Source organism: Crinia signifera, chromosome 7 (assembly GCF_055691185.1).
Source record: "Crinia signifera chromosome 7, ASM5569118v1, whole genome shotgun sequence".
NCBI classification, from domain to species: Eukaryota; Metazoa; Chordata; class Amphibia; order Anura; family Myobatrachidae; genus Crinia; species Crinia signifera.
This window is the reverse complement of record NC_139223.1, coordinates 73,256,343-73,400,521: the sequence shown is the minus strand read 5'-3', so window position 1 is coordinate 73,400,521 and position 144,179 is coordinate 73,256,343. Positions and strand designations below refer to the sequence as shown.

Genomic DNA, 144,179 nt, shown 5'->3' with positions numbered 1-144,179 from the left:
CCACAATGTCTGCCCCTGTAGTGCTGCTCTGCTTCCGACATGTGCCAGGTTGGAAGTGTAAGGTCCACATGTATGTGATGCCCACTGCTGTCGCCTAGCTTAGTCATCCAGCTACATCGGGATAACCTTATGGCCCTACTACAGTAAATGAAAACGATTTTGTGAGCTGTGAAGTGATCAAAATTGTCTAGAAATGAGTGGAAACTAATGTTATTGAGCTCAATAACACTTTAGGGGCAAAAACAGGCCTGAAAACTATTATTTTAGCAATTTTTAGCATTTTTCCAAATAAATCCAGATCCAAAACCAAAACCAAAACCCGCATGGGTGGTTTTGCCAAAACCAATCCAGATCCAAAACACGAAGGGAGATCCAGATCCAAAACCAAAACCCGAAAAAGTGGCCACCGCACATCTCTAGTATTAAGCCTACTTCCTAAAGATCTAGAGCCTAATTCTGATTTGTACGCAATACCTCTGCCTATGTTCACGCAGACAAGCATTTATTGGTAGTCTGTGCACAAACCAAGGTATTCTAGTGATGCCACCTTTCAGCAGAAAAAATATAGTGCTATGGATTGTTTGGAGCAAGGAGGGCCCAAAACTGGTCCCTTGCTTAGGTCCCCATGAGATCTTAATCCACCTCTGTGTACAGCCTAAGGCAGGCATGTCCAAAGTCCGTCCCGGGGGCAAATTGCGGCCCGTGATGTCACTTTAAGTGGCCCGCAGCCTCCAGCCGGAAGCAGGCTGAGCATTAGAAGGAGGACGCACAGCGCGGGACTATAGAGGCGGGGCCTACAACGAGCGCGCATTACCCTGTGTCTGTCGGTGAGAGGGTGTCGGCAGCCACTGTTCGGCGTCTTCCTGTGAGTATGTGTCCAACCCCCGTCCCCCTACCGGGCTCCACTCCATCTTCCGTCTGCAATCTATCCACCTGCTCGCGATCACAATATCCCGGGAGGAAGGCGCAGCATGCAGAGCAGACTCAGCAGAGGAGGGCGATGGCGGGAGCGGGGAGCACAGGCACCAGTCTCCTCTCCTTGTGGTGCCTGTTTGGCCTCTCCATCCTGTGGCTTACAGAAGGGGCCATACAGAGAAAGAGGGTCAGGCAGGGGGAATATACTGTGAAGGAGCAGGCTGGGGGAAATACACTGAATGGGGGCAGAGTAAGGGACACACAGAGAAGGGAGGAGCAGGCTGGGGGAAATACACTAAATGGGGGCAGAGTGGGGGATATGCAGAGAAGGTGGGGAGCAGGCTGGGGGGAAATACACTGAATAGGGGCATAGTGGGTTTCATGCAGGGAGCAGACTGGGGGTAATACACTGAATGGGGCAGAGTGAGGGACATGCAGAGAAGGGGGAGCAGGCTGGGGGAAATACACTAAATGGGGGCAGAGTGGGGGACATGCAGGGAGCAGGCTGGGGAAAATACACTTAAAGGGGGCAGATTGGGGGACATGCCGAGAAGGGGGGGAGCAGGCTGGGGAAAATACACTTAAAGGTGGCAGAGTGGGGGACATACAGAGAAGGGGGGAGCAGACCTGCACAATTTACTGCAGTCTTCTGATGTGATTCATGGTTCAGGCTGAAATGTCAGCTCCCACACATTTTCACCTCACCAAATCTGGCCCTCTTTGCAAAAAGTTTTGACACCCCTGGCCTAAGGGAAGTACACTGTGGCCAGTGTTGTACTCCTGGTGCAGGAGGCCCTGCATGATGTCAAGTGTTTGATAGATGTGCAGAGACAGTATCTGGGAGGGGTGCTACTGAGGAGGCGCCACCAATACATAGATAAAATGTAGTTGTTAAGACTCCAGATTTACGTTACAACCATGAAATCAGTTATATAAAATCGGGTACTTGTTTCCTAGCACGGCGCCCGTCGTAGGTGATCGCATACCTTAACTTAAGGTATGGGATGGATGGGACAGATGCGATTTTAGGGCTATTTTTAGCCTTTTCCCCGGCAATGAAAAAATAGCGTCCATCGTATGCCTTAAGTTAAGGCATGTGATGCGACCGATGCGATGGACCCGATTTTACATAGGGAACAATGTTAAATGGGCCAATGGACCCGATTTTTCATTGTCTACCCACCCTTATGGGTATTTTACATGACAAATGCCCCCCCATTGTTAACGCCACCCCACCATGAACGCCAACCCGAAGCGTGGCGAGCGCAGCGAGCCCACGAGGGGCGGCGGTACGCGTCCTCCGACCTTTTCATACCCCCACTATCCACGTCGGCGTGGAGTTGATTCCACTATCCACGTCGGCGTGGAGTTGATTTTATATAGTGTGGCGAGCGCAGCGAGCCACCGAGCCCGAAGCGTGGCAAGCCCCGCAAGGGGACGCGTAATATCTGTGAAGTAATGCACGTTCGCTCGCCACACTATATAAAATCAACTCCACGCTGACGTGGATAGTGGGGGTATGAAATTGTCGGAGGACGCATACCGCCGCCCCTCGCCACGCTTCGGGTTGGCGTTCATCGTGGGGTGGCGTTAACAATGGGGGGGGGGGCATTTGACCCATCAGGGTTGGGAAACAATGAAAATTGGGGTCTGGGGGGCATTTAACATTGGGGCCAATGTAAAATCGGGTCTCAGGGACCATTTTACATTGATTCCAATGTAAAAATTGCGTCGATCGCATCGCTTGCGATTTGGTTGCATGCGATGGACGCGATTTCTTTTGGGGTCCCGATGGATACAATTTTTATCGCTGGTGCAGTGCTAGGAAACAAGTACCTAAAATCGTATAATTACCAATAAAATATGATGGTGTATATTCCAACACGGTATGTGCATGTGGCCATACACAGAACAATGGAAAACAATAATTTCTATCAGCACAGTAGGACATAAAAGACTGGCCTCCCTGATAGGAGATCGGGTGAGTGGACTGACTGGAGGGAGCAGGGATAGGTGGGATTTGAGAACCATACAGCCAAACGTCCATTCAGGAATGTCACTAGATATAGGAACACACAAGCCCTGCTATAAACGCTACTAAAATGAAAGACACTTCTGAAACAAAAGCTGTCTGTCATGACCCTGTACTATATATAGCTTGTGAAGTAAAAGGTTCCAACCGATACTAGCTGCATGTATACAGTATAAGAAAAAAAGAAAAAAAACACCCCAACGGTGGCTGAGGACAAAGCCTTGTGTACAACACATTATCAAACACAAAGAAACAAAGTTTACAGAATTTTCAATTTCCTACTTCACGCTAGAAATAAAATCTATTTAAAAATGCTACATTTGCATGCGTGATAGGGGCATAATGAGTATTTACCTAATAAATAAGAAGTGTAGTAAAGCAAGACATCTTCATCTAAAATGGACTATATGTACATACCTCCCTACTGTCCCAATTTTTTCCTGGAACAGTCCCATTTTTTTGAGAACTGTCCCATGGTCAGCAGTGTCTCACACAGGGTTACCACCTTTGTGTTGAAAGACAGTGGCCTGCCCTGTGACAAACCCACAGACCCACCCCCAGTCCCACCTTTTGACCCGCCTTATCATGGTTACACATTATACCTCACACCGTGATGCCCATTACACATTATGCCTCACACCGTGATGGCCATTACACATTATACCACACATCATAATGGCTATTACGTATTATGCCACATAAGTGCGCTTATATCCATGTTAATTGCTAGGGTTTTTTGATCAATGCCAGGGCCTTCATGATTTTGCCACAGGGGAGCAGGTCCATGCCTATCTCTCCCATCTCACCCTCCATGTGGCAGTGCAGTTCACTGACATTGTATAGTCCAAGAACACCACCCGTTCGTACTCTGGACACCAGGCTTAATTAATGGACTGTCCCTAGTCCCACAGTAGGTGGACACAGTTGGGAGTCCCCCTGCCTGTCGCTGCTCTGCTTAGCAAAGAAATGGTGAATATTGATTATTTATTAACAGTTTCTTATATAGCACAGCAAATTGTGTTGCGCTTTACAATGGGCACAGATAAAAACAAAACTGGGAAATAACAAACAGAAATAGAGGTAGAAAAGCCCTGCTCGCAAGCTTACACTCTATAGGCTGGGTATTCCCCGAGACAGAGGGACAGGTGGTTTGGCCAACAGCTCAAAGAGCAGAGACATGGCCTCCTGATCGCAGACATTCCTGCGAAAACACATCCCCTTTTACTAAGGCCTTGCTCCTTTTTCAGGATTGTTGCTCAGTCCTGAGTCATGCTGCTAAAAAGTTGTGAGGTACAGATGGAGCTGCGCTTAACTATTTGTCTGGCTCACCAAAGCAATATGTCTCGTCCATTGCCTTGAATGGGGCACGCGACCATCACGCAAGCGCGCCCTGGCGAATGGCATGCAGGGAGCAGTATAGTTAAAAGCAGCAGAGCCCAAAATATGAGAATTGTGTCGATGTCCCAATATTTATGGACCTGACTTCATATATCCCATATAAAAAATAAAAATTCCAGCAAAACCAAAAAATGTTTAGCGAAAGTTGTGTGTTTTCACCATCACAAAACCAAAATGCTAGTGCTTATTGGAGATTGGTTTCGCCTGCCTAAGGTAGGTTAAACAAAATCCCGATAATCCCGATAATACTTATCAACGTCTCCAGGAGCAGTATGCATAAGGCGTAATGAGGCAGAAGTGTGCAGTGTGGCGGGGCAAGACTACACAACTGCTCTATAGTGGTCGTGCCCCCAATGTACAATTACCAACACTGTAAAGCCACAATAACATGATACTGCACAAATAGCCTCATGGGCCATCTTGACCATCCACTTCACATAGAAAGTGGGTAGGCTCTGGGGGACTTGTCTACTCTTCTGGGCTTCCGGTAGAGTGAGATTCGGGAGCATTTCAGATTTTCTTGGAGAGTAGTAAAGTATGCCCCTAGGGCGTGTTAAAGTGGATGTACTGTATCATGCAATTGCTAAAACTGGAATATTAAGAGTAGAGCATGAGTAATAATTATTATAAAAGCATCATTTGCAACTTCTACCTTTTACATTTTTGGAACAACATGTGCGCAATACACTGGACCCTAATCAGGACAGATGGGTTACGGATATGTTAAGTTAACTTCCCCTTTAAAGCAGGTTAGGATGAGCCTGATGTTTCTTAATAGTGTTATAGGTTTATAGTTTATAGGTGTTTTTTTGTTTTGTATGGTTTGTTTTTAAATGGCAGATATACATTGCTCATTTACATATATTATTGTACTCTATATAACACATAAAAATAGCTGCATCACTTACTATATGATGGTTACATTGCTTGAATATCAACACTGGAACGTGTAGTTGAACTCTCTCTGCAAATCAGGTAACTGGTTGGATGGAGAGAAACAAGCAAAAGGCGTATGCTTCGCTCTGTCAGATATGTAGTTATAGGAGCCTGCTTCAGAATCCCTGCTGGGAAGTCCTGGGGAGATAAAAATGGAGGCATGGTGATCAGTGATAAATGGTCAAAACTATACATGTTACAAATCTGGTATGAAACATACCCAATTTACATGTCATTAACGCAAGATAACTAGCATCCTCCCCATGTCATCGGACTGTAGCACAGAATAAAATGTGCGCTACAACCAGGACAGTCCTATGTGTAATCTACAACATCCCATTGGCTTCCAGGTATTCAGCACAAACAGCTACACTCAGATATACAAATGGACCGTAGTCTTGGTAAATGATATAGGGCCAGATGCACTAAGCTTCAAAAGTGATAAAATGGAGAGTGATAAACAGCCAGCCAATCAGCTCCTGCAAGATATTTTTCAAACACAGTCTGTGACATGACAGGTAGGAGCTGATTGGCTGGCTGTTTATCACTCTCCATTTTATCACTTTTGAAGCGCATCTGGCCCTTGGTTTTCTTATTACGCATTATGCTAAACATTCAGAAGATTTTTTAAACAAATCATTTACAAATAAAAGGCAGAGACGTGATAACGCAATTGTCTGTGAAATATTCCATCACGGCCTGACGTTGTGCTGGAATTGCTGCGTTTTGCACAGGCCGTGTTTTGAGCATGTGAATAGTGTTGACAAACCCTCGCAACTGAATGTTCCACTAGACTAGAACTAAAAGCAGATGAAAATGTAATTTACTTTTTTAATGCTTTACTTCTATTTACTGAATAGACTTATGGTTTTACCATCCAATGTTTATTTCCCGGCACCTCTCACTTTTCATTGGTATGGGTTGACACATAGAAAGTCGACATGCATTGGGTCTACCACAGAAGGTCAACATGGCTTAGGTCGACATGGTTGGAAGGCCGACAACCATTAGGTCAACAATGACTAGGTCAACAGTAAAAAAAGTTGACATGAGTTTTTCCCGTTTATTGTGTCAAGAATGTTGACATGGTCAACATGGACACCGCCAAAGTGTACCACTGTGTCCATGATGACCATGCTGCGCTTGCCATGGATGGTAGGGCATAAAATACCGCCTGTCAGCTAAAAAGAAAAAGGTGAAAAACTCATGTCGACCTTCCAACTCTGTCAACAGCCATGTCGACCTACAATGGTCAACCCAATGCATGTCAATCTAATATGTGTCAACCTTCATTAGCATTAGCATTTTACATATTATGGAACATTTTTATCTAAGATAAGCTTTGCTCATGATGGGGAACCAATACCAACATTAGCAATTGTGTGAGGAGGCTGATCTCTGCAATCCGTATCTAGTAGCATTGCGTTCCATAGGACAGCGAAAGTCAAGTTGCAGCTACACACAGCTTGTGATAAAATTAGTTGGCTCCTGTCAGATTCCCATTTGTGCCAGTGAACCAAAAATACATTTTCATTGACCTCTTTGATTGCACAAGTCAGACAATCAGTGTGTTTACATTGTAGTAAAATCCATAATAAACCTACATATCTTGGTAGCTGAATTAAGGTGGGAATTTGCTTTTAAGGAATGTTCCAACACTGTAATTTCCTGTAAACAATGTTATAGTTCCCCTCTATAAACAAATGGAAACATTGTATATAAACTTTAATATGCATTAAATAATATAGCTCCTCCGATAACACTTACTTTTGAAAATACTATTCTGTGCAATCTTTAATATTCTTCACAGGTTGTATCACACAAATCACGCTAAACAGTCCCCAATCTGTGATTCACTGCATATTCAGAAGCAGCGCAAATGTAAGCAGAGGTTTCATTTCACACTATGAATTGCAGCTTAATTTCAGGCAGCGAATCCAATAACATCTACTTACTTTATATATTTCCGCAGTAGACCAAAAAACATTAGAATATTGGCAATATACAATATATTGGCTCTCTCTCAAACTACTGTCCCATCTCTCAACTTCCATGCACCTCCAAACTACAGTACTTGAAAGACTTGCCTACACTCGCCTCACACACTTTCTTAACTCACACAACTTACTGGACCCGCTTCAGTCAGGCTTTCATGCCCAACACTACACAGAAACAGCACTGACTAAAGTTATGAATGATCTGGTCACTGTATTCACTACTAATTATTCTAGATTGCTCTGCTGCTTTTGACACTGCTGACCACACACTTCTCATACAAACATTACAATCCCTAGGTCTTAAAGACACAGCTCTCTATTGGTTCACATCCTACCTATCTAACCGCTCCTTTAGTGTTCGTTTCTCTGATTCTACCTCTTCGCTACCTCTTTTAGTTGGAGTACCTCAGGGTTCAGTTATAGGTCCTCTGCTTTTCTCAATCTATATCTCATCTCTTGGCAAACTAATCAGCTCTTTTGGATTTCAGTATCATCTGTATGCGGATGATTCTCAGCTCTACCTATCCTTCCCTGACCTGTCCCCATCTGTATTGAACCGTGTCTCTGAATGCCTTTCTGCTGTTTTATCCTGAATGTCATCTCGCCACCTCAAACTTAATATTTCAAAAACAGAATTAATTATATTTCCGCCATTAAATAGTAGTTACCAACCTGATATCTCTATTGCTGTTAAGAATATGACAATCACTCCTACCTCTAAAGCTCGCTGCCTAGGTGTTATCCTTGACTCTGAACTTTCCTTTGTACCCCACATTCAATTTGTCTCCAAATCGTGCCACATGCACCTAAAAAACATATTCAAAATTCGCACTTACCTTACACAAGACACAGCAAAAACTCTAATCCATGCTCTCATCATCTCACACATTGATTATTGCAATGGTCTCCTTATTGGCCTTCCCCAATACAGACTCTCACCACTACAGTCCATCATAAATGCAGCTGCGAGGCTAATCTTCCTAGCCAGATGTTCATCGTCTGCAAAGCTACTCTGTCAGTCACTTCATTGGTTACCTGTATTCTACCGTACTCAATACAAAATTATTTTACTTACAAACAAAGCCATAAACCAAACTACACCAACATACATATCTTCTCTAATCTCAAAGTATCTTCCAACTCGACCTCTATGCTCCTCCCAAGATCTGCGTCTCTCATCCACACTCAATACTTGCTCCCATTCCCGATTGCCAGACTTTCTTTGGGCTGCACCCACTCTGTGGAATGCCCTCCCAAGCACAATAAGACTCTCCCCTAGTCTCCAAACCTATAAACGTTCCCTGAAAACTCATCTCTTCAGGCAAGCTTATCAAATTCCAGAACCAGTCACGGAACCTTGCATTCTGGTGGAATCGATGCAATAAAGAATACAGTACCTATCCTTATGTAACAATGCCTATTTCCCTATAGATTGTAAGCTTGCGAGCAGGGCCCTCCTACCTTTTGACTGTCTGTAAATAGCCTGTTTGTTGTATCACTGTCTCTTTTTGTAAAGCGCCACGGAATATGCTGCGCTATATAAGAAAATGTTAGTAAATAAATAAATAATAATGGGGTCTAACATTTTTTCATACTTATAAACACTGGTCCCTGATTACAAAAACAGGATATACAGTATTGGCGTTGCCGCTGGTCAAGCGATATTGAGTGCGCATACTGAACGGTATTGTTAAGTGACTTCACCTGGACCCGTGAACATGCATGTTGCTGGCTGTAGCATGTTCGGACGATGGGAGGGGGAGGGGGGGGGGGGTCGGGGGTCAATAACAATATTGAGTGTTCACAATAGGTATGGTTACCACAAATTAGGTTTTTTTTTTTTTAAGTTATTGCTGCCAAATGGCTACAACTACGGCAGGAATTTTTTTATATCACCTTGCTATATAAATCTGTCAAAAAACAGATGTTGTGGCCATTTGGCAACAGCAGACCAACCATTACCATCTGGTGGTGAAACTGGAGTACTGCAGCCACAAGGAAAACATTTTCTTTTAACCAATCACATTAAGTTATTAGACCCAATTCCTTATATAGGGGTTAGCCAGTATAAACCAAAACACAATTTCTGGATGAACAAATTTACATAAATCCATGACTAAGAAGATAATGAGTAAATAATGTGTGAAAGATGTGTTTTGCATTATCCAATCACCTAAAACGGTCTTAAGCACCATGGCCGTAACAAGTACCCCTTTCACACCAAAGCTATAACACTGTATATAGCGGATTTTGAAGCGTGTCCAACCGGTTCTAGGTGCAGTGTGAAAGCTCCATTTTCAAAATACCGGGTCTAAAAACACGGTATTTTGAACCAGTTTAAAAAAGAAGCATCCTATACGTATCAAAAGAGATTCGTTTTGCAGTGTGAAAGCCTCAGACCTGGTAATTTGAACACATGACTGTGCCACTGAAAGTAATAGGCTGTCTCCCTGCCTGATGACACAATCCTGAATCAGGAAACAAGAGACATCACATTGGAAGTAGTGGAGAAGCATTGCTGGCATATTTCTACACTGCAGAGCACACAGTTATGGCAACATGGACTGATGAGGAGGGGATGCAGAAATTGCCAGGCAAATCACTGGCACTGTAAGGGATTTCTAATTATATATATATATATATATATATATATATATACACATATATACATACATACATACACACACATTTGTAATTGGTATAGTACATAAACATCAACAAACAGGTTTATTTTTAGCAATAATACAATGTGAGCCATAAAAGTCCATTACAAATTACATTACACATGCTTTCTATGGGTGAGCAAGGTTCAGTGTGAAAGGCACCAACCCGATAATAACTCAGTAATAAACCAGGTCCACCATGCAATGTGAAAGGGGTTTAGCTTGCTCAGACCCATTTTGGGAATATTTTCAAATACCGGGTCAGAGCAGGGTTTGCGATGTGAAAGCAGTATCAATGTGTGCCAGCCGTGCTTTGCCCATAGCGTATCTGCACTGTGGGTGCATGCGCCGGCACCCATCTAGTATGCAGCAGGGGCGGGCTACTATAGCCAATGACAGCACCGATTTTAGACACAGACTGATGCTGATTGGTGCTCCCCCTCTGTGTCCTAGACTTAAGCAAGCAGCGCTGTGATTAGGACCAATCGGCTATTGAACAAAGCACCAACTTAAAATACAACATCAGCAAGAGGATGCATGGTTGTGCCTCTGTTTGCACATCACCGATGACCAGGGTTCGCAAATACTCGCTATAGCGAGTATTTTACCCACTTTGGAGCACCAGGGACTCACTTTTTATGAATGGCTGGGTCCCCTGTTACCCGCTCTGCCCATTTCGGCGTGCACGCCATGTTAATATGTGTGACAAGGGCAGAGGGATCTGTTTCCCCCTCAGTTGTGATGCGACCGTGGAGAATACACAGTGTGACTTACGGGCACTTCATACATCTGCTGGGTGCGAAAATGAAAGAGTCCCTGTCACCGCAGAGTCTTAGGCAGCAGTGCACAGAAGCCGCATAAGCTGGCTCCTGCACTGTGCCTCAACAACAGATGGCTGGAGCCACCACCAGAAGCAGCTGCTCAGCAGGGGAACAGAGCTGCGGCTGGTGTGAGGACGGAGCACGAGAAACTGAAACCAGCATTGAGGGCAAGAACCAGGGAGGTGTGACAGTGAGCACGGAGCAGGCCCGGGCAGAAAGTAGGAGGTAAGAGGGGTGCATGGTCCATTTAGCAGGCTGCTTGGCTGTGTCATGTAAGGGGATTTATTGCTAGCAGGACTCGGGCTGCAGACTTCCCTCCTCCTCTGCTACCTCGCGGTGCTGCTCTCTTGTGCGTCACTGTCACCTCCACCAGGCTCTGAGTGCTGGCTTTTAATGGCCCACTTGTCCTTCCTCCCTTCACTGCACGGCTGGCAGAGAGGCTGCAGCTCACCAATTAACTCTTAACAGGCAGAGCTGCCCGTAGGAGAGGAGCCTATAGACTCTGCTGGGATTTCTCTAACCCTATCCCTCCTGTTCCTGCTGCCATTACTTTTAATTTTGTTCTAGAAACAATGGACAGAGGCAGAATCCTGATTGGTGCAGCACAGGTGTCCCTATTCCGACAGTATGCCTTTTTCTAGTGTAAGTGTATCTTGCTTTATGTGAGTGGGCAAATTGCCAATTGAAACACCCCCCCCCCCCCCAATAGCCACAGTTTTGTGGTGCCCAAATCTGTTTGCTTACCCCCCGAAAAAAATAGGCTCAGGCTGGCACTTGGCTCAAGGTATATGCCATATGGAAGAGGAGGAGGCTTCTGTATGTGCCATGCTGGGGAAGGGGGGAGGAAGCTTTATTCCGTTGGGACCCAGAAAAGGTCAAGTAGGACCCCAATTTTTTTAAGTGAGGGGTCCCAGGGACCCATTATTTTGGGGGGTTTTCGCGATCACTGGATGACCAGATTTCTGCATCTTTAGACCAGCAGAATAGAAAGGTGGAGTAAAAGGGAAGGAGCACAAAATTACAAGATGGAGGTGACTACAGTATACAGTTATTTAGTTATTTATTACAGTCATCATCTGTGCAGTTATATAATGCTGTATGACATTTATAAAGATGGCACAAATTAGTATCTACAGATATCATACACAGGGCTGTAAAGAGTGGGAACCAGGCCCAAGTACTGTAGGGGGCATGGCTGATATCTGGGAGAAAGGGGGACATGGCTGACACTTGGGGGTGTGGCACTACTCCTGTGGGCATTATGTGTGTGTTGTTACTCCTGTGGGCATTATGTGCCCATGGGAGTACCTGGTGTGATGTATCCAAGAAGCTCTACCTGGCACAGTGAGTCTAAGGGGGTCAACCTGGTGCAGTGTGTACAAGTTGCACTGTGTGGTGCAATCTGAACAACGGACACTACTGTGTAGTGTAATGTAAATTGGTACAATTATAAGACCACGCCCTTTCCCCATGAAGCAACACCCCTAAATTCTGCCTCCGGCACGCACTGTTCCTGTTTTACGTATAGGGGCACCAACTACCTTTCCGGCACAGGGCACCAAAATATCGAGTTACGTCACTGTTAAGCACATATATAGTTTGATAAAAATAAGCAGATTTCATTGATTGTATAAGCATGGTTGGCGACACAGGCAGCAGAATTTAAAAGGGCAAATATATATTGCAAAGCCCTCTGTAAATGCAAAACTTTTAATATTATTGCCCTTTTAAATCTCATCTCTAGAACTACTGATCAGAATAGTAAATATACCCCAATGATCCGATGCAGTACAAATAATAAGGGGCATTATTCATGTATGTAAGTAAAGCAAAAGAAGCAAGCGGCTGGGCAAAACCATGCTGCACCGCAGGTGGGGCAGATGCGCAGAGAGATTAGATGTGGGTGGGGTATGTTCAGACTAGCATTCTGTGTAAAAATAAAGACAAAGTTTGTGGGCTACATGCAAAAGCAGCAAGTATTTAACCTGAAGAGAAAAAAAATATTTGCTCCTCTTGCAGTGGAACCTTGTATGTTCAATACACAAAATTACCTGCTTTATTGCTCTACTTACAAACACTAATCAGGCCCAAAGTCCTAATACAATCTCATACACACAGGAATAAAACATGTTAGCAGATTATGAGGACATATGTACTTAAATAAAGCAATAATCTCATGTAGGAACAAAGGTGTCCTTTAGTTTCAAGATAATATGTTAATCCAACAGTGATGGATTGGGGCAATGTGTCAATTTTGTAATGATTGCCCTAACCCACAGGTTCTCAAACTCAGTCCTCAGGACCCCACACAGTGCATGTTTTGCAGGTCTCCTCACAGAATCACAAGTGAGATAATTAGCTCCACCTGTGGATCTTCTAAAATGTATCAGTCAGTAATGAGTGCACTGTGCACCTGCCAGGTGACCTGGAAAATGTGAGCTGTGTGGGGTCCTGAGGACCGGGTTTGAAAACCCCTGCCCTAACCCATTGCTGATGTATGGGCTTCCCAAACAACGATTGCAATCAAAAAGTGATCAGAATTGCCACCGCATCGACCAACATGTTAAGGCCCCCATACATTAGTCCGACTTGTCCTAAGGACAAGTCGGACCTGATTTCCCCTTGCAGCTCCTTGGGAGGGGACACACGATTTGGCATGTGCCAAGTTTTGCAAATGATACATCGCATGCGATGTATGTATCATATGCAACTCCTGGGGAGCTGCAAGGTGGAGGGAGCCGGGGGGCTTGGGACATCGAGGTGGCGGGACGGGAACGCTGCGAGGCGGCTTGGGGGGGGGGCTGCTAGTAGTGCAGAGGCAGTGGCCACTGCGGGGACGCTGCGGGGGACAGTAACACAGAGGCAGCAGTAACATAGAGCCGGGCAGGGGGGGAGATGTCAGTACTGAAAAAAAAGCCCATCCAATGACTGGGCAACCTGTGATTGGCTGAGCGCTCTCTCTCAGCCAATTGCTGACTGGCTGAGAGAGCGTTCAGCCAATCACAGGCTGCCCATTCATTGTACAGGCTTTTTTTTTTTCAGTATTGACATCTCCCCCCCTGCCCGGCTCTATGTTACTGCTGCCTCTGTGTCACTGTCCCCCGCAGCGTCCCCGCAGTGGCCACTGCCTCTGCACTACTAGCAGCGCTGACAGCTCCCGGCTCCCCCTGCCCGCCTCTACGTTACTGTCCCCACCAGCGTCCGCTGCCTCTGCACTACTAGCAGCGTCCCCCACCCCTTCCTCCCTCCACCTTCCTGTAGCATTGACAGCTCCCTGCTCTGGCTCCCCCTGCCCGACTCCTTTGCCGGCGTCCCCCGCCTCTGTGTCCCCTGCCCGGATGCACATAAGATTTAGCAAATCTTATGTGCAGCCGGTCCGACCTCCCGACTCTGATCGGACCGGGTGTCTAAACCTGCGATTTGGCCCGGTTTCACTGCCCGATCCATCTGAATCGGGTGAAATCGGGACCAAATTGCATAGTGTATGGGGGGCCATTAGACAATCTGCAATGGATTGGATTTGCAATTGCTATTGTATGGTGGCAATCGGTCTTTTTTACGACGGTTTTGCCAATCATCCGATTCTTCCACTGCTGACAAACACTGCTCTAGAGATTACAATTCAGCGGTGTATGGGCAATATAAGATTTAAAGATACAATGGGGGAAATTTACTAAGATGTGATGTTGCTATGGGCAACCAATCAGAATCTACTTCCTATTTATTTAGCACCCTCTAGAAGATAGAAGACAGGATGTGATTGGTTGCCCATAGCATTATCACATGTGAAGGAGAATACACATCTTAGTAAATTTCCCCCAATGTGAGGTTCCCCATAACAATCAGCAACTCACTGGTAAATCTGTGGCATTTGAGCAGAGGATGTAAAATCTGGAAACTGCAAACATGGTGGAAATTGAAAAATTGCTGATGTACAGTATGGTGCCTTACTCCTATACTCCTAGCTTCAATGAGACCCAAATCTGTCACTCCTCTGTAACCTCACCACCAATGTTATGCTTGGCTAAATCAGTTTCTTCAATATTTATCCTAAAGGAAAAAAACAACTGCAGGAAATACTGGTATACTGGTCAGACTTGATCACTGGGCTGCTAATTGCAGAGCCCTGTGATACGGTAATCGCTGCCCAGAGTGAAATCCCACCATGCGCTTGCCTGCGGATTGATGTGCAAGGCTTGCGAAAATTACGCAGATCGGCTATTAGCAGCAAACCAATATGCAAGCCGCTGACCATCGAATGTTTTTCCAGTGTGTGCAGTCTCTGCATAGCCCCGGACTTACTCGGTGGGTGCGATAGAAACAGGCTGAGCGGGGACACCACACGACTTCCTCGGCACGCCTGCATTTTCCATGACACGCCCAGAAAACAGCCGGTTACCACCCACAATCACCAGCTTCATGTTAATCAATGTGCATACGACAAGTGATAAATACGTAGCAGGATTTATTACAGGATGGCCTCACGCACGTGTGCTACAAGCCATAAGCTTGCGCAGTCGTTCAATCCGGTCTGAATTACCCCCAAATATGTAAGTGTTGGATGAATATATTTAATAAAATCCATTTAGATTAGGGGTGAGCAGGTTTGGTTTTACTCGGATTTACTCGGTTCTTTCACCAAAGTATCGCAAGTTCGGATTTTTCTGATTGGCCAATGGCTGCCAAGTGTTTTGGATAGCCAATAAGATCCCGCTTTGAAATCTGAGTAAAACCAAACTCGTTCACCCCTAATTTGATAGATGTGAAACTAGGTGTCACGGACCCACCGGTCGCCTGCTCCGATACGTCAATCTGAGCAGCGCCGGCCGTGACTGGGGTTCACTCAGGACACTCGGGTCCTTTCCTTGAGGTACACTGCCACCAGCCAAAACCTGATTTTAGCGCCTGAAACTGCGCAAGGGGCGGCTTGGCTCGCCCCTGACCACACAATACAAGATAACAATGGTAACGTTTTCCAGCCTTTCTCTCCTGAGGCTAATGAGTCTTAAGAACACAGAACCAGAACTGGGAATATGTATTATTTATTCCTAGGAATACTACAGAGCTTTAGAAAATAGTTACAAGATTTTACAGTGATTTTAAAAGTACACACAAGTTTTAAAAATGCAATTTCAGAAATAAAATAAAAAGGTAAAAAAGACAGAACCGTATCTTACAATCCTGAAGTGGGGGGGTTCTCCACAAGAAATCTCTCGTCGCCTACAGCCTGATTGCTAGACCCCCAGGTAGTGACACTGACTATAGGGAGAAAGGTCTTAGTTATACCTTGCAGACTCCCTCATCCCTCCCACCCTTGGGATTCCACTCTTTCCATGCTGAAGGAGTGTGGAAGGTCCCTGGCAATGTATTTCTACAGTCTGCTGTTTCAAAGTGATTGATCCTCCTTCCTTGCATAGCAGACCCACTGATAAGAGATGTGAAGGAAGGGGACAAACTCTAACCTCTTCTCCTGGACCATGGTTTATGAGGGGCTCAGATCTTATCTTACATCCTAACTCCGGAGGAGTTCACAGATGTCACACTGAGGGAATACAGGCCTCAAACTCAAACCAGGGTCACCTACAGTTTACATACAAGACATGTCCTGATTCCAATACTCACAAGAGACATAACTATTACACCAATATCAGACATACATTGACCGGACAGATAATCATAACAGGAGGCATACGTTAATTTGATCGATCACCTGATCTGATCGTTACACCTCCCCCTTTTAAAATGGCGCACAGAGGCGGTGACCCACGTCACCGTCTCATCAGTGCGCTATTAACTACATCACCTGGACAGGTAGCAGTGGTCTCTGTGCTGAGACAGACTGCCACTGATTCTGCTGAATTTGTACAAACACTTTCTTATACTTGACGTCTGTCATGGGACCACCGGACGCCATAGCCGTGGCTAGGGTGGGCAATGGGCATAGTCCCTGTCCCTCTCGCAGGAGATGGCAAACTAAAAGCACACAGGTGTCCTCGAACCCATAGTCTGTGAGCACACTGATATAGTGGGAGCTGTGTCCATCCCGGCTGGCAATGACACAGCCCACCACAGCTGTGCGTCGGACTCCTGGACACGGATTCTCCCCTGCAGCTGGCAGTTTGGCCTTACTCACTGAGATCAGTACCAGACCATTCCGCCACACCCCAAACGGCCATCCCCCTGGGACTCGTAACTCGGCACGTTTAACTATACCACAGGTGTGGGGCATTCTCCCAGCACTATATACAGACTTAAAAATGTCTTCCCAGCACCTCTCCTGAGCTGACTGACCCCCCCTCCCCTTCACTGGGGGGAAGGTCCACTCACTCAACACCTCACACCTCATCCTTTTGTGAGGAGATTTGCCCTCTGTGTCTGTGTGTGTGAATTGTGAAGGGGGGCACGTTTCTGCAAGGGAGAATACCAGCAGGTCCTTGTCCCCTGTCTTGGGAACATCCCAGCTCAGCCTTTCCGAGGTTAATGGAGCTGAGTTTACCTGTGCTTCGCGGGCCCTCCCACCCTTCTGGTTACACACAGCAGCTTCCCTACTAGCCACTTGCTCTATTCCTGACACAACCCTCTCACTGTACCCAGGGGTATCTTTCCCACTTCCCAGGTATGGGGCAGCCTGTGCAGGGTTGATTCTCAGTTCTGCGTGGAAAGCCGAGCTTTCCATGGCAGTCCAGGACACCTTCCTGAGCCTGACCTTCCCTCCCAGACCCGCAGGTTCTGTGCCTGGGGTGGTGCCACTGAGGTTCTCAGGAGAGGCATCCGTCATCCAGTGATGCTGGAAAAATGCACTCTCTGGAGGGTTCTCAGTGTCTGGAGGTAACCCCTGCTGTGTTCCTGTATCTGTTCTTGTGTGGCTACAGTAAGGAGGGGGGTTTGGGGGGAAAGCTGCAGTAAGGGACACTCTCTCCCTATCTGACAGGTCTACAGTGCACACAGGACCCACCGGGTCACTTATTATACCTGGTACCACATTTCCCACAGTAGCGCAAGACATCACATTATCAACAGTAACATCAATATCATAACCTGGGGAGACATCCTGCAATACCTGCAAATTAGCCTGTGCATCTTCCACAACGCATGGGGCCCATCCTGCTGGCTTACAATTGCACCGTGGCAAACCCGCTATATCTGGATCCCATTGTCTCTGAGCAGGAATGACGTTATCTGAGCATGTTGTCACCAGTAACTTATTGGCAGGTACATGCGCTGCCTGCAACCAACTCAGATCTGTCCCATTTGTGCAGTTAGAGTCCCATGGCCCGATGTCGCAACCAGACATCACTGGAGGAACAGGGTTAACGTCTGGCACAGCAACCTTAATGACATCACCAGCAGCACTCCTACCACTGGTGAGTGAGGGTGTCTCATTCCCAACTAGATTAGGGCATTCATTTAACCCCACAAACTGGCAAGGATTACCCACTATACCTGTCTCTAACTCACCCTCCACCTCTACCGAAGGTACGGCACTATCACCGATCATCCCAGGGGCTTCACACAAAATAACAACATTGCAATGTTCAGCATGGTTACATACTACCTGAGATGCATCATATGGTTCAGAAGGGTTAGCGACAGATATGTGTGGAGTTAATAAAAGTCCCACATCAGTAGTCCCACACATACTTGTGTGCATACAGTCAGAAAGTCCCATTCCTATTTCCGACATAGTCTCCCCCCTGCATACTTTCACTATGCAGCCAGCCTCTTCCGGCAACAAATCTGGAGCAACGGGTGGGAACATGCTGCTCACATCTTCCAGCAGTTTAAACTGGGCCTTGTGATGTGAGGTCTCTGGAACAGGTTCCACACCGATTGTAGCAGGCCCGGGTACCATGTCCATGAGGAAAACCCTGGTAGGCTGTGTCGTTGGTTCCATAGCTGGTGATAGAAGCTGTTCCAGGCGATTCCTTTCAGCATCTGCCCAGCGGCACTGCTCTTTCCACCATGGAGTAGCGAGCTTTTTACAATCATAAGCATATTGCTGCGCTATTTCAAAACAGTCCGTCAGGTCTCTCAGCAGTAACCAAGGAGTCGCATCGGGACCCCAGGTTAGAAACTCACCGCGATACATGCCGAAAACATTGCGCTCATCATTTCGTGCACGGGTGAGCCGCTTGATCATCTCCCAGCGGGAATTGTTGGGGCAGGAGATACCTTGCAGCTGACATTCTGTAGTGAGTTCTTCTGGGCTCATAAGCCTAAACGGATAATCATCACCATATGGGTCAGAATACTCACTGGGCTCTTCTGGTGCTGTAGGGGATTGGTACTCTGCAGTCTCCCTGACTGCCACACATCCTACAGTCTCCCTGGTACTAGCAGAGATGTCACCTCTCTGAGCATCGGTTGTAGTGTCCGGGGCCAGATCATTATTCACAACCAAGCTGACACTCACTTGGCTTCCTCTGTCTGCTTCCAAGACAGGGAACTGTGCATGACGCGGTCCGGTGAAATTCGCGTCAGCGGTCATTTGGGACCTCTGTCCCTTGTTAGGCTCCCCATGATTGATAACAGAGTCCACATCATGATCCAACACATTATTTACTTCTGCAGACAGTAAAAGTTCAGTACGAAGCCCATCTCCTGCTAACTCAGTAGCCACGGCAGATAAAGTCTCACGTAAAGGTTCGCCATCATGATGCCCTGTATCATCCTCCACTGGTTCACCAACAGCGATCAGCCCCCTGAGCCTCACCAGTTCCAACTGGTACTCACGCTGGGCCTGACGCTCTGCAGCCTCTCGTACGGCTTTGCGCTCCTCAGCCTCCCGTACGGCTTTGCGCTTCTCAGCCTCTCGTACGGCTTGGCAGAACTGCACCAGCTGCAAAGCGAATACGGGGTTCACATTCTCCAATTGCCTGCTAGCAGCTAGAAGGTCGCTCTGCAGTGTAGACTTGCTGGGTCCAGCAGAAGTGTTTGACCCTGGCGCGGAATCGTTTGTACTGTCCAGTGCTGACTGAGCCCCTGGGGTAGGATTGTCCATGGACTGGTTTCCTCCAGCAGCTAGAGTCCGATCGGCATCCACTAGTGCCTGAATCCTACGTTTTCTACTCTGGCCAGACCAAGGGATATTCCTCTGCACACACACGACCGCCAGGTCATCTCTCCTCATCTGCTGGTAATCAGCCATCCTGAGTCTCACACTTGTCAAATAAAATGATAGGAAAGAAAAACAAGAGAAGGGAGGGAACAGAAATTGCACTCACTGTGTGACTTTTAAAACTATAGTAAAGCTCTGAGTTCTGATTCTGGTGATGTGGGTATTTCTCACAAAATTCTACCCACACTCACTTAAGTTCTTAAAGAGAAAAATTAATTCTCCACCCCACCGCTTGCCACCAAATGTCACGGACCCACCGGTCGCCTGCTCCGATACGTCAATCTGAGCAGCGCCGGCCGTGACTGGGGTTCACTCAGGACACTCGGGTCCTTTCCTTGAGGTACACTGCCACCAGCCAAAACCTGATTTTAGCGCCTGAAACTGCGCAAGGGGCGGCTTGGCTCGCCCCTGACCACACAATACAAGATAACAATGGTAACGTTTTCCAGCCTTTCTCTCCTGAGGCTAATGAGTCTTAAGAACACAGAACCAGAACTGGGAATATGTATTATTTATTCCTAGGAATACTACAGAGCTTTAGAAAATAGTTACAAGATTTTACAGTGATTTTAAAAGTACACACAAGTTTTAAAAATGCAATTTCAGAAATAAAATAAAAAAGGTAAAAAAGACAGAACCGTATCTTACAATCCTGAAGTGGGGGGGTTCTCCACAAGAAATCTCTCGTCGCCTACAGCCTGATTGCTAGACCCCCAGGTAGTGACACTGACTATAGGGAGAAAGGTCTTAGTTATACCTTGCAGACTCCCTCATCCCTCCCACCCTTGGGATTCCACTCTTTCCATGCTGAAGGAGTGTGGAAGGTCCCTGGCAATGTATTTCTACAGTCTGCTGTTTCAAAGTGATTGATCCTCCTTCCTTGCATAGCAGACCCACTGATAAGAGATGTGAAGGAAGGGGACAAACTCTAACCTCTTCTCCTGGACCATGGTTTATGAGGGGCTCAGATCTTATCTTACATCCTAACTCCGGAGGAGTTCACAGATGTCACACTGAGGGAATACAGGCCTCAAACTCAAACCAGGGTCACCTACAGTTTACATACAAGACATGTCCTGATTCCAATACTCACAAGAGACATAACTATTACACCAATATCAGACATACATTGACCGGACAGATAATCATAACAGGAGGCATACGTTAATTTGATCGATCACCTGATCTGATCGTTACACTAGGGTTTCACTCTTTAAGTACACAGTTCTTGGACGGCTGACTTGCAAATTCTTAAAATAATTGAGAAAGCTGGAAATGATAAGCAGTTGTGCACACAATCAAGCAGATTTATCAATACCGACGGTTATGTAAAGTGTTACTGAAAACACTGAGCAGTGTGTATGTCAATAAAGAAGGAAATTGGCATTAGGAGCTCAGAGTGATTTTCAACAAATAAACTATGATCAAGATGTACTGTACTTGTATACATGGTAAACACGTCCAGATGAGAACACTGCTTTATACATAAGATCTACAACATTGAATTATCTTTTGTTCAATTAATAAACAACTACCATCTGTAGAAGTACATTATATACAGTATATCTGCCGTTCATTGTCCGTTACATAGATTTATGGTATCGGACAGTGGCTAGTACTTACTGTGCAAGCTGAAAGGCATGGGATGGGATTTATCTGACATACATTTCAGTGCATTCATTTGAATAATGACGGTGCTACATTCCATAATTTATTATACCATTCCCATTTAATGGCAATATCAATACTACATTTTAGCTCTGCATTCTAAGGGCTTGATTTGTGACGTACAAAACATGCAGTGCAAAATACATTTTTCATACTTGCTAGACAGTTGCATCCAGCTCGACAAAAGAAGTATGCACGCCATTTGTGCGCCAGGGGTGAAGAGTAGTATACACGCCATTTGTGCGCCAGGGGTGAAAAGTAGCATTAAGACATCCATAGGTCTACTGATTATCAAAATATAACAGCAACAAACCTTTAAATGCTAACCAAGAGCAGTTATATACACACACAAACACACACATACAGGGGAGATTTATTAAGCTCAGTGAAGTGATAAAGTGTCTGTTTTTTATCACCAGCCAAATCAGCTCCTACCTGTCATTTTTCAAACCAAGCCAGTAACTTCACAGGTGCAGCTGATTAGCCGGTGATATAAGCCAGACACTTTTTCACTTCCCCGAGCTTAATAAATCTACCCCACAGTTACTCTTTGGCAGGTAAGTACTACAACAGTAGGTGCACTTTCAGTACAGCAGAACATAGGGGGTTATTCTGGTTCACTCCAAAGGCAAATTCCTTCTCAAATGGACAAAACCATGTGCACTGCAGGGGGGCAGATGTAACACATACAGAGAGTGTTAGATTTGGGAGAGTTGTTTGTTTCTGTGCAAGGTAAATACTGACTGCTTTATTTTTACACTGCAATATACATCTCACTTTGAAGTTAAACCCCACCCAAATCTAATTCTCTCTGCACATGTGACATCTGCCCCACCTGCAGTGCACATGGTTTTGTCCATTTGAGAAGGAATTTGCTTTTGCGAATGAACCAGAATAATGGCCATAGTTTTTAGCATACATAAAAGATGTAAAACTGCCTTAGAGGTATACCTCCGGGATACAGTCATCAGGACTTAGGTCGACATGAAATAGATTGACAGGGTTGGAAGGTCAACACAAGCATTAGGTCGACAATGGGAAATCAACAGTCAAAAGGTCAACATGAGTTTTTCACATTTTTTTATAGCCGACATGCGGTATTTCATGCCCTACCATCCACTACGGAGAGGTGGGAGAATAAAATAGTGTGGCAAGCGCATCGAAGCACCGTGCCAGAAGCCTGGCCAGTGCAGCATGCCATGTGAGGGGACACGGTACACGTTGACGGTGTTCATGTCTCATGCGACCTTCCCATTGTCGACTTTTTCAGGTGTCGCCCTAAGCCCTGTAGATCTTCAGTGGTCAACCCAATGACCCATGCCTCTTTCTTGGTTAATAGAATGGTGGGTTTGCAGGACGGCACTCCAAGAAGAAACGTACTTGCCGGTGCCAGGTCTATATTGAAGAAATGCAGTACACTTACCCCCCCGCAGAAGGATGAAGACCAGCACTCAGGCGAATTTCAGGTGAAGAAAATGAAAAGTTTATTCCATGTGCCAGTAAATAGCAACAGTGACTGTCCCAACAGCCGTTTCAACTGGGCTTTAGCCAGTTATCATCAGGGGAACAGAACATACAGCAGTCCCCGTTTATAAAGACAGAAGTTGCGCCAAAATAGATGTAAATGAGGACCATTTGACCTCATTGTGTCAGGTCTGTTGTCAGGGGAGCCCTGTCAGGTGGAGAGGGCGGGTGGCGCTGGGGTGAGTGACAGCGGGAATCCCCGTGCTGTCAGCCAGTGGTTGGCTCGCTGCGGGGAACCCGTCATCAGCTGTATGTATGCCGGGTGTTGCTAGGAAACAAGCGGATCTGTGGCAAGATCGTGCAATGTGTATAGAGGGGGGGAAAGGAAACTAGAAGGGGCACCCTCGGTCCGTGACAAGTCTGAGCGGGTGTACGATGTAAGGACTGGACCAGCTATGCGGACGTCAGATCTGCTACAAGAGTCAGGTGTATCACTGATACGTCTGATGAGGTGCTAACACACGGCGGTGTCACACTGAGATATCTAAAGACATTTCTCAAAATACATGTACACATGCGGGTCGGTAGGTTGTCATGGTAAAACAAGCTAACATACAGCGTAGTTTAACATACAATGTGGGAGGATCTGTCTTGGGGCATACAGCGGTGTCAAATAATACAAATACTGACACACAGGGGTGTCGATCATAGAGCGGCACAGTGTGTCATAAATGAGTATGACTACGGGCACAAGGCGGTGTCCAACTACATGTACTGATACTTTAAGACAAGAGCAGAAACAGATGGAGGCACACGGCGGCGTCCCATCAGTGGTCAACATGCATAAGAGTTGACACCCAGCGGTGACAGTACATGATAAATACAAAGTACAAGAGAGTGGTCATCACACAGCGTCTGCGTGTAACATACATATTAGGACAAGACCAGAAACACATGGAGACACACAGCGGCGTCCCATCAATGATCAACATGCAAAAAAGTCGACACACAGCGGTGTCAGTCATAGTGAGTCAAAAGTACATGAGAATGATCATCACACAGTGTCTGCATGAAATGAGAATGTACCAAGGGGGCCAGGGGAAGGGTGTCAATAAAGAAGGGATTTAAAGAAAACAACCCATCTTGAAGTCCTCGTTGAGGCCGAACGGGGCCATGCAATTGAGTCTAAAAATCCATTGTAGTTCTCTTTGCAAGAGCAGTTTGTCCCTATCACCACCTCTCCTGGATGGGGGTACATGGTCAATGATGGCACACTTCAGTTGGGTGATGTTGTGGGTTTTAGAGAGGAAATGTCTTGCCACAGGAAGATTCTTTAATTCATTGTAGGCATCCGTTGTTGAGAAGCTCTTTTTAATCGAGGAGCGATAACTTACTTAAATTTAAAAAGAACAAATATAAAATAGTCAAAATCGACTATAAAGAAAACAGGGTCTATCCGTGGTTTTCACGCATTGAGCTTAGACGACCTCGCCCACAACAGAGACGAGGCCAGGTACGCCGACCACCAGCCCAATTTACTGACGTTGAAAGCAGATCTCACACCTCCACCAGCGATTCAGAGGCCACCACTTCGAACACTCAAGAGACAAGGTATCTAGCCAGAGGGGATCGCATCCGTAAACCTCCAAAAAACCTGCTCTACCCACCCGCAGAGGTGGGAGAAAAAGGAAAAAAGAAAGCAACAAAATGAATACTGTCTCAGTTGTGTTCAACCTCTCTGACCACCAACTCAATCCTGCTGAGGTTTCTGTATTAAACAAGGGTCTATCTTTTGTCCCGACCCTGACACAAGACCTCTTCAAATGGTAAGTGGATATGTACCACTTGGGACGACAACTCAGACTCCGTGATCATTTCCTGAAGCAACCTGCCCCTTCACCTATTTCTATTACACAACCTACAAAAACTACTGGACTGAAATGCAAAAGTACATTTGACCCCCCCACTGCCAACCCGTCAATTGCTACATTCACCAGGGTGCTCAAAAGGGACACCAACCCCTTCATCCGTACCCAGAAGATTTCTCATCATAACATCACTAGAGATGAAAGAATGGCAATCAGATCCCTAACCAGTGATGATGAATTGATCATCAGGCCGGCAGACAAGGGCGGAGGCATAGTCCTTCTCAATCGCCAATACTACACTGCGGAAGCCAAATTTCCCCACCTGGAAATATAAAAAAATCATTGATGAGATCATTCAAATAGGAACCACCAATGCCTTCATCAATGAGGAAACAGCCAATTTCTTACACCAGGAACATCCAAAGATCCCCTTCTTGTACACTTTCCCCAAAGTGCACAAGTCACTCACTACTCCACCGGGGAGACCGATCACATCGGCCAGAGGTTCTCTCTGTCAGCCCATTTCACAACTTGTGGACTTCTATTTGCAGCCAGTGGTTAAACAGATTCCCACGTTCATATCTGACACCAGCGACTTCTTGAGGAAGATCGGACAGTTGAAAGCAATTCCGACAGGGACACTGCTAGTTACTCTAGACGTGTCCAGCCTCTATACGAACATACCGCACACCTTGGGACTGGATTCTTGCCGCTCATTTCTCACGGACAACAGCCACTATACTGGGCCCCCGATGGAGTTTTTATTGGTACTTATTGAAACAATACTTACAAAGAATTACTTCCTCTTCGAGAACTGCTTCTATTTACAGAAGCAAGGCACTGCGATGGGGTCCAACATGGCCCCATCGTATGCCAATATCGTTATGTCGGTTTATGAATCCCTTCACATTACGGGCAATAAATCGTTCAACGACCACATTTTGCTTTTTGTTCGATATATCGACGATTTATTTATTCTTTGGACCGGTGGGGAACAGAGACTTCTTGAATTCATCAATTATCTCAATTTGCTTCCAAGCACAATTAAATTTACAATGAATTTCAGTGACAAATTCATTAACTTTCTTGATGTGACAATCACACTGAATGGCTCTCTGATCGAAACATCTATCTATTCCAAGGCATCAGACAAAAATACGTTGTTACATGCTAACAGCTTCCACCCTGCACCACTCAAGAGAGGACTCCGGTACTCTCAACTTCTTCGAGTAAAACGCATTACCTCCGACCCCGAGAAGAACAAGGCAGCCCTCAAAGCTATGGGCGACAGATTTCTTGAAAGAGGGTATAATCAACAAGAGGTTATGGAGGCAACACGTCGGGTGGAAGAACTTGATAGACAAAATCTACTCAGCATCAAATCAACTATTGACACAACCATGCCCAAGACCCTGAACTTTTGTAGTACCTTCACGGTTGCATCTGAACATATCCGCAAAAAGGTCAAAGAACACTGGCACCTTATTTCCAGCGACCCCACATTGAGCAAGGAACTTTCTCAGCCACCTAGGTTTGCGTATAGGAGGGGCACTAACCTCAGGGACCTCCTTGTGAAAACAGCCCCTGAACCTGCACCAGCCAGCAAGGTACACTGGCTCAGCAAGAAGAAGGGGACCTTCAAATGTACTGGTTGTTCAAATTGCCAGTTCCTGATCACGGGCCCTAAATTTGTTAACCCTCAAGACCAGGTTTCTTACTCTATTAAACACCGCCTTGACTGCAATAGCAGGTATGTCATATATGCTCTGAAATGCCCCTGCAATTTGCTATACGTCGGAAAAACGACAAGAATGCTCAAAGAAAGGCTTAGTCAACATCGCTCCTCGATTAAAAAGAGCTTCTCAACAACGGATGCCTACAATGAATTAAAGAATCTTCCTGTGGCAAGACATTTCCTCTCTAAAACCCACAACATCACCCAACTGAAGTGTGCCATCATTGACCATGTACCCCCACCCAGGAGAGGTGGTGATAGGGACAAACTGCTCTTGCAAAGAGAACTACAATGGATTTTTAGACTCAATTGCATGGCCCCGTTCGGCCTCAACGAGGACTTCAAGATGGGTTGTTTTCTTTAAATCCCTTCTTTATTGACACCCTTCCCCTGGCCCCCTTGGTACATTCTCATTTCATGCAGACACTGTGTGATGATCATTCTCATGTACTTTTGACTCACTATGACTGACACCGCTGTGTGTCGACTTTTTTGCATGTTGATCATTGATGGGCCGCCGCCGTGTGTCTCCATCTGTTTCTGGTCTTGTCCTAATATGTATGTTACACGCAGACGCTGTGTGATGACCACTCTCTTGTACTTTGTATTTATCATGTACTGTCACCGCTGGGTGTCAACTCTTATGCATGTTGACCACTGATGGGACGCCGCCGTGTGCCTCCATCTGTTTCTGCTCTTGTCTTAAAGTATCAGTACATGTAGTTGGACACCGCCGTGTGCCCGTAGTCATACTCATTTATGACACACTGTGCCGCTCTATGATCGACACCCCTGTGTGTCAGTATTTGTATTATTTGACACCGCTGTATGCCCCAAGACAGATCCTCCCACATTGTATGTTAAACTACGCTGTATGTTAGCTTGTTTTACCATGACCACCTACCGACCCGCATGTGTACATGTATTTTGAGAAATGTCTTTAGATATCTCAGTGTGACACCGCCGTGTGTTAGCACCTCATCAGACGTATCAGTGATACACCTGACTCTTGTAGCAGATCTGACGTCCGCATAGCTGGTCCGGTCCTTACATCGTACACCCGCTCAGACTTGTCACGGACCGAGGGTGCCCCTTCTAGTTTCCTTTCCCCCCCCCCTCTATACACATTGCACGATCTTGCCACAGATCCGCTTGTTTCCTAGCAACACCCGGCATACATACAGCTGATGACAGGTTCCCCCGCAGCGAGCCAACCACTGGCTGACAGCACGGGGATTCCCGCTGTCACTCACCCCAGCGCCACCCGCCCTCTCCACCTGACAGGGCTCCCCTGACGTCAGACCTGACACAATGAGGTCAAATGGTCCTCATTTACATCTATTTTGGCGCAACTTCTGTCTTTATAAACGGGGACTGCTGTATGTTCTGTTCCCCTGATGATAACTGGCTAAAGCCCAGTTGAAACGGCTGTTGGGACAGTCACTGTTGCTATTTACTGGCGCATGGAATAAACTTTTCATTTTCTTCACCTGAAATTCGCCTGAGTGCTGGTCTTCATCCTTCTTTCTTGGTTAATGTAGGCCATACATGCAACAAACTTTGGGGGCGATTCTCTAAGACAGAAATGCGGTAAAAACCAGGGTTTTTTCCGCATTTCTGTATGATCTAACCCCCCTCCGCAGTGGTAGCGCTGCGGAGGGAATCGCCAGCAAAAGTTGGCGATTCCCTGCAGAAGCCTATGGGCTTCTTACCGCAGCGCTGTGTGAGGGATCCTGAGGCCAGCGCGTCACTCTGCGCATGAGCAGATGGACTCCCGGGTCACAGACCCAGAAGTCCAGCATCGGCGCCTCATCGCAAGGGACAGCTCTTATCGCAACAGCTGTCCCTTGCGTTAATAACAGTATATGTTACAGCATATGCCTTTATTAAAAATGCGGTAGCTGGTGAAGGCGGGGGGCGAAACAGGGCTGCGTATATTACAACATCCCGCCCCTAACTGTGTGTGTGTATTTAACACCGGCACCCAAACTCCCCCAATAATATATATATATATATATATATATATATATATATATATATATATATATATATATATATATATATATATATATATATATATATATATATATATATATATATATATATATATATATATATACAGGTTGAGTATCCCGTATCCAAAATGCTCGGGACCAGGAGAATTTTGGATAACGGATTATTCCGTATTTCGGAATATTTTAATATTTCAATTATGTATTTTGAAGTATCTTGCATGTATGCTGTATAAACACATAAAATACACACAAATATATTTTATTACCACATAAAATACACACAATTATATTTTATTTGTTCAAAAAACAAGGTTTCAAAACATGAAACAAAATTTGTGTACTACCTCAGATATTGAATTTGAATGCAAAGCAATCATTTTCTTGCACATATATAGTGCCAGTTACATATTATGTCACCAGTAGTGCTGTTACAAATGTCCTCAGTGAGTTTTTCTGGAATGTATGGTTTTCGGAATAATTCGGATACGGGATACTATATATATATATATATATATATATATATATATATATATATAATATATATATAATATATATATAATATATATATATAATATATATATAATATATATATAATATAATATATATATAATATATATATATATATATATATAATTGTTTGTAGTGTACTACATTTTTGCATGGTGCTCCACTTTGGATTCTTCTACCAGCAAACATAGGCACATTTCTAGATTGTTTTGCCATTTTTCAAGACCAGGTGCTAGGTACAGACCTTGTAATTCCGTAAGTGCACCAGAGCAATAGTGACTAGGCTGCAGTAAATTGGAACACGCCTCACTAAATCTCTCTGCACGTTACATTTGCACGTTTGAATTAGGCCCTATGTCTCAAGCCCACAGCGCAGCAGTATTCTGCCTTCGCGGGGGTTCTGATTGGACCGTTTCCACTATACCGTATCTGCAATGCCACCTTTGTCTCTTTTCCGATTTCTATCCCTTTATGGTTCCCATCTGTGCAACAATCTGACTTCTCACATGACTTCCTAATATTACCCTCCACAATAGAATATATTCTACTTTTTACCTATTATTTTACTGATATACAGTATATCTGTCTTTAGAATATTTGCCTGTATCCTGAGACACCAATATAGCACCATCCCATGTCTCCCTTATAAAATTCAAAAACTAAACCCGTTTGCTTGACATTCAATAGCCAAATAAAGTAACGGTACTTGTGAGTTATCTGGGCGTCCGATTTGGGTACTTACGATTTGCATGCGATATCGCATGCGATTTACGATTTGCATGCGATTTAGCATGCGATTTGCATAAGATTTGCTATTCATTTCATTACCCCACTATCCCCAAAGTGTGTCTAGCAACGTGAACCCGAAGCGTGGCGAGCGCAGCGAGCCCGCGAGGGGCGGCGGTACGCGTCCTCCGACCTTTTCATGCCCTACTATCCACTAGGGCGTGGAGTGAGAATAGAATAGTGTGGCGAGCGCAGCGAGCCACCGAGCCCGAAGCGTGGCGAGCGCAGCGAGCCCCGCGAGGGGACGCGGACACCTGTGAAGCCCGCAAGGGCACGCGGATACCTGTGAAGGTGTCCGCGTCCCCTCGCGGGGCTCGCTGCGCTCGCCACGCTTCGGGCTCGCCACACTATTCTATTCTCACTCCACGCCCTAGTGGATAGTAGGGCATGAAAAGGTCGGAGGACACGTACCGCTGCGCTCGCCACGCTTCGGGTTCACGTTGATAGACACACTTTGGGGATAGTGGGGTAATGAAATGAATAGCAAATCTTATGCAAATCGCATGCTAAATCGCATGCAAATCGCAAATCGCATGCGATATCGCATGCGATCTAGTACCAAAATCGGACGCCCAGATAACTCACAAGTACCAAAGTAACTTTTCCCACTAAACCAGTGATACGTTTAGCTTTCCATATGCACAGTGGAGGAAGCCATATTGTCAGCTAAATATTTTAATGAAAAAAGCCCAAATGCATAAGTTTTATTTGTTGCAAATTAATAATTTTGTGGGAAACATCTGTACCCAACCACTTGGTATACCTATCCATGTATCAGTGTTGTAGGAGGATTTCCCAGCACAATGTATGCAGCACAAGACTGCTGCTCATATTCAACTGATCTGAAGTACAAACTCTTCATGAACAACTTGAAGCTCTCCAACAGTCCTTCTGTCTTCTCCCAACAATGTAACATTCCCATATCATAGTGTTCATTCTAGCACCCTGCTTCTTTCAAAACCAATGCAGTTCCTCTTCCCTGCCTGGGGTGTCGCTCTCTGCTGTGGTGCTTCTAGCACAGGTTTGCTCTGCATACCAGTGCAGAAATACAAACCAAACTGTGCTAGAAGCCGGTCCTGTAACTTTTTGTTTCTAAAGTCATTAGACCAGATCATACAGTACACAACCAAAACATAAATGCGAAATAGGGGGCGTGGCCTGACTGCTGAACGGAGAGGTCGCAGGTCCGTGGAGCTCCCTGTACACGAAGCTTCCGACAGCCTTTTGGAGCCTCCCTGCCCACCGCTAAACCCCCAGACTGCCTCTCTTACCTCCCGCCACCCCGTGTAGCGTTGCTGCGGAGCCGGGGGGACAATCCGGGAGTCCCCGCGGGTTGCGGCCTACGCACAGGGGTGCAGCCGGGGCCTCAATTTTCAAGCCGTTCGCGGCTCTGGTGCCGCGGCTGAAGTAGCGGCGATCGCCAGACAGAAAAAGCTGGGCATTAGGGGAGGCTCCCCCCGCTGGCGGCGGAGCCCCGTTGGTGCCTGGCAGTGACACCTGGAGAGTCGCAGGGGACTCCTGCATGCCGGGACTCTCTACAGGGGAGACGCAGCGGGAGACGCAGCCATCTTAAGGAGGCGAGATCAGCAGCCTTCCACGATCTGGCTCTATCCCTCACCTGCCTGCCCAGTCAAGACGCCTACATAAGGACACAGTAAGTGGACTGGGGTATTCTACTACAATCCACCTGCCTGTCGAGCCTGCAACACTAGACAGAATTGAAGTTTATTAACTCCTACCTGGGACACTAATATAAATACAGCTTGGAAGGGGCATTTACCTTCAGCACTCCCTGCTCCCCTAGGGGTAGATGTTCTCCTGGCTCCCCCTTTCTGACATGATGACCTAGGGGTTTGCAGACTTTGCAGGACACCTCTGGTGCTAATACTGGTGGGTGCTCTCTTGCAGGAGCCCTGCGGAAACTGGACATCTCTCTCCTTATTGCTTCAACTTTGGTCCTACAGCGCCATCTTGTGGCAAACATTGGCTTAACACCCAATTCTCTTATTTAATTACTATACTCACTGGAGTTTTCCACTTTCCCATCTCCCCTCCCAAGAATGCCATAACGCAAGCTTTCCCACAGCACCTCTCAATAGAGATGCATGATTGACCGCCAACCCATGGGGACCACTGACTAGAGAAAGACCTACGCAGATGACCACTTGACCTATATGTAAAGTCTTCTCAGCGAAACAGCCACTCCAAGCGACCAGGCAGGCCACTATGGGCAAAACTGGCAAATCAGCCCAGAAGAAAGACACCTCCCTACCCAGAACTGACGCTACTCAGACCAACTTGAGACCATTCCTCTTACCCACACCCGCTGAACCAGACCATACGGCAGCTACTATGGAACCCCCGCAATCCTCCACCGCTTCTTCCAGTCCCACGAGGGTTGAGGGCGCGCATCAGGTGGAGCCCGCCAAGCTCGGTAGCGACATAGCGGAAATTCTATCATACATTAAAACGCTCCCCACAAAGCAAGACCTCCATTCTGCAATCAGGGAGGAGATGGCTTCCGTCAAACAAGATCTGTCCGAAGTTGCAAACAAAATGGAATCGTTGGAAGAGAGTCAAGCGTTCACAGACAAGAGGGTGTCATCCTTAATAGAAGTGGTCTCAGCTCAAGCCTCAGAACTCCGATCTCTCCAAACAAGACTGGAGGATTTGGATAACAGAGGAAGAAGGAATAATATACGCATCAAAGGCCTACCAGAAGACGTCACAAATGCCGATCTAATTAATGCCCTAACAAAAATTTTTAACGAGATCCTGGGCAATGATCCCCAAGCAGAGATCTTGTTTGACCGGGCACACAGAGCCTTAAAACCTCGAGGTTCCCCTTCCGATAAACCTAGAGACGTTATATGCAGACTCCATTACTACCATCAAAAAGAGGAAATAATGAAGCAAGCCCGGCAGCTAGATGGAATCGACTTTAACGGAGCCGTGGTTCAGCTATACCAAGACCTATCACTTTCCACTCTACAACAGCGCAGAGCCCTTCGCCCTCTAACGGATGAACTACGCAAGAGGCAGCTGAGATACAGATGGGGCTTCCCATTCCATATCCAAGTACTCCACGCCGGGAAACCACACAATCTCCACTCGCCTGAAAATCTCGCCTCCTTTTGTTCCGCCCTGGGCCTGCCTAGCATTGAATTACCCGACTGGCAGAAGTCAACATTGGCTGCTATCTCATCCATCCCTCAGAAACCTCCTGACTCCTGGCAGAAAGTCCCGAGATCAGGAAGACGTAAGGATCCGGAGTCGGAGGACACTGCTTCCAGGTCCACGTGAGACTCTTTGCCCGTTCAAACTGCTTCTGTTTGTATCCCCAATTCTTCCTTTTCAGTCACCTTTTAAGCATCCTGCAATTGCCCAATCCACACACTGAGTTCCCACTCTGTACAGCTCAAAGACCCCCCCCTCCCCCCACAACCGGCTCCCTTGCAGCCCCTTTGCCCCTCCAGCCTGGGACCAGGCAACTGGTCCCTTCTGTGGGGATGGGAGACTGGCGACAACCTTCTTGGAGACTCCAGGGGAGAGACCCGACTGGAAATGGTCAAAGCCTTAACCGAGGACTAAGCATGGACCAGTGTTGAAGTAGAGTGTCCCTTAGGGACCTCATAATGCTAGCTTCATCCACCCTTCCCCCCTCCTGCCCCTTGTTTCGTATGCCCCTAGCACCTCTATGTGCCAGGCACTCGGTATTACGATACTAGAGATTAACAGGCCTATTGCCAACGATAACTCACTTTACCATTGTCTGTTTCTTATTAAGAAGCACTGCCTACAAGTGCTCAGTTTACTGTTTATGATGTTACTTGATGTTATGTTTTTTCTCGATGTCTTTGGTCCCCAACTACCCCCTCAACCCGCACACTACATTATGTTTTCTGTAGCCTGGGACCCCTTTAAGGGCACCAGGGCTCCAGAAACGGGTAGATTATCTGTATTTCTCTTTGTACCTACACCTACCATTCCTCCCCTCCTCACCTCCCCTCAACCTCTCCCCCCCCCTGCCCCAATCCACATACTCTCACCAAGCCAGACACCCCACCATTTGCTCACACAACCCCCATGACCCATGCAGGAGTCACTTAAATTTCTATCCATAAATGCAAGGGGTCTTAACACCCCCGAGAAGCGGTCTACGCTTCTGAGGACTCTGTGGGCGGAAAGGGCCGACATAGTTCTTGTCCAGGAGACACATTTTAGAGCTGACCCTCGGGCACCTAGGCTAACAAACGCAAGATTCCCACATGCATACTACAATAACAACCCGGATAGTAAAACCAAGGGGGTAGCTATCCTCTTCTCGGCTAGGCTACTTGTAACCGAAGTGGTAACGCATAAAATAGTCCCAGGGAGAATCCTCATAGTGAACTGCACGATATTCAGCCAGCGATACACACTCGGGGTGGTCTATGCTCCCAACCAGGATCAACATATTTTTTTTAAACGTCACCTCACTACACTAGACCATTTACTGAATGGGATTGTTGTTATCGGGGGAGACTTTAACTGGATAATGAACCCGAGTATGGACTCCTCAAACCCCTCCCCCCGATACTCAGAAGTCAAGCACCGCCGGGTCAGAAAGATTTTCTATGACCTGAGGTTGGTTGACTCTTGGAGAACCCTCCACCCAGCAGAGAGGGATTATTCCTTTTATTCCCACCCCCGGCAGACATACACACGACTAGACTACATTTTCGTTAGCCATCACCACCTCCCGTTACTCTCACAGGCATCTGTAGGTCCGATAACGTGGTCTGACCATGCCCCAATCACATCTACCCTTGAAGTCCCTCACAGATCAAAAGGGCAATGGTCCTGGCGACTCAACGAATCTCTACTAGATGACCCTCTCTGCAAAGCGGAAATTGAGAAAACAATCAGGGAATACATAGAAGACAACGATAACGGGTCAACTACTAAACTTACACTTTGGGAAGCACATAAGTGTGTAATTCGGGGGAAGATAATTCAATTAGGCACATACCTTAAGAAACAGCGACTAGCTCAAATAACTTCCCTATTGCAACAAATACACCGCTTAGAAGCCCTACATAAGTCCTCCCCACAGGGCCCCCCCCCAACAGAACTACTGGAGGCCCGTAACCGTCTGAATGCGTTGACCTCTGCCCAAATTAAGTCCTCAGTGCGCAAGTGTAAAAGTAAGTTTTACCAATGGGGAAATAAACCCGGCCGCCTCCTTGCTAACGCCCTGCGGGCCCAGAGGGCAGCCTCATTTATCAGCTGCGTTAAAAATCCCCGGGGAACTAGCTGCCTCCAAACCCCAGAAATAGCCTCGTGCTTCCGTGAATTTTACTCAGCCTTATACAACCTGCGCCAGCCACAATCAGAAAAGGAAGCCCTCCTAAACAAGCAACAGATAAAGTCGTACCTGGCCAAGGCTATGTTCCCCACACTCCCCAGAGAAGACTTAGAACACCTAGACCTACCCTTCTCCCAGCTAGAACTTGACCAGGCTATTGCTTCTAGCCCCGCAGGTAAAAGCCCAGGTCCAGATGGCTTCACCATTACCTATTATAAAACCTTCAAAGATAGCCTTTCCCCCATCCTTCTTGACGCCTTTAACTCTGTCTCAGACACCACCCCATTTAATCCTCAAACCCTAGAGGCCCATATCACAGTCCTACCTAAACCGGGTAAAGACCCATCAGCCTGCCCAAGCTATAGACCTATTTCGTTACTGAACGTTGACCTCAAGCTATTTGCCAAGCTCATGGCCAATAGGATCAACAAGCTGCTCCCCTCCTTGATACACAACGACCAAGTGGGGTTCGTTCCAGGGCGGGAAGCAAAAGACAATACCACCAAAATCCTAAGCCTTCTACACCTAGCGACATCCAAGCAGATCCCCACGATCCTCCTGTCGACGGACGCCGAAAAGGCGTTTGACAGAGTGGACTGGGGATTTATGAAGACAGTACTAGAACATATCGGCTTAGGCCCAACTGCCCTGCAGAGAATTATGGCGCTATACAGCAAGCCCTCAGCTAGAGTTAAAGTAAATGGATCTCTCTCCGAACCTTTTCAGATTAGAAATGGTACAAGGCAGGGGTGCCCACTGTCCCCCCTGCTCTTTGTACTATGTATAGAGGCTCTTGCTAGGGCAATCCGTGCAAATCCCGACATCTTAGGCATTAATGTAGGCGATGAGAATTACAAACTGGCCCTCTTCGCAGACGACCTCCTTGCGGTAGTGACCAGCCCAACTACCTCTCTCCCGCACCTAACTAAAGAACTTGAGACCTTTGGAACCCTTTCCAATTTTAAGATCAACATGTCCAAATCTTGCGCCCTCAATGTCTCGACTCCCCCACACATCATATCTGGCCTTAAGAGCTCCTTCCCCTTTTCATGGAGTGACTCACATATAACATATCTAGGAATTAAGCTGACAAAAACCCCATCCAAACTGTTTGAATTAAACTACCCTCCCCTGCTCAAAGCCATGCACTTAAGTTATAACAGCTGGCAAAATAGACAACTCTCCTGGCTCGGCAGAATGAGCGTGGTTAAAATGAATACACTACCCAAACTGCTATACACACTCCAGGCCCTCCCCATCGCGATTCCGGAATCATGGTTTCGCTCAGTAAAGATGTTGATGCAGCAATTCGTCTGGTCAAGAAAGCCCCCGAGAATTAAATATTCCACTTTAGTGAGACCCCCCATCAGGGAGGCTTCCAATTTCCAGACCTTAAACTATACCACCAGGCGATTATCCTGGGAAGAGTACTGGACTGGACGAGAAACAGGCGCTCCAAGCAATGGGTAGAACTGGAGGGGGTATGTCTCCAGCAATATCCTGAGTTATTCCCATGGCTCCCCAGCCTCCCTAATCCACCACCACAACATCCAACTATCTCCCCTACTCTCAGGGCTTGGAAACGTTTGAGAAGACTCACACATGTAGCCTCCGAAGTAGGTCCCTTGACCCCCTTTCTAACTAACCCAAGTTTCCAACCAGGCCTACAACTACCACACTTTTCTAGGTGGGCTAATGAAGGTCTGTTCAGAATAGGGCAACTGGTTTCACCTCACTCCACAGTAAAACAATTCTCGGAGATTACAGACAAGTGGGGTGTTCCGGCATCGGATTTCTGGAAATACCTGCAGGTACGCCACTTTGTGAGTTCAAAACCTGTCCTGTCCTTAGCTTCTAGAAGCTTAACACAGTTCGAGAACCTTTGTATCTCTGAGAATGATACTTCGCATGTTGTGGCTACTCTGTACAGGTTCCTCCAGTCCGGCACTAAGAATACCCCCACATCGTTTAGACTGGCTTGGGAGAGGGAGCTACAGACGACACTGACAGATAAAGAGTGGGAGAACATTCATTTAAAAGCCAAATGTAGCTCGTCCTGTATCCAAATCCGGGAAACACAACATAAAATCCTGATGCGATGGTATAGAAGCCCACACATCCTACACGCTATGTTCCCTGCTGTATCAGATAGGTGTTGGAGGTGCTCCTCCTCTGTGGGGACTCTAACACACATCTGGTGGGATTGTCCTGTCATTCGCCCTTTCTGGGAGGAAGTGATTTCAATCTCTAAAATAATCCTCTCCTCCGAAATTCCCACTGATCCAGCGTTCTGGTTACTTAACCACTCCGACATCCCATTGTCTAAATACAAGAAGTCCTTGATTAAGCATTTAGGAAACGTGGCACGAGCAACTATCCCCAAACTGTGGAAATCCCCTCTTCCCCCGACGATACAGTCGTGGTTTTCCAGGCTGGATCACTACATGTCTATGGAGGACATACTACTTTCGACCAGGAGCAGAGCCATGGAATTCTCTGAAACTTGGCTCCCCTGGCTTGAATTTAAGGAGTCCACCCACTATAAATACAAGATCTCCAATCTAGCACCATCCACAGCAGAAAATAACGGTTGAAGGCCAAGAGAAGCTCTAAATGAAGTATATGTGGATTTCCCATCCACCCCCCCACCATCCCCAACCCGTCACACCCTCCCCCTTTTTTTTTTTCTTTTCTTTCCCCTTGCCCCCCCCCCCCCTTTTTCCTCCTACCCCCTTCTTCTCCATACCAATGTAAAAAACAAGGACACAAACCAGTTGGTTCGAAGTAAGCAGGGTTTATTCATCTGAATATGCACTTATATAGTATTGCTTATTACTGGAAAGCCACCCCGCTTGCCGAACATTTATTGAACGTTGTATTGTTATTTGAATTGTGTCAATAAAAACAAATTACAAAAAAAAAAAAAAAAAAAAAAAAAACATAAATGCGAAATAGACAATTTACTGGTGACTTAACATTATGATGATAAAAAAAGAAGGCATGGACAAATGACTCATTTTCTAATGTTGTGATTTGCCTTAGAACCTTTTCTTCTAACAAGCCACAGAGATTTGCATCTTAAGGTGCGTACACACTGGTTGATAGATCGATGAACATCGGCCAGTGTGCACAAGTGATATATCGGTAAATGGCGTTGTTTACAGATATATCGTGTGGCTGTGTACCATAGCCGATACCTAATATATCTAAAGATATATCGGCGCATCATGCTGTGTAGGGTGATCCGCCAACTGCCCATACAGCCGTGACAGTAACCGCCGGTGATTGACAGCTCAGTGGGTGGCCCATTTGCAATGTCAGTCCCGACGGATTGGGCAGTGTGTATGGAGTACATCCTGCCCGATCCATCTGTAGATATATCGATTAATCTGCAGATATATCCATTAGTGTGTACCCAGCTTTAGGGACAGATTCAAACAGCCCTGCTAATTATTGCACAAGGGTAAGTAGCCTCAGACTTTTACTGCCGGAGCTATTCAATAACAACCTCCTTTTCACACACACACTGTGTTAACCCAAAGTTTTTGGGCTAAGGGGGGTATTCAATCCAGGCCCGTTTTCTTTTTTTCTCGCCAGCATATCGCCAGGCTGGATTCAATCACCTGCCGATCTTCAAAAAGGGGGCATATCCGCATAAACGCCTGTGGATTGTCGCGTGATCGCGATAATTCATAGCCCTTATCAGCAAAAAAATATATTTCAATGAGGTATCTTGCATTTATGTTGTACAAACACATGAAATGCAAACAAATATATTTTATTTGTGCATAACACAAGGTTTCAAAACATGTAACAAAGTTTGTGTACTATCTCAGGCACTGAATTTAAATGCCAAGCAATAATTTTTTTTCACATATTTTAGTGCCAGTTACATATCATGCCCTCAGTAATGCTGTTACACTTTCTGGAATGTATGGTTTTCGGAATAATTTGGATAACGGATATATGGATAAGGGATACTCAACCTGTACAAATTTGTTTGGAAAATGGGCAAAACCATGTGCACTGCAGGTGGGGCAGATGTAACATGTGCAGAGAGAGTTAGAGTTGTGTGAGTTATTTTGTTTATGGGCAGGGTAAATACTGGCTGCATTATTTTTACACTGCAATTTAGATTTCAGTTTCAACACACCCCACCCAAATCTAACTCTCTCTGCACATGTTACATCTGCCCCACCTGCTGTGCACATGGTTTTGCCCATTTTCCAAACAAATTTGTACTGCAATCAGATCAGAATAAGGGCCATAGGGCCTTATTCTAGTTCACTCTTTCTGACAAAATCCTTCTTAGATGGACAAAACCATGTGCACTGCAGGTGGGGCAGATGTAACTTGTGCAGAGAGAATTAGATTTGGGTGGGGTTTTACTTCAAAGTGAGATCTATATTGCAGTGTAACAATAAAGTAGCCAGTATTTACCCTGCACAGAAACAAAATAACTAACTCACCCAAATCTAATTCTCTCTGCACATTTTACATCGCCCCCTCCCCCCGCTTGCAGTACACATGGTTTTGTCCATCTAAGAATGATTTTGTAAGAAAAAGTGAACTAGAATACGGCCCATAGTGACATGTGGGGTAGGTGCGATATGAGCTGTACAATGTGTGCTATGCAATTTGAACTCTAAATGCATGGGCTGCACAGACTTTATGTTCTGTGTACATCGCACTGCTCTGTCGCACCTGTATTGGCACCTTAAGCTATTTGAACTATATAACTTTTGGACTAGACTTCAAAATGTAATTTAAATATGTAATGTACATCTGATTAAATGTTGTACAAATATAACTGCATGCACATACTATTTTGCCTTGTGATATGGACTAAAAAATTCAAATCGCATGTGAGAATTGCACCGTGTGGGCACCTGTAACCACATCTTTCCATGTGTAACCTACAATTGCGCTCACTATGATTAAACATAATGAAGGAAATGATTAATTTACACTATTTTTTATGAGAAAAGAAGTATATTGCTGTAAATCTAAAATTATAATCTGAGAAACTAAACTTTTTTAAAAAAAATGATATCGCTCAGAAGGGCCCTTCATTTGTCCGGGAGTTCTGAGTGAAACACTGTCGATATTCCAAGTGTTTCAATCTTTATTATTAAAAGTAGTAGAACAAATTCAATTTTGCTGCATAGAAAATGGCTATACCTTTGCAGAGGGGTCAGAACTATCAGAATTTGAAAGGAATTATCTTTCGAGGAGGGCCCACTCTTAATGGGATACGGTCGTATTGTCGACCCGACTTATGTAGACAGTGATTACGTCGACACCGCTGGGTCGACAGGCACCAAGGTCGACAGGGTTGTAGGTCGACATGAATGAAGGTCGACACGGTTTTAGGTCGTCATGGGTTAGGTCGACATGGGTTTTTTACCTTTTTTTTGAGCCGACATGTGCCAACAGGCAGTATTTAATGCCCTACCATCCACTAGGGCATGGCGGGAGAATAAAATAGTGTGCAGAGCATAGCGAGGCACCGTGCCCGAAGTATTGCGAGTGAAGTGAGACATTATGACATTCGGGTCAAAAAACAGTGAAAAAAAACGATGTCGCCCTCGCAACTTGTCAACCTAACCTAAGTCGACCTAAACCCATGTCGACCTAGACACCTGTCAACCTTCACCCATGTCGACCTTCAACCCTGTAAACCCAAGAGTGTCGACCGAATGGCTGTCAACAATACGATCCACACCCCTCTTAATATAATAAATAGTGACCTAGTAGTGCAGTTGTAACTGCGGTCACACACCGACACAGGTTATTTAAATAACATTTTTGATTTAACGTAATAAATGTAAAATGACATAATGAAGGATTATACAATGTCACTATGAAGAGCTCCCCTAGAATACAAAGCTTTGTGACAATGCAAAGCACATACATTACAGAGTACATAGGTACACACGGCTAGATATTCTCACGCACATTTGTTTGTTTAAAGCTGTGCAAACTTGCAGATCGAATTGTGAACTTTGTAGCATTATTGGGCTTTAAACAATGGACCTTAGTGACTAATAATAACGTATTGCACAAACATTAAGTAATTTAATAGGTGGAAAGCACAGTGTTATCTACACATGAGCTTTGCTAAATTTGTCACGCATGTAGTGGGGTCAACAAAAGTTCTGGCCATGCTGCAAGTACAAGGCCCAGTTCACGAAACGCCCAATAACCCGCACACATATATTATTATTATCCCACATTAAAACACTTTTGCAGTAAGATGTTTAAATGTTATGGTAACTGTTCTGCAGGATAGGAAACCCGAACAGCTGGTAAGACCCAGGACAGGGGCATGGAGTCGAATATGCTGGGAGGTTTTCACCAAGGAACCCCAAAAGAAGATTTGGACTTGCCTGCCTGGGCCACCCAGTAACTGGACAGTTCTGTAACTTACTAGGTCATACAGAATAGTTACTTCTGAACACCGTTGCCACACGGACACAGAACAGAATAGGGTGAGGCAAGGCAGGTGTGAAATCTCCCACGGCCGTGAGGGGGATGCAGATGTACTAAGCGACACTGGGGTAGATGTATGAACCGGTCTATAATGTTTATGAAAAGTGCGAATTATAACTCACCGATAATTCCTTTTCTTGTTAGAGATCCCATGGCAGCCATAACACTGGGATATCCTCCCTTCTCCTAGTTCAGACAGAATGTTTTTCAGGGACCGCCCACCTTGGGTATAATAGCCTCCTCATCCCTCTCCTCTGTGTCTTTCGTTTGTCTCCGTTTCCATCGGTTTCTGAAAAACACATATATCTGGGAGGGATCTAGATGGCTGCCATGGGATCTCTAACAAGAAAAGGAATTATCGGTGAGTTATAATTCGCACTTTTCTTTTACGATCCCCATGGCAGCCATAACACTGGGACATACCCAAGCTTATCACAAATGGGAGGGAGACCATGATATATGCACTTAAGATTTATTACTCTCATCAGTTAGCTTTCACTGACAGAGCTTCATTTAACACATGGTTCCCAAAGTGGGCAGTTGTTATATCCAGGGCATAATGCTTCGAGAACGTATGGAGCGACGACCATGTTGCCGCGAGGCAAATGTCCTTCACCGACGCTTTGGCCTTCTTAGCCCATGACGTTGAGATTGCCCTAGTAGAGTGTGCCTTTATGATAGAAGGTACTACTTTATCCTCATGTTGATAGGCGTAGATTATCACTTCTCTGACCCATCTGGAGATGGTCTGTTTGGCTGGACATAAGCCTTTCCTCGGACCCTCTGGGATAATGAATAAATGGTTTGTCTTCCTTATGCTGGCCGTTCTCTCCTTGTATGTGGATATAGCTCGCACCAAGTCTAGCATATGCAAAGTCTCTTGCTCCTCATTCTCTGGTTCTGGGAAGAAACTCGGCAATATTATATCCTGGCTCAGGTGGAAAGAAGATATCACCTTTGGAAGGAAGTTTGGGTTTGTTCTTAAAACTACCCTGTCTGGGAAGATGACCAAGTAGGGTTCTTCAATCCATAAGGCCTGCAGTTCTCCAATCCTCCTTGCCGACGTCACTGCAATGAGAAATACCACCTTCCACACCAGGAATTTCATCGGAATTTCTGCAAGAGGTTCGAACGGTTCTTTAGCCAGAACTTGTAATACTAGGTTCAAATCCCAGGGAGCTACTAGAGATCTTACAGGTGGACGCATCTTTCTCATGGCTCTAGAGAATCTCTTGACCATCTTCTCCTCCGCCAGACTACGGTCCAGAAGGATACTTAGAGCTGAGATTTGTGACTTAATCGTAGCTGTTGCTAAGCCCATCTTGAAGCCGTCCATCAGGAACTGTAGTACTTTTGAAGTTGGTATTTCGTGGAATTCTTCCTTAAAGCTTCCCCAGCTTAGGAATTTAAGCCAAGTTTTATAGTAGACTAACGATGACACTTTCTTCCTGGCCTCCAGAATCATCCCCACTACTTGGTTGGATAGATTGTACCTCTTCAGAACCTTCCGCTCAATTTCCACACCTTTAAGGAAAATATAGCTGGATCTGGATGACAGATTGGTCCTTGCGTCAGCAGGTTGGTCTGTACTGGTATACTCCATGGCTCTTGTATGCTCATGTTGAGTACCTTTGAAAACCACGGTCTTCTGGGCCAGTCCGGTAGGATGATAATCACCTCCACCCTGTCTTCTGCTACTTTCTTCAGAACTTTGCTTATCATTGGGATGGGGGGAAACACGTATCCCAGCCTGAATTTCCATTTTATTGAAAAAGCATCCATAGCTAGGGCTTGTGGGTGATAGAATTTGGAGCAGAAGTTCTTCACCTTTCTGTTGCCAAACGTCGCCATGAGATCTATCTCTGGGAGACCGAATCTTGTCACAATAGAGTTGAATGCTGTCTTGCTTATCTCCCATTCTCCGGGAAGCACTTCCTTGCGACTTAGGAAGTCTGCTAGTACATTTTCCGATCCCGGAATGTTTACCGCCGATATTGACTGAAGATTCGCCTCTGCCCAAGCTAGAATTTTCTCTGAGACCATCATCAGTCTCCTTGCTCTTGTGCCCCCCTGGTGGTTTAAGTATGAGACTACAGTCTTGTTGTCTGACATGACCCTCAGGTGCGAATCTCGAATGACTTGGGACAGCCTCTCTATCGATCTCCAGACCGCCAGTAACTCCCTCACATTGGAGGATCTCTGACTCTCTTCTGTCGACCAGGTTCCTTGAACAGATCTTGATTGCAGGTGAGCACCCCAGCCCAGCATACTTGCGTCTGTTGTCAGAATTAGGTACTCCGGGTTTTCCAGCTTTGTGTACTTCGTTTCCAAACCTCTTGTCCACCACCGCAGTGACCTTTTCGTCTTGTCGTGCAGGGACACCAGTTGCCTTTCGCTGTTCCTGTCTCTCGAATAGTGAAGAAACTGCCACTGGAGAGTTCTCATTCTCCATTGGGCCCATGGTATTATCTGGATGCACGATGCCATCATGCCTAGTAGCTGGAACACCTGACACAAAGGAGATCTCTTCTTTAGAAACAGTGACTTTGCTAAGTGATGGATTCTTACGCATCTCTCCACTGATAAGGCTACTGTGAACTTTCCAGTGTCTATTCTCAAACCCAGAAACTGGATCTTTTGACACGGGACCAGTTGGCTCTTCTCTAGATTGACCACCCATCCGTGTCTCTGAAGGAAATTGATAGTTGTCTCGATGTCTCTTTGCACCCTTTCCTTGGATTCTCCTGTCACCAGAAGGTCGTCCAGGTATGGCCAGATTTGGATCTTCTGTTGCCTCAATTCCGCCATTAGGGTTACCAGCACCTTCGTGAATATTCTGGGTGATGTCTTGAGGCCAAAGGGAATGCATGTAAATTGGAAGTGACTCCCCATTACCGAGAATCGGAGAAATTTCCTGTCTCGATGACACACTGGCACATGGTAGTAGGCATCTCGCAAGTCTATTGACGCTAAGAACTCGCCTTTCTTCAACCCCATCATAATCGATCTCACACATTCCATGCGGAATTTCAGAGTCTTTATCCATGTGTTGAGGTCTCTCAGATCCAAGATGGTCCTGAAGCCACCTGTGCTCTTTTTCACTAAAAACAGGTTCGAGTAGAACCCTTTCTTCCTCTGAGTTTCTGGTACTGTTTCTATAGCTTCTATTTCCAGCAACTGCTGGATCTTCAATAGTAGCTCTTTTCTCTGTCTTATGTCTTTCGGAGTCTTTGAGACCAGGAACCTGTTGCAATAGGGTACTTTCATAAATTCTATCCTGTACCCGTTGTTGACAATGTCCAGGACCCATCTGTCCCTTATGGTCTCTCTCCAGATCTCCGCAAACCTTAATAATCTTGCTCCCACCTTCAGTGGATAGTCATGACCTTCCCCCTCTCCGAAAGGACTGGCGGAAAGTTTGCCTGGATGTACTGGCACTGCCTCTTCTGAAGAACGGCCGCCCCGGCCTGTAGCTCTTCGCATCTCTATAACCCTGTTTGCCGACATTCGGAATAGGGAATTTATTTCTTTTGTCTTGGGGTAACCTAGTTGATTTCCCCCCAGACAGTTTCTGGATCATACTGTCCAGTTTAGACCCAAACAAGTAGGTACCTTCAAATGGGAGCGTAATCAGTCTATTCTTAGACCCTGCGTCCGCACTCCATGGTTTCAGCCATAAGGCTCGCCTTGCCGAAACGCCTGCTGCCATGGTTTTTGCTGCTAGTGAGACTGTATCTAGAGAGGATTCGCATAAATATTCTATGCCCTTTTGCATGATCTCCACACTCTTAATCAAGTATTGTTTTGAAATACGCTCCTCAATGTCCGTATGCAAGTTAGTCGACCACAGCCTAAGCGCTCTCACCACCGATGCTGTAGCCACACTCGCCTTGAGAGATGTAGCAGCTGTAGCATGTACTTTGCGTAAAGCGTTCTCCATTTTTCTGTCCATAGGATCCCTAAACGTTGCGCCATCTTCTACTGGGATTGTGGTTTTGGACACAATCTCGGCTACCGCACCATCCACTTTAGGGACCAGACACCAGTTGAGGAGCTCCTCATCCTTATATGGATACATTCTTTCTAATCTATTATTTGTTCCTGTTCTTTTATCAATGTTAGACCACTCCTTGGTTATCAAGTCTCTAATCATCTTATGTACTGGGAAGCACCTGTTCTTTTTAGGTTTGTCTTGGAACAATGGATTATCTTCCTCCGTGTCCACTGGCTCCTTAAAGTTCATTGCTTTGTAAATCTTTTTTAGCAAATTCTCTACTATCTCTAAATTAAATGACCTGGAATCCTCAATTTCCCCAGGTTCATCCTCGGAATCCTCTTTTTCTACCACCTCAGCTGGATAATCGTCTACTTCTTGTGATAACTCTGCTTGCTCTCTGGATCTTTTAGGATTTTGACTTTGTACAAACTCTTCCTTGGACACAAATGAATTTTTCATCCATTCCATCAAGTTTTTTAATACATCCGTCTGTTCCACTTGCTTAGTGATTTTTGACTGGGTTTGCAAGCATTTTCCACACACTGTGGGTTTGTCCACAGATGAGAATAGCATATCACAGGTCATGCAAGTACATGAAACAACCTTCTTCTTTGCAGTCCTCTTTTTAGGCACAGGTGAAGAAGGCACACTATAATAAAAAGGATAATTACTATCTAACCTTAAAACAAACCATCTAATGCCCATAAAAACCAGGGTTACCTCAATTGGGCATCAGCAGGCTTAGGGGAAGAAGGTAGATCCATCTCTGACCAGCCTAGCAGACTCCTGAAACGAGTGACAGTCTGCTGGCAATACAGGTTTAAATAGCGCGCTTTAACCCTGCGCTCTCCGCTCTGGCCGCTCAAAGCATAGCCATGTGGAACCAACACATCCAGCCCAGTACCCGGGGGATGTTTTAGCCCGTGCACCTGTGAGCACGCTGGGCGGAAGTGCGGCATCAGCGTGCTTCCGCCCCTTCTGCCTGCGGCGTTACTACAAGTCCTACTGCCGCTATGACTGCTGCAAGTCAGCCACCTCCAGACGCTGCTGCGCCTCTGCTACATCCCCACACCAGCGAGGGTCCCCTGCAGTCTTCCTACCCGCGCGCGCGCCGGCGCACTACAGGTACCAAACGGCGCTGTCATGCTGGCAGCTGTTTTTTCTAGGCAGGTATACTTAGCTGTACGGCAGGACCCAGTCCACACTCCTTTCAGCTCCTCCTCTTCCCGGGCAGCTACCCATCAGCTGAGGCTGATTCTGAGGCACCCGCTCAAACAAATAAAATACCCTGTACTGTCTAACTAACGGAGACAGAAAGAAAAGACACAGAGGAGAGGGAGGAGGAGGCTATTATACCCAAGGTGGGCGGTCCCTGAAAAACATTCTGTCTGAACTAGGAGAAGGGAGGATATCCCAGTGTTATGGCTGCCATGGGGATCGTAAAAGAAATATTGACTCCCGCTTCTCCTGCCATAACGTGGAGAAGCGGGCACCTGTATCTTCGAAATGTATTAAGGACCCTCTTAAAAATAAGGAGAGCCATTATGTTCGAGGACCACGAATGCGCCTTGTAAAAAAACATAAAAAAACAGCTGCCCCTCTCCCCCCGGCCGGCTCAGTGGCCATGCGTGAGATCTCGTGCACAGCCTGGAGCCAGCAGCAGGGCTAGCGTTGTCCCTGCAGTGGGCATAGGACAATGCTAGCCCTGGGCTGGCGAAGCGACTAGGGTGGCTTGACGGGCGATGTATGCCTAGGAGGCTGTTCATATATTGCCCACGGCGCTAATTACTGGGGGATTTAAGGGGACAGCTGGTAATACAATTAAAAAAACATTACCCCCCCCCCCCCAGTTAACTAACGTTAAGTGCAGCATATGCACTTACCGCTACTCTAGTTCATATATCGGCCCCACTGTTCGGACACAAGGCAGCGGCACTAGAGGCAAACAGGGATACGGGCTCAGTATGCTGGACTGAGGACCAGGCAACTAGGATATAACTCAGACCGGAGGGCCTAATAAAGTAGCCGGTTAGAAGAACCAGTAATCGGAACACTGGGTGAAAGCGCCCCCTGATCGCCAGGGAGATGCCGAGCTGTGGGGAGAGGGAGGCAGAAGGGACGTCCCGTCCACCTACCAAGGGCTAGGAGTCAGGGGAGATGAGATGCGGCTTGTGACCATATTAATTCATAGTTCTCCAAGGGGAGCAGTTATCTGGGGCGCAACCTGTAGCAGCACAAGACAAATTACAGATTCCGTAACCAGTGAGTGTCAACAATTACTCATTATACCATATACCCACTGAGGTTAATTATGGCCATATTATTATACTGATTACATGCATAAGTCATTAGGTTAACCCCTAAAGGTCGACATGCATTATGCCAACATTAGGTCAAGACATGCATTTGGTCGACATGTAAAAAAGGGTCAACATGAGGTTTTCATGTTTTTTTTTTTGGTCACCATGGACACCGTATAAGTGTACCGCTTCACTGCCCATTCTTCGGGCAAGGTACCTCGCTATGCTCGGCATACTATTATATACCCACTATATGCCCACTTGGATAGTAAAACATGTCAGCATTTTCCAATAAGACTTAACGGTTATGTCGACCTATACTGGTCCACATCCCTTGCAAAGCATGTAATGGGGAGTAATGCTGCAATGGCCACTTTTTACTAGTGTTAATGATCTGCTTGCTTAGTAGACAAGTTCAAAACACAGCACAAGGGGAGGAGCCAGTGCACCCACACTGAAAGTTCTTTTATGTGCCTGTCTCTCCTGCGGAGGTCTCAATCCCCATAGTAGTGAAGCCCAGTATCCCATTGGACGGTAGAGAAATATGTAACACACTTTTTCATTCAAACGTTTTACTGCAAAAAAAAGAATGTGAACCCAATGCCAGGTAGTGTTGGGTGGTCTAAAAGCTTCATGTGAGCAAGCAATAGGGAATCACTGGGTCCAGATCATAGATCCACATCATGTGGCTAATCAAGCACTATTGTGAGACAAGCTAACAAAATAACTGTTCAATAAATAGGGAGATAATTAACCTCATAACCCAGTATTTCCCAACCCCTTTCTTCATGGCACCAAACCAGAACATGATGTCCAGAAACTCAAGTAAAATGCTGTAATTAGTACTACCATGGCTTGTTAAACAAAATGTGTACAAGTAATTCATACTTGCCTACCTGACCCTCTCCATGCGGGAGAAAATGCTCTGCTCCTGGACTTCCCTGGTAATGTATGATTGTCATCACCTGTGGTGGAACACCTTTACCTAGCTCCTCACAGGTGATGGCAATCATACATTACCAGGGAAGTCCAGGAACAGGGCATTTTCTCCCGCATGGAGAGGGTCAGGTAGGCTAGTATGCAGTAATTCAGGCATTCCCAACCATGGTCCTCAAGGCACATCAACAGTGCAGGTTGTAGTGATATCCAGGCTTGAGCACAGGTGACTTAATTAGTACCCGAGTGATTCTGATTAAACCATCTGTGCTGAAGCCTGGATATCACTAAAACCTGCACTGTTGGTGTGCCTTGAGGACCGTGGTTGGGAATGCCTGCAGTAATTCATTACAGGTTGAACACCGATTATCCGGCATCGTCGGTTCCAGCACTGTGCCGGATTACCGAATTTGCCGGATTATCAGTGATACTATTTTAAAGCACCATAACCCCGCAGCGCGATCCCCGCAGCCCGGCTCTCACCTCCGCCACACCACCCGCAGCTTCTCTCCGGCTCCCATGGCATTCCACCTCCCGCAGCAATTATTGGATCCCGCAGCATGACCCCCCCCTGCATCCCAATACCCTCCCACTATCTCTCTAAACCTTCCCACTGCCCTTGCAACTACTTCTAAGCCCTCCCACAGTACCCACTATGTCTAAAAAGCAAACAAAACTTACTTCCGGCATCAGAGATGGTCGCTGATGAAAAAGAAACTGCCGGGGGGAGCCCGGCAGTGGTAATCAGCTGGTCGCAGGAGCATGTTCCTGCGACCAGCGATCACCACAGGGGCAAAAACGGGAGCGCGCACCCGGCGATATATCGCCGGTGCACACTCCCATTGCGGGCAATATGGCACAAAATTAACCATTAATTCTCTTTGTACTCTGGTGTCAAAGTATTTGTTTTAAGTAACATGTACATCTAGTAATAGAATATAAATGTCTAAAGCAGGCATTCCCAACCTCGGTCCTCAAGGCACACCAACAGTGCAGGTTTAAAGGTGCGCCGGGTGCAATGAGATGTGCGCTCCAGTCACACATCTCATAGCTCAAAAAGTATGTGCTGTACATACTTTTTGCACTAGATCTCATCTCATTGCAATGCAAAACCTATGCGATCCGATCTAGTCAAAATTGTATACAATAACTGTACCGTGTATGTGCACATTTCGTGATATCCAGGCTTCAACACAGATGGTTAAATCAAAATAACTCCGGTACTAATTAAGTCACCTGTGCTCAAGCCTGGACATCACTAAAGGGGTGTACACGCGGAGCGGTCCTTCTAAGCGATTTTGATTACATAGTCAAAATTGCTTAGTAGGTTAGTAAAGATTGCTTTCAAGGTTACACAAATCCCCCGATATTATTGCTCTTAGTAAAAAAGGAGTTGCCAGGCAAGAATATTTTGACTAGATCGGTAGCTGTCTAGTCAAAATCGATGGTTTTCAATAGGCGATCTGCAATTAAACACCAATCAAGTATGTTAATTCTAGTATAGTCAAAATCGCCCATAGACAAAATCATTAGTCATTTAGTCAAAATCACTGTTGTATCTAGCCAAAATCGCTTAGTCAAAGTTGCTCACTAGCAAAAATCACTCCATGTGTACACCCCTTAAAACCTGCACTGTTGGTGTGCCTTGATGGCAAGGTTGGGAATGCCTGGGCTAAAGAAAACCATAGCTTACAAATAAACCATACCCCTAGAATTTGCGCTTGCAGATCATTTAACAGCATTTGCTTTGTTTTAGGTGATGAATGCTCCATTTGTTTACATTCATTTCAAGTGTAAAGGGCCTACACACGGTGAGATGTTGCTGAGCCATCTGAGCAATGTAGACAGCTCAGCACACAGCACTGCACAGCGATGTGTCAGCACTGTGTGCTGAGCGATCTGTCAGGGCCAGTGTGGAGAACACTGGCACTGAACGGCGATCTCACTAGATCTACCCAGCATGCTGGATTTTAAATGCCGTGCATCACTATCGTTATGGCTCCTACACACGGAGCGATGTAGGGGCATTTTCTAAGCGATCCCGTCCAATCGCTTAGAAAACATCCTAAAATCACCCGTAGGCCCCATAAAATCTTGGGAGTCACATGAATGTCTACCCATTGACACGTCACCTCAATATCCACAAGTGCCACTGCATTGCCTTGCGCTCACATTTGGCATGTGGTGTCACTGATGCTTAACACAGCATCAGGTGCTAACAGCCTAATAATAACTCACACATACTTTGTCTGCAAATAAAATGATTAGCAAAGTAACACACATATCACACCAGAATATTAACCTTTATTTCTACTGTGCTATAGAGACTGATCATTCCCAGCAGCCATTGCTCAAGCGGGACTAACAAAGAGCCTTACAGTATAAACAAATGTTAAAGAGGGGTCAGAGTTATTTATGCAGAGAGAAGAAATACATTTATTTTATTGCAGGATAGTAGTTACTGGTTGTCAAACATGGAATATGCACAGATTCCCTGTAACCTCTGAGTTTGATCCTCATTAATGTATGATGACGACAACAAGTGCTCCCATGTAGACATAAAAAGAGTATATACTGTAAACAGCCGGCGCAGCAGTATGCTTGCAAGGATGAGAATATATAGGGACCATATCTCTCATACTGTCCCAAGACACCATCTTATGGGGCCTACACAGGGGGGCGATTTCGGGGGGCATTTTCTAAGTGATCTTACTAGAAGGCTTAGAAAATGCCCCTACATCGCTCCGTGTGTAGGGGCAAAGCAATAGTGATGCGCGGCCCAGAACGTCACTATCGCCCGTTGATCAATATCCAGAATGCTGGATGAATCTAGTTAATTGCCGGTCAGTGCCAGTGTTCTCACCGGAGAACACTGGCCCCCGACAGATTGCTCAGCACACGGCGCTGATACATTGCTCAGCTTACAGTGCTGACACATCGATGTGTGCTGAGCGATCTAAATTGCTGAGATCGCTCAGCAGTGTCATCCCGTGTATAGGCCAAATTAGCCTGATCTCTCCCCCATCACTACCCCTAACTCAATCTTGCTGCTTGTACTGTACACCCCAATTGTACCCTCTACCCCTTCACCCTGCCTTTGGCGGTCATGTTGTGTTTATAGTAGATCTGGGATGTGTGTGTGTCCAAACCTAAACTGCAATGTAAAAGTAAAGGTGAGCATATACTAGGGCGAATTGAGACGCCCAGGACCTTCTCGGGCAGCAGGATCGCATGCGGTATACAGTATAGTATAAGATACGATATATCGCACGTGATCCCAGCCAAGCCTGCCCGGCTTGGATGTGAACCAACAGATCGCTACAGCAACCGGGGTGACTTGCGGGGTCCACAGTCACAGGACCGCACATCGCATCAGAGCTGCCATCAATCAAACGCAATTTGGACACTTTTCATGCGAATGATTACAGCAATCGCATTAAAAGAGCCCAAATCACATGCAAATCGCCTAGTGTATGGGCACCTTAAAAGCCGTTCTGCGTACAGGAACAGCAAGTAATTACCCTGCATGCAAAACAAATGTATATGTGCCCCTTGCTTGCAACAGTTTGTTCATTCCTCTGAGTGCCAACGTTGCTGTGAGTGATCCTCAAAATATCCTCTAAAAATTCCAGCGTCGCTCACAGCGACTGTTCTTTTAGTATCAATAAATAAACTACAGCCAAGTCAATTCATTAAAGTTTAGTTGCATATAGCGCCCCCAAAAAAAGAACAGTTGCTGTGAGCGACGCCTGCATTTTTACTGGATATTTTAAGGATATTTCACATCAACGTTGGCACTCAAAGGGTTAATGATGTAAAGCTACTTGCATTATTATAATGACAACATCCTTTCCCCAAATAAGTGCTGTTATTGGGGATTATGCTTGGTGTGCCTGAGGACCACTAATTGGATACCACATGCCTTCAGAAGTGAAGAAACATCACTACATTTCTTACTGTTTCTCCTATAGTACTTTTTCAGGCTGTCCAATTTGGTAGCATCTCCAAAATAGACATTTTTGCAGGAAAACACAGGTTCAGTGAGACCTGTGTGTTATTACTGCCTCAGTCCCATTTTCACACAAATGCAGCCTACTTGCTGTACTTCACTATATATAATGATTAATGCTGCATGATGCAGGCCCATACCAGAATTATATTTGTATTTCTATCCATAATGTCAACACAGATAAAGAGCTATACCACTACCCTGAAAGCAGAAAGCAACAGTCATGTACACACACAGCATCAGCCAAAAAACCACAAATAGAATAAAGGGTATAACTGAGGTCAGGGATTCAGGAGCCTCCAATGAGTTATAACTGGAACAGATGATGTGTATTTCTGCACTCTAGGGCTGGCTGCAATGCTACATTTGTTACAGGGATTCTGTCCTCATACTACTGTAATAATGTATACAGCAGGCTAGTAGTGGTGGCTGCTATAGCAATGTCTGGTGTTACAGTTCATGGGAAGAGGGCATATATCTCTCACTACAACCCGGGAAGCAGTGCTCAGGACATGAGCTTCACTGCTGCTTGTTAGTGATTACCTTAGTGTCAGGGTTCTGGCTCTCTTCCTCTATTCTCCCCCAGCAGCAGCCTGGTGACCACAGCCTGCCATGCGCAGTAACAGCAGCACCGCCTCCTCTCCCTTCCCTCTACACACACACATAAGGAGGGGGAAGCCGGAGCTGAGCAAACACAACTAACCCTGAGTTACACGCACTGATACTGTACAGTCAGTGACAGCAATGTATGTACAAAGTATCACACAGCCGGCTGCAGTGTGCAGAGTCAGACACAGAGCATGCTGTAACGGGTATGGATCATTAGGTCACTAGCAAGTAGGTCGACACCACTAGGTCCATATGGAGGAAGGTCGATAGGGTCATTAGGTCGACATGGGTAAGGTCGACATTGAAAAAGTCAACATTTAAAAAAAACTTTTTTACCCGAATGACGACAAATGTTGTATAGTAAAATGCAAATTGAGATATTTCTTTAATTTGTTGCACATCATCACAGCTTACCACACTTCAAAATACATTATATTGAAATAACATATTTTTAAAATAAAAATAATGCATTCTATTATTATTATTGTTATTATTGTGGCACAGTGGTTAGTATTGCAGCATCACAGCACTAATCTTCCCACTGTCAACCTAATGCTTGTGTCACCCTTCCAACCCTGTCGACCTTGTCAACCTATTTCAGGGTTGCCGACTTTCAGATTCTCCTCTCCGGGAGGAGACTTTCCGCAGCCGTTCGGGGGGTGGGGCTTAAGCGTGACATCATTAAGCCCCCCCCATGATGTAAAATAGCCTAATTCAGGGATCTCCGTGGAGGAGGCGGGGCTAAAATGATGCGATTGTGCCATTTTAGCTCCGCCCCCCTCCTCTGAGATCCACGGGCTGCGGCATTTAAATGCCATGATCGGGGGTGCAGTGAGGGTTGCCCACCTTTCCGGGGGGCCGGTAGGGGAACGCGATTTTCGGGAGACTCCCGGCCATTCCAGGAGGATAGGCAACCCTGACCTATTTCAGGTGTCAACCCAATGTATGAACCCGATCTTCATTGAATGGACCCTATGACCCATACCGCTAACATCAATGGTAGATTTTAACTAGGGGGCCTGAACAGTGTGCAGTTTACAAAGTGCCATGCAATGGTTCCAATTCATGGTTTTACATCAGTGGAGGGAAACCACTTTTAGTTAGCATAATTATTGGGGAACGCAAAATGTGAAAGGCCAATTAGGGAAATATGGTGGGATTAACCAGCACATGTCAAGGGCCGAGGTAATAATGGACCTCCTGTATCAATTGCAAAACCATGTGTGGCAAAACATCGAGGACTGTGAACAAACCATGATCAATATTTTACACCTAACATCTAGAAGCAAACTCGGGATTATTTAACAATTGCCAATTTTGCTGTGGCAATTTTACATAGAAACAGAATTTTACAGCAGATAAGAACCACTAGGTCAAGCATGTCCAAACTACGACCCTCCATCTGTTGTGAAACTTCAAGTCCCATCATGCCTTGCCAGTTTTGTAATTAGGGAAAGCTAAAACTGTGGCAATGCATGATGGGATTTGTAGTTTTACAAGAATGAAGAGCCATAGTTTGGACATGCCTGCACTAGGCCGATCGAGTTTTCTCCATTTACATGCATACACAGCACTTTATAGCTTACAGTCAACGGATGATGTATACTTGGCAGGAACCCCATACTTAAGCTGGGTACACACGACACTATGTGTTTTCCCTTGAACTCCTAGGCAAACAATACATTGTGCATACACATTGAACAATATGGGTAATGATATCATTCATTGACGTCATTCTGTTAAAGCTCCGGACGTGCAGTCATTGACGATATACAGATGGTGCCCCTCTCAGCCATCCTGCCAGGTTGCCATGGTGATGTTTCTGGCAGAGCTGGCGGATGGCGGGGATGCGCAAGGGTCCCACTCAGCTGGGCGTCAGGGAACGCTTCTGATTCAGGGAAACGGGCAGGGAGCAGGCAGAGCGGGGAGACAGTTAGGGAGTGGGGAACAGGGCTGCAGGGAGAGTGGTGCGCACGCACCCCCTTCCTGGCGCACAGCGGTGGACGGCGATGGCATTGTCAGGAGCCGCTCTAATGGGAGCGGCTCCATCTGTAGTCAAAATTGAGCTACATGTAAAGACAGCAGAAACATTGTTAAGGACCCATGGGAGCATGCATTGTTAACGATATTGAGCATACGGACATTACAAACAATATCGCCCAGAAGGGCTGAAATATCACTGCGTGTGTACCCAGCTTTACATTTAGAATACTTTTTTATTTTTAATTTTACACACACACAATTTTGAATAAATATCTGCATTTCTGTGCAGATGCAGAGTGCGCGCGGCCACGGGTGCACACACCCAAGATTGCGGGCGGGGGAGTGGAACAGCAGGCCAGGGGATTCGCCCATGGGAACACTCAGTGACGCAGGGGTCTGGCAGCTGACATCACCGGATGTCAGCTGCCCGCCCATTTCCTGTCAAGTGAAGCAGCCTTGCGAGTCAACCAGAATAAGGGCCAAGGAGTATGTCAGGAGAAGTATCTTTGTCGTACACATGCCCTCACGTCCCTACCATCAATCTCCATCTAACTACCCCTCACCATTTCTGCCTTCTTCCTCCCCCCTCAGTGCACACCTCCCAACTGTCCCAATTTTTGTTGATTGTCCCGCAGGGTCGGCACTGTCACCCAGTGTGTGTGGGTGTGTAAGGGGGGGGGGGGGGATGATCAGGGAAGCTCCGGGTGACAGATCAGGTCAAGGCAGGTAAGTGAAGCAGGAACTGTAGGTGAGGAGAGCGTTTGGTGGACAGCTAGCCTATACAGCATAAGCCACATCCACTCCACACCAAGACTGCCTATGATGCGCTACTATGACGGGACTCAGGCACAAACCCTGAGCACCGCCGCAACAGCGGGCAGGTCCAGACTCGTTTGATCTGTATCCACATCTTCCTATCTGTATTGACCCAACACAATCTATCAGGAGCCATTACCACACTTCTATTGGAAGCTCAATTACAACTACAGACTTAGGGGGAGATTCTCTAAGCTAAAAATGCGGTAAAAACCCTGTTATCAGGGTTTTTACCGCATTTTAAGATGCTGTAAGCAGGGTTACTGGCGGGGGGTACACAGCACCGGGTGTGTGAGTGAGGGGGGAGCCGCCGGGACCTGCTGGGACCCGGCGACTCTCACCGCAAAGGACAGCTCAGCGCAAGAGCTGTCCTTTGCTATAATTATTGCATATGTTAGAACATATGCGATAATTATAAATGCGAAGAGAGGCGAAGGGGGGCGGAGATTCTTAGAGAATCTCCCCCTGAAGCCCTGTACACATGGGGCGATATATCGCTCGGTGTCCCATTTGCATCAGCAACCAGAGATGGTCGCTGATGAAAAAGAAACTGCCAGGGGAGCCCGGCAGTGGAAATCAGCTGGTGATCACTACGGGCAGAAAACAGGAGCGCGCACCCGGCGATTTATCGCCGGTGCACACTCCCATCAATGGGAATATGGTCGCTCAGCGACCTTATTCCCAGCGATATTTGCTATAATCGCCCCGTGTGCACGCACCATTACAGATGTGCAAGACACCTCAGTCAGCATTTTTCCACCCAGCCTCACTAATTTGTGAAGCACGAATTTCTTTGCTGGATAAACTGAGACATTTATCAGTTATGGACTACTGAGGAATACCCTTACTCCAGCAACCCCATATAAATATATGTGTTTTTTTTTATACTACATGTTTTTATTTTTTGCTTTATACTATATTTTATGATTATACCCATTCATGTTTGTAGCAGCGTAGTTGAGTACACCTGTGCAAATCAAGTAAAGAACTATTTGATTAACATAAATTTCCTTCTTACATTTATTAAGGTGACACACACCAAGAGTGATTAACATTACACACTCTACTACTAGGACAGAGCGCAGTACCTATACCCAATATTACGATGAACGATGTGGCCATGTCCAGGCACCGACATCTCCCCCACGCTGCATTGCACAAACTTTTGCAAGCTGCCGCCCCTCCACAGTCACACCCCCCTGCTCCGCAGTCATACACAGAGAGGGGCCAGTGTGGCGAGCAAGGGATTTCAAATAAATAGGTAGCCGCAGAGCTCTCTCAACTAAACAGCGTCCGACCTATTCATTTGAAATCCGCTGCTTGCCACCGCCCTCTCTCCATGTTTGCAAAAGGAGGGGGTTACTGCGATGTGGTGGCGGGGTGCAGGGGTGTGGGAGTGTGGCAACGCACTGAGGGACAGACCCCGAACACCCGTGGTCATGGAACGATCGAGTAAACCCTCTGATCATTTACTTAATCGTTCTGTGTGTGGCCATGATCATGGGTCTTCCGGATTTCAAAGGAAATGGATCAGTCAGATGCGTGCAGGCTTCAAGGTGTAAAAAAAAATAGAAAAATAAATAAAAAACCAGCACCAGGCTGAAAGAGCCGGGGCCGGTAATAAAAAAATCAGGAAACCCGACAAATAGGGGTTCCCCGATTTTTTATAACCAGCCCCAGGCTCCAGGTCCGGGGCTGGTTCCCAAAATACGGGGGACAAAATGACTAGGGGTCCCCCGTATTTTAAGAACCAGCCCCAGGCCAAACCAGCCAGCATGGTAAAGTCACAGCCGGGGGACACTTATTAGATAAGGTCCCGCGGCCAAAACATTAACCCTACCGACCAGTCAGCCTGGACAGGGGCCCTAGGGGAGTGGGGACCCCCCCTCCAAGACTTACCTGACCAGGCTGAAGCCGGGTGCTGTCCCCGGTGACCCTGGGCGGTGGTCATCGGGCTGATTTCAGTGTAAAAAAATAGAATAATCTATTGTCTTTTACTGTGGAACTATGAGTCCCAGCAAGCCAGGACTTGGAGAACCACAAGTCCCAGCCTGTGGGGCATTAAAGGGCCCGCTGGCACTTGTAGTTCTACAGTAAAAGAAATAGTTAAATAAACACACACTGACAACACAGAAAAATTAAAGTTTAATAGATACATTATACACACATACTGATAACTACCTATCTTGAGCCCGTAGGTAGGTCCCGGGGCTCCAGGGCTTCAGAGTCTGGGGCTCCAGGGCTTCAGGATCCGATGAAATCCATAGGGGGAACCTGTGTAAGGAAATCCTACTTACCAGGTCCTGTGGCGAAGATCCTGCCGTCTCCGCCATAGTCCACCACATCAGCCGCCGCTACCCCACTCACAGACTGAGAGGCGCAGAGATCTTTCACCTTCCGCGCCTCTCCACTGAATGATTCTATTGGCCGCCTTGCGGCCAATCAGGAGGCGACTTTCTCGGCTCCTGATTGGCCGCTAGGCGGCCAATAGAATCATTCAGAGGAGAGGCGCGGAAGATGAAAGATCTCTGCGCCTCTCAGTCCATGAGCAGGGTACCGGCGGCTGATGCGGTGGACTACGGTGGAGACAGAGAAAATGACAGGATCTTCGCCACAGGACCTGGTGAGTAGGATTTCCTTCCACAGGTTCCCTCTATGGATTTCATCGGATCCTGAAGCCCTGGAGCCCCGGACCCCCGACTCAGCAGCCCTGAAGCCCCGGACCTACCTACGGGCTCAAGACAGGTAAGTATCAGTATGTGTGAGTATAAGGATGTATTAAAGTTTTTTTTTCTGTGTGTGTTTATTTAACAATTTTTTTTTACTGTGGAACTACAAGTGCCAGCGGGACCTATAATGCCCCGCAGGCTGGGACTTGCGGTTCTCCAAGTCCTAGCTTGCGGGGGAGGCTTGCTGGGTCTCATAGTTCCACAGTTAAAAACAATAGTTTTTTATTCTATTTTTTTACACTGAAATTAGCCCGGTGGCCACCTCTCCAGGGCAACCGGGGACAGCACCAGGCTTCAGCCTGGTCAGGTAAGTCCTGGAGGGGGGGGGACCCCTTTATTGGGGGGGGGGGGTCCCCACTCCCCCAGGGCCCCTGGCCAGACTGACTGGTCGGTAGGGTGAATGTTTTGGCCGCGGGACCTTATCTAATAATTGTCCCCCGGCTGTGACATTACCCTGCTGGCTGGTTTGGCCTGGGGCTGGTTCTTAAAATACGGGGGACCCCTAGTCATTTTATCCCCTGTATTTTGGGAACCAGCCCCGGACCTGGAGCTGGTTTTAAAAAAATAGGGGAACCCCTATTTGTCGGGTTTCCTGATTTTTTTATTACCAGCCCCGGATCTTTCAGCTGGTTACGGCTGTGGGGGGGAACCCAAGCTGTTTTTTTAATTAAATTATTTCTCTATTTTTTACACTGAAGCCTGCACGGATCTGACTGATCTGTGCCGGCTTCTGCCAAATACGACAGGAAAATAAAGTGTATTTTCCTGCCATATATTCGTGGCAGTTTTACACTAATTACCAGCCATATTATCAATACGGCCGCTTAGTAAATCAGGAACCACCATTCTTTTGAATGGTGATTCCTGGCGTATTCTATCGATGGTGTATTCATTCGTATTTATAAATACAAATACGAATATCCCATCAATATGAATACGAAAAATTCGTATTTTTGGCATAGTAAATGCCAAAAATACATATATGCCAAAAAAAAAAAAATCTTATTTTCGTATGAAAATACAATTTTTTTTCATGAATTTTTTAAAGTAAATTTCCCCCTCTATGTCAAAACTGAATTTAGCAAGGATGAGAGGATTAAGTCTGCACTCTGCTGTATTTGACCTGTCAACTTAGGTCTTTCCACCTACAGATGGCGCCGGCCTTATTATTGCTGGCGGAGCGCCAGGACCGTGTCCCTGGCGATCCGCCAGCAATCTGGCGCTCTGGCTGAATGAGACGCTCGTGCGTTTCCCACGCACGAGCGTCTCAATAGCCGGGCGGCGAGGCGGCGCGGCGGGTGCAGTCCTGCCCGTCCCCAGCTACAGTGAGACCGACAGGGCTGCGGGGGGCTGCGGGGGGGCGGTGTGGACCGGCGGGGACCCGGGGAAGCCGGCGGGGACCCGGGGAAAAGCACCGTCGGAACGGGACGCGCGTGCACCTCGTGCACGCGCGTCCCCTTCCGACATACAGATGGCGCGGGGCGGGGGATGGCGGGTGGGATGGCGGGTGGCGAGTCCTCCGCCATCCCCAGCAAAGACAAGCCCGGCGCCATCTGTATATCTTATTTTATGGTGGGGGTGCTATCCTGACAACCAATAGTAAGCATATGTAAGTGGAGGAGAGAATGGAGTTGTAGAGCTGGATGCACAGTTGCACACCTTCGGTTAAACCGACAAAAAACAATATTTACATTTTCTGTGTTTTTCATAAAAATGTCCTTTTAGTTTTTCTGTTATTTACAGAAACTAAGGGACATAAAGGTTTTAAATATGGTTAAAATAAGAGGTTAAAATCACATACAGTTACAACACGAATGAGACATAATGGCCCTTATTCAGATCTGATTGCAGTACAAATTTGTTCTCAAAATGGGCAAAACCATGTGCACTGCAGGTGGGGCAGATGTAACATGTGCAGAGAGAGTTAGATGTGGATGTTATATTGTTTCTGTGCAGGGTGAATACTGGCTGCTTTAATTTTACACTGCAATTTAGATTTCAGTTTCAACACACCCCACCCAAATGTAACTCTCTGTGCACATGTTACATCTGCCCAGGGCCGGTGCTAGGGTGCTGAGCGCCCACCTGCAAACTATAAATTTGTGCCCTCCCATACTCTACATGTATGACAGTGCGTGCTGAATGCGTGTGCTAAAAAAAGGGTGTATAGTGCCCCTAGTAGTGGTGCTACTTATACACATATGTGCCCAGCAGCAGCAGTTACGTAACTAAATATTTTGGTACCATGTGCCAGAGAAGGCATTAATGCACACACCCCCCCCCCCCCCCACACACACACACACACATACAAGAACAACAGAGATAGTGCGCGCCATAGGCACACGGCAAAAATTAAGGGTGTGAGTGAGGGTCGGAGTCGTCACCACATATTAGTACCAATTCACATTACTCCACGCACTGCGCCAAGTAGAGCCCCATAGACACAGTACACCAGGATTACTCACACGGCAATGTCCATTACATATTATTCCACAGATGGTAATGCCCATTACATATTATCACACACTACAATTTCCATTACATATTATGCAACACCATAATGCCCATTACATACAGTATTATACAGCACACCGTAATGCCTATTACATATTATACAGCACACCGTGATGCCTATTACATATTATACAGCACACCGTAATGCCCATTACATAGTATGACACACACACCATAATGTCCATTACATATTATGCCGAATCTTTGCCAGGGGTTTCATGCTCATTGCCAGTGATTTCATGCTCATTGCCACAGGGGGATTTAATGCTTGTTACCAGGGGGAGTTACATGCTCCTTGCCATGGGGGAAGGGGGACTTGCATGCTCGTAGCCCATGGAGCGTTTCGTGCTTGTTGCCCAGGGGGAGTTACCTGCTTGTTGCCATGGGGGAATACCTTGCTGATTTCCCAGGGGTGCCCATAGCAGTGTTACATGCTCATTGCTGGGGGTGCACACTGAGGCTGCACATTTGCATAAATGCTTATGTGCATGGGTAGTCTTTAAAAAATGGCACAGAGGAGTGAATCAATTAGAATCATGGCCAGTATGTATTAAATCACAGGGTTGTCAATATTATGGTGCACAAAGGTCAGTCATACTGCAGAAAATTAGTTAGCTAGGCTGCTGGGGGACATGGGGACCCCAGTACTGGCTTTTGATTAGGAAAATGTGGGCCTGCCCTGTGCTGGATGCACCTGCAGGTGGGAATTGTGGCAGAGAAACCTCAGAGTCAGGTCCAGCTCTGCCTCATGGCAGCTCCAATCCCCACCACTGAATCTTCCCACTCCTCCAATTTACCTAGGCTCTGCCTGAGCTCTGCAAAGGGGACCCTGTGTCGGGATTTTCCTCCTCCACTTACTGCCAGTGTAGCTCAGCTGCCAACCATTGTGCAGGGAGACTTGGAGAGGCAGGCAGATGTGTGACAGGCTGCAGGCAGCGGAAGCGCTGCGTGTTACTTCTGGCCCGGCGACCGGCGTCCTCCTGTCATTCAAGAAGGGTGATTCACTAGTAAGGGCAGGCGGCCTGCATAAGAACCCACTTTACCGGCGGCCTCCTGGGGGCATTTATGCCCAATCTGTGCGGTACCTATTGTCCGCTTCCGGCGCCACTGCCTGTCATTATTGTGACATACGCAGGCTGCCACAGCTGGCAGCGATAGTGGCAGAGGGAAGGGGGGGACTCAGGAGCGCCTATCAGGGCCGGCGCCTACCTGCTTTGCAGGCTGTGCTGAGCGGGTAGCGCCGGCCCTGCATCTGCCCCACCTGCAGTGCACATGGTTTTGCCCATTTTGAGAACAAATTTGTACTGCGCTCAGATCTGAATAAGTCTAGAATAAATTGTAAGTAAAATAAATAGTGTTAGAGATGTGCAGGCTCTGATTTACTCTGATTTCAAAGCAGGATCTTATTGGCTATCAACTGTCAAAAACGGTCATGTGATTTGGGATAGCCAATAAGATCCTGCTTTGAAATCAGAGCCTGCACATCTCTATTAAAAATATACTGAAAAAACTGAATTTAGCCCTGAGGTTAAAATAACCTGCAACTTGCAGAAGTCATGCCTGCCAGTTTTATATACCTGTCATGATACAGCTCTACTTCACTAATGAGATACACCTGCTGTTCCTAATTGCTACAAGAATAGACAAGGACATTTTTAGCACTTCAGTAAAACGAGCTAAAGCTTTTGACTCTACTAGGGCACACAGAAATGAATGAGGGGTGTGCAATAAGTTTTCAGATGCACAAAAGTATTATACAGTATTTAAAAACAAAGTAAACATTACATTTCTTCAAAGTATTTGACAAAGGAGTCTATTATAAACGTGCATGCTAACAAACCACTTGAAACAGCTGGACCAGTATGAACCAGGTATGACTTCTACATACTGGATGAAATTCTCCACTTCAGCTTCTGGAGACTCAGGGCCAGATGCAATAAGCTTCAAAAGTGATAATATGGAGAGTGATAAACAGCCAGCCAATCAGCTCCTACCTGCCATGTCACAGGCTGGGTTTGAAAAATGTCAGGTAGGAGCTGATTGGCTGGTTGTTTATCACTCTCCATTTTAACTTAGTGCATCTGACCCTCAAAACCATACCCACGCATCTTGCACTTGATTTGTGGGAAAAAGTTATTGCAAATTTCAGCTCGCCACCTTAGAAAGCTGTAAGCTGAAATATGCACCCTCCATAGCGATTTGCAATTGAATGGAGGAACAATTGAATTGCTCTGTTGGACGCAATATAGTGGTAGCTGCAGGGAAAAACAACAAATTTGCCCCTTAGGGTTTCAAATTGTCCCATAGTATTGCGGTTGATAGCCCTTGTGTGTTTATATCCATTGTTAACGCACTACAGGGATAATACAGAGATGGACAGAGTTCATCTTTGGAAATGGTGAGGCGAAAAAATTGCTCCAGCCAGCATCACAGATTGCAGTGTTGTGTCCGCAGATAACCCTCGTGACCATGTCCATCCTCTAACTCTTTCTTAAGAGAACATTTATAAAAGAATATTTGCATGATATCCCACAAAAACATGTCTTAAGGTAGTACCGGCAAATATTAAGCAGCCTCATTCATGACTTTATCACAGAGGATAACAAGAGCAGATATCTCAGACATGCTGGTGCACATGTGCATTATCTCAGATATCTGCAATGGCCCCTAATTTGTGATGCAAAATTGGCCAAAATCTGCTTCTTTGGGGGTTGCCAAGTATGCACACATGTTCGGTAACTGCTCAGTTTGAAAATTCTCAAATTAGTGAACCATGTTAAATTAGGCCCTAAGGTCCTTATTCAGTCTTTATCACATAAACGATCAGTACCGCAGTTTTACGAATATCGGGAAACTGCAAATGCGCAGCACAGGTCCTCCAAATGCCTCTGCCAGGAAACATACGCAGATCCATTCTAAAAAATAAATAAATAACAGAACAGAGACAGAAATTTCCATCTGCACCAGTCCAAGGCTTCCACATTCCTGCTATAGCAACAGGCTGGTAGTGTTGATTGCTGACATCAGAGATCCCCCTAAAAAACACCTTGGAACGCCTGCGTTTTGACTAACACACTCACAAAACTCTATGGTTACTTACCTTAAATACTTGCTTCCTGTCAATCAAAATGCAATTACATTGCACAGGCAGAACTTTTTGCAAATTGCTGGTGCACGTGTGCAATGTGAACATACAATCATTCCATGATCAACCAGATTGCGTTTTCTAAATTTAGCAATCCACACTGCATTAACATGGTCATACCGAACTGTGATTAAATCATAGTCTTAGCAATCACAAATCCAGGAGGGAAGTGTATGCATCCATAATGAATGAGGGACGAAGTACATAAATCGTTTTTATCCAGATATTGCACGGTGTATGTCCGAAATACCCAAAAGTGTCTCTACCAAGTTCAGTTGCAAACCTCATTTAAGTACATCAATTGTATGAACTGCATCTATAGGCGGGATGTAGTGTTGTCAGACGTTGCCAGACATGCGGGATGCAGGCTGATATATGATGTTGTTTGAAATAGGGCTATCATTTACAAGGCATGCTTTCGTTGTGTAAATCATTGCTGCTTTAAAAAAAAAAGTCAAGATCATCCAACATCCTGCAAGTCTGGCAATCTCAGACTGCATTACATCCCACCTAAACAGTTATAACCTTAGACATTACCAATGTTATTACAGGTTGAGTAGCCCTTATCCAAAATGCTCGGGACCAGAAGAATGTTGGATAACAGATTATTCCGTATTTCAGGATATTTTTATATTTCAATTATGTATTTTGAGGTATCTTGCATTTCTGTTGTATAAGCACATCAAACACATGAAATACACACAAATATATTTTATTTGTGCATAAAACAAGGTTTCAAAACATGAAAGTTTGTGTACTATCTCAGGCACTGAATGTGATGCCAAGCAATCATTGTCTTGCACATATATAGTGCCAGTTACATATCTGTCCTCAGTAGTGCTGGTACAGATGTCCCCAGTAGTGCTTTTAGTAAGACTTTTTTTTTACTTTCTGGAATGTATGGTTTTCTGAATAATTTGGATAAGGGATACTCAACCTGTATTAATTGCTACTTGTATGAAAATGCAAATAAGTTTAAATCAAATACAATCAGATTGTCCTATTGTGTTAAATTGAATTCTGTGCAATGTTTGCCCTTTGCTTTCAAGAAATGCTTTCATCCAATGTGTCAGAGTTTTACAGTCCATGCTTTGATAGTGCACGAACACTATAACACCCTAAGATTCCACTTGAGCAGGGCTGGGTAACACCGGCCCTCCAGATGTTGATGAACTACACATCCCAGCATGCCTTGCATCAGTTTCAGCATGGCCACATAGCAAAACTAATGCAAAGCATCCTGGGATGTGTAGTTCATCAACATCTGGAGGGCCGGTGTTACCCAGCCCTGCACTTGAGGGTCATATTATAAAAGTTTTCATTCTGTGCGGTTACTGCCCCTCCAAATATCATGACATTCTTATTATCAGTGGTCATTCCCATTGTTTTACCATATTTTCCCTGCTGTAGACAATGTAACTGGAGTTCTAAGTAATTCCCATTTTAACTGTACGATCTAATCAATTTTATGGTCTATTATTTCCTTATGTATTATTTGAGGTAGATACAACATTTAATTCAATACTGGCTTGCTAATGTCACACAATATCCTCATGTGACTGCAAAAAGGTAATTTAACACAATTCTATGTTGAACTTTTTTTTTTTTTTTTTTTTTTTTATTACAAGCTTGCAACTCACCAGTGTACCTAAATGTGTAATCATACATCTCAGTGATATTATCAAGCAGTTTTGCCAAATCTTGCATAGAATTTTAATTTAGGCATCCCTGAGCGGTCATCAAACCTTCTGGAGCGAGTTATTGTCTGATTGTTCTGTTCAGCTTCCCAATACCTTTAGGTGTCAGAAATTTAGGCATAGTAATGATTTATCTATGGAGTATTGGCAAAGTTTTAAGACCTAGTTTGGTTTTACTTTACTTCTATTGTACTCCCTTCTCTGTCATTTGAGAACCTCAGGAGATGTTTAATGGGAATGGTACTAGGCAAACATTATTTTTCCCATGAGGCACATGGGAACAAATCCAGAATCCTGTCTAGTTGAAGACCTTACTCACCAATGAATAATAATCATCTAAAAGATGTCCGCCAATGTTCAAACTATCGAAAGCCTGACACCACTGTATGCATTTTTCCTTAACTATGGGGTCGCAGTATGTACAGATGCAATGTTCCTCAGACACAGAGTCTCCAAACTCCAAAGCTAGCTGAACATTTTCTTAAGCTAGCATTGAACATGTTAGGTTGGACTGAAAATTCCACTACCAGAACCATTCCTCGTCACCTGGTTCAGAAAAAGTGTAATTACTGTATGGCATCATACATGTTTTTTTTTTTTTTAAATCAGCCTGACCATGGTCTCAAATGAAATTTAAGAATGCCTGTGCTCCGAGTCGCAATATTGATTATCCTTCTTAACTAATGTATTGAACACTACTGCGTCTTATGGGGGGTGTGGCTGAAAATGGTTGTGTACAATAAATTACTCACATAGAATGCCACACTCAAATGGGGAATCTGCCCCTAGTAATCAGAAGTGTCCTTATACCTCCTAGCTGCTGGAGGCTGCGTATCATGGTGTAACCACAATGTGTAGACATTGTGGTATAGCGCAGCCCTCCCATATCAGTTTTAACATTGTTTGCTATTAATCATGCAAGTGTGTCTCCTCACTTTCCCGCTACACTTAGGGGTATAATTACTTAAGGTCCATTTTTATTAAACTTTAGATTTGTTTTTGTTTTAATTGATTTTGGATAATTTGATATAATTTTTTTGTCAATGTTGGGCTTCCAGGGCTAAAACACGCAGTAACTAACCTTTAGTAAATACATCTCCTAAAGTGTGTGTCTCAGTCCTGTATTGGATGCACAGCTGTACACCAGGGAATGGGGCTTTATAGTGATATTAGCATCAAGTCACAGATGTGGCTGTGGCAAAAGACACAGACGCAGCTATAGCAGACAGAGAATCAAGATGCAAGATGGACGTTGGAAGCCATGACACCTTGTTCTTAAAATATTAACAAATGTACCTGAAAATATATGGAAAATTTGACATTTACTGTGAAAAAAAATATTTTGTGCAACTCCATGCTTTAGTCAGAAACCTAAATTAATTGTTGCATACATTATAATTAAAGGATCAACCATGTGGGTATACTGTATAAATACTCCTGTCACTTCAAAGATAATTCTAATCTAAGAGCATAAAAACAAACTTTTTTTTTTTACTTGTTCATTACATACAAATAAGATAAACATTTTCAGCACCTTTCAACTTTACCACTATGCTTTATTTCAATTTTGCTATGAGGTCACCGAACATGTCACATGACGAGATCTACTTAAGGACCTGGTCTTCTAGCAAGTGGTCGGGTCTAATGTAATTTTGGCGTAACTGGTCATCAAGAACTGGAAAGTGCCAGGGGAAGGGGGCACACAGAGATAGGAGATAGACCAAATTCCTTCAGTGTGCTTCGTGATATGTAAAACGAAAACCAAGCAAGGTCTAGTACTGGGGTAGCCAACCCTAGTCCTCGAGAGCTACCAACAGTGCATGTTTTGCAGGTCTCCTCACAGAATCACAAGTGAGCTAATTAGCTCCATCTGTGGATCTTTTAAAATGAGTCAGTGATTAATGAGTGCAGCTGTGCAGCAGCTAGGTTGTCTGGAAAATGTGAACTGTTGGTAGCTCTCGAGGGCTGGCTACCACTGGTCTAGTACAATGCATGTATTCCCTAAGCAAGGCACAATTCAGCACGGAAAATTTGGTGTTAAGTGCACTCATTAATTTCACAAACCTACTGTTCCTTCTTACCATTCATGTTGGCAACTGGGCTTTATTTTGGGGATTTTTTCCCAATGATATAAAAAAAATGCTGTGCACAAGGGGAAGTACACATTTAAATTATTCTTTTATTTCACTTAATCATTTTTATTTATTAGGCAACTGATGTTCTGTTGCCTCCTTATGAAGGCATGTCACCAATCCTACTGAATTATTTATAAAAGAACATCCCAATAACTATTTCATTCTGCAATAGGTGAGTTATAAACACATGACGTAAGCCGTCATTCTCGGTAAAACAGAAATTTCATAGTAGCTTGCGGATCTTAAAAATAAAACCCCATTGAAATTTCATCATACAAAACAATTATTTTGTTTAATAAATAAAATGTCACACATCAACGTTTTGCTTTCCCCTGCGAGATTGCCTCGGTGTAAGAGGTGTGAATGAAATCGTAAAGTTGTTTTGCAGTATTGGAGTTTCCGAGAATCTCAGACAGTTTCTCTAGAGATAACATTGTCAGCTCCGCAATGTTCTTTACATGGCTCATTATGGCTCGACAATTTTTTGCATTGACCCCTGGCATTTTCAGGAGGAAGTCCTGAGGTCCTGGATTATATTTCTCAGATTCTGGAACAGTCTCCGAGTCGACAGTAATAGCCATGGCGGTTGCAGCATCAGGCTGGGGCCTGTTCTGCTTCAGTTCCTCAAACAGCTCTGCAGTGGCATAAGGGGATGGGCACCAGAGAATGCGCAGTCTTGGGAAGTGGAGAGTAAGGAGGGTGATTTTCGAAGTGATGTCATTCACAGAAATCTCCTGGTGGATTAAACTTCGTGCCGTGAGAGAAAATGGCTTATTGGGGTCAAACTCAATTAAAAGAATAGGACGCTTGTAGTAGCGACACATAGATACACACTGGGTGTAGAGACGTCCATTGTTGAGTGACCCAATCAAGTCACTCACGCTTTTCCTTTCCACGCATATATCTGGGGTCAGGATATAATCTCCCACCTCTAGGGTAACGGGTTCAATGTCAATGCCTCGTCTGTGGATCAGAGATGGCAGCTCACTCCGAAATTCACGCATGTCGACGATGATGTTGTGCTGCACGTTTTTCTGCTGTTGGCCTCCTAGAATTAAGAAGGAAAGTGTGCTGAGTACAAAGCTAACAGGCATGTGGATGAGGCAATTTCATTTCTTTTAAATTGAACAACAAATCTGAGGTTTTACAAAGAACCAAAGGACAACAGATTGTCCACTGTAAAGGTGGTGCCGGAACAAAGTTCTTGTTAAGCCAGACAAGTTGCTGCTCTGAGATTTGACATTATTTCACGGTCAATTGATCAGCTGCATATCTGGGGTTAGACAGCCATAAACTACAGTATTCTTTCAATTAACTGGCTCAATTATCCTTAACAAGATCCAGGACAAAGTGTCTAGCCAACCTTAGTTGCTCACTAGGGGCAGTTATATCAATGAAGAAAACGAGCCACAAAGTCAAGGGTAAAACTACATTTCAAGAAGAAAATCTTCATTCAGGGAAGAATGCTCTTTCGATGGACCATAATGAGCTGACACAGAGTTGGGAGGAAAGCCAAATAGAGCAAGAATCCGAGCACCTTGGTAAAACCATTATGAACTGCAGTTGGGGCAGATTTATAATAAAATGATAAATTTAGCCATTAGAGAAAGCCCACCATATACTAGTCCGACTTGTTCCAAGGACAAGTCGGACCAAATTCTCCTTGAGCTCCCTCGGGAGGGCTCAATTATGATTTGGCACCTGATGTGCCATTTTTGTATGCGATAAATCGCATGCAATTTATCACATGTAAAGACGCTGGGGAACTGATGAAGTGGCGGGGGGCACCAATTATTATTGTTTTTAAATGGTCACTGGCCAGCAGTAATTGGCCGACCAGTCATTTGAAAGTGTACTTTTTATAATTCTATCGCCACTCACTGCTGACCACCCCACCGCTCACGCCACTCACCTGTCTGCCCCACCACTTTACTTTAAAAAACGGTTGAACTACATGAAAAAGCAGCCAGTATTTACCCTGCATGCCTAAATAAGAAATGTATTTGCACCCAAAGGAGCAACTACCATTGGTGCAGATAGTGCAGCTGCAATGGGGCTCAGAGTGGAGAGGGGACCACACATGTGTTATATACATTTTACCACTGAGTGGTACATAGGAGCCCTTACAAAATTTTGCCTTGTATAAATCTGTGCATATCTAGTTATTGATGTGCTCATTGTAATTTGCTTTTCACTGCTTTATGAATAGACACCACAATATGAACTGGGTACTACTATGGTTCAGAAAATGAATGAGGGCACTATTATGGAACATAAAATGAAGAAGTGCCGCGGAGAGGAGTTTATCTACGTCTTGGGACCGGGTTCTCTTCAATATGTTTCTATGGGGCCCAGAAAGTTGCTGCTATGCTAATGTTTGCACCCCTCGCACTTCAGTATGGTTTGTTCCCACCTCAGAATCAGCCCCTGTGTTGCCTCCTATAGTTGTGGGAGTCAAATGTCCATTCAGAATCAATTACTTAATGGTGGTATACACACTAAAATGTAGTGCATTGGCTAGTAATAATAAACATGACAAACATAGTCCACAATGAAAAAATATATATTTTACACTTGTGAGAACACTGTGACACTAATGGAAACTTACCGGCTTTCCGCGTATCTTCAGAGGCAGATGAAGGAGTTACATCTCTTTGAAGATCCAGATTTGTGTCATCCCTCCCTTCCCTTTCCTCAGGGATAACCATACTGGCCTTCTCTCTACACCAAATTATAATAATATACTTTAATTAGGGAAGTACTGTATTTAACAACATAAATACTGTATTTGTTAATATGCATTTCACATTGAAAACCTATACAGTTGTGGCTCCGCTGCTCCCCTTGAAGAAGTCCACAACTGGACAAAACGCGTTGGAACCCTCTCCAGTTCCCAACCAAGACTTTGAGATAAAAACTCTCTTAGCGAGCCAAGTACACCAAGGGCCAAATGTAATAGGGTGAGTTTCAGAAAGTGAGAGATTTTGGGAGAGTTTTCCCATGTTTTTTAAAGCAGCAGTCAATTACACTGCAAAACCAGGTTGATGTTGCCATGTAATTGGTTGCTGCTTTAAAAAACAGGGGAAAACTCTCCTAAAATCTCTCACTTTCTGAAAATCTCACCCTATTAAATTTGGCCCCAAATGTTTTTAACATTGTGAAACTTTTTAAACTAAATTGTATATCAACTGACCCCACTTTCAGCCTCTGTTCCCCCATCCCACTCCCCTTTCCATTTTTGTGTCCCTACCTGATATACCTATGTATATTTTATAATTTATACGTTTTTTTGTAAAAAAAAAAAAAGTTTTTTATATATCAAACTTACTAAATTGCTGTAGTCATATTGTAAATAAGTAAAGTTTGGCGCCTGTTTTCTCTTTTCACCCCCCACAAAAATCTACCCGATTAACCAAGTCGGCATATAGGGAATTGGGCAGCCACCCCTTAGACTGTATATTTTATAAAAATAAGTCATAAGGGTTTTTTATTAAGTCTTCTGAGGAAATAAAACTTCCCCAACACTAATCACTTAATATACGTTTGGGTAGTCATATGCGCCGGTGTCTTAGAGCTATGTTCTAAGATATTAAGGGGGTGTGTTAAATCTATTTTTGGGACATACAATCATATTATTGTATACCTAATGTCATGGCATCGCACATCCTATGAAATCGCATGCGATTTTGCGGTACATGCGATGCAATATAATGGTGTAAAATGAGAGAAAAAATACATGAAAAAAATCGCATCGCATGCCGCTATAATGGCCCATGCGATGCAATTTCCCTACGGTGCCGTACGCCGTGCTAGGAAACAAGTACCAATTGTTTCCCATCTTTTATGAAATAAATGACAATATCAACAGACAATGTAACTTTCTAATTACAATGTAAGTATATTGGATGCGATTAATTGGTTTGTTATAGTGTCGTTTCCTATTTATCATGCAGTTGCCAGGAGAGAGCTTTTTGCCAGTCACAGGCAAAGCTAGATCATGGAGATCACTAGGAACAGTGACACCCACTGGCTGTGCTCATTTAGAAGCCCAAAAATTGTTATCTTGTTTTATATATGCTTGCACAAAGTGGTAAACAAAACATAAGCTACTATGGAGACACATACTGTATGCTAAACCAAGCTTCAATGCACATGTAAATCTTTTTTGACACATTGCAGAATTAGACGGTGGGACGTGATACGGCTGTCTCCTAACAAGATTAGTTTCCTTTCCTCAGCTTATTTTGGCTTTCAGCTGGTTTTCACTTGGTTAAATGGAAGTTATTAGTCAGGTCTATGTACATAAATATCAATGACATACTGCACAGCCTAGTGGTCTTGTACCACACAGATACATAGCGCTCTTACCTAATCAGCTGCTCAAATGCTTCTTTTTCCTTCCTGAGAGAAGTGAGATATCTCTGTTCTTCTGTGGAGCCCCCGTATATGAGGAAATATACCCTAAAATTGTGGAAATTCAATTACAATTACACAAGAGATATAGGCCATTGTTTCATGATCACATTAACCCTTTGAGTGCCAAGTGAATTGATCAAAATGGGTATATATATATATATATATATATATATATATATATATATATATATATAGATAGAAAACAGCCTTTTTTGACTCAACATTTTTTATTTGAATTTATATAACAAATGTGAGCGACGGTTGGATTTTTAGCATATATTTTGAACATCTCTCACAGAGATGTTGGAAATCAAAGGGTTAAAGTGCTGTATGTATGAAGCCACGAATAATACATTATACATAAATATATGGAAACAGCATTCTTATTTATTTAAATACCTTAAAGTTTTCTGCTTGCTGGCCCTGTATACTTCAAGCTGACGAACAAAGCTAAGCTCTGCATCATATAAGACTACATATCTTGGATCGACTTCATGCAGTACCCTGGTTAGACCGTAGGGGTCACTGCAGCCTTGCAATGGGTGGATGACAGTCAGTGGCTCTTTCATGATCCCATAATAAGAGTCTGAAGGCAAATTGAGTTGGAGGTCTTCGTATTTTGGCTCCTCTATGCTGCTTTCAATGCTAATGTTTTCATCTCTGTACTTGTTCTCTTCCTGATCTTTCACAACATCGTCGTCTTCTGCTTTTCCCATCATTTGTGTTAAAGTCAGTTCTGTTTTCTTGACGTTCTTCTTCTGTTTGCTTGAGCCTTCTTTAACCTTTTTCACCCAAGAGCTTTTTCCGCTCTTAGCGGATTCCTTATTTTTGGCGTCTTTTCTGGTCTTTAGCCACGCTTCAGCTGCTTTTTCATCCTTCCCGAAGGTTTTGTTGTACAGCCTCATTAGCAGCGCTTCAGACCCCACCGCAATATACTCTCTCAGCTGCGCGCAGGTCCGATCATCACTGGCACAAATCAACATACGGCCTGAGAAGAAAGGCGCACACAGACTGTTTTACGGAAAACCTCGACTTCTGCTAAGATTGAAAACTAACCTGTCGCAGAGGAATAGGAGAAACTTTCCACAAGTTTATTTTTTTAATAAAGCAGTTCAATAAAGTTAATTGCATATTATTGTGTAACTGTGCAAAGGGAATGATCCGACAGCTGCCTTAAGGGGTGTACACACGCTTCGATTTTGACAGGTTTTCATTCGATTTTGCTTTAGAAGCAAAATCGAATGGAAACGGTTTTTAAGACTCTTTCGATCTGCATTCGATTCGATGCGCGCTCCCGTTTTCTCTATATGGAAAAGAAAAATAGACTGTGCGGGCAAGGAAATATCAATTCATTAAATTGAATGTGTACACTGTGCCCTGAATGCAAATCGATATCAAATGCAACAGTGCAGATCAAATGTGAAATCGAATGGAAAGCAAAAGGTCAAATCGAAAGGGTGTTTAATCGTGTAAAATCGATGCGTGTGTACACACCTTCATGTATGTGCATGATTTAGACTAAAAACCACAACAGAAACCAAAAATAAACACTCTAAACACTGAATGTATGATCTTATTAACATGTAAGATGTACTTTTGTATAAACACCAAATCAAATAAAGAAACCTCTCTTCTCATCCCCCCATTAAATGATGATACAGACATCCATGTAACATGCAACACTACCCTTTCTAACAATCAAGTGCAGTCAGCTCACTGCCTCCATTTGATAGCAATGCTCATTTTAGGGAAAACATAATGGTGATGATAAAAATGGTTATATCTAAGCTGTGTACACCTACAGATATCTTTCATTTGAAGTTGTTATTCATTGTCAGGAATTATGGGGGAAATTTATTAGGATGAGAGATTCACAAAGTGAGAGATTTGGTAAGAAATCTCCTTTTTTTTAAAGCGGCAATCATTTACACTGCAAAATCAAACTTGTTTTGCAGTGTAAATGATTACCGCTTTAAAAAAACAAATCTCTCACCCTATTAAAATCCCCCTATGTTTTCTAAGGTGACAAGAGGCAGTCAGATACAGAGCGGACTATAAATCTTGAGATGTCTTAAACAAGTCAACATAAATCTGCCATGCATTGCTCGAGGGTCTAGAATAAAGAAGTAAATGGTTGTTTCAACTTAAATTACATAAACCTGTTTCCATCTCAATTCTGTCTAATGAGATTAAGCCTTATTATGGACATTTAAATAAACAATGCAATTCTACTTATGAAAACATGCCAGATGAAGCCGGATAAGTGATCCTGCACTTCATAACACACTGTCAGGTTAATGCTAAAAATACATCTTCTCATTTAGCAATCTTAGAGCCAGATGTTGGAATACAGAACGTTTATTTAAACAGAGAACTTTTTTTTTTCTTTCAACACGACACTGCCAATAGGAAATATAGCTACATTTTAGATGTGTTGCTTGAAGTTTTCGATTTTGTTGACAGTTTATTATCTATGGATTGAAGTTAGGAGCAGACAAAGCCCAGCATATAGTGTTTTGATACTGGGGCTTACATTCTCTTTTAGTGACCAGGGGTTCGCTATTTATCATACGGACCAGAATGATGGGAGGCTATCTATCCGAGTGCTTCCAGTGTGATATGTCTGAGGAGCTTCTAGAAGCTCAAAGGATTTGACTCTAACAAGCCAGGCGTTTTGGGGGATAAATATGGACAACCTCACTTTTAAGCATGCAAAATGGGACAGGCCCGTCTTATTCTTGTGGAGACACAGGGAGGAGTCGGCGGAAGTAGGGTTATAGGGGAGTTGGGAGCGGAGGCTATGGAGACACAGGGAAGATGGGGAAAGACACAGGAAGGGAACAGAGGCAGCCATTACGATGGTTAATTGGAGAGATTAGATTAGGAAAGAAAAATATTTGGGGGATATGCAAATTAATGTCTAATAGTGGTCTCTAATGAGACTACTAAATCTGTATCTATGATAAAGTGTTAACTGCCATATTCTAAAGAAAGAATATCCCAAAAGGTGGGCACACATGTGTCCGATCCCCGGCTGATCGGGCAAACACTTCTGATCAGCTGAGCAGTGTGTGTATCCAGCTGTGACGTCCTGTGAGGGAGGGTCCGCAGTGGTGAGGTAATGGCTGCTCTGTGAGGATCGGGAGGGTCAGCTCTGCCGCCACATAAGATGCAACCTCCTGATCTTGGCCATAGCAGAAGTGCTACAAGACATTTATCAGCTAATGCTCCTGCATTGGCATAATACACCTATACCTGCTTCTCCTGATAATGTTAGAATGGGCCAACTATCGTGTGTGTGGTATAGCTCACAGACACTCTGGGTCAAATGGGAAAAAAAAAAATCAACCTGCACAAGGTCAACACAAGCAAAAGGTGAATAGGAATTTTCCACTTATTTTGGTGTCAATGTGGATACCTGAGCAGGTGGACCCCAATTCGTGCATCGCTTTGCTCGCCAGGCTTTGTGCAAGGAGCCTCAATGCGCTCACCACACATCACTGGTACCAATGGGCGTACTAGTGATGATGGGATGTCACCCATAGCAACATATCAGATTGTACTTTTTATTTACTTAACACCTTCTGGAAGATGATAGAATCTGATATGTTGCCCATAGCAACCACCCATCTTCGTATATTTCCCCCTACAAGCGGTCATATACTGTAATGAAGGATATGGCTATAAATGCAGAGACCCAGTTTATTTATTTTCATATATTATTAGGCTTTGTGTTCATTCTGGGCACAGTTAGGTCACTGCATATGCACAGCAAATATAAAGAAAGTAGCATTAATGCCCTGTACTTGTTTTCTATCAAACCATTTTTTTCTTTAACAACCTGATTGCATTTCAAATTCATACTTGGTTAATCAGTCGCTAAGCAACAGCAGAAAGTGAAAGATACATTCTGATACAATTCCAGGACTAACAGCATAACTGTGCATCTATTCCAATGCTGTAAATACCACTTTATTTACCAAAGCTAATCAAATGATGGAATTTGGAGGATTAAGTGTTACTTAAAATTCTAAAGATTTTAGTGGTTGTCCAGTATTATGATTATATACTTATCAGATTATGTTCAGCTTATCAATGAATTCACACAACATTGGTAAAAACAACCTGACCTGGTCCTTCCAATGCCTCACTGTCCTTGTTCTCAGTTTCTATCTCTTTCAGGACAACACTTAACGCTTCCCATTTTGGGTTGCTCTCTAGAATCAGCTCTTTCTTTCCATCTGTTGATACAAAGATGAATTGTAAAATATGATATACATTATGGAGTGTTTTGTTATATGTATTCATATTTGTGGGGTATTAAATTGCATAATTGCATTATACCCTGTGGAGGCTCCAGAGGGGTTGCTGCAGCGCAGTTCAAAGTTCAAATAGTGAGGCCCAGCAGCTGCCATTCCAAACTGACTCACTGGCAGTTGTTGTTGCTCCCCTATTTTGGACTGTGCTGCAGCCTTTCCTCTGGAGCTGCCAATGCATACCTTATCATTACTGTTTTGTAGCATACTAGATCATGTCATGTTTCAATCACAAGGAGCCAATTACAAAATAGAATACAATTCAATTAGTACACAAACACCCCACATCCAAGACCAGGTAACTATTTAGGCCATGTAAAGACAGATAATTAGCTATTTGTAAGCTGATGCTTACTCATGCTTGCTCTAGTTATAGGGCAGTATTCAATGAGAAAAATTCTCCGTGCATGGCGAGAGATTTTTTCTCTCGCCATGCACTCGCCCTGTTCCGGAGGGCTCGCTGCCACTCCTGCTCCCACTATTCAATGTGGTTAAGACTCGGCACCACTCGCGGCGAGTCTTAACCCCTGCAGCGGACGAGCGTCCACGGCAGGGAGCTGGCAGACGGTGGCAGCCACGGAGATTAAAGTCTCCCTGGCTGCCCCCGAACATATGTGGAGGGGAGGAGGGCTCCCCGGGACCCAGGCAGCACAAGCTGCCCCCCCTATAGCCAGCGGGGGACCCAGTATTCACTGCACCTGATCGTGCATATGTAATGATCGGGTGCAGTGAATATATGAATATCTAATGAGCGGCTCGAGAGCTCCGGCCCCCTGCTGGCTGCTCTGTGTAAAAATAAAATAAATAAAAAAATATATATATTTTTTAAATTAAATATATATTCATGTGCTATAAGCACATGAATAAAAATAACATGCCCCTTCACAGAAAAAAAATCCTGTTTTTTTTACACCAAAAAAACAAAACCTTTTAGTTTAAAAGTTCACATTCCAGTTCTCCATGAAAAGATGGGAGAATTGCTACACGGAGAGACACGGCGAAAATCACTTAAAAAGACGGCGAAAATATCACATTGAATAGGGTGGTTCACTTTTGGAGAGCAAAATGCTCTTTCCAACGCGATAATAGGCAACTTTTTCTCATTGAATACTGCCCATAGTCTATGCCATTAATATTAAAAATGTGATCAGGGTTTGCAAATGCTCGCTATAGTGAGTATTTTACCTTCTTTTGAGAACCAGGGACTCCTTTTTTACATATGCCTGTGTCTCCTGGGATGCGCTCCGCCCAGATTGGCATGGGTCTCCCTACTTCCTCCCCCTTTCTTGTCAGTGCTCAATGTGGCATGTTGTGAAATGGGCATAACTTGTGCAAAGTGTCCAAGCGGCAGTAGCTGGCGCAGTTTATATAGGTGGCACTGTTGTGTTGTGTAATGTGGATTGGTACTATTATTTGGCCACACCCCTTCACCACAAAGCCATGCCCTAAATTTTTTGTACACACTTTCCCTTTTGTAAGGTTGTGGCTTCTCAATTATATGTGTATCTTGCTTTATGTAATTGGGTCAATTGATACTTACTCCCCCCCCCCCCCCCCCCAACCCACAATAGCCACAGGGAGGAGCGCCCAAATCTATGTTTGCTTACCAAAAGAAAAATAGGCTTGGGCCGGCCTTTAGGGTTTATGCCATATGGGGGAGAGGCGCGCGCTTCTGTATGTGCCATGCTGAGGGAAAAGGGGAAAGTTGACATTATTCCGTTCCCAATTTTTATAAGTGAGGGGTCCCAGGGACCCACTTTTTGGGGAAGTTTTTGCAATCACTGTTGATATCTAGCTGCTGTGGAACTACACATTTCAACATTTCCAGACAGTTCTATGCCTTAACAAAATGGCGTCAGCGCATGCTGCCATAGGAGAAGGGCTGCCAGTTGACTACCTCTAGTGTAGGTACTTGTTATTGCTAAAGGCAGAATATATTATTTTTCCCATGCAGAGAAAGGAGAGGTTACCTAGCTAAAACTTTAAACTTTATAGACAGAATTTGCTATTGCCTTGTGCCGGTTACTTCCTAAAGAGGATGATAAAGGTCTAGTGATTGGTGAACACTAAAGGTGCCCACAGACGCTACAATTGTACTGTGCTATGCGTTTTTGACTGTACAATGGTTCTATACAATTTTTCTTCCAGCTTGCTATGAGATGTGCACTTGGATGCATGTGATGAACCCATGTTTGTAATGTTAAATTTCAGATGTAGTCTAAAAAGTACGTGCAGCACGTATTTTTTAGACATACAATATCGGACTCCCAGTAACATAAACACCATCCAATAATTGTACATAAGATGCAATTTGTGCTTAAAAAGTACAAAACGCATTCGATAATTGATGCGTCTGTGGGCACCTTTAGACACTGAATAAAAAAAGATGTTTTTGTTTTTCCTTTTCTAAAGTGGTATCATCGTGTAACAACATTTTTTCATAAACTCTTGAAACTGTAAAAATATCACAAACAATGTTTATTGTGCGTCAAGCATTAATGTCAACACACATTTCATTTACGCACTTATCTCTACTTTCAGGGCAGCCCATTCCAGTTCCATTTGATGTGATTTATTTATCCATACCGCATAAAACAACCAAACACAGCATACACATAAAGAGTCCTTTGAGATGGTTTATTTTACACTTTGAATTTCAATTCTCGCAGTCTCTCCCTTACCTTGCTTATCTTTGGATTCTGTAGTCTTAGATTTTTTGATTGCTTTTGAGTCGGGAATGTTATAGACCCTAGCTCGAGCATGAACAAACATGGATGTGCTCGAGTCAAGAAACAGCCAACCTTCAACAGAAAAAATAACAAACATTACAAACGCTGTTTATGGTAGTAGTAAATATTTATGGATAAAATGCTAAATGATAGGACTGTGGAGAAAATATGTATCTAGTCCACAAACAAAACACAAAAAAAAAAAAATACCTGTAGGACTTCTTCTTAACCACTGAACTGGCTAATATTTTTTCAATAAAAAAAACTTTAAGAATTATGTTGAGGAAATATATTTTAAAACTGATTTAATGCAATTTAAAAAAATAATAAAAAATTTACACTTTTTTTCAACATCCGTGACTGATATAGTAGGCCACTGATCATTGGAACATTGTGGCCTAGTGTTTTCCCAGTGGTTGCTTCTCTCAGCAGCCGCCGGGTGCGTAAAGAGAAGGTGAGAGCTGTTACGTTTATACTTCGTCCGAGGCTTCAAATCTCTATAGCTAAAAAGTGTTAGGTGCGGACAGCCTGCCTGATCAGCAGTGATTGGCTGCATGGTATGCACTGGGGGAGGGAAAAAGGAAGCAGAAGGGCTAGGATATTCCTCCGAGAGCTGCCACTACTGGAAGTGTATCTTCCAGCAGATGGCCAGTGGGTGTTTTCATGCGACCATGTCAGGAAAAGCCCTGCCTGGCTTGGCCACTTCTGATGTGACCACACCAAGCAAGTGGTTAAGTTGTATCCATTTAAGGGGTGTGGTATGACTCACCGACAGTCGAGATCCCGACAGTCATTATCCAATCAAAGCGAATGTAATCCCAATATCAACAGCCAAACAACGTGTCCCTACTTGGCGACCTGACCACCATAGTCGTAGCTAGAAATTAAATGCTTGTAATGTCTTTATGTAATATATGTAATGTCTCCCTCCCCCCCTTTCTCATCCCTGCTTGATGCTGCACTGTAATCCACAAAAAATTCCTAGTGTGCGCAAGCACACATGGCCAATAAAGTTGATTCTATTCTATTATCCCGACGTCGGGATCCCGACTGCCTGGCCTCAGACAGCGTGGCCAGCGCAACAAAGCCCCTTGCGGGCTCGCTGCGCTCGCCACGCTGCGGGCACGGTGGCGAGCTACGCTCGCCACCTATTCTATTCTCCCTCTATGGGGGTCGTGGACCCCCACGAGGGAAAATAGCCGCCGGCCGTCGGGAACCCGGCCGTCGGTGTTTTAACAGTCGGGATCCCGACGTCGGGTTAATGACTGTCGGGATCCCGACTGTCGGGACCCCGTCCGGCACCCCATTTAAGTGTGGGATGTATTACGGGCAAAATGTATTCAAAATTCCGAAAAACTGTTATATAATATAAAACGTATTATTTGTTTTACCAAATTCCTTGTATGCAACAAGCTCAAGAAAGCAAAACTTTATGGATCTTTTACCTTTAACTTTAGTTGGCGTTGCCTAAATGAAGCCTATTGGCTTCTTTCTTCATATATCCCTGAGAGCGATCTGATAACATCGCTCCCAGTGTGCCCCTTCAGCTCAACGGTCGTGCTTGTGCAGTAGGACATGTGGGTCATAAACCTGGAAGTCCTCTTATTGCAAAGGGTCTTATATCGAGAGCTGTCCTTTGTGCAAATATAGATGCATCCAGGGTTAATAAACTCAGCTGGGCATGGGGTAAGCGACAGGATGTACTGCATTTAAATTGCAATGCTTGATTTCCTGCGCAAAATATGAAATGAGTTCCAGCATAAAATATTGTGTTTTCCTGCATCTTTGAACATCACCATTAAATTATTTCATTTCATGAATGTGGGCTGCAGATGAAGTTCTTAAACTGAGCTATAAAAAGGTACTTGAATTATATACATTTTGCAAAATAATGATTATGTGGAAACTTTAGAAGACCAAAAGAAGCTTAAAATTAGATTTTTTTACTGTTAAATATTGAAATTAACAACACGCAATCAAAGATGTACTTACCAGACTGCCATATAAAGCACTACGGAAACTGCAGCACATTGTTTTTAAAGATAGAAATGTACCTGAGTTTTGTCCAAATGCCTTTTCACTTGCTCTCATTGACTCCAGTAAGTTCAGGAAAGTCACACAGTCATATTGGGACAGGTACTGTAGAAGAGTGCGGAGGATTTTTAAATCTTGAACCAGTGATTTGGTCTTTGCTCCAAGCTGGTGCCAGAGTGGATCCAAGTAATGGCGAATGGTCTAGAAAAAAGAACTTACATTAAAGCTTTGCATAGTTACCGGTGTCACATCTTGGACTTAAAAGGCTTACAGACCTAAACTAAATAAATTGAAATGAAACATGACCGTAGGGCCGAAGTCAGTTAGAAGCAACCTGCAATTTTCCAACAAGCCAAAAGTACATTAAATGAAGAGAGCACAATATGAATTCTATTAATTTCAAGAAGTGCAATCATGGAGACTACTCACTGTTACAAGAACATAAATGGGTACTGAAGAAATTGACATATCATACAGTATGCAGAAAAAGGGCATTACTGGTGTGATTTTGGTTCTGTGTCACATGACACCATCCATCCAGTCAACTATTTGAAAAAAGGAAAATGACTTATCCATTTTCTTTATTGGTAATTCATCCCATCCTATTGTGCGTGCATGGGGAGGAGGGGAAGGGGCACGGTTATGCCACCATGGTACTCTTTTGACCCCACAGCCTACACATGGCCATCAGCAGACTCCATTTTGATAATTGTTTGCTATTGTCAACACTTACAATGGAATGCAAACATTGTTTGTCCACCAGTCGATGGCTAACCATTAATTGCTTCATTATGTACCTGTGCAATGAACAGGAGTATGGGAGTATGAGTTCTGCAACATAACTTGTGACACTTCAGTCCCACCATTGGAAAAAAACTGCTGATAACTGCCCACACAGAATTTGAAAACCACTAGAATCAGCCCGGAAACATCAATCTGCTGAAGCACTAAGCAATTGGTTTGCTTTGGTCAACCACAACCCATTATAATAGTGAAAGATACATAAATAGAAGACATGCCAGATATACCCCAGAAAACAGGATGGTGGTGTTTGAATGGTACAATATTTATTCTTTAAACTTGCATAGTCCTTTTGAGCATGCAAATAATGCATTTGACTTGTTTAGCTGAATAGACCCATAAAAACGTGGTTTTGGTACATTGGTCTGAAAGTGTCTAGATCGACCCCAAAAGGTCAATATGCACAAGGATAACCTGGAAAAGGCAGACACAAGGAAAAGTTTGACAATGAAAATGGTCGGTACGTGAACAAGCCAACATGTTCTTTTTTAAAGGTTTTTACAGTGTCTATTTCTATCGTGTAGCATATGAACCCCCATTTTCACTTGCCATGCACTTTACTGTTCCAATCGTTGACCATTCTGATGGTAAAGTATGAAAAAAAAAAAAAAAAATTTAAATGGCAAAAAACTCATGTTGGGCATTATATTGACTTCCTGACCATGTCGACCAATAGTGGTCAACCTATTGAGCTAAAGTCCGGATCCCACCAAAAAAATATAACAGTAATAATCAGATGTTCACTTATTAGTACCTTATCAAAAGCTCTGCCAATGGCATTCTCTAAGGATAGATCTTCAACTTCTAGGGCAGGATTGTAGCGTTTGAGCTCTCTCAAGCAAGCATTCATTATATCCAATATCGATGCTTGAATGGCAAGCATGGCAGGCGTCATAGTGAGGTGCAGCTCCACCACTTCAGGCTTGTGCTTCTCCAAGAAGGAATTCACAGACACATGAAACCTAAGAGATAAAAGTGCATTACTCCCATATGTATGCTGCCTCCCCATACAAGGCTAAATTGTGCAGCACAATACTGAACAAATAATATACACATTAAACGTTATCCAAGTAATTCACCATAGTATAAAATCTTTATTTTAAATTGCAAAATAGCATTTGAGATGCAGGATGTAATAGCGTTTGAGTTCGCTGGACATGAGGAATGCCAGCTAAGTCTGAGTTCAGCCGGCATCCCACACCGCTGAAAAGCCTGGACTGTATTACATCCCACTGGCTGGGTCTAAAAAATCTGATTCCTCAGGGTGAACACCCTACATGAGTTCAAACCATGGGGCAGATGTATTAAGCCTGGTGAAGCACCTCATGATGGGATGCGGTCATTTGGTCGAATGCATTATGGTCGAATGTCATTACATCGAATCCATTAGGTCGAATTGCTAAAAGGTCGACATGATTCTAGGTCGACATGGGAAAAAGTCGAAATGATTCTAGGTCAAAAGGTCATTAGTTCGACAGGTCATTAGGTCGACAAGGTCATTAGTTCGACATTGTCTAGGTCGACATTCACAAAGTCGACATGGGGTTTTTCACTGTTTTTTGAGCCGACATGTGCTGACAGGCGGTATTTCATGCCCTACCATCCACTAGGGCGTGGTGGGAGAATAAAATAGTGTGCCGAGCGTAGCGAGGCACCGTGCCCGACGCATAGCGAGCGCAGCGAGCGTTGCGAGGGGATGCAGTGCACTTTAAACTGTGTCCGTGTCGACTGTGTTGACATTCAGGTAAAAAAACAGTGAAAAAACCCATGTCGACTTTGTGAATGTCGACCTAGACAATGTCGAACTAATGACCTTGTCGACCTAATGACCTGTCGATCTAATGACCTTTCGACCTAGAATCATTTCGACCTTTTCCCATGTCGACCTAGAATCATGTCGACCTTTTAGCAATTCGACCTAATGGATTCGATGTAATGACATTCGACCATAATGCATTCGACCAAACGATCCCAACCCCTCATGATACATGTATAGATTATTGTATGCATTTCAAGACCCCCCCATATACTCAAATATTGTGTTCTTATGGGTTGGGACTCCCTCACCCCGCCCACCTGATCCACATGGTTCAACCAGTCTGGTCTCTGGTATCCACAGACTGCACATTGGAACCAAAGGCACAATATTAAGGTAGGTCCTGAAAATCTGTACATTGTGCTAGTTTTAGGGATGGATTTGGGGCACGGCTCCCCTTGGGTTGGCATGGCTGGGTTGCCTTGGGGTGGCACACCATAACAATATTTAGCCCAATTTATTTATTTTTCCAATAATTATACTTTCTACCATTTCCACTTACAGTATGTAACACTTTAAAACCCCTAGCTATTGCTTCTCTCTTATTAACCCACTAATACCTTAGCATTACACTTGTGTGCTGCCCTGAGGGGACTGGCTTTTTTGGGGTGCTGCGCCCCAGGTTCAAACTTAGTATTAGGGACCCACCAGAAAATTTACGAGGTTACCTAGGCACGGTTGGTGGGCTAGTACTTCTTATATTCTAAGAACCTCAATTTATTGCTCTATATGAGATAGCAGAGCTTAATATTATAGAGTGTGCATCAGCACCGCATGTTGTGCTATATACCTGCCAGATCTCTTGCAGTGCTCTGCAAACAGCCTGGAGGAGAAAGTCATCGTCAGAGGTTGGAAAAGGTCTGTGTGAACTGTTGGGTGTTCAGCTGGTGGTGCAGTTTTTTGCAGTAAAGTACAGATTATGCTACCCTGAGTATCTGTACATACCTGCGAACGGAAAGCAGATTTCTGTTCTTTCATGAATCGTACTCACCATTCAAAAGTATGGCGAGTCAATTCAGCCACAGAGTGGTGTTGCCACTGGAGCAATCATGAGCTTCTCCATGGAAACCCACTCAGAGCAGAGAAAAACCCTGTTTTTGCAACTTTTCTCAGTATTACGTGTAGACCCCAATATTGGTTTAAAATAACTACAATACTACATACTGAAGACTATAACAATATTACAAATTCTCCCATTATTGACCTTTAGGATTTCAGATTGCACATTACTTTGGGGAATGTAACATCTTTATAATGACCTGTACTGTCATTCCAAGATTGTATAAATAAAAAGAGCGTTACAGATTATGGGGGGTATTCAATCCCAAATAGCGGCGGGCACCTATTGAATGCTGTCTTTCCCGACAGCATTGAACAGGGATTTCGGCAGAACGGATGCGACTTTAGAAGCAGTCGGGCCCATTTTGCCGAGGACAGTCGTGGATTGACATATCTCGCGACCATGCTATTTTGGCGTTCGGTGGGGGGGGTCATTGATTCCCGCCTGCCGATTCTTAGTCGAGCCGGCCGAGAATGGGACAGGGTTACAGCTGTCGGGCCAGACCGACAGTCGTGACCCGGGATTGAATATCCCTCTATGTATTATACGTGTCTAACTCTGTGTTTTGTGATAGTTTCTAGCCCTTAGGAGCTGGGAATTGATAATTGGCTGGTTTACCCAGTCATACACTTTTCTGCATAAACATAGTAATACAAATCTGAGCAGCTTCTTGTATTTGTATGTTCATAGAACAGCGCACCATTATCTGTGTCTCTGCGGAACACAAATGATTCATTGCTCTTTTCACTACTTCAAAGTAGAACATTCATCTCCTTGTGAATAGCAGCCAGATCTGCACTTGTTCTAATCTTGGTCATTAAAGATCTACAAACTTGAGAGGAGAAAAAAGCCACCATCTGTAAGAAGAGGCAGACCACAGACCACAGCAAAATTGCCCCAAATAAGCCAGATTAATATGGGAGAACTGGCAGGGAGTTCGTTATTTCCTGTTGAACATGCTTTGTAAGTACATATGATGGTACATGGTGAACACACAATCATCAAGTGATCAAAAGACCTTCCTCATTAGGCTTGACATAGTCGTACAGTTAATGAAGGCTCACAGTGCGTTTGGAAAATGACGTAACCAGTCACTTATCTGTTTTTTTAATCCAGCTGGATCCCGGACATTGAGCATTTATTTAATAAAATAAACTACTCACCAAATGTTATTTATATGCTTTATTACTCAATTTTGTGTATAAATGTTTTCTTTATTTATCTGTCAATAATAAAAAAAAAAGTACTCAGGGGGGCGTGGCTTGGCAGCCATTCAGAGCGGCCGCACCTGTATCGAGCTCCCGCTCCTGTGCCAGCTTAGAGACCTCTCTTGCCGGACACTGCACCCCACAACCAGCCCCAGGCTCTCCCCTGATCCCCCCTAGTGCTCCGGTCGCCCGCTGCCCCGTCCGCGGAGCCGGGAAGCGCTTCTAAGCGCTTCTGCGGGTTGCGGCCTAGGCGCGAGGCCGGAGCCGGGGCCTCGATTTCGGCCCGGGCGCCGACGCGGACTCCCGAAGCGCCCGCAGCGACCAAAGAGACGCACCGGAACACAGAGGACCGCACGCCCCAGCCCACGGACAGCCCTGGGGAGACCCTGGGCCCCCGGTCGGACCCCCTTCCAGCCCACAACTAGCTGCAGCCTGTTCAAGGCCGGAGGCGCCGCCATCTTACCCGGCGCAGCACAGTGAAGTCCCTCAGCACCAGACCCAGCTGCATCCCCCACCGCAACCAAAGTGAGTACCCGCTGGGCACACCCCAGCAGCCCAGATCTCCCAGACATCCAGGGGTGGCCCCACAGTACAGCCACTCACTTCCCTTGGGGGAATCTGCTGCATCTTTCAGGCCAGGGTGAAACCTCCTCAACCTCTTGCTCTTAAGCTGTGCCTCCTCCCCAGCACCAACCTGATCTGCAACCCTCCAGAACCCCCTTTCTGCTGCATAAGCTTGCAGTCTCTCGGCTGGGAGACCCACCCTTTTGCAGCCCACACTACCTAGCACTCCTGATCCTAGACAAGCCTCTTGATTGTATCCCAACCCTCTAACTACAGGCCCAGATGTGAAACCACTATATACTGGCTGCCACTCACCAGCTACTCCGGCCATGAGGATACCATGACCCAGTAACCAGCTTTAGCTTCCCCCCCCCTCCGGTACCAGAACCATCTCTCCAGAGCTAACTATTACCCCTACAAGTGCTCTCAGCCATCGCCATGCCCCCTAAAAGGATCAAACAAGTCGTCCTCTCCAAACTCCCACTTCCCCCCAAAAAAGCCTCCCCACCCTCCTCAGCCCAGGGAAACCCTCCCACTTTGTCCCCCCACACCAGGGGTGCACCAAAAGAGACAACCTCAACACCTGGGCTAGATGAAGTAGACTTTAACTCAGATGCTCCAGTGACAATGAAATCCCTCTGTCAAGTCTTCTCGGCATTTCAAGCAGAGCTGACCAAAGATCTGAAGTCCGCTATCCGAGAGGTTAAGACAGAGCTTGTAGCTATAGGGGAGAGAACCGACCAACTGGAACGCAGACTAGATGAGTTGGTTGAGTCACATAATGACCTGATCACCTCCTATGATTCTCAACAGAGGGACCTTGAACAATTCAAGTCCAAGCTGGCGGATTTGGAGGACAGGTCCCGCCGCAATAACATAAAAATCAGAGGCATTCCCGACTCAGTAGCCAACTCAGAACTCGAGGACTTCGCCACTACCCTGTTCCGCAAACTTCTCCCCTCTGCAGACCCTAAAGATCTGCTAATCGACCGTATACACCGCCTTCCACGCCCCAAAACGGTCCCCTCAGATCTCCCAAGAGACACACTCCTCCGAGTGCACTTCTTCACCATGAAAGAGCAAATCCTGAGGGCAGCCAGAGAGTCTAAGAACACAGACACCCTGGGCGGCCTGCAGATCTTCCAGGACCTCTCTCCCGCAACAATGGCCAACAGGAGAGCACTTGCCCCCATCACAACAGCACTTCGAAACCACGACATACGGTACCGGTGGGGATTCCCGGTCAAGCTGCTAGTCTACCACGAAGATACCACCTACTCGATCTCATCCCTAGACGCCGGGGTTAGACTCCTGATGGACTGGGATATTTCGGTCACCAGCCCCAAAGAACCAAGACGCCAGAAACCACCGCAACAAGACTGGACCACCACCTGAACCCCACTGATTTGTGTATCCAGCCTACTACGACGGTGAACCGGTTGCCTTCATTCCTGTGGTCCCCGCCACCGGGTTGGGACTAGACTGTTAAGTATCATATTATGTTGGTTCTTTCTTTTCTTCGTTCACAGGGTGTATAACAACCCGGCTGCTCGGTTAGAATGCTAGAACTAGGTTCCTACTTGTTGGACACTCTGTTTATGTTTAAACCGTAGGTTTAGTTGGTTCATCAGGTTACATTGTTATATCACCTCTTTATTGTTCACACTTTGTTTGCATGTGAGTGGCGGCCATCCGCCATGTGACCCAAGCCACCACCCCGAAGTTACCCACACTACTGCAACTCCCCCTGTTCTCCCCCCTCTCCTCTGCAGTAGTCATGCAGGTCCAATATACCGGACCTTTTTCCCATTCCCTCTCCCCCGCTCCCCAAGCCCCTACCGCCTTTCCCCCACACATTCACATTTTTCAAACTCCTGCTCTCTCCCCCCGACCCCCAACGGACGGTCTAGACTTTCCCCTTAGGAGCGAACGCCCCCAACCGCCTACCAACAGTCCCCATCGTAAACCCCCTTAAGCTGATATGCCTAACTTTATGTCTCTGAATGTGAAGGGGTTGAATTCCCCTAATAAAAGACGTCTGGCCCTATCTTTTTTCCATAAACAAAAGGCAGATGTGGTTGCTGTCCAGGAAACCCACTTTAACTCCTCGAACCCCCCATTACTTAGAGACGCAAACTACCCCACAGCATATTACGCTAACGGCCCAACTAAGCGAAACGGAGTGGCCATCCTGTTCAGCAAACATATTTCTTTCACCCTACAGACCAAGGTACAAGACAAAAGTGGCAGATATATTATTCTAACCGGCCTACTGGAAGACAAGCAGGTCACCATTGTCTGCCTATACGCCCCCAATTCCAACCAAACTTCATTCCTGCGTAAACTTCTCCTCCTGACACAGAGAATCAGGAAAGGCCCTCTGATTCTGCTGGGCGACTTCAACCTAGCTCTCGACCCAAAACTAGACAAATCCCGCCCCCCCCCCCCTCCTACTTCCACACGCGAATCTGGCCCATCTCTTGCTTTCCGTAATCTCCTCCTGGAGTTTGACCTATACGATACATGGAGATCCAAATACCCCTCTGGCCGCGAATATACTTTCTTCTCGCCAGTCCACAATTCATACTCTAGGATAGATTATATAATTTGTGATAAGTGGACCCTACAGCACACAAAAGATGTAGACATTTTACCCATTACTTGGTCAGACCACGCACCGGTTACTTGGCAATGGAATGTCCGCTCCTCTAAAAACCCCCCGAGACCATGGAGACTCTTCCCCCATCTCCTCAAAGACCCCTCCTCCAAACTCTCTATACTAACCTCCATTAACAACTACCTCTCCACCAACTCCCCCCAGGACACCTCCACCATAAACCACTGGTGTGCCTTAAAAGCAGTCACCAGGGGAGCTGCAATCCAAGTGGGAGCTTCCCTGAAACGACGCTCAGTTAAGACCCAGCAGGAGCTGGAGACCAAACTGAAGGATCTGGAAGCTCAAAATAAAACATCCCCATCCAGAGATCTCAAAAAGGAGATCTCAAGCATCCGTAGCCAGATCCAAAAACTCCTCCTAGCCCGCACACAAATGGCATTGAACAGATTGCGACGTAAATTCTACTTGTTTAGCAACAGATCAGGTAGAATGTTAGCCAGAAAGTTGAGGGCTCAACAAGCTAGGAACAAAATGAAACACCTTATCACTCCTGATAACACCAAAGTTATCAACCCTAAAGACATAGCGAATCAATTTGCCCAATACTATTCCAAGCTTTACAACCTGTCCTCTGATACCTCCACCCCCCAACCCTCTGCTGAATCGATCTCGACATTCCTAGACAGAATCCATATTCCCTCTATCACCCCTGAGCAGCTAGAAGCCCTTAACGCCCCCTGGTCACAAACGGAAATCCAAGCAGCTATAAAATCCCTCCCACGCAATAAAGCCCCCGGCCCAGACGGATTCATTACCGACTTCTACATAACATTCATGGACCTACTGACTCCAACATTAACAAATCTCTTTAACGAACTCTCTTTCCTTGGATCGGCCCCCCCAGAACTTCTAGAAGCACGCATAGTCACGATACCCAAAACTGGGAAAGACGCATCCCTCTGCCAGAACTATAGACCCATAGCCCTACTGAACTGTGACATTAAACTGTTCGCCAAGCTGATGGCCCTACGCATTAACCAAGTCCTGCCGCTCCTGATACACCCTGACCAAACCGGGTTTGTACCAGGAAGACAGGCCTCCGACAACACCAGGCGGGTATTCAACCTAATCGACTCTCTAGCCAACGAACAGGACCTCCTCTTACTATCCTTAGACGCGGAAAAAGCGTTCGATAGATTGAACTGGCACTACATGCAGGAGGTCCTGCGGCGATTTGGCTTTTCAGGCCACATCTTTAAGTCCATACTGACTCTATATAGCTCGCCCTCAGCCCGGGTGCTCAGCAACGGGTTCCTCTCTGACCCTTTCCAAATCACAAACGGTACCAGACAGGGCTGCCCCCTCTCCCCGCTCATATTTGTTCTTTCAATTGAACCCCTGGCCATCACCATACGAAACGACACTAGAATGGAAGGCCTACAGATGGGCCCCGACCGTCACAAATGCAGCCTCTTCGCAGATGACGTCCTGTTGTTCATAACCAACCCCATCTCTACACTACCTCACCTCCACGACATCTTAGATTCATACAGCAGGGCCTCGTACTACAAACTCAACACAACCAAGACTGACGCACTCCCCATCAACCTTTTCCCTCACATCCACCAACTACAAGCGTCATATCAATATAACTGGCAAAGGGGCTCCATAAAATACCTAGGGATCCAAATCCCCTCCACCACATCCAAAGTCTTCGAAGTTAACCTTACCCCCCTATTAGACACCCTGTCCACCATCTCCAACTCCTGGTCCGCATTCGACATCTCTTGGATGGGTCGTATGGCGGCTTTCAAAATGTCTCTTCTGCCAAAATTAATGTATCTGTTCAGGACCATCCCCTACAATTTTCCAAAGAGGGCCCTCAAGACGTGCACAAACATTATGTCAAAATACATATGGGCGTCTAAGCCCCCAAAGATTGCTCGAGCCAGACTCCACCTCCCAAGGGCATTTGGTGGCCTGGACCTCCCAGATCTGCATCTCTATCAGATGGCGTCCCTCTTGGCCCCAATTAAACACTTCTCAGAACCTAGCACACCGACAAGCTGGGTCTCCATCGAGCAATCTTTCTCCCCCAACATCCCACTGGCTGACCTTTTCAGAATCCCCGGACAACTCAGGCCGCCCCTACCACTCCTCCTCCCGGCCACCAAGGCTTCCCTTCTCGCCTGGGACCAGCTCCTCTCCACCTTAGACACCGTCACAAACAACCTCCCCTCCGTTCCCATCTCGACCGTAGCCAAATTAATCCCAAACCTTAACCTTAACTCTTGGAAAGCCCGCGGCGTTAACACTCTAGGGGACATACTCGACTCACACGCCCCCCTCTCGTTCGTCTCCCTACAAAACAGCTACCATCTACCCACATCAGAATATTTACATTATATCCAAGTAACACACTGGTGGAACTCCTCCATTGCGAAGCTTCCCCGCCCACAACCTACTCTCCAACATATCTTCTCCAGACCTTTCAATCCTTACACCAAACGGGATATATCCTTCTGGTATAAGATTCTTATAACGCCTCACTCCTTCTCGAAAGCCCCAGCGCATAAGAAGTGGGAAGCCGACCTTGGAAGAACCTTCTCCCCAGATGAATGGCGTCTAATCTTCCTCACCTCTTTTGACATGTCCCGTTGCTTGAACCACACAGAAATGCATATTAAGCTTATAAACAGAACCTATATGACTCCAGTGCGCTTACACTCCTTCTGGCCGTCTTGTCCCAATAAATGCTGGAGACTGTGTGGTCAAACAGGGGACATATTTCATATATTCTGGTCTTGCCCCAATATCCTTAAATACTGGTCAGATGTATTTGAGTTAATATCCGCAGTAATCAACACCCCAGTTGTTCCAGATCCCTCCCTAGCCCTACTACACATCTACCCACAAGAGATACCTAAGGAGAAGAGGCTGGTGCTAGGACACATCCTTATAGCTGCGCGTGCCACTCTGGCACAACAATGGAAGCAACCAGACCCTCCATCCCTACTACAGGTGGTCTCGAAGACAAACTACCACTTTATGATGGAGACTGGCTCCTCCCTTAGCATGCCCCCTGCCTCTTCTGTTGCCCCACAGTGGCGATTTTGGCACACATATATAACAGAGGGTGAAGGATCCAGACTCTTCTCCCCCCCATCCGCCTCAGACCCCCGACAGTTCAGCCTCAACGAACCTGACGAGACGTGAAAGAGTCAGGAGGTCCACTTAGGTCCCCCCCTAGGATATATGCCTTCCATTATGGTTTTTCTTGTTCTCATGGCTTTCAATGTTTTCACTGCTGTTTATTGTTACTACTGCTCCTATGGTTACCAACGCTCTCATTGATAATTACCCTATTCTTATGATTGTTTGCTCTAATTAACTCGCTCTGCGTAGCGAGGTGTATGCTCGATCACTAGTCCGTTCCCCCCACCCCCCCTGCTCTCCTAACCCCCCCCCTGACATTGTTTTCCCTCATATTTCATATGTCTATACACTGTAATGTGAAACTTTTTCCAATAAATACTTATTGAAGTTAAAAAAAAAAAAAAAAAAAAGTACTCAAATTGAAAGGCCTCACATTCTTAGCAAACATAATTATGAAATACAAGTAAAAACACAACATTATTTTGATACATATACTGTATCTATAACCACACACATTCTATAAATAATAAATGAGCAGGGAATCGCAGTCCTCTCCTATAAAGAAACAGGCTAACACCCTGTAGCTTATAACATAGTCTTCTTTAAAATAGACATTTCCTAAACAATCGAATTGTTTTAAGTATTTTTGATCCGCATATTATGTATTGGAACCTGTAATACATAAAAACTGGCACAGGTTTTTTTTCTATTCAACTGAAGAAGCCTCAGAGCAAATTCTCTCAGCCCCATAGAAAGTCTGATTTTTCCTCCTCTAATGACTTCTTAATTGGAAGTTTCCAATTAGCTTAATTAGTCCAATAATTACTCACCTTCTGGCAGCACTGTTGTCAATTTACACTTTTCCAGGATGCCGAAGTCTTCAGTCCAGCATCTGCCGATGTTTGTGTGTGATCCCCCTGTCATATATGTGTGACCCCCCCCCCCCACCCCCTCGTGTGTTTGTGACCCCGTCCAATGTGTGTTGATTGTGTGTGACCCTAGTGTGCCATGCCATCACTTACCTCTATCTGTACAGCGCCGATGCAGCAGAGTCCAGGGAGCATGGAGAAGAAGCAGACATGGGAGCAGCCACAACAGGTGAGGTTTTTTTTCCCTCTTCTCCCCACAGGATTATGGGCATCGCTTATTTTAGCCCTTATGAGTGTTATCGCACCATGTGTATGCTGCATCCGTCCATTGTAAAACCAGAAGGTTGTATACTATACAAATATTTAATGAAAATAAATGCGCGTTCATAAATTACTTGTTAACGGACGAATCGGGTCCAAACTATTTTGCGAGTACCTGATACCTATGTTTTGAACTAATATATGAACACACATTTTTTTTTACAAAAAATGTATTTAATCATTTACAAAGTACTTATTTTAAAAAGCAGAGTCTTTTATACCCCTTAAACACCATCCCTGCAAACCCGGGTTTTTGCACGGAAATTCGTAAAATCCCGGGTCTACAGGGAGTGTAAAAGGTCTGACCTGGGTCGTGAGACCCAAGATTTCAACTCGGCTAGTAGATCGCCGTGTAGTGTAAAGAGGTAAACTGGGTTGATGCGACGTGGGACCCGTTCACTGCAATGGAAAAGCCGGCACTGGGAGATGCTCTTCTCTCCCAGCGGCTGCTCAGGCCCAGCTTTTGGCGACGTCAGCTGCCCAGCATTATGCCGGGTAGGAATGCTGGTCTGAAAGGGGTCAGAAGCCAGGCCACACCCGGCTTGAAGCGGAGTCTAAAATCATGGTTGCGACTCAGCTTGCTGGTGTAAAAGTGATATTATAAACACTTTCTCAGGTTAATAGTTCTCTCTATGGGGCGACAGGTTTAATGAGCGATGTTGCGAATGCAATGTACTACCATTACCACAATATGCCAACAGTACATCACTCAGAAATGAATCTGCACCTTTGGGTCTCAAAACCATAATTGAAGCTGCACAAAGAAGGGCATTTTCTAAGAGCCTATAATCACTTACATCAGGGGTCCTCGAAATATCTTGCTCTGGGACCCCATCAGACAATATAAATAATTACGGGACCCCAGCAAATAACTGTAGAAGATCATCACATGTGTAATCATAGCACATACATAGCAGCATTGTGGAGGCACAAATGATGGGAGGAGTCTAACATAACAGACAATTCAACTGATTTTTCAGACTCCTTGAATCACTGCCTGAGATTAGAAAAGCGGTCAGCAACATGGAGTCAGGACCCCATGCTAAGAAGGCCGGGACCCACTTTGGGGTCAGGACCCTCAGTTTTAGAACCACTGACTTAGATAGCACGTCACTATCGCCTAGTGATTAATAATTCAGCATGCTTGCTAAAAAGGGATTTTTGTAAGAACTTACCGTTCGAATCCCTTTCTCTGATATGGTCCTGGTGACACAGCTCAACACTGGGATGTAGGAGGGTCCGAAGGAGCCAGGCACCTATCCTAAAGCTTTAGAGGGTAGGCTCCTCCCCTACTGCATCCCTGGACTCTTCAGTTCAATCTTTCAAAGCCACTGGAATACATTAACTCAGTACAAACGCCTGCACATATTATATGCACATTTTATAACAGAAACTGTTAACTTTTAACCATTTTAACATGAACATCATGAACTTCTGGCATACTTACTGAGCGTAAGGGAGGGATCGCTGTGTCACCAGGACCATATCAGAGAAAGGGATTCGAACGGTAAGTTCTTACAAAAATCCCTTTTTCTCTTTCAATGGTCCTGGTGACACAGCTCAACACTGGGACGTTCCAGAGCCGGTCCTTTGGGAGGGTACGCTCAGGTCTGCAGCTCTCAGCACTGCTCGCCCGAATGATGCGTCCTCCGACGCGAACTCATGGAATCTATAGAATTTGGCAAATGTGTGAACAGATGACCAAGTGGCAGCTCTGCAAACCTGCTCAGCTGTGGCCCCATGTCGGACCGCCCAAGAGGTGGCAACTGACCTGGTGGTATGCGCATTTATTCTGGCCGGTACAGGCCTACCCACTTTGGTGTATGCAAAGGCTATCACAGAACGCAACCACCTAGCAATGGTCTGCTTAGATGCAGGCCAACCAATTTTATGTACGTCATACAGTACCAATAAAGTGTCAGTTTTCCTAACACTCTTCACTCTGTCCACATATATGCGTAAGGCACGCACAACATCCAAAGTCTTCAACTTGTCCCTTTTCTTGGAACCCTCTGGGGGTTGAAACACAGGTAGAACTATCTCCTGATTTAAATGGAAGGCAGAGACTACCTTCGGTAAAAATTGCGGCACTGTTCTCAGAACAGCCCTGTCATCGTGAAAAATTAAGAAGGGAGACTTGCATGACAAAGCTCCCAGCTCTGACACCCTTTTAGCAGATGCTACTGCTAACAAAAACACTAGCTTCCACGTGAGAAACTTAAAGTCAGCCGACCTTAAAGGCTCAAAAGGTGCCTTCTGAAGGCAATCCAAAACCAGTGACAGATCCCAAGGTGCTACTGGTTGCTTGTAAGGGGGTTTCAGTCTGGATACCCCTTGTAAAAAGGTTTGAATCTCCGGTAAAATGGCAATTCTTTTTTGAAAATAGATGGACAAGGCCGAAATCTGCACCTTCAACGACTGAAGGCTTTGGCCCGAAGAAAATCCATCTTGTAGAAAATCTAACATTTTTGATAATTTGAAGTGAGATGTGTGAGCTTTTTGCCTCTCACACCATCTAATATAAGTCTTCCAGACTCTATAATAATTTGCCGAAGAAACAGCTTTTCTGGCTTTTATCATAGTCTGCACTACTGCATCAGAAAATCCTTTCTTTTTTAAAATGGCGGTTTCAATAACCAAGCCGTCAAAATCAATCGATCGGAATCCAGGTGATTGAATGGGCCTTGTCTTAACAGGTCTGGTCTCAGAGGTAGACGCCATGAATCCACTGATAACCTCTGAAGCCTCGAGTACCAAGACCTCCTTGGCCAATCTGGGGCCACAAGGATCACCGGAACCTTCTGGTCCTGTACCCTTTTCAACAGTCTCGCTAACATTGGAACTGGAGGGAATGCATAAAGAAGGTCTCCCTGCCAATGAGTAGTCATGGCATCCACTGCCTCTGCTAGTGGATCTCTCGTTCTGGCATAGAACCTGGGCACCTGATGGTTGAACCTGGATGCCATTAGGTCCAAATCCGGAGTTCCCCACCTTGCCGTGATCTGGTGAAACACCTGAGGATGTAGGCTCCATTCTCCTTCCTTGAGCTCCTCCCTGCTCAGGAAGTCTGCTTCTATATTCTCCACTCCTGGGATGAATATAGCCGATACGGCAGGAACATTCTGTTCCGCCCATAGGAAGATTCTGGACACCTCCCACATGGCCAATCTGCTGCGTGTACCTCCCTGATGATTCAGATACGCCACAGCTGTGGCATTGTCGGTCTGAATCCTCAAGGGGAGGTTCCTTAACCTGTCTCCCGCCAAGGAAATCACTTTCCAGACAGCTCTCAGCTCCAAGATGTTGATTGGTAACACTGATTCGTCTGCCGTCCACAGGCCCTGCAGCCTGAGATCCAGGGCTACTGCCCCCCAGCCCCTGAGACTGGCATCGGTAGTTACTACCAACCAGTCCCAGGTCTGTAATGACCGACCCCACTGAAGGGAATCTACCTCTGTCCACCATTTCAAGGAGTCCCGAGTGTCCGCGGACAGCACTATCAACTCCGTCTTCATGGTCAAAGTGTTTCCTGACCAGGCTGACAAAATGTTCCATTGGAATACTCGTGAGTGGAACCTGGCAAATTGAAGCGTTTCGAATGACGCCACCATTTTCCCCAGGAGTTTGAGGCACCTCCACACTGACAAGCTCGGAGCTCTGAGAATCTCCTGAACTAGAGTGACTAGGTCCCTGGCCTTTATCTCCGGGAGAAATACCCGATGGAGATGGGTATCCAGTATGACTCCCAAGAACTGGATCCTCTGTGATGGTACCAACTGAGATTTTTGTAAGTTTAAAATCCAGCCGTGAGTCTGCAAAAAATTGATGGCCTCTTTCAAGTGACTTTGAAGCAGGGTTGCTGACTCTGCCTTGAACAGGAGATCGTCCAAATAGGGTATTACTGTGATTCCCCTGAGCCTCAGCACTGCCGCCATCACTGACATTATCTTTGTAAATACCCTTGGCGCGGTTGCTAGCCCAAAGGGTAACGCCCGGAACTGTAAATGCAGGTCTCCTATGGCAAATCTCAACAGCGTCTGATGTTCCGGGTGAATGGGAACATGCAGATATGCGTCTTGGACATCCATGGACGCCAGAAATTCTCCCTGGTCCAGACTCAGGAGAACAGACCTCAAAGACTCCATTTTGAAATGGTCTACCCATAGGTGAACATTTAAGGACTTCAAATTTAGTATTGGTCTGAAAGACCCGTCTGGTTTGGGCACCAGGAACAGCGTGGAGTAAAATCCTTTCTTCCACTCTGCCCTGGGAACCGGAATTACCACCCCTTTTTCCAAAAGGGAATGAGCCGCTCTCATCAGAGCTGTGCGCAGGAGCGCCTGCTTTGGTATGGGTGTGGGGATGAACCTCTTCGGAGGCCGCCCTCTGAAAGGGATTTTGTAACCCTGGGTAATGATCTCTAAGACCCAGGAATCCTGGTCTAGAGAAGCCCAAGCGTCCCTGAAGTGTGTGAGACGCCCCCCCACCTTTATCCCTGCCGGGCTTATCCCCAGGCAGTCATGCGGAGGGTTTATCCTCTCCTTTAGAGGCAGGCTTCTTATGGAAAGAGCCAAACTTGGACCTTTGAGATTTGCCCCTGGAGGTCTGAAACTTTCCCCTGAACGATTGTCCCCGAAAGGACGCACCACCTCTAGGGGAGGGCCGAAAGGACGGCCTAAACGCAGCGAATCTGGATGACTGCTTTGTTGAGGAGGCCGGCAGAAAAGTACTCTTGCCGCCTGTGGCTTGTTTTATAATCTCCTCAAGCTCAGAACCAAAAAGTAACTTTCCCTTGAAAGCTAACAATTCTAGGGCCTTTTTGGACTCATTGTCCGCTTCCCAGGCCTTAAGCCAGAGCACTCTCCTGGCATTAATAGAGACTGTGGACACTCTGGTAGCCATTTTAAGAGCTTCCTCTTCTGCTTCCACCGCATATTCTGCAGCGGCCTTAATCTTTTCTGCTACCAGCAAAGCACCAGGGTCAGCCTGCAGCATGGTGCATAACTCACCAGCCCACTCTATAATGGCCTTAGAGACCCAGGCTGAAGCAATAAGGGGACGCAGGGTAAACCCCACCCCTTCAAAAATAGCTTTGAGGTTTCCCTCGAGCTTTTTATCCACAGAATCCTTAAAAGCTGCACCACCCTGTACAGGCAATACCGTAGCTTTTGATAAACGTGCCACTGAAGCATCCACAACAGGCACCTTTTCCCAGAGTTCAGAATGAGACTCCGGCATGGGGTACAGACTAAGGAATCTCTTAGGCATCTGTAGCCTCTTATCTGGGGTTTTCCAAGCCCCTTCCAATAGTTCCTGTAACCCCTCATCTGAGGGAAAAGTAACAGCCTCCTTCCGCTGTCGCTTAAAAACACCCTTAACAGGGGTCTTATCCTCAACAGACAGTTTTAACGCCTGTTTTACAGCTACAATGAGATCCTCTATACCAGCAGCAGAGGTCTCTTCAAAATCATCACCCTGGTCCCAGGGTGTGTCAGTATACTCTCCTTCCTCCTCCTCTACCACATTAGGCATAGCATAAGACCTTTTAGGGGTCCCTGCAACATCATCCATTTTGTCCAGTATTTCACTGAATCTGTTGATCCCCTTAGCAGTATCCTGCATCACCTGAATAAGCGCAGGATCTGCCTGGGTAAGAGGCAAGGAGCCAGACGACTGCTGAGATGATGGCATAGGTCTCTGTGATTCTACCAGCACATCACTCTGCCTGTCCAGAAGCTGCACCAAAGCGTTTACAGACCTGCCTAGGGCACTGGCCCACGCAGGTTCACTCTGCTCTGCCCTATGGTGTTCACTGCCCATGGGTCTCACATCAGCGCAAGTAATACATAAGCCCCCCTTGGCCATCTGCTCAGGGACAAACTTTTGTGTGCAAACATTGCACGCGCTCAGTGCACTAAGGGCTCCCTCCCCCAAACCACAGCCTGATGCTCAGACATGATGCAAGTGAAAAATATATATATCTCAATATACACAGTGCAAACAATTGTACAAGCGCTTATACAAAGTCAATGCACCCAGTCACTTAGCTGTCTGTAGGTTTCAACTGCGGGGAAGCGATGCCCAGGAAATCCAAGTCACTCTGCCAGGATCAATTAGCCAGCTCAGCTCCGCTGCAAGCGTTCTGAAAGGCGCCAAAGTCAGAGTGAAGGAAGAGACCAAAAGTCCCTGCTGCTGCGGGGTCCGTGACCTTTTGGCGCCAACCACCCCCAGCTAGCCGCTCCTTAGGTAGGATTTCCTTGTTCCAGTGTCTCCCCCTCAAATGGGGACCACTTGGAACATGCCTGTCACAGCGCTGCTGTCCTCTCAGTCAGGAGCTCAGCGTGTAAGCTCCGCATAAAATGGCCGCCGCCATCACGGAGCGCCTGTCCCCCATGATCCCCACCTAACTGTGGAGCCGGTTTCAGGATGCTCCGGAGCCCAGGCAGCCTCATAAAAGAGGCTAAAAGCGCTGCACAGGGAGGCCAGACAGCGTCTACCCTGTGCACAGAGAGCTGACAGGACGCGCTTCTGTCAGCTCCTGCTGCGCTAGCAGTGTGAGGATTCACTATGAGAATCCTCACACTGTGCCTACCTAGCTAGGGTAATAGTTAATAAAATAATAAAAAATCCCCTAACTACTCTATTTCTTCGGCTGCTCCCGCAGCCCTTTAGAATAGCACCCACTCCAGTGGGCACCTAACACGACCTGAAGAGTCCAGGGATGCAGTAGGGGAGGAGCCTACCCTCTAAAGCTTTAGGATAGGTGCCTGGCTCCTTCGGACCCTCCTACATCCCAGTGTTGAGCTGTGTCACCAGGACCATTGAAAGAGAAATCTAGTTACATCACCGGTCAGGGCCAGTGTTGCTCAGATCACTCAGCAAAATCCCCCAGTGTGTAGGTCCCGTTAGAGAGAACATCAGTATATATGCTTGCTTTACTCCATGGGTCTTCAACCTGTGGCCCTCCAGATGTAGTGAAACTACATGTTCCAACATGCATTGCCACATTTTTTCCTATGAGCATGCATAAAAAAACCCAGGGCATGCTGGGACATGTAGTTCCACAACATCTGGAGGGCCACAGGTTGAAGACCTATGCGTTTACTCCTAGACAGAACAGTAGTATACATGCCTTCTGTGTTGAAGGAAGAGCCTGGGGCAGCCCAGCATCTCAGAGTGCTGGGCATGCCCCCACATTGATGGAAACTAGGTTTTGCCACGAGACCTGCCCCTTTGCCACAAAGTCCCACCCCCTTTTATGCAGCACATGGGTGATCCCTCTTTCAGACATTGGGATGTTGGGAGGTATGCACAGACCAATTGCAAATATAAATGCAGTAAGGCAAAAAGACTGCAAGTATTCAGCCAATCATTATTACAGGTTGAGTATCCCTTATCCAAATAATGTACTGGGTACATCTGTAAATGGCACTACTGGGGACATGATATGTAACTGGCACTAAATACGTGCTTGGTATTCAAATTCAGTACCTGAGATTGTACACAAACGTTGTTTTAGGTTTTAAAAATATATATGTGTGTGTGTATTTCAGGTGCTTGGTGTGCTTATACAACATAAATGCAAGATACCTCATTCAAATATAAAAATATTCCAAAATACAGAATAATCCGTTATCCAAAATGTGTCTGGTCCTGAGCATTTTGGATAAGGGATACTCAATCTGTACTATGCATTTGCACCATTGAGCAGGAGAATATGCATCTTTGTGCAAACACGTGGAAACTTTGTACTTTTGCCACTCTGGCATATATTCAATGCCGTGGGCGAGCGGTGACTGCGAGCAGGACTTTTTGCTCGCAGTCACCGCTCACCCTGTCAGTATTCAAGTGACCCCCCCTCATTCGCAAATTCCCCCTCGCTCCGTTTTTTGAGCGAGGGGGAATTTGCGAATGTGCCTCCAAAAGCTGCGAGAGCCGAGGCTAATTACAGCGAGTTTGCTGCACTAGCCTCGGCTCTCGCAGTTTCGGGGAATCCTCGCAGTTCTGTGACTGCGAGGATTCCCCCGGAACGTTGCATAGTGCGAGCGGCCGGCGCGGGGGTTAAACTGCGAGGATCACTGGTTTTCTGTGATCCTCGCAGTTTAACCCCCTCGCCGGCCGCTTGCACCGGCATTGAATACCCACCTCTGAGAAGCAAGCTCCAACCTCTGTTCAGTCTCCCTTAGAACATGGAGTCACTAATGCAAAATGCACGGCATGAGGACAAATCATTTATACGTTTTCATGAAAATAAAAAAGGCATCCCACAGTATTTACCAAACTGTTCCAGAATGTTCAAAGCAAATCTTTCATTTGTTAAAAATAACAATTAAAAGAAAAAAATCAGCTACCCACCTTGGCCATAAATACAGTTTTCTGACAAACAGATTTCTCATGACGCGCTCTACCTGGCAGAAGCCTGTGTGGAAGGCCACTGCATTGTCTGTGAAGGCTTTAATGAAGCCCTGCTTGTTCTTCTGTCTGTACAGGCGCAGTATAAAGGCTTCCTGGCATGACTCTATGATCTTGTGCGCCTTGTACACAAGGATACCTGGATGAAATGATACATGCAGTAGTTAATATTTGGATGCAGAATACATAAAGTAAACAGATCAGAAAAAACAAACAATAAAGTTTTTCAGTAACTTTATTTTGCATTCCTTAATAACCGAAAGGAAACATTAGCCAGTGGTCCCATTTTAGAGCATATGTACAGAGGGTGTGGGTTCTGCACATTTTTTTTTTTACTAATTTCTGGGCCCTGCCCCTTTGAGAAGTATTACTCTGTGACCTTGGTGCCTGTTGACCTTGAGTGGTCGACCGAATGATGTATGCCTGTACAGTAAAGCAATTGTAATTCAGGCCATCTCCAGCAAAAGTCTATGAGGTGATTGGCCTGTATTCTATTCTACCACACAACCACCACATGCTCTTTATACCTTCTCATCTGAGTAGCCCACAACTGTCTATACACTCACCGGACACCACTTCTATGTGCCAGTGCTCCACAGACACCCAGTAATGCCCATTTAGCTATAAGAAGTAATTGAGTCAATGCTGGGTAAATGCTCTAAGAATCTAAGGGATATACTGTATGTACTGTACTATGCCTTAAAGAAAGATGAAGTGGACAGAGAAGTACCAGCTAATAATCTCCCAACTGCCATGTTATAGGCTTGGGTTTTTTTTATGATAAATTGGAACTGGTTGGTAGGTACTTTACCTCAGTCAACATTATCTTTGTCTAAGGCTAAGTACATAGACCCCTAAGTCACCTATGCTGCAGTCTGAAACGTGTGTAACTGCATCGGAACCATTCTCTTACTACCATATTCAAATGAGATGCATATGCTAAGAACCAATGCAAACAAAGCTTTCAAAAGTCCCATTACAACACTGCACAATAAAATCAAAGCAGGAATATACTGCATTTGTATCTGTACCGTCTAATTGTGCATTGTACTAAGACTACCATATTTATATTGCAATAATAATTTAAAGAGATCACAAAAATGCTAACATTATCTGAAAATCATTGTCTTTGCTGCCATCTAGTGGCAAACACAGATGTTTGATTTTCAATGGCTCAAAAAGACAAACAGGAGTGCACACATATTTATATACTCTACTAGTTGCCAACCCATCAAAATGGCTTGCAAAACACCTGAATATACTTGATGTCAGGTAGAAGCGGGTTACTAATCAAACAGTTAGAAAAGATGAACTAAGCCTCGGAGAGATATAAAGTGGAGATCGATAAACTACTGACCAGCACCAAACAAAGCCTGTAACATGGCAACCAAGCGGAAGATATTGTATGCAAGACAGGCTGAGATATTGTTCTATTGCTCATTGTATCAGGCTAGGTTTTAAGGGCAATCAGGGATGGTCCAGGGGGTGGAATTGCCCTGGTCATCACCCTGATTGCCCGTCAGCCTAAGGTGTACCCATTCTAAATTACTACAACTATTGCCTTTGACATCTATTTATTTACAGTTTCTTATATAGCGCAGCATATTACGTTGCGCTTTACAATTGGAAACAATTGTGATTAAACAAACTGGGTAGATACAAACCGACATGGAGGTAGGAGGGCCCTGCTCGCAAGCTTACAATCTATAGGGATAATAGGAGGGAAACATAAGGATAGAATTCCATAGCATGGCAGTCCCATCAGATTACTAGACAGTCCTGATCATCTATGGCCTTTATAAATTGAACTAAGCCCATGTGTGTACACACACACGCGGATTCTTTTTTTTTCGGGAGTCAATTAACCTTTTGTAGTCCACAAAATTTTTTTTGAAAGTCAAACAGCCTGGTTTAGATGTTTAAATTAGTTGTATTTCTTATTTTTGATTATTCAAAATTGGTCTGCATTGAATATTGAAAGATGTTAATGGTATTGTTAATGTCTTATTTTAAAGTGGCTCACCATTGGATCTGCTACTAGCGCTAGGGCTGTTTAGTTTGACTAGATATTGGACCTGAAAACCAGGGAACCCTGTGAAAGCACACAATGGGAGAACATACAAACTCCACACATTTAGGCATGGTGGGAATTGAACCCATAACCATTACTAAACCCCTATAGTTTACAGTGGGGAGTGCACAAGCCTCACATTATTTTGTTACATACATTTAATTACTGTATACAGAACAAGCAGTTTCTATTGAGCTTTATGGTTTCCAATTGCAGTTAAGGGTTTCCGTAAAACACCTCTCCCAACTCTGTCATTATAATACTGGATGTAAAGGCAATGGTAGAGGCAACAGTATTCTAAACTGCAATATTCACAAGCATTTACTTCTGGCATTTCTACTGTGTATGGCATAGGGAGCAGGATCCGGATGGTACGTCTACAGTTTCCATGTCGACAGGGTAAAACCATACTGTTGTCATAGACAACGGTGGACCCATCTTACTCACTGCACTGAGCCAGGTGCCATGTAGTGCAGGGTTATATTAATGCTATGGTGCAGGTTAGTTCCAGTGACTGGCAATGTGAATCCCAGACTTTCAAATCTCCCACTGCCTGGCTCAGTGCAAATGCAACAAATATGTGATATTGTCAGCCAAGCAGCAGGAGTATTGATAACAGCATTGCATGAGCTGCAGGGCTAGTTAGTTAGTAGAAGTGCATGTAAGTAAGCGAGTGGCCCGTATAGGCACTTGTAATGTGTACAACAAAGCAGAGATCTCCTGCTGCTATTCACTGAAATGAGCCAGGAGGCAGACAGCAGGATATATGAAAGCAGCTTGTGCACTGCTGATGGATTTAGCTCATCGGCAGAACCGACAGAGTGCTGAATGTATCCTTATTGCATCTATTACTTGTAAAGTTTCAATATATTACAAAGGTTGATACATTGAGAGGATCAAAACAAATGACATGATACAGGAGTAAGCATGGCCCTGTCTAAAGTTTGCAGTACACTTGATACAAAACATATCTAGTAAGCTGTCATAAGCAAGACCCTCACTATGATACGCCTCATGTCTGCAGAATCTAAAGGGCCCCTTAAGGCCGCCATACACTATGCGATTTGGCCCCGATGTCACCTGATCCAGATGGATCGGGCAGTGAAATTGGACCAAATCGCAGGTTTTGACACTCGGTCCGACCCGAGTCGGGATGTCGGACCGGCTGCACATAAGATAAATCTTATGTGCAGCCGTGGGGACTCTGAGGACGTCGGCGAGGGAGGGGGGCGGGAGATGCCGGCGAGGGAGGGGGGCGGCAGGGGGAGCCGGAGCAGGGAGCTGTCATGCTCCGTCCGGGTGTGGGGGGGGAACACGCCGCTAGTAGTGCGGACGCTGCGGGGGACACAGGCGGCAGTGACATAGAGCCGGGCGGGGGGAACCGGGAGCTGTCAGCACTGGAAAAAAAAAAAGCCCATACAATGAATGGGCAGCCTGTGATTGGCTGAGCGCTCTATCAGCCTGTCAGCAATTGGCTGAGAGAGCGCTCAGCCAATCACAGGCTGCCCATTCATTGTATGGGCTTTTTTTTTTCAGTACTGACAGCTCCCGGCTCCCCCCGCCCGGCTCTATGTTACTGCCGCCTGTGTCCCCCGCAGCGTCCGCACTACTAGCAGCGTGCGTCCGTCCCCCCAGCCGCCTTGCAGCATCCCCCGCCCGCCACCTCGATGTCCCCGGCCCCCCTGCTCACTCCACATTGCAGCTCCCCGGGAGTTGCAAATGATACATCGCATGCGATGTATCATTTGCAAAACTTGGCACATCAAGTGCCAACTCGTGTGTACCCCTCCCGGGGAGCTGCAGGGGGAAATCAGGTCCGACTTGTCCTTAGGACAAGTCGGACTAATGTATGGGGGCCTTTAACGTGCCCATACACGCTACAATAATTGTATACAATATTGTATACAATATCACATCTCATCGCATATCGGTTTTGCGATGAGATCAGATGAGATGAGATCTAGTACAAAAAGTATGTGCTGCACATCTCATCTGATCTCATCGCAAAACCGATATGCGATGAGATGCGATATTGTATACAATATTGTATACAATAATTGTAACGTGTATGGGCACCTTTACACTTGGGAGATTGTGTGAGATTTGACCCAATTCAGGTGGATTGAGTCAATTTATCTGACAAGATCTGATGTGCCTGATGTGTAGGACTTAATGCTCAATCCTGTGCCATTGGGTATAACCAAGAGATTGAAAGAGATTGATCCTCCAGCACATAGGATAAATCTCGAGTCAATCAGGTCCAATTTGTTGATCAATAAGTTGAACAAGTGTAGGGGCACTTCCCCACGAGTGTCCACGCATATGTAAGTGACTTAAGAGTCACTTTGATATGCGTCCACCTTCATTCGATAGTCACCAACCATCTATGGTCAGCTACTTGGCATTCACTGGGCGGGGCTTGGCCGACTCGCAAGGCTGAATCAACCAGAATAACCCCCAAAGTCACATGCTTTTATTTTTTGCTTTGCTCCCAACTCGTCCCAAAGGCCAAACATTTTCACCAAAGTTTTTTTTAAAGGGGCAATCATTTACAAAGCAAACCCATGCCTTGTAAATGTGTGCCCCTGTAAGATAAAATTTACATGTGGCCCTATATCTTTTATGCTGCAATGTTAATTTCCAGACTATTATGTTGTCATTTTCCACATACAATGAATACTTGCAGAATCAGGTTTTGTTCTACTTGCCAGAATACCTATACAACTCTTTACCTCATGTCTTGTTGTCGCGCTTAGTCTGTACTATTTTTGTTACGTTGACTATCCGGATGCTACAGAATATGATGCACCCTACACATAAAAAAGTATGATGAAATTGCAATTGCAGCTTTTGGCGGGAGACACAGGCATAGATAGTCATCACAGGTCATCACCAGGCAGCCCATATCCATAACTAATTCCTAGCTCTGGGCCCCTGGTAACCACAGACACAGCGCTACTTATTTCTTGGCTCTATGCTAGTTCCTGTCAGTCCTCAGCTAATAATTATAGGTACAGCCAGCACCAATTTCTGGCAAAGACCATAACCACAATACAGCTGTGCGGTCTAGCTATGAGCCAGTGGCAACCACAGATGCAGCATCATTTTGTTCTTGGCTCTGTGCTATTTCCGGTCATCGGCCAGCTAATAAAAACATAGAATTTGACGGCAGATAAACAAACTATCTAGTCTGCCACTTTTTTATCCTATATGTGTAATCTCAATCCTTGTTGATGCTTAGTTATTTGCAAGGATATCCATATCCCTATCCAAAGCGTGTTTAAATTGCTGTACTGTCTCCAACACCTCTGACGGGAGGCTATTCCACGTATCCACTACTATTTCAGGAAAATCATTTAAGGGTATGTCCTTAAATTCTAATACTTCTTTTTTTTTTTAAGAATGTTTCCCTCGTGGACCTTGTTATTACCCTTGGTATATCTGAAAGTTTCTATTATGACCCCCCCTTTCCCTTCTCTGCTCCAAACTATACATATTAAGATCTTTTAGTCTTTCTGGGTAAGTTTTGTGGTGTAGGTCATGACCATGTTAGTAGTAATTACAGGTACAGTCATCACCAATTCCTGGCCAAGATCATAACCACAAAACTAATCTGAAGATCTGGGCCGCTGGCATCCATAGACACAGCACTACTTAGTTCTTGGCACTGTGCGAGTTTCTGTCATTGGTCAGCTGGTAATTACAGTTACAGAACCAATTATTTGCCAAGACTATAACCACAGAATGAATCCCTACATCTGGGCACACATGCTTACAGTAGTCATTGGCTCTGTGCTAGGTCCTGTCATCAATCAGCTGATCTGGCCAAGATCATGGATACAGAACTAATTCCTGGTCTGAACTACTGGTGACCACAAATACAGGACAAGTTCCAGGCCTTAAACAGTTGGCAATTACTGGCACTGTGCCATTTCCTGGCTCCAGTTAGTTGATAATTATAGACAACGAGAGTCATTTTTTACAAGCACAATCTTTCTTATGTTTCCCTGGCATTGGTATAATCACATGTAAGGCACTCTATATATAGGAGTTTTAGACTAGGCACAGAGTGTATGTGGGCAAATAATAGGGCCCATATAACAACTAATGATGAAATTCACTGTGAGTTATAAATCTCATTGGGCATGATAAATAGTGCTCCAACTAGGGTGGCCAATCCCGGGATCGTGATCCGCGGGATCCCGGGATTTGGCCCCCAAAACACCGGGATTTCAATCCCGGGATTGGAGTTTCCAATCCCGGGATTTCGGGATTAGACTGCGCATGCGCAGTCTAATGCCGGGCAGCGTCTGAGCGGGTGCTCAGCAGCTGCCCGGCTTCTCCCGTCCCGGGCAGTGCGGCTCTGCGCAGCGTGACGACGTCAGAGGTCACGCTGCTCAGGCCGCATAGGCTGTCTGCCTCCATCCTGTCCCCGGATCAGCCCGCCCAGCCGTCCTGTCCCCGGACCAGCCCGCCCAGCAGCGGACCTGCCGGCACACCGGGCCACCAGCGGACCAGCCCGGGCTGTCCCCGGATCAGCTCGCCCAGCCGTCCTGTCCCCGGACCAGCCCGCCCGACCAGCAGCGGACCTGCCGGCACACCGGGCCACCAGCGGACCAGCCCGGGCTCCATCACCCCATCTCGCCCACCCACCCGGCCGCACCACGCATCTGTAAGTAAATATGCGGGGCGGCCAAGGTGGGTTTTTAATAGTAGGGAAGCCAATCCCGGGATTGGGCATTTTTCAATCCCGAATTCCGGGATTGAAAAAATGCCCCGGGATTGGCTTCCCTAGCTCCAACCAATCAGCCAGGACTGTCTTTTTTTTTTATTTAAACACATCTTGCGCTGATTGACTGGAGAACCAATTATCCTATGCAACAAGTTTTATCATTTACAATAAATCACCCATTGATGAATGAGCCCAAATGTGTGCATGGTGGGTTTTCACATGGAAAATAAAATAAGGAGTGTGACATTATAAAGCGCCTAACTCTGACGCACACCTGGCAGAAGCTAGGTCAAGGAGTAACACCACCTTCCAAGACAAGTATTTGAGCTCCACCGATTCCAACGGCTCAAAGACAGATGAATGCAGAAAGGAAAGAACAAGATCCAAATCCCATGGAGCCATGGGTGGAACAAACGGAAGATGCAGCCACCCCCTGGAAAAACATCTGAACTTCTGGCATAATAGCTATATTCTTGTTAAAGAAACTTGACAATGCGAAACCTGTATCTTCAAAAGAAATAAGCTGCATGCCCACCTGAAGGAACAGCAGATGACGAGACGCCTTGAACCTCAGAGGGGCCACCCTAATACTTTCACCCCAGGAGATGCAAGCCTTCCAGATGCGGTGACAGTGTTTTGAGGTAACCTCCTTTGGGGCATTAGGCATGGTCGGAATGACAGCTAGGGGAATCCCCCTACGTCACAAGAGGGCCTTCTAATTAAACATACCGTTACACATAGACGCTTTAAATCTAGAGAGACGAAAGGGCCTTGCTTCAGAAGATCCTCCCACAGAAGAAGAGGCCACATCTGTTCGAGAAGCCGCTGTAGGCCCGAATACCAAGACCGACGGGGCCAATCCGCAGCCACCAACTGAACCTTGACACATTCTCTCTTTATGCGCTGCACAAGGCAATGAATCTGAGCAAAAAGGAGGGAACAGGTAGACAAACTGGTAATTCCAAGAAATCAGCAGGGTGTCAATCACCACCACTGCCAGGTCTCTTGTCTGTGAACAATATTCTGGTAACTGATGATTCTGGCGAGTTGCCATCAGATCCACATGTGGAAGGCCCCACTGTTGCGAGACCTTCGCATGTAGGGCTCATTCTCCTGGATCTATGTCTTTCTGACTTACATAGTCGGAATTCCAATTGTCGACCCCCAGAATGAATATTCTCAAGAGGGCGCTGGCATGTTCCTCCACCCAAATCAGGATCCGAGTGACTTCCTGCTTGGCTGTATGACTCCTGTTGATTTATATATGCCACTGCAGTGGCAGTGTCCAATTAAACTGACAGCGCGACACTCTAGTAGAGGATGTGCCAGTTGCAGAGCCTAGAACACGGTCCAAAGTTCCAGGATGTTTATAGACTGTCTTGCCTCGTTTTGAGTCCAAGGACCCTGGAACAGAGATCCACAAGTCATCGCTCCTCAGCCACAAAGGCTTGCGGTGGTATTGAGCAGGTGCGATAATAAGAGCCATCAAAGGAGAGGTAGTCTTGTCTTCAAGGATACTCTGTGGTGAAGAAAAAGGTGGGACCTGGTAATGAAGATCTCTCAGAACAAATCTAAAATGAGGAGGCCATATGGGAATTGAATGTCCAAAAGTCGTCCTGCTCCAAACCTACAATCATGGAGCAGAGATTCCATTTGGAATTTGAGCTCTCTCAAAATATGGGTTGAGATCCTTCAAATTGAGAATTGGTGGAACAGAAATGTCACGTTTTGGTACCATGAAAAGGCTGGAGTAATACCCCTGTTTCCTCTGACTTCTGGGTACCGGGATCAATACTCCTGCCAGAATCAGTTTTGTTACAGCTGCCTGCAGAATAATACGCTTGGCATCTGAAACTGGAAAATCCGTAGCCAAAAACCTGGAGGTGGAGGAAAATAAAAATCCAGCTTGTACCCGTAAACGATTAAATCTGGTACCCATGCATCCTGTCAGGATTGTGTCCAAATAGCTTGAAACACCTGCAGAATGAATCCCACCCTGGGATTCTCCAGGGGAGAGAACCCCAAACTGGGCTTTGGTGAGGACATTGGGTTGGTTGTGAAGCTGTTGCCTTGGATCCTGCATCGGAATCCACAAGGTGTTGAACGACCTCTACCATGGCCCCAGTACTGAAAGGACGGACCTGAAAAGGGAGCGTCTAGGGGCTGGAGCAGAAGAAGGAAGAAAAGCTGACTTACCCCCAGTTGCTTGGGATATCCACTTATCCAATTTCTCTCCAAAAAGTACTGTTCCGGAAAACGGTAACACCTCTACAGCCTTCTTGGATACCGCATTTGCCTGCCATCATCTAAACCAAAGACCCATGCAGGCAGAAATGTCTAATGCTGAGGTTCTGGAAGACCCAGTACAGACATCTTTAGAAGTCTCCCCTAAGTATGCTGATGACTCTTTTGTTCAAAAAAAGTGAACAATCCTCCACACCAGCACTAATAATAGGAAAAAGGATATTTTACTTTCCTTTAGATACTTCACATGCACTTTCCTGTTCTTTCAAGGAACAATGTCCTTTTAAAACATGATAAAATGCATACAATCTAAAAATACAGATACAATCTCCTAGTTTCTAAAAGCAATCTGCAGAAAGCCAAGGAAGGGTGATTAATAGATGGTATGAACTGTCATATGCGAAACAGTTCAAACAGGCATGGAAATGCAGATATGGATTCCGGGTCATATGTAGCATTCACCTCTGTAGGTAAAGTCCCTCCTGGGCCATCTGTGCACATCTCTCACGTTTCGGATCCGGACTGGATCCTTTTTCAAGGTGTATAATCCACCTTGAAGAAGGAGAAGGGGGGCTCCTCCACTGGAGCATCGAAGGCAGAGGCCTCTTTTTAGATAAAAGTGGACCCCTAATGATGTAGAGGGTGTTACTACCTTTGATAAACCGGCTACTGATCTAACTGGAGTCAGTGCAAAATTCCCTCTCTTTGGGCCTTTGGTAAGCTGCTGACCGCACGAGTGGATTTCTCATGTATACACCTCCTCCATCTCTGGGAACCTCCCCCATCATTCGATGGTCGCATACCATCGAATGCAGGACCGAGCGGTCAGGCAGCTCCCACTAGCTCAGACCACTCGGGCATTTCTCCGTGCAAAAGCAGGGATCTGGGGGGGGGGGGGGGGGGGAGCTAACATCCGGCAATGTCATATGTCCGCCCCCTACACGTGCGTCACGGCCGCATTACCATACGTATGCCCAGCGTTTTCATGGGAACGCCCATGATGAAACGCGGGGCGTATGCATATGTTAATGAGGCCAAACAGCCCTTCACGCCCCTCTCCTCCCCCTGTTCGTAGTATAAACAATTCATGCGGAATTTGGACGTATGTCCCTTTTGCACATGCGCAGATATGCCTCTGCACATGCGCAAACACAAAACATCGGCAGAACGAACGTACGCGGACATATCCGCACCAACCAGAATAAGGGCCTTTATGAGAGGCTTCCAGTTTTAGAGACAGGTTGAATATAACCCATGTGAGCTGGGATTCCCAAACAGGAGTATCCTGACTAGGGGTCTGCTGATCAGAATCACATGTTGCACACAATAAAGAACTTGTGGACTGATCGGTCATAAACTTGTCCAAACATTATGTACAAGCTATAGCATTTTGAGCTGCTTTTGAACCCTTTCCAGCCATAGTTATTGTTAATAAGGACAAGAGAGACAAACAAACAGTGAGAGAGTAGAACAGTGAAAGAATAAAGGTGCCCATACACGGTACAATTATTGTATACAATATTGCATCGTATCTCATCGCATAGGTTTTGCAATGCAATGAGATGAGATCTAGTGCAAAAAGTATGTGCAGCACATACTTTTTGAACTGGTTAGGGGGAGATTGGGGGAAAGGGATCAGAACAGTCACACAGGATTTAAATCTGGGGGAGATTGGGGGAAAGGGATCAGAACAGTCACACAGGATTTAAATCTATCGAAAATTATTGAATTTACCCTCATACATTATTTTCTTTAATATATTTGAAACAAGTGGAGGGTGTGCTACCACTGGACACAGATTTATATAACAACAGAAAAAGGAAAGAATGTCGCTGTGTGGTGCACAGAGAAAAATTATTAAACTAAAATGTAACTTTTATTACAAATCTTTAAAATTTTAGTGAAGTATGGACACAGACATTACAGAACATGAAACATGTGCAATAATTGTACAATAATTCTGTATCCCCACTGACAGAATTATTGATTTGGTGTCTGTCTCCACGTATATGAAAAAACAATTTTTTTATTATTGGAGCCTAATAGTTATCTAGCTCAGCCCAAGCACTCGTAGGTAACAGGTTATAATAACTGTAATGAGTGAAAACCCGCTTGTGAATCAGTGTCGGGTCCCGGGTATGGGGTTGCGTCTCCGGTGCCTGTGCGTGGACGGTGTCTGATGTGAGCTGCCACTTTCACAGTCAGACCACCGTGCCGCCGCAGTCCGTAGCACGGAGTCGCAAACACCTCCTGCTGAGAGACGGGGTAAGCCGCAGCGTCTATGTGTGCCGGGGGGCTTGGAGCCCGTCTTGGCGGTCAGGAGAGACCGTGCTGACGACAGACACTGCCTCTCTGACCTGGCGTGCCCAGTGGCGACTGGCACATGCTCGGTTACAGATCACAATTTTTAAACATCGATATGTGGGGAAAGGGAGTAGGGAGTCACAACAGTTAGCTAACGGGTCAGCGTACGCTTCGCTTATGGGAGCTTCATCAGGAACCTAATGAAGCTCAGGGAAGCAGGAGGGAGTGGCCACCAGAGTCTAGATCCACCCCTTACAATGGCAACTTTTTCAAATGGCGTTTTTCTATTACTGACCATCTTTTTAATGCAGGGTATCCTGGTTGCCCTGCCCATACTCACAAGCTGCCCTGCTGCCGATGCGGGCAGCAGTATCCAGAAATACCGGAGACCCCTGCACAAACTGTAGTGGCGAGGGGTCTCCCCGGCAGCTCCCCCAGTGTGGACAGAGCAGCCGCTGCACTATCTGCCTCATGCTGCTAGAAGAATCCCTAGCTAACATTGCCTCATCATTCGTACAGAAGCTGCAGGTAGGTCCCTGATTGTGGTTACTGTAGCCATCCACTGCAATTAGTACAATGGGTATGTTCAGTTATGTCCCTATTGTATTCTGTGAATCTTGAAAAACATGCTTAGATTTGTTTTTTATTTAGGTTCCACTTCACAACCTTGTAATAACAAACACTTACCAGTTATTAGGTTGGCAGGAATCCTATCAGTGAGGAAATCCACCACGAGGATGCGACTAGTGACAAACAATACACCCCCCTGTGTGTACACATCATAGCGATCACTACTGCCAATCTCATTGGTGATAATGCGCGGCAAATGGGTAACGCCTTCAGATCTCAGCTGTTCAATAAGATATTCCTTTAAAAAGAAAAATATCTTCATGAAAAAAGAAAAACAATATATAGTATAACACTGCTCACTAATTTTGTGTGTAAAAAAACTACATTCCCAGTTATATTGGGTGAGGTCAATCATGAACACAGGGATTTAGTGAACCGCTCGACACTTATAAGATCAACAAGCAGTGGGGACATTAACATGTTGAAAACAACAAGTCTGCATGCTAGTATTGTGCTATAAATCTGTGTTACAACTGTAAACACAATGTTATCATTACTTAAAGTTGTAAGGCTGAGGTGATGATGCCTACATCCTAAACGGGTGTGGTACAGGGGTCCGACAGTCGAGATCCCGACAGTCATTAGCCCGACGTCGGGATCCCGGCTGGCCGGACTCAGACAGCATGGTGAGAGCATCAATGGCCCTTTGCGGGCTCGGTGCGCTCTCCAGCTATTCTATTCTCCCTCGTGGGGGTCATAGACCCCCACGAGGGAGAATAGCAGGTGGCAGTAGGGAACCTGTCTGTCTGTCAGTGTTTTGACAGTCGGAATCCTGACGTCGGGTAAATGCCTGTCGGGACCCCGTCCGGCACCCATCCTAAACGCCCACATCCTAAGTGCAGCTGTCCTCTTTGTAGAGATTGTAATGTTTGATGAACAAACTATTTGCATTATGAGCTATAATGCCTGGGGCAGCCACATATGCATGATTTTAGGCCTTCAATTATTTGTTGCAGTCAGTAGAAATAGAGTCCCCAGTTGTAATATTTGCTGCAGTAATATTGTGTCCCCAATTACAGTCTCTAATATATTCAATCAGTAATATCTGATATAATATCTGATAGATAAAGGGATTTTTGTAAGAACTTACCGTTCGAATCCCTTTCTCTGATATGGTCCTGGTGACACAGCTCAACACTGGGATGTAGGAGGGTCCAAAGGAGCCAGGCACCTATCCTAAAGTTTTTAGAGGGTAGGCTCCTCCCCTACTGCATCCCGGACTCTTCAGTTCAATCTTTCAAAGCCACTGGAATACATTAACTCAGTACAAATGCCTGCACATATTATATGCACATTTTATAACAATAACTGTTAACTTTAACCATTTTAACATAAACATCATGAAACTTCTGGCATACTTACTGAGCGTAAGGGAGGGATTGCTGTGTCACCAGGACCACATCAGAGAAAGGGATTCGAACGGTAAGTTCTTACAAAAATCCCTTTTTCTCTTTCAATGGTCCTGGTGACACAGCTCAACACTGGGACGTTCCAGAGCCGGTCCTTTGGGTGGGTACGCTCAGGTCTGCAGCTCTCAGCACTGCTCGCCCGAATGATGCGTCCATCGACGCGAACTCATGGAATCTATAGAATTTGGCAAAGGTATGAACAGATGACCAAGTGGCAGCCCTGCAAACCTGCTCCGCTGTTGCCCCATGTCGAACCGCCCAAGAGGTGGCAACTGACCTGGTGGTATGCGCATTTATTCTGGCCGGCACAGGCCTTCCCACTTTGGTGTATGCAAAAGCTATCACAGATCGCAACCACCTAGCAATAGTCTGCTTAGATGCAGGCCAACCAATTTTGTGTATGTCATACAACACCAACAAGGTGTCAGTCTTTCTGACACTCTTAACTCTGTCCACATAAATGCGTAAAGCACGCACAACATCCAAATTCCTCAACTTGTCCCTTTTCTTAGCACCCTCTGGGGGTTGAAACACAGGTAGAATTATCTCCTGATTTAAATGGAAGGCAGAGACTACCTTCGGCAAAAACTTAGGCATTGTCCAAAGAACTGCCCTGTCATCATGAAAAATTCAAAAAGGAGATTTGCATGACAAAGCTCCCAGCTCTGACACCCTCTTAGCTGATGCCACTGCCAATAAGAACACCAGCTTCCATGTGAGAAACTTAAGGTCCGCCGACCTCAAAGGCTCAAAGGGTGCCTTCTGAAGGCATTCCAAGACCAGTGACAAATCCCAAGGCGCCACTGGTTGTTTGTATGGAGGTTTCAACCTAGATACCCCCTGTAAAAAAGTCTGAATTTCCGGTAAAATGGCTATCCTTTTCTGGAAATAGATGGACAAGGCCGAGATCTGTACCTTCAATGACTGGAGGCTTAGGCCCGATGAGAAACCATCTTGTAAAAATTCCATCATTTTAGATAACTTAAAACGAGATGTGTGTGACTTCCGTCTCTCGCACCATCGAATGTAAGTCTTTCTGAGGCCTCGAGTACCAGGACCTCCTTGGCCAATCTGGGGCCACTAAGATCACCGGAACCGCCTGCGCCTGTATTTTCTTTAAAAGTCTGGCCAGCATTGGTACTGGTGGAAAGGCATAAAGGAGATTCCCCTCCCAGGGGATAGTCATGGCATCCACCGCTTCCGCTAGTGGATCCCTTGTTCTGGCATAGAACCTGGGCACTTGGTGGTTGAACCTGGATGCCATCAGGTCCACATCCGGAGTTCCCCACTTCAAAGTGATCTGCTGAAACACCTGAGGGTTTAAGCTCCATTCCCCTTCCTTGAGCTCCTCCCTGCTCAGGAAGTCGGCCTCTATATTCTCCACTCCTGGTATGAATATAGCTGATACAGCTGGAACATTCTGTTCCGCCCACCGGAAGATTCTGGACACCTCCCACATGGCCAATCTGCTGCGTGTACCTCCCTGGTGATTCAGATACGCCACAGCTGTGGCATTGTCGGTCTGAATCCTTAAAGGGAGGTTCTGTAACCTGTCTCCCGCCAAGGAAATCACTTTCCAGACAGCCCTCAGCTCCAAGATGTTGATCGGTAGAGCCGACTCCTCTGTAGTCCACAAGCCCTGCAGCCTGAGGTCCAAGACTACTGCCCCCCAGCCCCTGAGGCTGGCGTCGGTAGTAACTACTAGCCAGTTCCAGGTCTGCAATGACCGACCCGAATGAAGGGAGTCCAATTCTGTCCACCATTTCAAGGAGTCTCGAGTGTCCGAAGACAGCACTATCAGCTCCGACTTCATGGTCTGCGTGTTTCCTGACCAAGCCGTCAAGATGTTCCATTGGAACACCCGAGAGTGGAACCTGGCAAATTGCAGCGTCTCGAATGATGCCACCATTTTCCCCAGCAGCTTGAGGCACCTCCATAAAGAAATGCTCCGAGAGCTGAGAATCTCCTGGACTAAGGCGACCAGATCCCTGGCCTTTGCCTCCGGGAGAAATACCCGATGGAGATGGGTATCCAGAATAACTCCCAAGAATTGGAGCCTCTGTGATGGTACCAACTGAGATTTTTGCAAGTTTAAAATCCAGCCGTGAGCCTGCAAAAAACTGATGGCTTCTGCCAAATGACTCTGAAGCATGGCTGCTGACTCTGCTTTGAACAGCAGGTCGTCCAAATAAGGTATCACTGTGATTCCCCTGAGCCTCAGCACAGCCGCCATCACTGACATTATTTTTGTGAATACCCTTGGTGCGGTGGCCAGACCAAAGGGCAACGCCTGGAACTGTAAATACAGGTCTCCTATTGCAAACCTCAACAAGGCCTGATGTTCTGGGTGTATAGGAACATGCAGATATGCGTCCTGGACATCCATGGACGCCAAAAATTCTCCCTGGTCTAGGCTCAGGAGCACTGACCGTAGAGACTCCATTTTGAAATGGTCTACCCATAAATGGACATTTAGAGACTTCAAATTTAGTATTGGTCTGAAAGACCCGTCTGGTTTGGGCACCAGAAACAGAGTGGAATAAAAGCCTTTCTTCCACTCTGCCCTGGGAACCAGAGTAACCACCCCCTTCTCTAACAGGGAGTGAGCTGCTCTCACAAGAGCTGTACGAAGCCGAGCTTCCTTTGGCAAAGATGTGGGGATAAATCTTTTCAGAGGCAGACCTCTGAAAGGAATTTTGTAGCCCTGGGCTATAATGTCTAACACCCAGGCATCCAGGTCTAGAGAAGCCCATGCGTCCCTGAAATGTGAGAGACACCCCCCCACCTTTATCACTGCCGGGCAAATCCCCAGACAGTCATGCGGAGGGTTTGTCCTCTCCTTTTGAGACCGGCTTCTTGTGAAAGGAGCCAAATTTTGACTTCGGGGCCTTGCCCCTGGAAGACTGAAACTTTCCCCTGAAAGACTGTCCTCGAAAGGACGCACCACCTCTAGGGGAGGGCCGAAAGGACGGCCTAAAGGCAGAAAATCTGGATGACTGCTTAGCCGTGGGGGCCGGCAGAAAAGTACTTTTGCCGCCCGTGGCTTGTTTAATGATTTCCTCTAACTCTGATCCAAATAACAACTTTCCCTTGAAAGCTAAAGTTTCTAAGGCCTTCTTAGACTCATTGTCTGCTTCCCAGGCCTTAAGCCAGAGCACTCTCCTGGCATTAATAGAAACTGTGGACACTCTAGTCGCCATTTTGAGTGCTTCCTCCTCTGCTTCCACAAGATATTCTGCAGCAGCCTTAAGCTTCTCCGCCAGCAGCAAAACACCAGGGTCAGCCTGCAGCATGGTGCATAAATCATTAGCCCACTCAACCATGGCCTTAGAGACCCAGGCTGAAGCATCAAGAGGACGTAGGGTGAATCCCACCCCCTCAAATATAGCCTTGAGGTTACCCTCCAGCTTTTTGTCCACCGGATCTTTGAAAGCTGCACCGCCTTGCACTGGTAATACAGTAGCCTTAGAAAAACGTGCCACAGATGCATCCACAACTGGCACTTTTTCCCAGAGCTCCGCATGAGACTCTGGCATGGGGTACAGACTGAGGAATCTCTTCCATCTGCAGCCTCTTATCAGGGGTTTTCCAAGCCCCTTCCAACAATTCCTGTAAACCTTCATCCGAAGAAAAGGTAACAGCCTCCTTACGCTGTCGCTTAAACACACCTTTAGCAGGAGTCTTATCCTCCACTGAAAGTTTCAAAGCCTGTTTCACAGCTACAATAAGATCCTCTACGCCTGCAGAAGAGGTATCTTCCAAATCATCACCCTGATCCCAGGGGATGTCAGTATACGCTCCCTCCTCCTCATCTACCAACGTAGGCATAGCATAAGACCTTTTAGGGGTCCCTGCATCATCAACATCAATCTTGTCTAGTATCTCACTAAACCTGTTGATCCCCCTTGCAGTATCCTGCATCACCTGAATAAAGGCAGGATCTGCCTGGGTAAGAGGCAAGGAGCCAGAGGACTGCTGAGATGATGGCATAGGTCTCTGAGATTCTACCAAGACATCACTCTGTCTGTCCAGTAACTGCACCAAAGCGTTCACTGACCTGCCCAGGGCAGTAGCCCACGCAGGTTCAATCTGCTCTGCCCTCTGAGGTTCACTCCCCATGGGTCTCACAGCAGCGCAAGCATTACATAAGCCCCCCTTGGCCATCTGCTCAGGGACAAATTTTTGTGTACACACATTACAAGCGCTCAGTGCAATAAGGGCTCCCTCCCCCAAAACCACAGCATGTTGCTCAGACATGATGAAAAGTGAACTACACAGTGCATACAATGTACAAGCGATTATACAGTTTTAATGCACTCAGTCACTTAGCTGTCTGTCGGTTTCAGATGCGGGGAAACGATGCCCAGGAAATCCAAACACTCTGCCAGGATCTGTAAGCCAGCTCAGCTCCGCTGCAAGCGTTCTGAAAGGCGCCAAACACAGAGTGAAGGAAGAGACCAAAGTCCCTGCTGCTGCGGGGTCCGTGACTTTTGGCGCCAACCACCCCCAGTCAGCCGCTCCCTTGGTAGGATTTCCTAGTTCCAGTATCTCCCCCTCGGCTGGGGACCACTTGGAACATGCCTGTAGCAACACTGCTGTCCTCTCATATAGGAGCTCAGTGTGCAAGCTCCGCGTAAAATGGCCGCCGCCATCACGGAGCGCCTGTCCCCCATGATCCCCACCTAAACGTGAAGCCGGTTTCAGGACACTCCGGAGCCCAGGCAGCTTTTGAAAGAAGCTGTAAGCGCTGCACAGGGAGGCCAGACAGCGTCTCCCTTGTGCACAGTGAGCTGACAGGACGCGCTTCTGTCAGCTCCTGCTGCGCTATCAGTGTGAGGATTCACTATGAGAATCCTCACACTGTGCCTACCTAGCTAGAGTAAAATTAATAAAACAATAAAATTCCCCTAACTACTCTAATTCTTCAGCTGCTCCTGCAGCCCTTTAGAATAGCACCCACTCCAGTGGGCACCTAACATGAACTGAAGAGTCCGGGATGCAGTAGGGGAGGAGCCTACCCTCTAAAAACTTTAGGATAGGTGCCTGGCTCCTTCGGACCCTCCTACATCCCAGTGTTGAGCTGTGTCACCAGGACCATTGAAAGAGAAATAGGATTTGGGGCCAATGTTATTTGACATATTGATGTATGCTTAATTTAGACCCTGAATTATAATATCTGATGCAGTGATTGATGTATAGTTTAGGCCTGGGGTAGCCAACCCTAGTCCTCGGGAGCTACCAACAGTGCATGTTTTGCAGGTCTCCTCACAGAATCACAATTGTGCCAATTAGCTCCATCTGTGTATCTTTTAAAATGTGTCAGTGATTAATGAGTGCAGCTGTGCAGCAGCTAGGTTGTCTGGAAAATGTACACTGTTGGTAGCTCTCGAGGGCTAGGGTTGGCTACCACTGGTTTAGACCCTCAGTTATAATATATTATCCAGTGATGGATGTATTGTTTACATTCTGTTATAATATTTAATGCAGTGATATATGCAGTTAGAATTTCTTGATGTAAGTATGGTTTAGGCCCTCAGTTATGATTTACTATGCCGTGATGGATGTATGGTTTAGACCCTGTTATAATATTTGATGCAGTGATATATTTATGATTTAAGTAATCTTTCATCATATCTAAATGCAGCAATGGATGTATAATATAGGCCTGAAAAAGGCAGGTGTAGGTGATGTGTGTGCATGGAGCAGGTCCTCAGTTACAGTGACAGGTGTAGGTGATGTGTGTGCATGGAGCAGGTCCTCAGTGACAGGTGTAGGTGATGTGTGTGTATAGAGCAGGTCCTCAGTTACAGGGACAGGCGTAGGTGATGTGTGTGCATGGAACAGGTCCTCAGTTACAGGGACAGGCGTAGGTGATGTGTGTGCATGGAACAGGTCCTCAGTTACAGGGACAGGCGTAGGTGATGTGTGTGCATGGAACAGGTCCTCAGTTACAGGGACAGGCGTAGGTGATGTGTGTGCATGGAACAGGTCCTCAGTTACAGGGACAGGCGTAGGTGATGTGTGTGCATGGAGCAGGTCCTCAGTTACAGGGACAGGCGTAGGTGATGTGTGTGCATGGAGCAGGTCCTCAGTTACAGTGACAGGTGTAGGTGATGTGTGTGCATGGAGCAGGTCCTCAGTTAGAGTGACAGGTGTAGGTGATGTGTGTGCATGGAGCAGGTCCTCAGTTAGAGTGACAGGTGTAGGTGATGTGTGTGCATGGAGCAGGTCCTCAGTTAGAGTGACAGGTGTAGGTGATGTGTGTGCATGGAGCAGGTCCTCAGTTAGAGTGACAGGTGTAGGTGATGTGTGTGCATGGAGCAGGTCCTCAGTTACAGTGACAGGTGTAGGTGATGTGTGTGCATGGAACAGGTCCTCAGTTACAGGGACAGGCGTAGGTGATGTGTGTGCATGGAACAGGTCCTCAGTTACAGTGACAGGTGTAGGTGATGTGTGTGCATGGAGCAGGTCCTCAGTTACAGTGACAGGTGTAGGTGATGTGTGTGCATGGAGCAGGTCCTCAGTTACAGTGACAGGTGTAGGTGATGTGTGTGCATGGAGCAGGTCAGTTACAGTGACAGGTGTAGGTGATGTGTGTATGGAGCAGGTCCTCAGTTACAGGGACAGGTGTAGGTGATGTGTGCATGGATCAGGTCCTCAGCTACAGGGACAGGTGTAGGTGATGTGTGTGTATGGAGCAGGTCCTCAGTTACCGGGACAGGTGTAGGTGATGTGTGTGTATGGAGCAGGTCCTCAGTTACAGCGGCAGGTGTAGGTGGTGTGTATAGAGCAGGCCCTCAGTTACAGTGACAGGTGTAGGTGATGTGTGTGTATGGAGCAGGTCCTCAGTTACAGCGGCAGGTGTAGGTGGTGTGTGCATGGAGCAGGTCCTCAGTTACAGCGGCAGGTGTAGGTGGTGTGTGCATGGAGCAGGTCCTCAGTTACAGTGGCAGGTGTAGGTGATGTGTGTATAGAGCAGGTCCTCAGTTACAGTGACAGGTGTAGGTGATATGTGTGTATGGAGCAGGTCCTCAGTTACAGCGGCAGGTGTAGGTGGTGTGTATAGAGCAGGTCCTCAGTTACAACGGCAGGTGTAGGTGATGTGTGCATGGAGCAGGTCCTCAGTTACAGTGACAGGTGTAGGTGATGTGTGTGTATGGAGCAGGTCCTCAGTTACCGGGACAGGTGTAGGTGATGTGTGTGTATGGAGCAGGTCCTCAGTTACAGCGGCAGGTGTAGGTGGTGTGTATAGAGCAGGTCCTCAGTTACAACGGCAGGTGTAGGTGATGTGTGCATGGAGCAGGTCCTCAGTTACAGTGACAGGTGTAGGTGATGTGTGTGTATGGAGCAGGTCCTCAGTTACAGCGGCAGGTGTAGGTGGTGTGTATAGAGCAGGCCCTCAGTTACAGCAGCAGGTTGAGTGTGCATTATGTTTTCAGTTATAATGGCTGGTGCCACTAATGTTTGTGTTGTATATAAATAAGAGTAGCTGGTAATACCTCTTCTGCTGTATTGGTATTTAGCACCAGAACAAGGTTCCCAGGATCACAGTAAATTTTCAGGAAGTTCTGAAGGATCCGGTCAATGCCAAGTCCCCGTGCCGTGATGACAAGTCCATCCTCATGGAACAGATCAAGGAAGATTTGGTTTTCATGTTCCAGGAGGGGAGCCATAAACTCTACTATGGTATCAATCCGGAGTGCGGCCACGGATTGCTAAACTATAGAAAATATTGGAGCTGCTGATAATCTCCGGTCATTGCGTGGTCCCCAATACCTGGCAGTAAAACATAAGAAGCACATAGCTATTTATATGCCTAAACAGAATTAAACTACAACATCTTACAACTAAACATTTTATGCATATATATTACACCAGTGATGCACAGAGTATATACGGTACATACTGTAATGTCTTGTAGATAGGAATTTCTGATGCTTGGTTAGTTCTGTTGTGAGTCTAGAAATATAGTATACAATAAAGAGAGAACTATCCCATACTTATTCTCCCAGATGTATCTTAAGGGGTGAGGTATAGGGTTCCGACAGTCGGGATCCTGACAGTCATTAGCCCGAAGTCGGGATCCCAACTGGCCAGATTGTTGCGCAAACAAAGCCCCTTGCGGGCACAGTGGACCCCCACGAGGGAGAATAGCCGGTGGCCGTCGGGAAACAGTCTGTCGGTGTTTTAACAGTCGGGATCCCGACGTCGGGTAAATGACTGTAGGGATCCCGACTGTCGGGTCCTCGTCCGGAACCCATCTTAAGGCCCCTATACACTGCATAGCAATCTAAAACTGTACCTGTTTAACTGTTACCTTCCTGGCTGTCGCAATGACCAGTGGCGCCACTGATGGCTGCCTAGGCGCTGTGCAGCTCAGCAAATATATGTTCCCTACGTCTACAATCCCCAGGGCACCTCGAGCATATACCTGTACATTTTATGTATATCTGTACTGTCACTGTTTAACTAATACCTAAACGGCTGTTGCACAGCAATCCATATGATATTTCTTTTATAAGCAAGTATACCTGGCCAATAAAGCTGATTCTACACCAGAATGACCGGGTCATTTGCAGGTCACATACGATCCACTTACAACCGTAGTGGAAGGCGACGGATCAGACATGCAGCATGTCTGATTTGAGGGCCTAACACAAAACCTGTGGGGCCGCACATCGCACGCTCAGTGCACACGATCCGTCACACGACCTGTCGAAATTGTGCGGAACGGTATGGTGTATGGCGGCTGTTACATGTTTTGCTATATAGTAATGGTGTAAGAGCTTCTAGTGCTACACCCTAAGGAAGATATACTGACCCCTCCAGAGATCCATGATGACGGCAGCTGAGCTGCAGAAATTGCTGGAATACATGGCTGTCGCGCCATCTTTCAAGGAGATTTGTGCATGCGCAATAGAGTCTGAACCCTCTAGTGTTCCGACTCTATAGCGTAGCACTGCGCAGCTGCTGGAAGAGAGGAGGGGACTCCACACAGGCCTCCTCCTCTCCTAAAAATCCCCTGCACCCCAGTATGGGAGACCACCTGCAATCATAGACTGTTCTGGTCTGTGTGCGCTGGTTAGTGCTAACCCCTCAATGTTAGTGTATCATCTTATGCCTGTGATAATTGGTTAATTTATTAATCAAGGTATTCCATTGCTGTCTTTTTATTCTATCGTATGTGTTACAATAAATTCTATTTTAGCCACGCATGGCTCCATTCATGTTGTGAATACAAGCTGTATTTCACAGTCACATTGACACTATTACTATAACTCCTTAGAAGTAAATATTAGTAGTATTATTAATACTATTACATACATATATAAAGGATAATTTATCTTATTATCATCTCCAAATCAGTTGGTTTTTGTCCCAGACACTGTAATCTACCCCCCTTCCAAACCTCTTTTCCTATTGGACCAGGACAGTCACCACTAGACCACCGTTGATGATTTATCAGTGTTTACATGATAAATACCAACTTGGTCAATTTTGACATTCTCATGTTGACATTAGGAATGTCAACAAAACACACATTGAGATGCAAATTAATGACATGAGACTATGTCATCACATATAGGGGCAGACATTTTATTATTTATTTATTATTTATTAACAGTTTCTTATATAGGGCACACATATTCCATAGCGCTTTACAAAGTATAGTTGAACATTCAGTCCCTGCCCCAGTGGAGCTTACAATCTATATTCCCTACCACATGTACATGCACACACAGACATTCTAGGGTTAATTTTAGTTGGGAGCCAATTAGCCTACCAGTATATTTGTGGCCTGTGGGAGGAATCCGGAGTACCCGGAGGAAACCCACGCAAGCACAGGGAGAATATACAAACTCCACACAGTTAGAGCCACGGTGGGAATCAAACCCCTGACCTCAATGCTGTGAGGCAGTAATGCTAACCATTACACCATCCGTGCTGCCTGTTACATTACAAGTCATATTCTGGTTATCCCAAGGTATGAATGTTAAATGGTGCAGCAACCAATCAAATCCAAATTTTCTTGCGTTTGAAAAATGACAGTTAAGAACTGCATGGTTGACGCACCATTTAACATTTGTAACGAATGATAACAAGAATATCACTTGTCAGATCCACCCAATAGTATAATCCATATGAAACCAGATGGTCCAGTTTGAGAGCTACAACCAAATAAAGAGGCAGATGTATTAAGCCTTGTGAAGTGATAAAGTGGACGGTGGCAATCATCACGTAACAATAATTGTTCAAACCCAGCCTGTACCTTGACAGTTAGGAGCTGATTGCCTTTGCGTTGTCACCTTCCACTTTATCACTTCACCAGTCTTAATACATCTGCACCAAAGTCACCAATCTGCAACCTGGTAGTAGCCAAGCACAAATCTCTTTGTTTGGCTCATGTACATATGATGACTACATGAATCTAAGCTGCAAGTAACTAGAGCAAATAGAAAAAGACACATTAACTGCTTAGCCAGATGTATCAAGCTTCAAAAGTGATAAAATGGAGAGTGATAAACAACCAGCTTCTATCTGTCTTTTTTCAAAACCACCCTGTGACATGACAGGTAGCAGCTGATTGGCTGCTCTCCTTTTTATCACTTTTTGAAGCTTGATACATCTGGCCCGATAAAGGACATGAGGTGATTGGCTGAAAACTTCTCCCTACACTACCTGCATCTTTTCTACCAGTATTATTGTGCTTCTGTGACAACTAGTAACTACTGAATATTTGTTTACTTATGCAATAGCTCCATTACAGTAAAGCTGTGTACACACGGGGGTGATAGGGGCTGAAATCGCTGGGAATATGGTCGCAGGCGACCCTATTGCCAGTGATGGGAGTGTGCCCCAGCGATAAATCGCCGGGTGCACACTCCCGTTTTCAGCCCCATTATAATCGCTGGTCGCAGGAGCTTGCTCTTGCGACCAGCTGATTACCTCTGCGGCTCCCCCGGCAGAGGTTCTCTTTCATCAGCGACCATCTCTGGTCGCTGAGGAAAAGGAGAAACTGAGCAATATATTGCTCAGCCATATATTGCTAGCAATATATGGCTGAGTAATATCTCCCCCGTGTGTACGGGGCTTAACTTTCTGAAACACTTTACAAAGCATTGTTCCACGTTATACATTTCTTAAGTATGTTTTACTGATGTCATTGAAAAACACTATAATAAAAGTGCAGGACCTACTGTACTGCATAAGGCAAAGATAATAGTGATGCTGTTCTGCCAAAATACTTTCCAGCTGATGACACCTTTAGAAAGCAGATATGTTAATTAACCCTGCCCTGCAACTACTGGCCATGTTTACTAGGATTTCCTAGCTAATCCACTAATGCTGCTTTACATAATGGTGCAAGCAATATTGTCCCAAACCTCCTAAACCTTCACCCTTCTACTCAATATCAAAATACCTATACCTATACAAAACTGCTAAACGTTTATACACATGGAAAGCAACAGTGACCATCACAACTATTATCTAATATGATCATTTATCAAACATGATTCCTGATCATCCACACACTCTGCACCTCACTGGCATTGCTGCTGCCAGTGGAGCCGTATTGTGGGCACATCTGTGACCTGGAGGCCATTGCTTGGTGTAAGGTAGTGTTGGCTGTCACATGCACTATTACTCCTGGTGCAATAAGCAGTAGTGCTGGCTGTTAGTGATTACCTTAAGTGTCAGTGTTCAGGCTCTCTTTCTCTGTTCTCCCCCAGCATCCTGGTGATCAGAGCCTGCCATGCGCAGTAACAGCAGCACCGCCTCCAAGTCCTCTTCCCTCCCACACACACATACAGGGAAGGAGGGGGAAGCCGGAGCTGAGCAAACGCAACTAACCCCGAGTTACACGCCCTGACTGTACCACGGCAGGAGCTGCTCTACCCTCATCCCCTCTGCGTGCAGCTACTACTGCCTGAGGGAAGCTCAGGCTCAGCTCTGCAGTGTGTGCACTGACTACAAAAGTGTCACAGACAGTGCCCATTATAACATGCGGTTACATGCATACACACTACAGTGTCCTCTGTCATCAGTGTCTTCATCAGCTTTGTCATCACAAATCAGTGAAATAGCTGTAAAATATCTGTTACTGGGAAACAAAAACACATTGAGGGAAATTTACTAAGATGATAGTTCTAATTTAGATGGGATGTTGCTATAGGCAACCAAATACTATCTATTATCTTCTAGAACCGTGGTGTCACACTCATAGTCCTCCAGCTGGGGAACTACATTTGTTCGCACGGGTCCGATGTTTGTTGTTTGTGCGTGCGGCCATGGCAAACTGTTTGCTGGGTGCATGCACCCATCTTTGTGAGCGGAGGGCGGGGGGAGTTGTGGGGCGTCCCATTATCATATGGGAACGCCAATCTTTTCATGGGCGTTCCCAAGAGAATGCTGGACATTCTCAAGCTAAAGGGCCGATGACGCGGGTGCGGTTGGCGGGCAGCTGACATCACCGGATGTCAGCTGTTCACCCACTTCCATCAGAATTAGGGATGGGAAATCATCAATGTTTTATGGCAGATGTTGAATACTGTTGGTATCGATGGGGGTGAACCAGATGGTTTCTCTCCATCGATGGCACAGCAAAACCGATGTTTTTTTTTTTTATTAAGTGTCGGGGCACAGAGTCATCTATATTTGGATATAAGTCATTTTAAAGATTTGAGATTCCTCTCAGATGTAGCAGTACACACACACGCTTCTAGGTGCCACAGTCACAATCTCTTTTCACAATCTCTCCATATATGGACTAGACACGCCCTTTGGGTGGAGCATGATACGCCCCCTCAATGGGGCACTGCGCAAAATTCTACTACCAACTATAATCTCCCTGAAACTAGTGGGCCGGCATACCACCATTCACAAGGCAGGATCTGGTTGACTTGAAAGGATGCTGTCACAACATTCAAGTATTTTAGTGTTACCTGCTTGTGAAATCCTGCTGGTTCTGCTCTGTCTCATGCTGCTGTTCAACTCTGTGTAAAGGTGCGTACACACGGGCATTTATCGCTGGCAATATGGTCGCTGAGCGACCATATTGCCAGCAATTGGAGTGTGCACCGGCGATAAATTTTTTAGCCCCCTTTATGATCGCTGGTCGCAGGAGCTTGGTCCTGCGACCAGCTGATTCCCTCTGCTGCTCCCCCGGCAGAGGTTCCCTTATATCAGCGACCATCTCTGGAGACACTGAGCAATATATCGCCCCCGTGTGTACACAGCTATAGTTTGAACTGATTGCAGCAGCTGGGTGAGTCCATGGACAGTCTGCTTGATTAGGTAACCTGTGAAGCTCTAGCTCAGTGATGACAGCTGAGCTCATTAGCTCCTTATAAAAGGAACTTCCTGGCAGGTATTCCCTGCCAGAGCATAACGCTACTGCTGGGGGGTGCTAACACTACTGCCGAGGGGGACGCTACTGACCATGGGGGGAGAGGCGCTCCATGCAGGCTCCATCCGTGCTGTGCAGCTGCTTCCGACGTCACCGAACAGCGACCAGCAGCCGCATCCTGGTCACAAAGGGCAGCACATCCCTAATCAACAATGGCCACTGCATATATTCCCCTCAGGGACGCCTGCACCGGCCCTGGAAGAACAGTCGGCGGCCCAACCAGGGGGTAATATGCACCGGCCCACTGGGATATGGCCCGGTATCCCGGTGGGCCAATCTGCCAATGATGATGACCAATAGAACACCTGAGTTCACCCTGTCGGCTACCAGTGGTTACTAGCACCATGTGGGGGAACCTGATCAGGGGACCGCAACTGGCATGTTCATAGCATTAAAGTCCGTATCCCAATTGGAGGGGTCACTGGCGAAAACCTATGACATGGTAAAATTCCGTACCCCTGCATCAGGTACAGTCAATCCCCAGCCTGGCATCCGCTATTCTGAGCCCGAGACCGTGACAGATGTGAAAACGCATCCGAGCGAATCAACCAGAATAACCTCCACTATGTAGACTTGAACTGTTCCCAGATCTAAGATTTTTTGGTACTTGTTTCCTAGCACGGCGCCCATCGCATACCATACTTAGTGGTGTGCGATGCGATATTCATGTTAAATAAACAGGAGAGCTTGTAAAATGAAATATTGCATAGCATTGCATGCCAGCAAATGGCATGCGATGCAACGCAATGCAATTTTTAATTGTACAAGCACCCTGATGGGTGCTTACAATGTTAAATTCACACCCATTGTCAACGCCACCCCCACTATCAACCCCAACCCGAAGCGTGTTGAGCTCGACACGCTTCGGGCTCGGTGGCTCACTGCGCTCGCCACACTATCTAAAATCAACTCCACGCCGATGTGGATAGTGGGGGTATGAAAAGGTCAGAGGACGCACACCGCCGCCGCTCGCCACGCTTTGGGTTGGCATTGATAGTGGGGGTGACGTTGCCAATGGGGGTGAATTTAACTTTGAAAGCACCCATCAGGGTGCTTGTACAATTAAAAATTGCATCGCATCGCATGAATACCGCTATATTGCATGCGATTGTGTAAGATGTACTACGATCAAAATATTGGGCGCCGTGCTAGGAAAGAAGTACCGATTTTTGTGTGGAATTGAATTGTCTGTTTACACCATCGGTCAAAAAAAGGTATTTTTTGAGGTATGGAAAAAATAACATGAACAATTATATCCTCCCCTCGCAGGGGGCTATGCAATTAGCCACATTAAGACATGTTAGCATACCTCCCAAATGTCCTGCATTCCGCTGAAACGTCCTTTTGGGGACATTCCCACGTCCCACCTGTGGCCGGTAAGGTCCCGCGATGGGGAGGCAGTTGGGATTAAATGCACACAGCATCTATTCCCACAAGCAGAGGGGCTGGGGGCATGGGCACAGCTTCTATTCTGCAAGCAGAGGGGCAGGGTGCCCTCACAGTGGTGAAAAACAGGGGTGTGGCCTCACAAAATGACGTGATTTGCCTCTAGACCACGGCCCCTAATTTTGGGTGCACGCGTGATGTGTTCCTTAAGTGGATTTAAAGTTGGGAGGTATGTGTTAGGGATTTTATTTCACCTTCCAGTTCTCCAGTAGATGATTGTAGCTGGTAAACGGGGCTGTGGCTGACATAAACCCAATTTTTACTGAACACGTGTGTTTTCTGGAGAATTTTTTCTTTTTTTTTCGAGTGATTTAATCGAGTGATTTAATTGGATAACCCCCCCCCTTAATAATATTTGTGAAAATGAGAGGAAATAAATTGGTAACATATGCAATGCAATGCAACTGCATTGGAGTTTGCTGCGCTATAAAAGTTTAATAATAATAATCCCAGTCTTACCGACTCTGCAGTCCCTGGGGTATATTAATATATTAATCCTTTGAGTGCCACCATCTCTGTGAGAGGTGTGCAAAATATCTGCTAAAAATGCCAGAATTGCTCACATTTTGGTATAAAAATTCACATAAATAACGTAGTGCAAAAAAAAGAGATTATATTTCCTATAAAAGGTAAACTTTACATGTCAAAATGGTGAATAAATAATAATATGTTTGCTTGGCAATGTTTACACCTATTTTGACAAATCCCTTGGCACTCAAAGGGTTCATTAAAGTGTGGGTTCAGAAGTGTACCAATCAGATTTCACTTATTATTTATATTAACATTGTTTACATATATGGCGCCACAAGGGTTCTGTTGCGCCCAACAAAATATAAATGAGCAAAAACAAGGAATTACAGCACAGGGTAAATAAAGTGGCATCAGGGGACGGAACACTAATGTAATTATTAGGTTGGCAAAGACCTAGGGCAAGGTGCCGTTAAATGGAGTTAGGAGTAAAAAATTCTATTTATAGTGTAAAAAAAGCCACATGATAAAGGGCCCTGCTTGTGAGAGTGTTTGTTTTTTTGTCTAGCACCTTCTAGAAGATAATAGCATATGTAGAATTTGATATGCCTAGGCTTTCTCTGAACCATAGTTGCCTACCCTCCTGCATTCTGAAGGAGACTCCCTGAAATAGCAGCAATCTCCCTCTCCCTAATTTCACCTAGCCCACATTATGTAGCTGTTACATTTTTGGGGAAAATGGGAATGAGAGATAGATACATTTACAGAGAATCATCAGTACCATTTCACAGCATTGGTGATAAACCACAATGATGGTCTTATGGCCATTTATAGGGAACCACATGTAAAACACAATAGATGAACAATCCGTAACTGTTCTTATATAGTAGCTCTTACTAACTGCTTTGGGGCTCATCTACATTTGGATATAAATCATTTAAAAATATTCCTAGGTGCCATGTTCACAATCTCTTTTCCCGATCTCTTCATACATCGACCTAGACACGCCCTTTGGATGGAGCATGACACGCCCCCATCAATCTGTGCAAATTTCTACTACCAACTATAATCTCCATGAAACTAGTTTTCAAAAGTACGCAAGTATGCTCTGAAGTATTATAGAAGATCATGGTGCAGTAAACAGACTATCAATTCCCAGGTGTCTGTCTGGCGTTCCCTGCGGTCAACTAAAAGCGCTATCATGTCCAGGGCAGCCGAGAGGAATGCCGGGCCCCGGTAAAATTTTGGGGGTGTGGCCTAAGTGTGGGAGGTGGTGTGGGCACCTCCCACACTTAGGCCACACCCCCAAAATGTTTAGAGGTGGGTAAAAGAAAACTCTAAAACCTGTAATCTCAGACGCAGCACACACCTACAGCACATGCTGTGCTGACAGGAGGCTCAGCATGACCTCTCACGCTGTCAGTGAGACACTCATGCTGAGCCTGCTGTCAGAACAGCACATGCTGTAGAAGTGTGTGCTACTGTTGATACCCGGGAGGGACGGAGGGGGAAGGGAGGGGTCGAACCAGGGCCCCTGCGGGGCCCCTTCAGCAAGCCTGGGCCCGGGTAATTAGTACCTGCTCCCCCCCTCTCTCGGCTCCCCTGATCATGTCACAATGGCGCATAGGACTGTGCTGTACTCTGCTTCCCCTGACAGCATGCCTTTGTGCCCATCTCCATTGCTAAAGTCACAGGCCTCAGCCATGCTTCCAGCGCGCTGAGTTTCCCTCCAATTCCCAAACATGGATGCTGCCATCTTGCCTACAGTCACATGATGTTCAGCAGTCAACCTGGGAAAATTTCTTCCCAGCCAATCAGCAACACCATATCCCTGTAAGGATGTTGTGAGAAATTCTGCAAATCATCAGTGCAATGGTGTATACAGTCTAGTAGTATCCTAGGAACTGCTACTGTGATATCCAGTCCAGCCTCCAGACTCATACTTTGCCATCCTCAGCACAGCCTAACTCCCAGCAGTATACACTGCATCTGTTCCATCAGTCCCAGCCAATCTCCCGTGTCTTCTATTGGCTTCTCAGTGGTTCCAGACAATTTCCAGTGTTTCCTGAAAGCTTCTTCGCTTCTCCAGTGGTCTATACAAAGTCTGTCAAGCATCTCTGATTACCATTGGTTCAACATCAGATTATCAATAGGGCTGGTGTAGCTGTAGCTCCAGGTCTCCAAATAAAAATAGGCCCATCATCATGACAGCACGATCATTATCAGACAGAAACCAGCTGGCCGCATGGTTGGCCATAAATCCAATCGATTCAAGATCATTGGTGTCAGCAGGGAAATATAAAAGAGGTTGAAACATGTCCTATAGACAACTGGATTGATCACCTTCTTTATAGGGGAAAGGACCTGTGTAGCGCAGGACAAGCTTAATTGTTGGTGCTCCAAGTCTCAGATTCTGTTATGACTTACACAACAATTTTTCAACCTTAAAACTAAGAACTGCTCACCTCTTGTGGGCAAATTTCACACATGACAGCTCTCACCAGCCAGCCTGTGAAGAAAAAAAGATATAATCAAAATAAGGTCCCCGGGTCTTTGTTGACCCTTTCAGTCTGCATGTTAGTCTTTGGGAGTTAGATTACAATATTTCAATTTTAATTGAAGATTAGAACAAAGGGATGTCCAAAACTTTGCTAAAATCGATACACTGTGTCAGAGATGATCTCTGAAGTAAAAAGATGTAAAGATTAACATTTGGGACAAATTTGGAACAGATGGTAAGTAGAATGAAGTGGGACATTTTTGAGAACTGATCTACAATGAGTTTGAAGAAACTCAGGAGCCCGAGGTGTGCTCCCTACCACCAGTGCTGTGCCTAAACACGTGCAAAGGGGGCCGTGCGATCGAAGTGGGCCATCTCCCGAAGGAGACGGGCCCCGTTTTTCCCCTAACCCCTCTCAACCATAAGGCCGAAGAGGGGAAAATAGAGAACGGTGGGTCCTCTTCGCTGAAGCTTAGAGAGACCCTCATTCCTCAACCCCCGGAAGGGTTAGGACGGTGGGTCCTCCGCACCCGAAGGTTTGGAGAGACCCTTAGTAGACTTCCCTCCGCCTTGCGGCTCGGGGTTGTCCTCGGGGGACCGAAGCTCTCCCCAAAAGGCGAGAGCTTCGGCACATTGGGGAAATGGAAGGCCTGAAAGGGTCGACCACACTACCCAAAAAAACGTTGCAAAACTACAGAAAACAAGAAACGTGAAAAGTGACAAACGTGAGAGGGGAAGAGAAATAAATAATAAAGATACCCTGGCCAGAAGGCCGGGGTGGGGGTGTGAAAAATTGTCCTACCCCATCCAAAAGGACGGGGTAAGGACGTGCAGCGCTACCTGAAGGGAAGTGTGCAGTGCAAGTGCTTACTAGTGCATGGTGATTTTGGGATCACCCGTGCATGTTCGGCACCCCCGAGTTTCCCCGGGAGGCACAGTGCAGCCTCGGACTCCAAGCAACCGACCGATCAGCGTCCGACCAAGGTTTCTCTGTTCCCATCGTAGGGCATTTTCCAGCCCCTGGCATGGGAATGAGTACTCCACTGGGCTTTTCGACTGACTCCCTTAGGGGCTGCGACCCCCTCGGAAGAGCAATCTACTCAGTCTCAGTGTTTCTCCGATCCCAAGGTTAAGGTACTAAGCTGGGCCTTTCGCGGTCTCCCCATCAGAGGCTACGAACCTCTGGAACAGGAGCCATCTACTCAGTCCCAGCCTTTCTCTGCTCCTTGGGAATGGATACTAGACTGAGCCTTTCGCTGTCTCATCCTTTGGGGGCTACGAACCCCGTCAAGAGAGCCAAGCTACTAGGCCCAGTGTTTCTCTCCCCCTCTCACCAGTGGGTTTACGGAAACAACACCTCCTACCACTGGCAGAGGTGAAGGTACTCAGCCAGACTTTTCACCACTCCCAGGCAAAAAAAGAGGGGTCCCACACCCTCCGCCCATCAGAGCAGCTACTCAGTCCAGCCTTTCTCTATTCTCTGCCAGAGGCCAATCCATACCCACTGATAAGAACAGATACTACACTTGATCTTAGCCAAAAGGCCGAGAAGAGACATATATATATTGTCACGACCCTAGTCGGCGATTCCCCAGATACGACAATCTGTGAATACCGGCCACGTGACACTTCTACTGAGTATCCCAAGCGTGTGCGTATTTCACCACGATTCCGCTTGCCACCAATCAAAGTAAGCTTTTTGGACTTAGTCCGCGACAGCTTTGATTCTGCCGACACACCAAATTATGAGTTACAGGGTAGCGCTCTGGCAATTCGTCAGAGGCTTGGGCTGGAAAACAGCAGATACCAGAACTAATTATAACTTTTTAATTAAGTGAAAACACTACAAGGCTTACAGTATATTACAGAAAACATAAGTTACAAGATATATGATTAATAGGTAAGTCAAACGTAAAAACAGTTTCAAAATAAAACAAAATGGGAATAAAGAAACAAACCACTTGAAGCGGGGTTTGGAGTGGAAATCTCTCCGGATATTGGATCATTTCAGAGACAGGTATCGGACCCGTATCATCCCAAGGAAAATGAACAAAATGTCTTGTGAGACACACACTTTTAAGATTGGCAAAACACACACAATCACAGCCCCCACCTCAGGAATCTTCCTTGTCCAGGGGTTTCCTGAGGATATACCCAGGGGCTGGCTAATTGACTTCTCTTTTGAGGCTTAGCAATTTAGCCATTCAATCACCCCCTGAGGCCTCCTAATTCTTATCTCAAATAAGGTGTCAGTCTAGAGTTCTAAGGGAATTGCTTTTCTGACATCTCTTCTGGTCTGGGAAGACATTTGCCAGAGACCCTGGACTTCAGTACAAGTTTTATAGATGCAGGGGGGAAGCAGATAACCTCTGTTTTCCTGTGGAGTTTTCATAAAAATACAGGATGAGTAGATAGCACACCATATCAGAAACAGTATTGTAAACAGAGCATGGACTTCAAAGGAAGGAGATCCCATCTGCCTTCCTGCTTCACCCCCCAGTCCTCCCAACCATCCAGGGCAAAGGCAGGTCACTTTCTCCATTACATTTACCATTAGGGCAGAATGGCGTGGTACAATTACGCTCCTTCTGGCGTAAAAATGGCGGTCGCTCATGACAAGATGGCATCCAATCATGACACCTCCCCCTTTAAAGATCAGCATGGGAGCAGTGGCCAAACCAGCCACAGTATCCCATGCTGAGCCCTGACACTTGTCAGTGCCCTGCCCGACAGACTGCTGCAGTTTCCAGGTTAGGACCAGCGCTATGGGCGGGGTCTCCGAACTACCGGATTCTTGCTCCTCTTCCAGGAGACAGCAAGCTGCGGGCAAACAGGTGTCCCTGCCCAAGCCATCTGTGGGCACACTGATACAGTGGAAGCTGTGTCCCCTTGTGCCATCCTTGCTGGCAAGGACACAGCCCACCCCAGCTGTGCGTTGGACTCCTGGGCATAGATTCTCACCTGCCGCCGGCAGTTCCGTTTGCCATCCTGGGGTCAGAACCAACCTCTTCTGCCACACCCCACACGGGCATTCCCCTGAGGTATAGGCATTCCAGAGCCTCTGCTTGGCTGGGGCAGCCTTAAGAGGACTGTGGGACAATGCTATCAGGTGTTGTAATGTACCTTGACATGACATGAGGTTAACAACAATAAATATGATACAAATCATATGGGCTAGGGCCTTTCCTGTGTTTACCTCAGCACTACATACAGTGGGACAGGTAATCCTGTCACCTTCCAAGAATCTCTTGTCCTGCTCTCTTGCCTGAGCTGATTGACCCCCCCTCCCTTTCACTGGGGGGGAGGTACACTCCCTCAAAGCCTTTGTGTGTGTGAATTGTGAAGGGGGGCAGGTTTCTGCAGGGGGGAAAACCAACAGGTCATTGTCCCCTGTGTTGGAAACATCCAATTCCAGCCTTTCAGAGGTTAATGGAGCTGAGTTTATCTGTGCTCCGTGGGCCCTCAGACCCTTCTGGTTACACACAGCAGCTTCACGACTTGCCACTGGCTCTATTACTGAAGCAACCCTCTCACTATACCCATGTGTATCTTTCACACTTCCCAGGTACGGGGCAGCCGCAGTGGGAGGCGGCTCACCTGGCATTTGCAGGCTTGCAGCCTCCATGGCTGTGGTTTGGTCACAGAATCTCTCCGTGTTTGGAGGGGACCCCTTCTGGGTTCCTGTGTTCGTCAATATCTCCCTGGGGAACCATACCCGGGAGAATATGGGGACAAGGACATCGACTACTTTGTCGGCCCTAATGGATAAAAGGGCTACAGCTTCTGGGTAATGGGTGGCGTAATCTACCCCTATTGAAATGTACTCTGTTCTGGAGCTACTGGGCACTGCAAGGGGCCCTACCATATCTACAGCCACCCGCTCAAAGTGTTCTGATACCACGGGAAAAAAAAAGAGGGGGGCCTTGCCCACATCCCCAGGCTTCCCCACTATCTGACAGGTATGGCAGGTCCGACAGTACCAGTCCACCTCTTTCATCATACCTGGCCAGTGGAACTTATGCAGGCGAGCCCCGGTCTTTTTAACCGTAAGGTGTCCAGAGAGGGGAATTTCATGAGCTACCTTAAGCAGACCCTCCCTATACCTTTGGGGTATGACCAGGTGACGTTCCGTAACTTGCCCTGGTGGAGTGTTGTGGACTCCATACTCTTTATGCAAACAACCATTCTCCCAGCACAGCCTGGGAGTACCCTGGGAGCCATCTGACTCCTCAGCTGCTGCTGCAGCCCTGAGACTCGCCGTTATCAATTCCACTTTGAAAGATCCACTTTCTATTGAGCCCTCAGGGTGTGCAGGGACCTCCTGCTGTGTGACTGTGTCCTGACAAGAAGAAGGGGGGTCTATGGGGGAAGCTGCAGTAAGGGACACTCTCTCCCTATCTGACAGTTCTGCAGTGCACCCAGGACCCACCAGGTCACTGATTATACCTGGTACCACATTTCCCACAGTAGCACAAGACATCACATTATCAACAGTAACATCAATCTCATAACCTGGGGGGACATCCTGCAATACCTGCAAATTAGCCTGTGCATCTTCCACAACACATGGGGCCCATCCTGCTGGCTTACAATTGCACCATGGCAAACCCGCTATATCTGGATCCCATTGTCTCTGAGCAGGAATGGGGTTATCTGAGCATGTTGTCACCATTAACTTATTGGCAGGTACATGCGCTGCCTGCAACCAACTCCGATCTGTCCCATTTGTGCAGTAAGCTTCCCCTGGTCCCATGTCACAACCAGACATCACTGGAAGAACAGGGTTAACTTCTAGCACAGCAACCTGAATGACATCACCAGCAGCACTCCAACCATTTGTGAGTGAGGGTGTCTCATGCCCAACTAGATTAGGGCATTCGTTTAACCCCACAAACTGGCAAGGATTACCCACTATACCTGTCTTTAACTCACCCTCCCTTACCTCTACAGAAGGTACGGCACTATCACAGATCATCCCAGGAGTTTCACAAGAAATCACAACATTGCAATGTTCAGCATGGTTACATACTACCTGAGATGCATCATATGGTTCAGAAGGGTTAGCGACAGTGGAAACAACATTGACAGATATGTGTGGAGTGAATAAAAGTCCCACATCAGTAGTCCCACACACATTTGTGTGCATGCAGTCAGAAAGTCCCATTCCTCTTTCCGACATTATCTCTTCCCTGCATACTTTCACTATGCAGGCAGCCTCTTCTGGCAACAAATCTGGAGCAACGGATGGGAACATGCTGCTCACATCTTCCAGCAGTTTAAACTGGGCCTTGTGATGTGAGGTCTCCTGAGCAGGTTCCATGACGACTGTAGTAGGCAGAGTTACCTTGTCCTGGTAGGGCATTCCTGGTGAGAGCAAGCTGCTGACATCCTCAGCTTCTGCTTCTCCCAGCAGTTTAAACTGGGACTTTGCTTCCAGAGCTGGTAACAGCAGCTGTTCTAGGCGATGCCACTCCGCATCTACCCGGCGGCACTGATCTCTCCAAAATGGGGTATCCAGCTTTCTCCAAGCAGCGACCTCCTGCTGCGCAAATTGGTAACATTCTCCCAGCTCTCTCAGCAGCACCTCAGGAGACGCAGATGGACCCCAGACACAAAATGCTGCACGATACTGGCTAAAGGCATTGCACTCGTCGTCCCTTGCCTGGGTGAGCTGCGTGATCATCTCCCCACGAGTATGGTGGTGGCAGGAGATACCTTGCAGCTGGCATTCTTCCGTTAGTTCCTCTGTGCTCATTAGGGTAAACACATCATCATCCTCCTCTGGGTCAATATACCCACTGGACTCCTCCGGTACCATAGGGGATTGGTACTCCGCAGCCTCTGTGACTGCCATGCACCCTCCAGTCTCCCTGGTACTAGCAGAAATGCCAGTCCCCTGAGTAAAGTCCAGGTCCAGCTGGTTATCCACAACCAAGCCGGCATTTACTTTGCTCTCCCTGTGCGTTTCAAAGACAGGGAAATCGTTGTGACGCAGTCCATTGAAATTTGCATCCACTGTCACAGGCTGCCAGCTGAGCTTAGCTATTTCCAGCTGAAGCTTGCGATCTGCTGCTTCCTTTGCACTTTTATTAAACTGCATTATCAGTTTCAGCACCACGGCATTATCTGGCTCTTTCACATATTTCAGAGCCTCTTGCATATAGAGATCCAAGGCAGAGCAGTAATTGGAGGCATCCAATCCACGGTGTGTGGGGCCTGCAATCTTCATTGTCTGCTTCTCCTCTTCCTCTGTTCTGGAACCAGAATGATTCCCAACCTCAGACCTGGAATCCGCTTGATTCCCCCCAGCTACCTGCTGGTCCGCATCTCTGAGGACTTGGATCATCTGTTCCCTGGTCTGCCCCTTGGCAGGCTCCACTCGGTTGATACCAGAGACCACATCACGATCCAACTTCACACTATTAATTTCCGCAGAAAGTAAAAGTTCCGTACGAAGTCCACCTCCTGCTACCTCAGTAGCCCTGGCTGGTGAACTCTCACGCACAAGTCCGCCATCGTGATGCTCTGTATCTTCCTCCATAGAGTCACAGTTCAATCTCCACTTAATCTGTGCCTCCTTATAAGTAGCTGCCATTCTGCTGCAGTTACTTCTCCAAAATAATAAAACAGGGATGGGGAACAGAAAATGCTTTTACGGTGACTTACACTACTACATAAGCCTTGAGTTTTGGTATCTGGTGAAATGTATTCACTTAAGTTATCCAAATAAAAAACAAAAATTGCTTTTTGAAATATCCCCACCGCTGGCCACCAGTTTGTCACGACCCTAGTCGGCGATTCCCCAGATACGACAATCTGTGAATACCGGCCACGTGACACTTCTACTGAGTATCCCAAGCGTGTGCGTATTTCACCACGATTCCGCTTGCCACCAATCAAAGTAAGCTTTTTGGACTTAGTCCGCGACAGCTTTGATTCTGCCGACACACCAAATTATGAGTTACAGGGTAGCGCTCTGGCAATTCGTCAGAGGCTTGGGCTGGAAAACAGCAGATACCAGAACTAATTATAACTTTTTAATTAAGTGAAAACACTACAAGGCTTACAGTATATTACAGAAAACATAAGTTACAAGATATATGATTAATAGGTAAGTCAAACGTAAAAACAGTTTCAAAATAAAACAAAATGGGAATAAAGAAACAAACCACTTCAAGGACACACAGCATGAAGCGGGGTTTGGAGTGGAAATCTCTCCGGATATTGGATCATTTCAGAGACAGGTATCGGACCCGTATCATCCCAAGGAAAATGAACAAAATGTCTTGTGAGACACACACTTTTAAGATTGGCAAAACACACACAATCACAGCCCCCACCTCAGGAATCTTCCTTGTCCAGGGGTTTCCTGAGGATATACCCAGGGGCTGGCTAATTGACTTCTCTTTTGAGGCTTAGCAATTTAGCCATTCAATCACCCCCTGAGGCCTCCTAATTCTTATCTCAAATAAGGTGTCAGTCTAGAGTTCTAAGGGAATTGCTTTTCTGACATCTCTTCTGGTCTGGGAAGACATTTGCCAGAGACCCTGGACTTCAGTACAAGTTTTATAGATGCAGGGGGGAAGCAGATAACCTCTGTTTTCCTGTGGAGTTTTCATAAAAATACAGGATGAGTAGATAGCACACCATATCAGAAACAGTATTGTAAACAGAGCATGGACTTCAAAGGAAGGAGATCCCATCTGCCTTCCTGCTTCACCCCCCAGTCCTCCCAACCATCCAGGGCAAAGGCAGGTCACTTTCTCCATTACATTTACCATTAGGGCAGAATGGCGTGGTACAATTACGCTCCTTCTGGCGTAAAAATGGCGGTCGCTCATGACAAGATGGCATCCAATCATGACATATATGTACCATGTTCCCCCTCTGAAACATGGGGGTGATCGCCATAAAAAAATATTACAAATGGAGGCCAGATGGATCCACCGTCTAAATTTGGTGGCCCATACTGGCCTCAATGAACAGTTATCCTTGCTTGCTTCCTTTAAGTTTACTGTTCTCTCCTCCCTCTTTTTGTTTATTATCTAGGATTGCCTCTAGTACTAAAATGTTATTAATTAATTTGTTTATGTAGGATGGCAGTATCTGCCTAGGTACCCTTTTCATATTGCTGGAGGTTATATCTGCTCTTTATGTCACTCCAGCTCATTTCTTTGTTTGCGCATCTCTGTGGTACCTACAGGTATTTACTAGATTATTGAAATAACTTAAATTGCTGCTTTGAATGAACGTTGTTAGCCAGTATGATATCTGTATCTGTATCACTTATTGTTACGCACTGTTTATGTCGCCTCACTGTGCCTACTGACACTGTGTCTTGTCTCCTTGCAGCTGTCTCCAGGGGGCAGGGAGTGGACGTCGCACACCTGATGCTGCAGCATACAGGGCTTCCAGCCTATCGGGCTGGTTTTCTAAGGAGCCGCACAGGCTTAGGGATTGTTGTTACAGTTGCTTGGCAACCACTCAGAGCTGCGCTGTGGCGTGTGACGTCACCGCCGGGACCCGGAAGGAGCGGCTCCACGTTGATCTTCACAGATGAACCAGAGGTATTTATGTAAGTACTGTCTTGCTATTCTTTGTTCTTGACGAAAACCACATGTAGTGTGATGTTCAAATCCGTGGAGTGCCCCCCACACCCCCTGCCTATATATATATATATATTGCAACATATATATATATATATATATATATATATATACACACACACACACACACACATACATGTAAACCCACACACACATGTACATACATACATAAGCATATATACCTACACATACATATACTTACATACATATACAGGGTTCATATGACTTTGTGTTTTCCATCAAGTTAGGCGAGAGGAAGCAAAACACAGATACATTGTCAATGGCCAAGGGTTTCTTACCCGGGTGGAAAAGACAAGCCAATGAATGCACCGAGGAAGCTGGATTTGACTCTCAGCAGTGGGATTGCTGAGCTCTGTGATTATTACCAACCGTCTCGCAATACATTGCCGAAGCAAGAAGTGTAGTGCAAACAGTTGTATGCAATTAAAGAGGAGTCCACTTATCTTACATATTATTGACTCTCAGCAGTGGGATTAATGAATGGTGATGCAAGATGGAATTGTCCTTGGGCCTTCCCAAGCTGTCAGTTGGACGGCGAAACATGTCAGGGAGCACCTGCTGAATTGATTTTACTTTGGGTTACTGACAAATTGGATATCCTGTCCTGTGGAGTATTACCCGGTACACCTATACTGGACTGTCTGTTTGGACATTATTCCATCAAGTGGTAACATCTAATCTGGGACACCACCACCTGCAAAATAAGGATCGCAGGGGCGCATCTCGTTGAGGATACCCACAATCCCAGTGGGCGAATAATCTTCCTCCAGCGTCACTTATCCGGCAAGGTTTATGGACCCTTTCTTTACACCACTACAGACCATACAATAAAATACCTCCAATAAGGACAATCCATCAGGAATCCAGCCCATAAGTATCATACCCATTTTTATTCAATTTGTATATGTTATTTAATGTAATTTGCTTATTTTTATGTGTTACTGTGTACACGTTTTTATACCTGTTTTAGTGGATAGTCCACTTATAATATATATTCAAAATAAATAGATTGTTTATACCATATTGATCCAACCAGTTTCTAGCGCTCCACACTTTGCTTTTTTCTTCCTGTTCCAGCTTAGTCACACAGCAGCAGACACAGACACATTGAAAAGGAATTTGGTGGTAGGGAGTGGGACTGGAGGACAGGTAAATCAATCTATATGAGGCACAGGCACAGACTATAGGGATAAATATATAATATACAGCACAGACTCTGTCAGTGTACCACCGGACTACACTACACTACACTAACACAGTCAGACACAGCAGGTGAAAAGAAAAGAACTCGCACAAGGCGGGTTAAAGCAGCGCTTGTATCAATGAATAAGACACAATGGTATGAAAAAGTAACAAATTTTACTAATATAAAAATGGTATACACAGTAA

At 45.8% G+C, this 144,179-nt stretch overlaps 2 protein-coding genes and 1 pseudogene across 3 annotated transcripts in view; all 3 read right to left on the bottom strand.

The window, feature by feature from the left end:
• MRTFB (myocardin related transcription factor B) overlaps nt 1-53,653 on the bottom strand; it is a 376,317-nt gene extending 322,664 nt beyond the window's left edge. For both annotated transcript variants that reach the window (XM_083153324.1, XM_083153322.1), the window contains exons 1-2: nt 53,548-53,653; nt 5,254-5,419 (exon numbers count right to left, since the gene is read on the bottom strand). The gene's annotated coding sequence lies outside the window, so the exon portion shown is untranslated. The remainder of the gene's footprint in view (nt 1-5,253; nt 5,420-53,547) is intronic.
• Nucleotides 53,654-68,655: 15,002 nt separating this feature from the next.
• On the bottom strand, nt 68,656-128,191 carry ERCC4 (ERCC excision repair 4, endonuclease catalytic subunit). The gene is made up of 12 exons (XM_083153321.1): nt 128,030-128,191; nt 123,841-124,117; nt 114,990-115,170; nt 102,895-103,090; nt 83,683-83,890; nt 82,148-82,328; nt 80,046-80,165; nt 77,179-77,289; nt 73,448-74,036; nt 73,001-73,093; nt 71,241-71,353; nt 68,656-69,680 (listed from the first exon to the last, which is right to left on the bottom strand). Exons 2-12 carry the CDS (start codon nt 124,012-124,014, stop codon nt 68,947-68,949), a joined length of 2,700 nt encoding a protein of 899 aa, XP_083009447.1. The 5' UTR covers nt 124,015-124,117; nt 128,030-128,191; the 3' UTR covers nt 68,656-68,946.
• A 7,392-nt stretch (nt 128,192-135,583) lies between these two features.
• Nucleotides 135,584-135,719, bottom strand: LOC146025456 (U2 spliceosomal RNA; annotated as a pseudogene).
• Between the last annotated feature and the right edge of the window lie 8,460 nt (nt 135,720-144,179).

Bases quoted from the DNA above. Each gene is read 5' to 3' on its own strand.
- ERCC4 (XM_083153321.1), bottom strand. From the start codon at position 124,014: ATGGCTCCCCTCCTGGAACATGAAAACCAAATCTTCCTTGATCTGTTC. The intron at 74,037-77,178 runs GTCAGGTTGTTT...CTTTCTTCTCAG, and splicing joins TGAGGCATTGGAAGGACCAG to GCCGTATGTTGATTTGTGCC. The intron at 73,094-73,447 runs GTATTTAAATAA...CCACAATTTTAG, and splicing joins AGCAAGCAGAAAACTTTAAG to GGTATATTTCCTCATATACG.